The 124,234-nt window shown below is 47.2% G+C and overlaps 6 protein-coding genes and 1 pseudogene across 10 annotated transcripts in view; 5 read left to right on the top strand and 2 right to left on the bottom strand.

Moving 5' to 3' along the window:
* The first annotated feature begins 22,571 nt into the window (after window positions 1-22,571).
* LOC140103999 (WAP four-disulfide core domain protein 18-like) lies at window positions 22,572-43,326 on the top strand. Its single transcript, XM_072127322.1, has 4 exons — window positions 22,572-22,690; window positions 38,457-38,603; window positions 38,680-38,822; window positions 43,159-43,326. Exons 1-4 carry the CDS (start codon window positions 22,606-22,608, stop codon window positions 43,162-43,164), a joined length of 381 nt encoding a protein of 126 aa, XP_071983423.1. The 5' UTR covers window positions 22,572-22,605; the 3' UTR covers window positions 43,165-43,326.
* Window positions 43,327-43,344: 18 nt separating this feature from the next.
* On the bottom strand, window positions 43,345-48,418 carry JOSD2 (Josephin domain containing 2). Of its 2 annotated transcripts, XR_011850221.1 has the most exons (5): window positions 48,184-48,418; window positions 45,516-45,641; window positions 44,342-44,536; window positions 43,552-43,776; window positions 43,345-43,472 (listed from the first exon to the last, which is right to left on the bottom strand). XR_011850221.1 is itself a non-coding variant. In XM_072127321.1 (4 exons), the coding sequence occupies exons 1-4, from the start codon at window positions 48,303-48,305 to the stop codon at window positions 43,665-43,667; spliced, it is 555 nt and encodes a 184-aa protein (XP_071983422.1). In that variant the 5' UTR covers window positions 48,306-48,417; the 3' UTR covers window positions 43,480-43,664. The 2 variants fall into 2 exon arrangements, 1 of the variants encoding a protein (XP_071983422.1); XM_072127321.1 differs by lacking the exon at window positions 43,345-43,472 and having other exon boundaries at window positions 43,480-43,776; window positions 48,184-48,417.
* A 32-nt stretch (window positions 48,419-48,450) lies between these two features.
* LOC140103997 (uncharacterized) lies at window positions 48,451-89,341 on the top strand. Of its 2 annotated transcripts, none has more exons than XM_072127320.1 (3): window positions 48,451-48,549; window positions 84,665-85,328; window positions 88,095-89,341. In XM_072127320.1, the coding sequence occupies exons 2-3, from the start codon at window positions 84,876-84,878 to the stop codon at window positions 88,416-88,418; spliced, it is 777 nt and encodes a 258-aa protein (XP_071983421.1). In that variant the 5' UTR covers window positions 48,451-48,549; window positions 84,665-84,875; the 3' UTR covers window positions 88,419-89,341. The 2 variants fall into 2 exon arrangements, with proteins under 2 accessions (XP_071983421.1, XP_071983420.1); XM_072127319.1 differs by lacking the exon at window positions 48,451-48,549 and adding an exon at window positions 58,865-59,354.
* Window positions 58,892-80,253, top strand: LOC140104635 (uncharacterized; annotated as a pseudogene).
* A 1,111-nt stretch (window positions 89,342-90,452) lies between the features above and the next one.
* On the bottom strand, window positions 90,453-91,406 carry LOC140104634 (olfactory receptor 5V1-like). Its single transcript, XM_072128251.1, has one exon. The coding sequence runs from the start codon at window positions 91,404-91,406 to the stop codon at window positions 90,453-90,455; it is 954 nt and encodes a 317-aa protein (XP_071984352.1).
* Window positions 91,407-113,253: 21,847 nt separating this feature from the next.
* Window positions 113,254-114,429, top strand: LOC140104633 (olfactory receptor 2T11-like). Its single transcript, XM_072128250.1, has 2 exons — window positions 113,254-113,309; window positions 113,472-114,429. The coding sequence occupies exons 1-2, from the start codon at window positions 113,254-113,256 to the stop codon at window positions 114,427-114,429; spliced, it is 1,014 nt and encodes a 337-aa protein (XP_071984351.1).
* Window positions 114,430-120,290: 5,861 nt separating this feature from the next.
* Window positions 120,291-124,234, top strand: part of LOC140104419 (uncharacterized) — a 4,188-nt gene continuing 244 nt past the window's right edge. The window contains exons 1-2 of one of the 3 annotated variants that reach the window (XM_072127954.1): window positions 120,291-120,372; window positions 121,872-124,234. The exon at window positions 121,872-124,234 is cut by the window's right edge and continues 244 nt beyond it. In XM_072127954.1, the coding sequence (XP_071984055.1) occupies window positions 121,881-122,576 (696 nt within the window). In that variant the 5' untranslated portion in view covers window positions 120,291-120,372; window positions 121,872-121,880 and the 3' untranslated portion in view covers window positions 122,577-124,234. Of the gene's footprint in view, window positions 120,998-121,871 lie in introns of all 3 variants that reach the window. The other 2 variants (XM_072127955.1, XM_072127953.1) reach the window with 2 other exon arrangements.

The following is a 124,234-nucleotide window of genomic DNA, read 5'->3' as shown; positions in this document are numbered from 1 at the left end:
ACTAGGAGGAGATCACTACATACACATTATACACCACCACTAGGAGGAGATCACTACATACACATTATACACCACCACTAGGAGGAGATCACTACATACACATTATACACCACCACTAGGGGGAGATCACTACATACACATTATACACCACCACTAGGAGGAGATCACTACATACACATTATACACCACCACTAGGAGGAGATGACTACATACACATTATACACCACCACTAGGGGGAGATCACTACATACACATTATACACCACCACTAGGGGGAGATCACTACATACACATTATACACCACCACTAGGGGGAGATCACTACATACAGATTATACACCACCACTAGGAGGAGATGACTACATACACATTATACACCACCACTAGGGGGAGATCACTACATACACATTATACACCACCACTAGGGGGGGATCACTACATACACATTATACACCACCACTAGGGGGAGATCACTACATACACATTATACACCACCACTAGGGGGAGCTCACTACATACAGATTATACACCACCACTAGGGGGAGTTCACTACATACAGATTATACACCACCACTAGGGGGAGATCACTACATACAGATTATACACCACCACTAGGAGGAGATCACTACATACACATTATACACCACCACTAGGGGGAGATCACTACATACAGATTATACACCACCACTAGGGGGAGATCACTACATGCACATTATACACCACCACTAGGAGGGGATCACTACATACACATTATACACCACCACTAGGAGGAGATCACTACATACAGATTATACACCACCACTAGGGGGAGATCACTACATACAGATTATACACCACCACTAGGGGGAGTTCACTACATACAGATTATACACCACCACTAGGGGGAGATCACTACATACAGATTATACACCACCACTAGGAGGAGATCACTACATACACATTATACACCACCACTAGGGGGAGATCACTACATACAGATTATACACCACCACTAGGGGAAGATCACTACATACACATTATACACCACCACTAGGGGGAGATCACTACATACACATTATACACCACCACTAGGAGGAGATCACTACATACACATTATACACCACCACTAGGGGGAGATCACTACATGCACATTATACACCACCACTAGGAGGGGATCACTACATACACATTATACACCACCACTAGGAGGAGATCACTACATACAGATTATACACCACCACTAGGGGGAGATCACTACATACACATTATACACCACCACTAGGGGGAGATCACTACATACAGATTATACACCACCACTAGGGGGAGATCACTACATACACATTATACACCACCACTAGGAGAAGATCACTACATACAGATTATACACCACCACTAGGAGAAGATCACTACATACAGATTATACACCACCACTAGGAGGAGATCACTGCATACAGATTATACACCACCACTAGGAGGAGATCACTACATACACATTATACACCACCACTAGGAGGAGATCACTACATACAGATTATACACCACCACTAGGGGGAGATCCCTACATACAGATTATACATAATCCAGGCATGCCTCTCCCAGTGTTGTTGTGTTGTGTGGTTCTTGTTTACATGGAGAAGGGGTTAACAAATGACCTCTTCTTCTGATCTTGTGGCTGATATAAGGGGTGGCCTCCGTTTCTTCTGGGAACATGCAGCCAGTGATGCGTGTTGCACATTCCTGGCGCGGGTGACATGTAATTGAGTTTGTATCCCGGGGCTCGGCTGGTTCTCGGGTGACGTAGGGTCCTGGCACCTGCTGTAATTGCTGCTTGTTTTGTGGCTCCGGGTACATTCATCACCATAGATCCCGCGGCAACACAAACCCTAAGAAGTTCTCAGGAGCCGCTGCCCGTTGTCTACGGGAAGTGACTCCAAGGTCGTCCGCTGGTTCCCGTCACACTTGATCCATCGCTGGCGGCGCCTACAAATCCTTTTGTTATCAGATATTCCTCTGCCCTGCGCCAAGTCATTAACAATCAATCAGGAAATGCGCCCGCAACCGGTTCTATCACAATCCAAAATCATTAAGGTGCTCACATTCCCATGAGCATCGCCCGAAAAACACGGAGCGGGCGCATCCCCAGACACATGGCGCGTCCTGTGCGTCCCGACAGATTGTATGCTATTCCCCGGGTTACGTACAAGATAGGTTCCATAGGTTTGTTCTTAAGTTGAATTTGTATGTAAGTCGAAACTGTATATTTTATAATTATAGATCCGGACAAAAAATTTTTTTTGCCCCAGTGACAATCGGAGTTTCAACATTTTTTTCTGTACCAAGGATTATAAATAAAGCTTCATTACAGACACCTTACAGCTGAGGTCTCTCTCAGACAACTCTCCCTGAGGTCACAGCTCTGACTCCCGAGATTCTTAGTGGAACCTCATGGCTACACATTGCTTATACACATGACCTGTACATGACCTGAAATGGCCGATGTGATCTCCTCCTCTGTGGTGATCAGTGATCACATCCTCAGATCTGGTCACATCTTCTGTAGACTCTCTCTGAGGTCACAGCTCTGATTCCCGGGATTCTTGGTGGAACCTCATGGCTACACTTTGCTTATACACATGACCTGTACATGACCTGAAATGGCCGATGTGATCTCCTCCTCTGTGGTGATCAGTGATCACATCCTCAGATCTGGTCACATCTTCTGTAGACTCTCTCTGAGGTCACAGCTCTGACTCCCGAGATTCTTAGTGGAACCTCATGGCTACACTTTGCTTATACACATGACCTGTACATGACCTGAAATGGCCGATGTGATCTCCTCCTCTGTGGTGATCAGTGATCACATCCTCAGATCTGGTCACATCTTCTGTAGACTCTCTCTGAGGTCACAGCTCTGATTCCCGGGATTCTTGGTGGAACCTCATGGCTACACTTTGCTTATACACATGACCTGTACATGACCTGAAATGGCCGATGTGATCTCCTCCTCTGCGGTGATCAGTGATCACATCCTCAGATCTGGTCACATCTTCCGTAGACTCTCCCTGAGGTCACAGCTCTGATTCCCGGGATTCTTGGTGGAACCTCATGGCTACACATTGCTTATACACATGACCTGTACCTGACCTGAAATGGCTGATGTGATCTCCTCCTCTGTGGTGATCAGTGATCACATCCTCAGATCTGGTCACATCTTCCGTAGACTCTCTCTGAGGTCACAGCTCTGATTCCCGGGATTCTTGGTGGAACCTCATGGCTACACATTGCTTATACACATGACCTGTACATGACCTGAAATGGCCGATGTGATCTCCTCCTCTGCGGTGATCAGTGATCACATCCTCAGATCTGGTCACATCTTCTGTAGACTCTCCCTGAGGTCACAGCTCTGATTCCCGGGATTCTTGGTGGATGTGTCAGATACATTTGGTCTCTCTCATTCTGAGGTGGTTCTGCTCTCTGCAGGGTTGTCACTTCTCAGTCCTGGGTGTGAGGCTCCTTGGAGGTAATTAGTGCGAGTCGCCCAGATATTTCTGATACTAATCATCCCAGATCATGGAGGATTTAAGCTTCTCTTTTGGGTTTAGAGTTTCTGAAACGGTGACGTTTTTGGTGAGTTCATGCGATGCATCATAAGATGTGGAATGGAAGAACAATGGGCGCAGAAGATGCTAATGACTTTCCTACAATCCACATTGATTGGTTGTGTCGTCTTGCTGTGGTCTTATGGTTTTCATGGTTTGTCTCCATCTTTTGGGCTACTTACCTTGTTCTCTCGAGTCTAGTCATACAAGCTTCTTCTAGAAGGTGTTTCATGGTTCATGATCCACTGGGAAGTGGAGCATCAATAGCATGGGCAGTGTCATGGTGGGCTGGACAATGCTCTCCAGGTATCATTGACCCCTGATGCTGATGATGACTTCCGGTTCCTTGGGATTGAGTCTTTGGGGGATATTTATCATACACTGGCGCTCGTGCGCTCGTGCGCCAGCGTATGATAGCCCCGCCGCTGTAAATTCGCAGCCCGATACATGAAGAGGCTTCTGCCTCTTGACGTATCGGGCTGCCAGCAGCGCACGTATGAAAAGTCGCCAGCAGCAGCGAGTGCGCAGGCGCGGGGACATTAACGCCCCGCGCCGGCCCACTCCAGTCCGGCCGCGCCCCCCCTTCACGCCCCACTGGCGTGAAGGTGGCGGATTGAGAAAAATAATCGCAAAAGCTAGCAATAAGCTACCATTTGCGATTATTTCAGGGCCTCTGCGCCACTGGCGGTGCGCAGAGGTCCTGATAAATATCCCCCTTTGTCTTCATACCGATAGATTGTGTCAGTCCCTTCGCAGCGTTCCTGATAACGTTGTCCTTTAGGGTATGACACTCATAGTACGACATGTACAGGGTATGAGTGTAACCCGCCACGTGGGTTGGACGACAGGAGAAACAGGTCCCGGCAGATGTCATCATAAGTTGAGAAAGATGAAGTTATTTAGAGGAAATGTGGACATTGTAAAAAGTGGACAGGTATCTCTATATTGTGGTGGTTTTGGGTCCTCCCCAACCACTAAGATGAATGCCCCCCCGCTATAAACCCATTATGGTTGATCTCCGTCATTGAGGTCTGTCAGATGTGTCTTTGCAGGGGTCCGTCCATCACTATTTGTGTCCGTAGGTGGGAAACTAGCTAAAAAACTACTGGTACCATCACCCATATCCCTCCACACTCCTCTGTGACAGAACCGGTTTATTGTGCAATCACGAGAGCTGCGTACCTCAGACGACCGCAGTAATATTCTCCATAAAATGCAGCATTTCCGGCACATCCAGGATTTCCCACCCGCAGTCACGAGACACCGCGCAGACGCGATGGAGACTTTTCCTCTTACGACATCTTGGCCAATTGACCTGGAGGACCTTTGTTATCTGAGGAGGGGGCACAGATCTCCTCCTGTGGAATATGTCAACATCGCTAAGTAAATGGAAGGAGGATTCTGTGGAGAGGAATTTCCTCTTTCCAAATGGATGTTGACTTAACGCTCTGCGATGAGTAATGTTATAACATGGATTACTGGAAGGAAAGATGATGGAAGAGCGGATGATGGAAAGCAAATCCGTGCCTGGACCACCATGTCCCATGCATGAAGCTTCTCACCATAACCCACAAACCCACAGATACAAGTATCCTAGAGTATCCTAAAGTGTTGTCCTCAAAAGTTTTTACCATTAACCCCCATGCAGGGACCTGAATTTGGTTGCAGGGTGGCCAGCAGGTAGCTACCTTTAAAGTGGCCCAGATGTCGGTAACAATCGCCTGAGAGAGATTGGTGCAAACCATTAAAATAGTCATCAATGAGCCAAGGTCAGGGCAAGGGGAGTCGGTGACGAGGTCGTAGGTTGGGTCGGGGACAGAAAGCCCATTCTGGGAGATTGCGGTCACTAGTGGTCAGAAGTGGAAGGACGCGCAACAAGAAGGAAACCAAGAAACGGGAAACAGTCCATATGCAGGAACCTCAATGGCTCAGGCACCTTCCTACCGGGGAAAGTGCCTTATATAATCAGTGGCCCGAGGGAATGGCCATGGTGTGACCCCGACCACCAGGATGGGCCAGACCCCACAGTCACAGCCGGCTCTCTGTGCTCGCCCTCGTACAGGCTGTACAGGATCGCCGGAGCCTCCCGTGGACTGTAAGAAAGTGAGGAAACCTGAGTCCATAACAGATTGTCCTCTCGCTCCCAGAAAGCCCTGGCAGGTGGAGTGGACACAAGTGTCTCCTATTACCAGGAGACGCAAACACGGCAGGATCAGATGTACAAACAAGCACCAGCGGGTGGGGACTGTACACTTACTGGGCCGGGTAGGTGCCAGCTCAGATCTTCGGTTTCTGAAGTATCGTCACAACAACCGCATTCACAAAGACGAGGCGTTGCCGGGGACATTGTGCTGGGAAATACAGACGGACCTGGCACAAACAACCGAGGGAGGACCCCGACCCCAAGACAAGATGACAACATCGCTCCCGGATCTCATGTCTAACAACCCCAGACAATCCACTTAATGATACTCTACATTACTCCGTCCTCCTCCTTCTACATTACTCTGCCCTCCTCCTCCTTCTACATTACTCTGTCCTCCTCCTTCTACATTACTCTGCCCTCCTCCTCCTTCTACATTACTCTGTCCTCCTCCTCCTTCTACATTACTCTGCCCTCCTCCTTCTTCTACATTACTCTGTCCTCCTCCTTCTACATTACTCTGCCCTCCTCCTCCTTCTACATTACTCCGTCCTCCTCCTTCTACATTACTCTGCCCTCCTCCTCCTTCTACATTACTCCGTCCTCCTCCTTCTACATTACTCTGTCCTCCTCCTTCTTCTACATTACTCTGTCCTCCTCCTCCTTCTACATTACTCCGTCCTCCTCCTTCTACATTACTCTGTCCTCCTCCTTCTACATTACTCTGTCCTCCTCCTTCTACATTACTCTTTCCTCCTCCTTCTACATTACTCTGTCCTCCTCCTCCTTCTACATTACTCCGTCCTCCTCCTTCTACATTACTCCGTCCTCCTCCTTCTACATTACTCTGTCCTCCTCCTTCTTCTACATTACTCTGTCCTCCTCCTCCTTCTACATTACTCTGTCCTCCTCCTCCTTCTACATTACTCTTTCCTCCTCCTTCTACATTACTCTGTCCTCCTCCTCCTTCTACATTACTCCGTCCTCCTCCTTCTTCTACATTACTCTTTCCTCCTCCTTCTACATTACTCTGTCCTCCTCCTTCTTCTACATTACTCTGTCCTCCTCCTTCTTCTACATTACTCTGTCCTCCTCCTCCTTCTACATTACTCGCTCTTCCTCCTCTTTCTACATTACTCTGTCCTCCTCCTTCTACATTATTCTGTCCTCCTCATTCTACATTACTCTGTCCTCCTCCTTCTACATTACTTTGTCCTCCTTCTACATTTCTCCGTCCTCCTCCTTCTACATTACTCTGTCCTCCTCCTCCTTCTACATTACTCTGTCCTCCTCCTCCTTCTACATTACTCTGTCCTCCTCCTTCTTCTACATTACTCTGTCCTCCTCCTCCTTCTACATGACGCGCTCTTCCTCCTCTTTCTACATTACTCTGTCCTCCTCATTCTACATTACTCTGTCCTCCTCCTTCTACATTACTTTGTCCTCCTTCTACATTTCTCCGTCCTCCTCCTTCTACATTACTCTGTCCTCCTCCTCCTTCTACATTACTCTGTCCTCCTCCTCCTTCTACATTACTCTGTCCTCCTCCTTCTTCTACATTACTCTGTCCTCCTCCTCCTTCTACATTACTCGCTCTTCCTCCTCTTTCTACATTACTCTGTCCTTCTTCTACATTACTCTGTCCTCCTCCTTCTTCTACATTACTCTGTCCTCCTCCTCCTTCTACATTACTCGCTCTTCCTCCTCTTTCCACATTACTCTGTCCTCCTCCTTCTACATTACTCTGTCCTCCTCCTTCTACATTACTCTGTCCTCCTCCTTATACATTACTCTGTCCTCCTCCTCCTACATTACTCTGTCCTCCTCCTCCTTCTACATTACTCTGTCCTCCTCCTCCTACATTACTCTGTCCTCCTCCTCCTTCTACATTACTCTGTCCTCCTCCTTTTACATTACTCTGTCCTCCTCCTTCTACATTACTCTGTCCTCCTCCCCTTTCCACATTACTTTGTCCTCCTTTTACATTACTCTGTCCTTCTCCTTCTACATTACTCTGTCCTCCTCCCCTTTCCACATTACTTTGTCCTCCTTCTACATTACTCTGTCCTCCTCCTTTTACATTACTCTGTCCTCCTCCTTCTACATTACTCTGTCCTCCTCCCCTTTCCACATTACTTTGTCCTCCTTTTACATTACTCTGTCCTTCTCCTTCTACATTACTCTGTCCTCCTCCCCTTTCCACATTACTTTGTCCTTCTTCTACATTACTCTGTCCTCCTCCTCCTTCTACATTACTCTGTCCTCCTCCTTCTACATTATTCTGTCCTCCTCATTCTACATTACTCTGTCCTCCTCCTTCTACATTACTTTGTCCTCCTTCTACATTTCTCCGTCCTCCTCCTTCTACATTACTCTGTCCTCCTCCTCCTTCTACATTACTCTGTCCTCCTCCTTCTTCTACATTACTCTGTCCTCCTCCTCCTTCTACATTACTCGCTCTTCCTCCTCTTTCTACATTACTCTGTCCTCCTCATTCTACATTACTCTGTCCTTCTACATTACTTTGTCCTCCTTCTACATTTCTCCGTCCTCCTCCTTCTACATTACTCTGTCCTCCTCCTCCTTCTACATTACTCTGTCCTCCTCCTCCTTCTACATTACTCTGTCCTCCTCCTCCTTCTACATTACTCTGTCCTCCTCCTTCTTCTACATTACTCTGTCCTCCTCCTCCTTCTACATTACTCGCTCTTCCTCCTCTTTCTACATTACTCTGTCCTTCTTCTACATTACTCTGTCCTCCTCCTTCTTCTACATTACTCTGTCCTCCTCCTCCTTCTACATTACTCGCTCTTCCTCCTCTTTCCACATTACTCTGTCCTCCTCCTTCTACATTACTCTGTCCTCCTCCTTCTACATTACTCTGTCCTCCTCCTTATACATTACTCTGTCCTCCTCCTCCTACATTACTCTGTCCTCCTCCTCCTTCTACATTACTCTGTCCTCCTCCTCCTACATTACTCTGTCCTCCTCCTCCTTCTACATTACTCTGTCCTCCTCCTTTTACATTACTCTGTCCTCCTCCTTCTACATTACTCTGTCCTCCTCCCCTTTCCACATTACTTTGTCCTCCTTTTACATTACTCTGTCCTTCTCCTTCTACATTACTCTGTCCTCCTCCCCTTTCCACATTACTTTGTCCTCCTTCTACATTACTCTGCCCTCCTCCTTCTTCTACATTACTCTGTCCTCCTCCTCCTTCTACATTACTTTGTCCTCCTCCTTCTACATTACTCTGTTCTCCTCCTTCTACATTACTCTGTCCTCCTCCTCCTTTTACATTACTCTGTCCTCCTCCTTCTACATTACTCTGTCCTTCTCCTTCTACATTACTCTGTCCTCCTCCTTCTACATTACTCTGTCCCCCTCCTTCTACATTACTCTGGCCTCCTCCTTCTACATTACTCTTTCCTCCTCCTTCTACATTACTCTGTCCTTCTCCTTCTACATTACTCTGTCCTCCTCCTTCTACATTACTCTTTCCTCCTCCTTCTACATTACTCTGTCCTTCTCCTTCTACATTACTCTGTCCTTCTCCTTCTACATTACTCTGTCCTCCTCCTTCTACATTACTCTTTCCTCCTCCTTCTACATTACTCTGTCCTTCTCCTTCTACATTACTCTGTCCTCCTCCTTCTACATTACTCTGTCCTCCTCCTTCTACATTACTCTGTCCTCCTCCTCCTTCTACATTACTCTGTCCTCCTCCTTCTTCTACATTACTCTGTCCTCCTCCTTCTTCTACATTACTCTGTCCTCCTCCTCCTTCTACATTACTCGCTCTTCCTCCTCTTTCCACATTACTCTGTCCTCCTCCTTCTACATTACTCTGTCCTCCTCCTTCTACATTACTCTGTCCTCCTCCTTATACATTACTCTGTCCTCCTCCTCCTACATTACTCTGTCCTCCTCCTCCTTCTACATTACTCTGTCCTCCTCCTCCTACATTACTCTGTCCTCCTCCTTCTACATTACTCTGTCCTCCTCCTTTTACATTACTCTGTCCTCCTCCTTCTACATTACTCTGTCCTCCTCCCCTTTCCACATTACTCTGTCCTCCTTTTACATTACTCTGTCCTTCTCCTTCTACATTACTCTGTCCTCCTCCCCTTTCCACATTACTTTGTCCTCCTTCTACATTACTCTGCCCTCCTCCTCCTTCTACATTACTCCGTCCTCCTCCTTCTACATTACTCTGTCCTCCTCCTTCTTCTACATTACTCTGTCCTCCTCCTCCTTCTACATTACTCCGTCCTCCTCCTTCTACATTACTCTGTCCTCCTCCTTCTACATTACTCTGTCCTCCTCCTCCTTCTACATTACTCCGTCCTCCTCCTTCTACATTACTCCGTCCTCCTCCTTCTACATTACTCTGTCCTCCTCCTTCTTCTACATTACTCTGTCCTCCTCCTCCTTCTACATTACTCCGTCCTCCTCCTTCTACATTACTCTGTCCTCCTCCTTCTTCTACATTACTCTGTCCTCCTCCTTCTTCTACATTACTCTGTCCTCCTCCTCCTTCTACATTACTCGCTCTTCCTCCTCTTTCTACATTACTCTGTCCTCCTCCTTCTACATTATTCTGTCCTCCTCATTCTACATTACTCTGTCCTCCTCCTTCTACATTACTTTGTCCTCCTTCTACATTTCTCCGTCCTCCTCCTTCTACATTACTCTGTTCTCCTCCTCCTTCTACATTACTCTGTCCTCCTCCTCCTTCTACATTACTCTGTCCTCCTCCTTCTTCTACATTACTCTGTCCTCCTCCTCCTTCTACATTACTCGCTCTTCCTCCTCTTTCTACATTACTCTGTCCTCCTCATTCTACATTACTCTGTCCTCCTCCTTCTACATTACTTTGTCCTCCTTCTACATTTCTCCGTCCTCCTCCTTCTACATTACTCTGTCCTCCTCCTCCTTCTACATTACTCTGTCCTCCTCCTCCTTCTACATTACTCTGTCCTCCTCCTTCTTCTACATTACTCTGTCCTCCTCCTCCTTCTACATTACTCTGTCCTCCTCCTTCTTCTACATTACTCTGTCCTCCTCCTCCTTCTACATTACTCGCTCTTCCTCCTCTTTCTACATTACTCTGTCCTTCTTCTACATTACTCTGTCCTCCTCCTTCTTCTACATTACTCTGTCCTCCTCCTCCTTCTACGTTACTCGCTCTTCCTCCTCTTTCCACATTACTCTGTCCTCCTCCTTCTACATTACTCTGTCCTCCTCCTTCTACATTACTCTGTCCTCCTCCTTATACATTACTCTGTCCTCCTCCTCCTACATTACTCTGTCCTCCTCCTCCTTCTACATTACTCTGTCCTCCTCCTCCTACATTACTCTGTCCTCCTCCTCCTTCTACATTACTCTGTCCTCCTCCTTTTACATTACTCTGTCCTCCTCCTTCTACATTACTCTGTCCTCCTCCCCTTTCCACATTACTTTGTCCTCCTTTTACATTACTCTGTCCTTCTCCTTCTACATTACTCTGTCCTCCTCCTCCTTCTTCTACATTACTCTGTCCTCCTCCTCCTTCTACATTACTCGCTCTTCCTCCTCTTTCTACATTACTCTGTCCTCCTCCTTCTACATTATTCTGTCCTCCTCATTCTACATTACTCTGTCCTCCTCCTTCTACATTACTTTGTCCTCCTTCTACATTTCTCCGTCCTCCTCCTTCTACATTACTCTGTCCTCCTCCTCCTTCTACATTACTCTGTCCTCCTCCTCCTTCTACATTACTCTGTCCTCCTCCTTCTTCTACATTACTCTGTCCTCCTCCTCCTTCTACATTACTCGCTCTTCCTCCTCTTTCTACATTACTCTGTCCTCCTCATTCTACATTACTCTGTCCTCCTCCTTCTACATTACTTTGTCCTCCTTCTACATTTCTCCGTCCTCCTCCTTCTACATTACTCTGTCCTCCTCCTCCTTCTACATTACTCTGTCCTCCTCCTCCTTCTACATTACTCTGTCCTCCTCCTTCTTCTACATTACTCTGTCCTCCTCCTCCTTCTACATTACTCGCTCTTCCTCCTCTTTCTACATTACTCTGTCCTTCTTCTACATTACTCTGTCCTCCTCCTTCTTCTACATTACTCTGTCCTCCTCCTCCTTCTACATTACTCGCTCTTCCTCCTCTTTCCACATTACTCTGTCCTCCTCCTTCTACATTACTCTGTCCTCCTCCTTCTACATTACTCTGTCCTCCTCCTTATACATTACTCTGTCCTCCTCCTCCTACATTACTCTGTCCTCCTCCTCCTTCTACATTACTCTGTCCTCCTCCTCCTACATTACTCTGTCCTCCTCCTCCTTCTACATTACTCTGTCCTCCTCCTTTTACATTACTCTGTCCTCCTCCTTCTACATTACTCTGTCCTCCTCCCCTTTCCACATTACTTTGTCCTCCTTTTACATTACTCTGTCCTTCTCCTTCTACATTACTCTGTCCTCCTCCCCTTTCCACATTACTTTGTCCTCCTTCTACATTACTCTGCCCTCCTCCTTCTTCTACATTACTCTGTCCTCCTCCTTCTACATTATTCTGTCCTCCTCATTCTACATTACTCTGTCCTCCTCCTTCTACATTACTTTGTCCTCCTTCTACATTTCTCCGTCCTCCTCCTTCTACATTACTCTGTCCTCCTCCTCCTTCTACATTACTCTGTCCTCCTCCTCCTTCTACATTACTCTGTCCTCCTCCTTCTTCTACATTACTCTGTCCTTCTCCTCCTTCTACATTACTCGCTCTTCCTCCTCTTTCTACATTACTCTGTCCTCCTCATTCTACATTACTCTGTCCTCCTCCTTCTACATTACTTTGTCCTCCTTCTACATTTCTCCGTCCTCCTCCTTCTACATTACTCTGTTCTCCTCCTTCTACATTACTCTGTCCTCCTCCTCCTTTTACATTACTCTGTCCTCCTCCTTCTACATTACTCTGTCCTTCTCCTTCTACATTACTCTGTCCTCCTCCTTCTACATTACTCTGTCCCCCTCCTTCTACATTACTCTGTCCTCCTCCTTCTACATTACTCTTTCCTCCTCCTTCTACATTACTCTGTCCTTCTCCTTCTACATTACTCTGTCCTCCTCCTTCTACATTACTCTGTCCTTCTCCTTCTACATTACTCTGTCCTCCTCCTTCTTCTACATTACTCTGTCCTTCTCCTTCTACATTACTCTGTCCTCCTCCTTCTACATTACTCTTTCCTCCTCCTTCTACATTACTCTGTCCTTCTCCTTCTACATTACTCTGTCCTCCTCCTTCTACATTACTCTGTCCTCCTCCTTCTACATTACTCTGTCCTCCTCCTCCTTCTACATTACTCTGTCCTCCTCCTTCTTCTACATTACTCTGTCCTCCTCCTTCTTCTACATTACTCTGTCCTCCTCCTCCTTCTACATTACTCGCTCTTCCTCCTCTTTCCACATTACTCTGTCCTCCTCCTTCTACATTACTCTGTCCTCCTCCTTCTACATTACTCTGTCCTCCTCCTTATACATTACTCTGTCCTCCTCCTCCTACATTACTCTGTCCTCCTCCTCCTTCTACATTACTCTGTCCTCCTCCTCCTACATTACTCTGTCCTCCTCCTCCTTCTACATTACTCTGTCCTCCTCCTTTTACATTACTCTGTCCTCCTCCTTCTACATTACTCTGTCCTCCTCCCCTTTCCACATTACTTTGTCCTCCTTTTACATTACTCTGTCCTTCTCCTTCTACATTACTCTGTCCTCCTCCCCTTTCCACATTACTTTGTCCTCCTTCTACATTACTCTGCCCTCCTCCTCCTTCTACATTACTCCGTCCTCCTCCTTCTACATTACTCTGTCCTCCTCCTTCTTCTACATTACTCTGTCCTCCTCCTCCTTCTACATTACTCCGTCCTCCTCCTTCTACATTACTCTGTCCTCCTCCTTCTACATTACTCTGTCCTCCTTCTCCTTCTACATTACTCCGTCCTCCTCCTTCTACATTACTCCGTCCTCCTCCTTCTACATTACTCTGTCCTTCTCCTTCTTCTACATTACTCTGTCCTCCTCCTCCTTCTACATTACTCCGTCCTCCTCCTTCTACATTACTCTGTCCTCCTCCTTCTTCTACATTACTCTGTCCTCCTCCTTCTTCTACATTACTCTGTCCTCCTCCTCCGTCTACATTACTCGCTCTTCCTCCTCTTTCTACATTACTCTGTCCTCCTCCTTCTACATTACTCTGTCCTCCTCCTTCTACATTATTCTGTCCTCCTCATTCTACATTACTCTGTCCTCCTCCTTCTACATTACTTTGTCCTCCTTCTACATTTCTCCGTCCTCCTCTTTCTACATTACTCTGTCCTCCTCCTCCTTCTACATTACTCTGTCCTCCTCCTCCTTCTACATTACTCTGTCCTCCTCCTTCTTCTACATTACTCTGTCCTCCTCCTCCTTCTACATTACTCGCTCTTCCTCCTCTTTCTACATTACTCTGTCCTCCTCATTCTACATTACTCTGTCCTCCTCCTTCTACATTACTTTGTCCTCCTTCTACATTTCTCCGTCCTCCTCCTTCTACATTACTCTGTCCTCCTCCTCCTTCTACATTACTCTGTCCTCCTCCTCCTTCTACATTACTCTGTCCTCCTCCTCCTTCTACATTACTCTGTCCTCCTCCTCCTTCTACATTACTCTGTCCTCCTCCTTCTTCTACATTACTCTGTCCTCCTCCTCCTTCTACATTACTCGCTCTTCCTCCTATTTCTACATTACTCTGTCCTTCTTCTACATTACTCTGTCCTCCTCCTTCTTCTACATTACTCTGTCCTCCTCCTCCTTCTACATTACTCGCTCTTCCTCCTCTTTCCACATTACTCTGTCCTCCTCCTTCTACATTACTCTGTCCTCCTCCTTCTATATTACTCTGTCCTCCTCCTTATACATTACTCTGTCCTCCTCCTCCTACATTACTCTGTCCTCCTCCTCCTTCTACATTACTCTGTCCTCCTCCTCCTACATTACTCTGTCCTCCTCCTCCTTCTACATTACTCTGTCCTCCTCCTTTTACATTACTCTGTCCTCCTCCTTCTACATTACTCTGTCCTCCTCCCCTTTCCACATTACTGTGTCCTCCTTTTACATTACTCTGTCCTTCTCCTTCTACATTACTCTGTCCTCCTCCCCTTTCCACATTACTGTGTCCTCCTTTTACATTACTCTGTCCTCCTCCTCCTACATTACTCTGTCCTCCTCCTTCTTCTACATTACTCTGTCCTCCTCCTCCTTCTACATTACTCTGTCCTCCTCCTTTTACATTGCTCTGTTCTCCTCCTTCTACATTACTCTGTCCTCCTCCTCCTTTTACATTACTCTGTCCTCCTCCTTCTACATTACTCTGTCCCCCTCCTTCTACATTACTCTGTCCTCCTCCTTCTACATTACTCTTTCCTCCTCCTTCTACATTACTCTTTCCTCCTCCTTCTACATTACTCTGTCCTCCTCTTTCCACATTACTCTGTCCTCCTCCTTCTACATTACTCTGTCCTCCTCCTTCTATATTACTCTGTCCTCCTCCTTATACATTACTCTGTCCTCCTCCTTCTACATTACTCTGTCCTCCTCCTTCTACATTACTCTTTCCTCCTCCTTCTACATTACTCTGTCCTTCTCCTTCTACATTACTCTGTCCTCCTCCTTCTACATTACTCTGTCCTCCTCCTTCTACATTACTCTGTCCTCCTCCTCCTTCTACATTACTCTGTCCTCCTCCTTCTTCTACATTACTCTGTCCTCCTCCTTCTTCTACATTACTCTGTCCTCCTCCTCCTTCTACATTACTCGCTCTTCCTCCTCTTTCCACATTACTCTGTCCTCCTCCTTCTACATTACTCTGTCCTCCTCCTTATACATTACTCTGTCCTCCTCCTCCTACATTACTCTGTCCTCCTCCTCCTTCTACATTACTCTGTCCTCCTCCTCCTACATTACTCTGTCCTCCTCCTCCTTCTACATTACTCTGTCCTCCTCCTCCTACATTACTCTGTCCTCCTCCTCCTTCTACATTACTCTGTCCTCCTCCTTATACATTACTCTGTCCTCCTCCTCCTACATTACTCTGTCCTCCTCCTCCTTCTACATTACTCTGTCCTCCTCCTTCTACATTACTCTGTCCTCCTCCCCTTTCCACATTACTTTGTCCTCCTTCTACATTACTCTGCCCTCCTCCTTCTTCTACATTACTCTGTCCTCCTCCTCCTTCTACATTACTCTGTCCTCCTCCTTTTACATTGCTCTGTTCTCCTCCTTCTACATTACTCTGTCCTCCTCCTCCTTCTACATTACTCGCTCTTCCTCCTCTTTCTACATTACTCTGTCCTTCTTCTACATTACTCTGTCCTCCTCCTTCTTCTACATTACTCTGTCCTCCTCCTCCTTCTACATTACTCGCTCTTCCTCCTCTTTCCACATTACTCTGTCCTCCTCCTTCTACATTACTCTGTCCTCCTCCTTCTATATTACTCTGTCCTCCTCCTTATACATTACTCTGTCCTCCTCCTCCTACATTACTCTGTCCTCCTCCTCCTTCTACATTACTCTGTCCTCCTCCTCCTACATTACTCTGTCCTCCTCCTCCTTCTACATTACTCTGTCCTCCTCCTTTTACATTACTCTGTCCTCCTCCTTCTACATTACTCTGTCCTCCTCCCCTTTCCACATTACTGTGTCCTTCTTTTACATTACTCTGTCCTTCTCCTTCTACATTACTCTGTCCTCCTCCCCTTTCCACATTACTGTGTCCTCCTTTTACATTACTCTGTCCTCCTCCTCCTACATTACTCTGTCCTCCTCCTTCTTCTACATTACTCTGTCCTCCTCCTCCTTCTACATTACTCTGTCCTCCTCCTTTTACATTGCTCTGTTCTCCTCCTTCTACATTACTCTGTCCTCCTCCTCCTTTTACATTACTCTGTCCTCCTCCTTCTACATTACTCTGTCCTTCTCCTTCTACATTACTCTGTCCTCCTCCTTCTACATTACTCTGTCCCCCTCCTTCTACATTACTCTGTCCTCCTCCTTCTACATTACTCTTTCCTCCTCCTTCTACATTACTCTGTCCTTCTCCTTCTACATTACTCTGTCCTCCTCCTTCTACATTACTCTTTCCTCCTCCTTCTACATTACTCTGTCCTTCTCCTTCTACATTACTCTGTCCTCCTCCTTCTACATTACTCTGTCCTCCTCCTTCTACATTACTCTGTCCTCCTCCTCCTTCTACATTACTCTGTCCTCCTCCTTCTTCTACATTACTCTGTCCTCCTCCTTCTTCTACATTACTCTGTCCTCCTCCTCCTTCTACATTACTCGCTCTTCCTCCTCTTTCCACATTACTCTGTCCTCCTCCTTCTACATTACTCTGTCCTCCTCCTTATACATTACTCTGTCCTCCTCCTCCTACATTACTCTGTCCTCCTCCTCCTTCTACATTACTCTGTCCTCCTCCTCCTACATTACTCTGTCCTCCTCCTCCTTCTACATTACTCTGTCCTCCTCCTCCTACATTACTCTGTCCTCCTCCTCCTTCTACATTACTCTGTCCTCCTCCTTATACATTACTCTGTCCTCCTCCTCCTACATTACTCTGTCCTCCTCCTCCTTCTACATTACTCTGTCCTCCTCCTTCTACATTACTCTGTCCTCCTCCCCTTTCCACATTACTTTGTCCTCCTTCTACATTACTCTGCCCTCCTCCTTCTTCTACATTACTCTGTCCTCCTCCTCCTTCTACATTACTCTGTCCTCCTCCTTTTACATTGCTCTGTTCTCCTCCTTCTACATTACTCTGTCCTCCTCCTTCTACATTACTCTGTCCTTCTCCTTCTACATTACTCTGTCCCCCTCCTTCTACATTACTCTGTCCCCCTCCTTCTACATTACTCTGTCCTCCTCCTTCTACATTACTCTTTCCTCCTCCTTCTACAATACTCTGTCCTTCTCCTTCTACATTACTCTGTCCTCCTCCTTCTACATTACTCTTTCCTCCTCCTTCTACATTACTCTGTCCTTCTCCTTCTACATTACTCTGTCCTCCTCCTTCTACATTACTCTTTCCTCCTCCTTCTACATTACTCTGTCCTTCTCCTTCTACATTACTCTGTCCTCCTCCTTCTACATTACTCTGTCCTCCTCCTCCTTCTACATTACTCTGTCCTCCTCCTTCTACATTACTCTGTCCTCCTCCTTCTACATTACTCTGTCCTCCTCCTCCTTCTACATTACTCTGTCCTCCTCCTTCTTCTACATTACTCTGTCCTCCTCCTTCTTCTACATTACTCTGTCCTCCTCCTCCTTCTACATTACTCGCTCTTCCTCCTCTTTCTACATTACTCTGTCCTCCTCCTTCTACATTACTCTGTCCTCCTCCTCATTCTACATTACTCTGTCCTCCTCCTTCTACATTACTTTGTCCTCCTTCTACATTTCTCCGTCCTCTTCCTTCTACATTACTCTGTCCTCCTCCTTCTACATTACTCTGTCCTCCTCCTCCTTCTACATTACTCTGTCCTCCTCCTTCTTCTACATTACTCTGTCCTCCTCCTCCTTCTACATTACTCGCTCTTCCTCCTCTTTCTACATTACTCTGTCCTCCTCCTTCTTCTACATTACTCGCTCTTCCTCCTCTTTCTACATTACTCTGTCCTCCTCCTCCTTCTACATTACTCGCTCTTCCTCCTCTTTCTACATTACTCTGTCCTCCTCCTTCTTCTACATTACTCGCTCTTCCTCCTCTTTCTACATTACTCTGTCCTCCTCCTTCTTCTACATTACTCGCTCTTCCTCCTCTTTCTACATTACTCTGCCCTCCTCCTCCTTCTACATTACTCTGTCCTTCTTCTACATTATTCTGTCCTCCTCATTCTACATTACTCTGTCCTCCTCCTTTTACATTGCTCTGTTCTCCTCCTTCTACATTACTCTGTCCTCCTCCTCCTTCTACATTACTCGCTCTTCCTTCTCTTTCCACATTACTCTGTCCTCCTCCTTCTACATTACTCTGTCCTCCTCCTTCTACATTACTCTGTCCTCCTCCTTATACATTACTCTGTCCTCCTCCTCCTACATTACTCTGTCCTCCTCCTTCTACATTACTCTGTCCTCCTCCCCTTTCCACATTACTTTGTCCTCCTTTTACATTACTCTGTCCTCCTCCTTCTACTTTACTCTGTCCTCCTCCTTCTTCTACATTACTCTGTCCTCCTCCTCCTTCTACTTTACTCTGCCCTCCTCCTTCTTCTACATTACTCTGTCCTCCTCCTCCTTCTACATTACTCTGTCCTCCTCCTTCTACATTGCTCTGTCCTCCTCCTCCTTCTACATTACTCTGTCCTCCTCCTCCTTCTACATTACTCTGTCCTCCTCCTTCTACATTTCTCCGTCCCTCTCCTCCTTCTACATTACTCTGTCCTTCTCCTTCTACATTACTCTGTCCTCCTCCTTCTACATTACTCTTTCCTCCTCCTTCTACATTACTCTGTCCTTCTCCTTCTACATTACTCTGTCCTCCTCCCCTTTCCACATTACTTTGTCCTCCTCCTTCTACATTACTCTGTCCTCCTCCTTCTTCTACATTACTCTGTCCTCCTCCTTCTACATTACTCTGTCCTCCTCCTCCTACATTACTCTGTCCTCCTCCCCTTTCCACATTACTTTGTCCTCCTCCTTCTACATTACTCTGTCCTCCTCCTTCTACATTACTCTGTCCTCCTCCTTCTACATTACTCTGTCCTCCTCCTCCTTCTACATTACTCTGTCCTCCTTCTCCTTCTACATTACTCTGTCCTCCTCCTCCTTCTACATTACTCTGTCCTCCTCCTTCTACATTACTCTGTCCTCTTCCTTTTACATTACTCTGTCCTCCTACATTACTCTGTCCTCCTCCTCCTTCTACATTACTCTGTCCCCCTCCTTCTCCATTACTCTGTCCTCCTCCTTCTACATTACTCTGTCCTCCTCCTCCTTCTACATTACTCTGTCCCCCTCCTTCTCCATTACTCTGTCCTCCTCCTTCTACATTACTCTGTCCTCCTCCTTTTACATTACTCTGTCCTCCTTTTACATTACTCTGTCCTCCTCCTCCTTCTACATTACTCTGCCCTTCTCCTCCCTCTACATTACTCTGTCCTCCTCCTCATTCTACATTACTCTGTCCTCCTCCTTCTACATTACTCTGTCCTCCTCCTCCTTCTACATTATTCTGTCCTCCTCCTCCTACATTACTCTGTCCTCCTCCTCCTCCTACATTACTCTGTCCTCCTCCTCCTTCTACATTACTCTGTCCTCCTCCTTTTACATTGCTCTGTCCTCCTCCTTTTACATTACTGTCCTCCTCCTTCTACATTACTCTGTCCTCCTCCTCCTTCTACATTACTCTGTCCTCCTCCTTTTACATTACTCTGTCCTCCTCCTCCTTCTACATTACTCTGTCCTCCTCCTTCTACATTACTCTGTCCTCCTCCTTTTACATTACTCTGTCCTCCTCCTCCTTCTACATTACTCTGTCCTCTTCCTTTTACCTTACTCTGTCCTCCTCCTCCTTCTACATTACTCTGTCCTCCTCCTTCTACATTACTCTGTCCTCCTCCTTTTACATTACTCTGTCCTCCTCCTCCTTCTACATTACTCTGTCCTCCTCCTTCTACATTACTCTGTCCTTCTCCTTCTACATTACTCTGTCCTCCTCCTCCTTCTACATTACTCTGTCCTCCTCCTTCTACATTACTCTGTCCTCCTCCTTCTACATTACTCTGTCCTCCTCCTTCTACATTTCTCAGTGGAGGTTTATTCTCAAAATCGAAGCAATTTTCCAATATTTTCTGTTACATCACATAACCAGGGATATAATTAGCTGTGCACCTGTGTGACATCACCTGACCAGGGATATTAGGAGCCCTGCACCTGTGTGACATCACATGATCAATGATATAACAAGCTGTGCACCTGTGTGACACCACATGATCAGGTCTATAACGAGCCGTGCACCTGTGTGACATCACATGACCAGGGATATAAGGAGCCGTGCACCTGTGTGACATCACATGACTAGGGATATAACGAGCCGTGCACCTGTGTGACATCACATGACCCGGGATATAACGAGCCGTGCACCTGTGTGACATCACATGACCAGGGATATAACGAGCCGTGCACCTGTGTGACATCACATGACCAGGGATATAACGAGCCCTGCACCTGTGTGACATTACATGACCAGGGATATAACGAGCCCTGCACCTGTGTGACAGCCAATGACTGGGAATATGATGAGCCGTGCACCTTTGTGACATCACATGACCAAGGATATAATGAGCCGTGCACCTGTGTGACATCACATGACCAATGATATAACAATCTGTGCACCTGTGCGACATCACATGACCAGGGATATACCGATCTGTCCACCTGTGTGACATCAGATGATCAGTTTTATAATGAGCCGTGCACCTGTGTGACATCACATGACCAGGGAGATAACGAGCCATGCACCTGTGTGACATCGCATGACCAGGGATATAACAAGCAGTGCACCTGTGTGACATCACATAACCCGGGATATAACGAGCCGTGCACCTGTGTGACATCACATGACCAGGGATATAACGAGCCGTGCACCTGTGTGACATCACATGACCAGGGATATAACGAGCCGTGCACCTGTGTGACATCACATGACCAGGTATATAACGAGCCGTGCACCTGTGTGACATCACATGACCAGGGATATAACGAGCCGTGCACCTGTGTGACATCACTTGACCAGGGATATAACGAGCCGTGCACTTGTGTGACATCAAATGATCAGGAATATTATGAGCCGTGCACCTGTGTGACATCACATGACCAGGAATGTAGCGAGCCCTGCACCTGTGTGACATCACATGATCAGGGATATAACGAGCCCTGCACCTGTGTGGAATCACATGATCAGTTATATAATGAGCACTGCACCTGTGTGACATCACCTGACCAGCTCTATAATGAGTCATGCACCTGTGTGACATCACATGACCACGGATACAATGAGCCGTGCACCTGTGTGACATCACATGACCAGGGATATAACGAGCCGTGCACCTGTGTGACATCACATGACCAGAGATATAACGAGCCCTGTACCTGTGTGACATCACATGACCAGGGATATAACGAGCCGTGCACCTGTGTGACATCACATGACCCGGGATATAACGAGCCGTGCACCTGTGTGACATGACATGACCAGGGGTATAACGAGCCGTGCACCTGTGTGACATCACATGACCCGGGATATAACGAGCCGTGCACCTGTGTGACATGATATGACCAGGGGTATAACGAGCCGTGCACCTGTGTGACATCACATGACCAGGGATATAACGAGCCGTGCACCTGTGTGACATCACATGACCCGGGATATAACGAGCCGTGCACCTGTGTGACATCACATGACCAGGGGTATAACGAGCCGTGCACCTGTGTGACATCACATGACCAGGGGTAAAACGAGCCGTGCACCTGTGTGACATCTTATGACCAGGGATCCTATTGTCACTTTGTGTTTGCTCCTCCCCCACCGGTGCACATGATGGGGGCAGTTGTTTCCGAGCTGCTGCAGATGTGGAGGAGCTGGAGATGTTCTGTCCTCGCTGTCCGCGTCTCATCCTGTGTGACAGCAGCGAATTCTCTGCCTCAGGTGAGAAAGTTTCCTTGCGGCTACAGGTAACAGGTGAGAGGGGCGGGACCTGCAGGTGGGACCCCTCCCCCCGGTGCACCGCCCCGGCTCCTTACATTTAAAGGCTATTTGGTGGATTTGCAGGGATCGTCCTGTACCTGGAGCCTGGAGCAGCACAATGAAGCTCCTGCCGCTGCTGCTGCTGCTGGGACTGACGTGTGTCCACGGGGACAACGTGACACAGACACCCATGACCACCACAGGTAAGTCCCCAGGGTGGGCAGCCCAGACCTCACCTCGTGTAGGGAAGTGGCAGCTTGTGAGTTTCCTCATTGTTTTACTGGGAACAAAGCTCAGAATGGACCGGTCCAGGAAACTTAAAGGGAACCTTCGGACGGATCATTGGGGCTCATCACGTCTCATTGAGAAGGGAGGGGTGAATGTGGCGGCTCTACCCATCCTCTTCTTAGTGAATTGGATTATGGAGCCCTAGTGTTACACAACTAGCAATTCCCTAATACTCGGGTGTAATCGCTCTACCTGGAACGTTCCAATATTAAAGCGGGGGGAGGAGAAGACAATTATGTGCTGAATGTAGCCTGCGCTGAGCTGAGGATTCGCTGCTTTGACAGGTTCATGAACAGGATAATCAGCACCTTCAGACACATTGGGGCCCATTTACTATGTGCAGGGGGTGTACTATGTGGTTCTGTATTCTCCCCCTAGTGGTGGTGTATAATCTGTATGTAGTGATCTCCCCCTAGTGGTGGTGTATAATCTGTATGTAGTGATCTCCTCCTAGTGGTGGTGTATAATGTGTATGTAGTGATCTCCCCCTAGCGGTGGTGTATAATGTGTATGTAGTGATCTCCCCCTAGTGGTGGTGTATAATGTGTATGTAGTGATCTCCTCCTAGTGGTGGTGTATAATGTGTATGTAGTGATCTCCCCCTAGCGGTGGTGTATAATGTGTATGTAGTGATCTCCCCCTAGTGGTGGTGTATAATGTGTATGTAGTGATCTCCCCCTAGTGGTGGTGTATAATGTGTATGTAGTGATCTCCTCCTAGTGGTGGTGTATAATGTGTATGTAGTGATCTCCCCCTAGTGGTGATGTATAATGTGTATGTAGTGATCTCCCCCTAGTGGTGGTGTATAATCTGTATGTAGTGATCTCCCCCTAGTGGTGCTGTATAATGTGTATGTAGTGATCTCCCCCTAGTGGTGGTGTATAATGTGTATGTAGTGATCTCCCCCTAGTGGTGGTGTATAATGTGTATGTAGTGATCTCCCCCTAGTGGTGGTGTATAATGTGCATGTAGTGATCTCCCCCTAGTGGTGGTGTATAATCTGTATGTAGTGATCTCCCCCTAGTGGTGGTGTATAATCTGTATGTAGTGATCTCCCCCTAGTGGTGCTGTATAATCTGTATGTAGTGATCTCCTCCTAGTGGTGGTGTATAATCTGTATGTAGTGATCTCCCCCTAGTGGTGGTGTATAATCTGTATGTAGTGATCTCCCCCTAGTGGTGCTGTATAATGTGTATGTAGTGATCTCCCCCTAGTGGTGGTGTATAATGTGTATGTAGTGATCTCCCCCTAGTGGTGGTGTATAATGTGTATGTAGTGATCTCCCCCTAGTGGTGGTGTATAATGTGCATGTAGTGATCTCCCCCTAGTGGTGGTGTATAATCTGTATGTAGTGATCTCCTCCTAGTGGTGGTGTATAATCTGTATGTAGTGATCTCCCCCTAGTGGTGGTGTATAATATGTATGTAGTGATCTCCCCCTAGTGGTGGTGTATAATCTGTATGTAGTGATCTCCCCCTAGTGGTGGTGTATAATGTGTATGTAGTGATCTCCTCCTAGTGGTGGTGTATAATCTGTATGTAGTGATCTCCTCCTAGTGGTGGTGTATAATGTGTATGTAGTGATCTCCTCCTAGTGGTGGTGTATAATGTGTATGTAGTGATCTCCTCCTAGTGGTGGTGTATAATGTGTATGTAGTGATCTCCCCCTAGTGGTGGTGTATAATATGTATGTAGTGATCTCCTCCTAGTGGTGGTGTATAATGTGTATGTAGTGATCTCCTCCTAGTGGTGGTGTATAATGTGTATGTAGTGATCTCCCCCTAGTGGTGGTGTATAATGTGTATGTAGTGATCTCCTCCTAGTGGTGGTGTATAATCTGTATGTAGTGATCTCCCCCTAGTGGTGGTGTATATTCTGTATGTAGTGATCTCCTCCTAGTGGTGGTGTATAATGTGTATGTAGTGATCTCCCCCTAGTGGTGGTGTATAATGTGTATGTAGTGATCTCCTCCTAGTGGTGGTGTATAATGTGTATGTAGTGATCTCCCCCTAGTGGTGGTGTATAATGTGTATGTAGTGATCTCCCCCTAGTGGTGGTGTATAATCTGTATGTAGTGATCTCCTCCTAGTGGTGGTGTATAATGTGTATGTAGTGATCTCCCCCTAGTGGTGGTGTATAATGTGTATGTAGTGATCTCCTCCTAGTGGTGGTGTATAATGTGTATGTAGTGATCTCCCCCTAGTGGTGGTGTATAATGTGTATGTAGTGATCTCCCCCTAGTGGTGGTGTATAATGTGTATGTAGTGAGCTCCTCCTAGTGGTGGTGTATAATGTGTATGTAGTGATCTCCCCCTAGTGGTGGTGTAAAATCTGTATGTAGTGATCTCCTCCTAGTGGTGGTGTATAATCTGTATGTAGTGATCTCCCCCTAGTGGTGATGTATAATCTGTATGTAGTGATCTCCCCCTAGTGGTGGTGTATAATCTGTATGTAGTGATCTCCCCCTAGTGGTGGTGTATAATGTGTATGTAGTGATCTCCTCCTAGTGGTGGTGTATAATCTGTATGTAGTGATCTCCCCCTAGTGGTGGTGTATAATCTGTATGTAGTGATCTCCTCCTAGTGGTGGTGTATAATGTGTATGTAGTGATCTCCTCCTAGTGGTGGTGTATAATGTGTATGTAGTGATCTCCCCCTAGTGGTGATGTATAATCTGTATGTAGTGATCTCCCCCTAGTGGTGGTGTATAATGTGTATGTAGTGATCCCCCCCTAGTGGTGGTGTATAATCTGTATGTAGTGATCTCCTCCTAGTGGTGGTGTATAATGTGTATGTAGTGATCCCCCCCTAGTGGTGGTGTATAATCTGTATGTAGTGATCTCCTCCTAGTGGTGGTGTATAATGTGTATGTAGTGATCTCCCCCTAGTGGTGGTGTATAATGTGTATGTAGTGATCTCCCCCTAGTGGTGGTGTATAATGTGTATGTAGTGATCTCCCCCTAGTGGTGGTGTATAATGTGTATGTAGTGATCTCCCCCTAGTGGTGGTGTATAATGTGTATGTAGTGATCTCCTCCTAGTGGTGGTGTATAATGTGTATGTAGTGATCTCCTCCTAGTGGTGGTGTATAATCTGTATGTAGTGATCTCTCCCTAGTGGTGGTGTATAATGTGTATGTAGTGATCTCCCCCTAGTGGTGGTGTATAATGTGTATGTAGTGATCTCTCCCTAGTGGTGGTGTATAATGTGTATGTAGTGATCTCCCCCTAGTGGTGGTGTATAATGTGTATGTAGTGATCTCCTCCTAGTGGTGGTGTATAATCTGTATGTAGTGATCTCCCCCTAGTGGTGATGTATAATCTGTATGTAGTGATCTCCCCCTAGTGGTGGTGTATAATGTGTATGTAGTGATCTCCCCCTAGTGGTGGTGTATAATGTGTATGTAGTGATCTCCCCCTAGTGGTGGTGTATAATGTGTATGTAGTGATCTCCTCCTAGTGGTGGTGTATAATCTGTATGTAGTGATCTCCCCCTAGTGGTGATGTATAATCTGTATGTAGTGATCTCCCCCTAGTGGTGGTGTATAATGTGTATGTAGTGATCTCCCCCTAGTGGTGGTGTATAATGTGTATGTAGTGATCTCCCCCTAGTGGTGGTGTATAATGTGTATGTAGTGATCTCCCCCTAGTGGTGGTGTATAATGTGTATGTAGTGATCTCCCCCTAGTGGTGGTGTATAATGTGTATGTAGTGATCTCCTCCTAGTGGTGGTGTATAATCTGTATGTAGTGATCTCCCCCTAGTGGTGATGTATAATCTGTATGTAGTGATCTCCCCCTAGTGGTGGTGTATAATGTGTATGTAGTGATCTCCCCCTAGTGGTGGTGTATAATGTGTATGTAGTGATCTCCCCCTAGTGGTGGTGTATAATGTGTATGTAGTGATCTCCCCCTAGTGGTGGTGTATAATGTGTATGTAGTGATCTCCTAGTGGTGGTGTATAATCTGTATGTAGTGAGCTCCCCCTAGTGGTGGTGAATAATGTGTATGTAGTGATCCCCCCTAGTGGTGGTGTATAATGTGTATGTAGTGATCTCCTCCTAGTGGTGGTGTATAATCTGTATGTAGTGATCTCCCCCTAGTGGTGGTGTATAATGTGTATGTAGTGATCTCCCCCTAGTGGTGGTGTATAATGTGTATGTAGTGATCTCCCCCTAGTGGTGGTGTATAATGTGTATGTAGTGATCTCCCCCTAGTGGTGGTGTATAATGTGTATGTAGTGATCTCCCCCTAGTGGTGGTGTATAATGTGTATGTAGTGATCTCCCCCTAGTGGTGGTGTATAATGTGTATGTAGTGATCCCCCCCTAGTGGTGGTGTATAATGTGTATGTAGTGATCTCCCCCTAGTGGTGGTGTATAATGTGTATGTAGTGATCTCCCCCTAGTGGTGGTGTATAATGTGTATGTAGTGATCTCCCCCTAGTGGTGGTGTATAATGTGTATGTAGTGATCTCCCCCTAGTGGTGGTGTATAATGTGTATGTAGTGATCTCCCCCTAGTGGTGGTGTATAATGTGTATGTAGTGATCCCCCCCTAGTGGTGGTGTATAATGTGTATGTAGTGATCTCCCCCTAGTGGTGGTGTATAATGTGTATGTAGTGAGCTCCTCCTAGTGGTGGTGTATAATGTGTATGTAGTGATCTCCTCCTAGTGGTGGTGTATAATCTGTATGTAGTGATCTCCTCCTAGTGGTGGTGTATAATCTGTATGTAGTGATCTCCCCCTAGTGGTGATGTATAATGTGTATGTAGTGATCTCCTCCTAGTGGTGGTGTATAATCTGTATGTAGTGATCTCCCCCTAGTGGTGGTGTATAATGTGTATGTAGTGATCTCCCCCTAGTGGTGGTGTATAATCTGTATGTAGTGATCTCCCCCTAGTGGTGATGTATAATGTGTATGTAGTGATCTCCTCCTAGTGGTGGTGTATAATGTGTATGTAGTGATCCCCTCCTAGTGGTGGTGTATAATGTGTATGTAGTGATCTCCTCCTAGTGGTGGTGTATAATCTGTATGTAGTGATCTCCCCCTAGTGGTGGTGTATAATCTGTATGTAGTGATCTCCTCCTAGTGGTGGTGTATAATCTGTATGTAGTGATCTCCCCCTAGTGGTGATGTATAATGTGTATGTAGTGATCTCCTCCTAGTGGTGGTGTATAATGTGTATGTAGTGATCTCCCCCTAGTGGTGGTGTATAATGTGTATGTAGTGATCTCCTCCTAGTGGTGGTGTATAATGTGTATGTAGTGATCTCCTCCTAGTGGTGGTGTATAATCTGTATGTAGTGATCTCCCCCTAGTGGTGGTGTATAATCTGTATGTAGTGATCTCCCCCTAGTGGTGATGTATAATGTGTATGTAGTGATCTCCCCCTAGTGGTGATGTATAATGTGTATGTAGTGATCTCCTCCTAGTGGTGGTGTATAATGTGTATGTAGTGATCTCCCCCTAGTGGTGGTGTATAATGTGTATGTAGTGATCTCCTCCTAGTGGTGGTGTATAATGTGTATGTAGTGATCTCCTCCTAGTGGTGGTGTATAATGTGTATGTAGTGATCTCCTCCTAGTGGTGGTGTATAATCTGTATGTAGTGATCTCCCCCTAGTGGTGGTGTATAATGTGTATGTAGTGATCTCCTCCTAGTGGTGGTGTATAATCTGTATGTAGTGAGCTCCCCCTAGTGGTGGTGTATAATCTGTATGTAGTGATCTCCCCCTAGTGGTGATGTATAATGTGTATGTAGTGATCTCCTCCTAGTGGTGGTGTATAATGTGTATGTAGTGATCTCCCCCTAGTGGTGGTGTATAATGTGTATGTAGTGATCTCCTCCTAGTGGTGGTGTATAATGTGTATGTAGTGATCTCCTCCTAGTGGTGGTGTATAATCTGTATGTAGTGATCTCCCCCTAGTGGTGGTGTATAATGTGTATGTAGTGATCTCCCCCTAGTGGTGGTGTATAATGTGTATGTAGTGATCTCCCCCTAGTGGTGGTGTATAATGTGTATGTAGTGATCTCCTCCTAGTGGTGGTGTATAATCTGTATGTAGTGATCTCCCCCTAGTGGTGGTGTATAATGTGTATGTAGTGATCTCCTCCTAGTGGTGGTGTATAATCTGTATGTAGTGAGCTCCCCCTAGTGGTGGTGTATAATCTGTATGTAGTGATCTCCCCCTAGTGGTGGTGTATAATGTGTATGTAGTGATCTCCTCCTAGTGGTGATATATAATGTGTATGTAGTGATCTCCCCCTAGTGGTGGTGTATAATGTGTATGTAGTGATCTCCCCCTAGTGGTGGTGTATAATGTGTATGTAGTGATCTCCTCCTAGTGGTGGTGTATAATGTGTATGTAGTGATCTCCCCCTAGTGGTGGTGTATAATGTGTATGTAGTGATCTCCCCCTAGTGGTGGTGTATAATGTGTATGTAGTGATCTCCCCCTAGTGGTGGTGTATAATGTGTATGTAGTGATCTCCCCCTAGTGGTGGTGTATAATGTGTATGTAGTGATCTCCCCCTAGTGGTGGTGTATAATGTGTATGTAGTGATCTCCCCCTAGTGGTGGTGTATAATGTGTATGTAGTGATCTCCCCCTAGTGGTGCTGTATAATGTGTATGTAGTGATCTCCCCCTAGTGGTGGTGTATAATGTGTATGTAGTGATCTCCCCCTAGTGGTGGTGTATAATGTGTATGTAGTGATCTCCCCCTAGTGGTGGTGTATAATGTGCATGTAGTGATCTCCCCCTAGTGGTGGTGTATAATCTGTATGTAGTGATCTCCTCCTAGTGGTGGTGTATAATCTGTATGTAGTGATCTCCCCCTAGTGGTGGTGTATAATGTGTATGTAGTGATCTCCTCCTAGTGGTGGTGTATAATGTGTATGTAGTGATCTCCTCCTAGTGGTGGTGTATAATCTGTATGTAGTGATCTCCTCCTAGTGGTGGTGTATAATGTGTATGTAGTGATCTCCTCCTAGTGGTGGTGTATAATGTGTATGTAGTGATCTCCTCCTAGTGGTGGTGTATAATGTGTATGTAGTGATCTCCCCCTAGTGGTGGTGTATAATGTGTATGTAGTGATCTCCTCCTAGTGGTGGTGTATAATCTGTATGTAGTGATCTCCCCCTAGTGGTGGTGTATATTCTGTATGTAGTGATCTCCTCCTAGTGGTGGTGTATAATGTGTATGTAGTGATCTCCCCCTAGTGGTGGTGTATAATGTGTATGTAGTGATCTCCCCCTAGTGGTGGTGTATAATGTGTATGTAGTGATCTCCCCCTAGTGGTGGTGTATAATGTGTATGTAGTGATCTCCTCCTAGTGGTGGTGTATAATCTGTATGTAGTGATCTCCCCCTAGTGGTGGTGTATATTCTGTATGTAGTGATCTCCTCCTAGTGGTGGTGTATAATGTGTATGTAGTGATCTCCCCCTAGTGGTGGTGTATAATGTGTATGTAGTGATCTCCTCCTAGTGGTGGTGTATAATGTGTATGTAGTGATCTCCCCCTAGTGGTGGTGTATAATGTGTATGTAGTGATCTCCCCCTAGTGGTGGTGTATAATCTGTATGTAGTGATCTCCTCCTAGTGGTGGTGTATAATGTGTATGTAGTGATCTCCCCCTAGTGGTGGTGTATAATGTGTATGTAGTGATCTCCTCCTAGTGGTGGTGTATAATGTGTATGTAGTGATCTCCCCCTAGTGGTGGTGTATAATGTGTATGTAGTGATCTCCCCCTAGTGGTGGTGTATAATGTGTATGTAGTGAGCTCCTCCTAGTGGTGGTGTATAATGTGTATGTAGTGATCTCCCCCTAGTGGTGGTGTAAAATCTGTATGTAGTGATCTCCTCCTAGTGGTGGTGTATAATCTGTATGTAGTGATCTCCCCCTAGTGGTGATGTATAATCTGTATGTAGTGATCTCCCCCTAGTGGTGGTGTATAATCTGTATGTAGTGATCTCCCCCTAGTGGTGGTGTATAATGTGTATGTAGTGATCTCCTCCTAGTGGTGGTGTATAATCTGTATGTAGTGATCTCCCCCTAGTGGTGGTGTATAATCTGTATGTAGTGATCTCCTCCTAGTGGTGGTGTATAATGTGTATGTAGTGATCTCCTCCTAGTGGTGGTGTATAATGTGTATGTAGTGATCTCCCCCTAGTGGTGATGTATAATCTGTATGTAGTGATCTCCCCCTAGTGGTGGTGTATAATGTGTATGTAGTGATCCCCCCCTAGTGGTGGTGTATAATCTGTATGTAGTGATCTCCTCCTAGTGGTGGTGTATAATGTGTATGTAGTGATCCCCCCCTAGTGGTGGTGTATAATCTGTATGTAGTGATCTCCTCCTAGTGGTGGTGTATAATGTGTATGTAGTGATCTCCCCCTAGTGGTGGTGTATAATGTGTATGTAGTGATCTCCCCCTAGTGGTGGTGTATAATGTGTATGTAGTGATCTCCCCCTAGTGGTGGTGTATAATGTGTATGTAGTGATCTCCCCCTAGTGGTGGTGTATAATGTGTATGTAGTGATCTCCTCCTAGTGGTGGTGTATAATGTGTATGTAGTGATCTCCTCCTAGTGGTGGTGTATAATCTGTATGTAGTGATCTCTCCCTAGTGGTGGTGTATAATGTGTATGTAGTGATCTCCCCCTAGTGGTGGTGTATAATGTGTATGTAGTGATCTCTCCCTAGTGGTGGTGTATAATGTGTATGTAGTGATCTCCCCCTAGTGGTGGTGTATAATGTGTATGTAGTGATCTCCTCCTAGTGGTGGTGTATAATCTGTATGTAGTGATCTCCCCCTAGTGGTGATGTATAATCTGTATGTAGTGATCTCCCCCTAGTGGTGGTGTATAATGTGTATGTAGTGATCTCCCCCTAGTGGTGGTGTATAATGTGTATGTAGTGATCTCCCCCTAGTGGTGGTGTATAATGTGTATGTAGTGATCTCCTCCTAGTGGTGGTGTATAATCTGTATGTAGTGATCTCCCCCTAGTGGTGATGTATAATCTGTATGTAGTGATCTCCCCCTAGTGGTGGTGTATAATGTGTATGTAGTGATCTCCCCCTAGTGGTGGTGTATAATGTGTATGTAGTGATCTCCCCCTAGTGGTGGTGTATAATGTGTATGTAGTGATCTCCCCCTAGTGGTGGTGTATAATGTGTATGTAGTGATCTCCCCCTAGTGGTGGTGTATAATGTGTATGTAGTGATCTCCTCCTAGTGGTGGTGTATAATCTGTATGTAGTGATCTCCCCCTAGTGGTGATGTATAATCTGTATGTAGTGATCTCCCCCTAGTGGTGGTGTATAATGTGTATGTAGTGATCTCCCCCTAGTGGTGGTGTATAATGTGTATGTAGTGATCTCCCCCTAGTGGTGGTGTATAATGTGTATGTAGTGATCTCCCCCTAGTGGTGGTGTATAATGTGTATGTAGTGATCTCCTAGTGGTGGTGTATAATCTGTATGTAGTGAGCTCCCCCTAGTGGTGGTGAATAATGTGTATGTAGTGATCCCCCCTAGTGGTGGTGTATAATGTGTATGTAGTGATCTCCTCCTAGTGGTGGTGTATAATCTGTATGTAGTGATCTCCCCCTAGTGGTGGTGTATAATGTGTATGTAGTGATCTCCCCCTAGTGGTGGTGTATAATGTGTATGTAGTGATCTCCCCCTAGTGGTGGTGTATAATGTGTATGTAGTGATCTCCCCCTAGTGGTGGTGTATAATGTGTATGTAGTGATCTCCCCCTAGTGGTGGTGTATAATGTGTATGTAGTGATCTCCCCCTAGTGGTGGTGTATAATGTGTATGTAGTGATCCCCCCTAGTGGTGGTGTATAATGTGTATGTAGTGATCTCCCCCTAGTGGTGGTGTATAATGTGTATGTAGTGATCTCCCCCTAGTGGTGGTGTATTATGTGTATGTAGTGATCTCCCCCTAGTGGTGGTGTATAATGTGTATGTAGTGATCTCCCCCTAGTGGTGGTGTATAATGTGTATGTAGTGATCTCCCCCTAGTGGTGGTGTATAATGTGTATGTAGTGATCCCCCCCTAGTGGTGGTGTATAATGTGTATGTAGTGATCTCCCCCTAGTGGTGGTGTATAATGTGTATGTAGTGAGCTCCTCCTAGTGGTGGTGTATAATGTGTATGTAGTGATCTCCTCCTAGTGGTGGTGTATAATCTGTATGTAGTGATCTCCTCCTAGTGGTGGTGTATAATCTGTATGTAGTGATCTCCCCCTAGTGGTGATGTATAATGTGTATGTAGTGATCTCCTCCTAGTGGTGGTGTATAATCTGTATGTAGTGATCTCCCCCTAGTGGTGGTGTATAATGTGTATGTAGTGATCTCCCCCTAGTGGTGGTGTATAATCTGTATGTAGTGATCTCCCCCTAGTGGTGATGTATAATGTGTATGTAGTGATCTCCTCCTAGTGGTGGTGTATAATGTGTATGTAGTGATCCCCTCCTAGTGGTGGTGTATAATGTGTATGTAGTGATCTCCTCCTAGTGGTGGTGTATAATCTGTATGTAGTGATCTCCCCCTAGTGGTGGTGTATAATCTGTATGTAGTGATCTCCTCCTAGTGGTGGTGTATAATCTGTATGTAGTGATCTCCCCCTAGTGGTGATGTATAATGTGTATGTAGTGATCTCCTCCTAGTGGTGGTGTATAATGTGTATGTAGTGATCTCCCCCTAGTGGTGGTGTATAATGTGTATGTAGTGATCTCCTCCTAGTGGTGGTGTATAATGTGTATGTAGTGATCTCCCCCTAGTGGTGGTGTATAATGTGTATGTAGTGATCTCCCCCTAGTGGTGGTGTATAATGTGTATGTAGTGATCTCCCCCTAGTGGTGGTGTATAATGTGTATGTAGTGATCCCCCCCTAGTGGTGGTGTATAATGTGTATGTAGTGATCTCCCCCTAGTGGTGGTGTATAATGTGTATGTAGTGAGCTCCTCCTAGTGGTGGTGTATAATGTGTATGTAGTGATCTCCTCCTAGTGGTGGTGTATAATCTGTATGTAGTGATCTCCTCCTAGTGGTGGTGTATAATCTGTATGTAGTGATCTCCCCCTAGTGGTGATGTATAATGTGTATGTAGTGATCTCCTCCTAGTGGTGGTGTATAATCTGTATGTAGTGATCTCCCCCTAGTGGTGGTGTATAATGTGTATGTAGTGATCTCCCCCTAGTGGTGGTGTATAATCTGTATGTAGTGATCTCCCCCTAGTGGTGATGTATAATGTGTATGTAGTGATCTCCTCCTAGTGGTGGTGTATAATGTGTATGTAGTGATCCCCTCCTAGTGGTGGTGTATAATGTGTATGTAGTGATCTCCTCCTAGTGGTGGTGTATAATCTGTATGTAGTGATCTCCCCCTAGTGGTGGTGTATAATCTGTATGTAGTGATCTCCTCCTAGTGGTGGTGTATAATCTGTATGTAGTGATCTCCCCCTAGTGGTGATGTATAATGTGTATGTAGTGATCTCCTCCTAGTGGTGGTGTATAATGTGTATGTAGTGATCTCCCCCTAGTGGTGGTGTATAATGTGTATGTAGTGATCTCCTCCTAGTGGTGGTGTATAATGTGTATGTAGTGATCTCCTCCTAGTGGTGGTGTATAATCTGTATGTAGTGATCTCCCCCTAGTGGTGGTGTATAATGTGTATGTAGTGATCTCCCCCTAGTGGTGATGTATAATGTGTATGTAGTGATCTCCCCCTAGTGGTGATGTATAATGTGTATGTAGTGATCTCCTCCTAGTGGTGGTGTATAATGTGTATGTAGTGATCTCCCCCTAGTGGTGGTGTATAATGTGTATGTAGTGATCTCCTCCTAGTGGTGGTGTATAATGTGTATGTAGTGATCTCCTCCTAGTGGTGGTGTATAATGTGTATGTAGTGATCTCCTCCTAGTGGTGGTGTATAATCTGTATGTAGTGATCTCCCCCTAGTGGTGGTGTATAATGTGTATGTAGTGATCTCCTCCTAGTGGTGGTGTATAATCTGTATGTAGTGAGCTCCCCCTAGTGGTGGTGTATAATCTGTATGTAGTGATCTCCCCCTAGTGGTGATGTATAATGTGTATGTAGTGATCTCCTCCTAGTGGTGGTGTATAATGTGTATGTAGTGATCTCCCCCTAGTGGTGGTGTATAATGTGTATGTAGTGATCTCCTCCTAGTGGTGGTGTATAATGTGTATGTAGTGATCTCCTCCTAGTGGTGGTGTATAATCTGTATGTAGTGATCTCCCCCTAGTGGTGGTGTATAATGTGTATGTAGTGATCTCCCCCTAGTGGTGGTGTATAATGTGTATGTAGTGATCTCCCCCTAGTGGTGGTGTATAATGTGTATGTAGTGATCTCCTCCTAGTGGTGGTGTATAATCTGTATGTAGTGATCTCCCCCTAGTGGTGGTGTATAATGTGTATGTAGTGATCTCCTCCTAGTGGTGGTGTATAATCTGTATGTAGTGAGCTCCCCCTAGTGGTGGTGTATAATCTGTATGTAGTGATCTCGCCCTAGTGGTGGTGTATAATGTGTATGTAGTGATCTCCCCCTAGTGGTGGTGTATAATGTGTATGTAGTGAGCTCCCCCTAGTGGTGGTGTATAATGTGTATGTAGTGATCTCCCCCTAGTGGTGGTGTATAATGTGTATGTAGTGATCTCCCCCTAGTGGTGGTGTATAATGTGTATGTAGTGATCTCCCCCTAGAGGTGGTGTATAATGTGTATGTAGTGATCTCCTCCTAGTGGTGGTGTATAATGTGTATGTAGTGATCTCCTCCTAGTGGTGGTGTATAATGTGTATGTAGTGATCTCCCCCTAGTGGTGGTGTATAATGTGTATGTAGTGATCTCCCCCTAGAGGTGGTGTATAATGTGTATGTAGTGATCTCCTCCTAGTGGTGGTGTATAATGTGTATGTAGTGATCTCCTCCTAGTGGTGGTGTATAATGTGTATGTAGTGATCTCCCCCTAGTGGTGGTGTATAATGTGTATGTAGTGATCTCCTCCTAGTGGTGGTGTATAATGTGTATGTAGTGATCTCCCCCTAGAGGTGGTGTATAATGTGTATGTAGTGATCTCCTCCTAGTGGTGGTGTATAATGTGTATGTAGTGATCTCCCCCTAGTGGTGGTGTATAATGTGTATGTAGTGATCTCCTCCTAGTGGTGGTGTATAATGTGTATGTAGTGATCTCCCCCTAGTGGTGGTGTATAATGTGTATGTAGTGATCTCCTCCTAGTGGTGGTGTATAATGTGTATGTATTGATCTCCCCCTACTGGTGGTGTATAATGTGTATGTAGTGATCTCCTCCTAGTGGTGATGTATAATCTGTATGTAGTGAGCTCCCCCTAGTGGTGGTGTATAATCTGTATGTAGTGATCTCCCCCTAGTGGTGGTGTATAATGTGTATGTAGTGAGCTCCCCCTAGTGGTGGTGTATAATGTGTATGTAGTGATCTCCCCCTAGTGGTGGTGTATAATGTGTATGTAGTGATCTCCCCCTAGTGGTGGTGTATAATGTGTATGTAGTGATCTCCCCCTAGTGGTGGTGTATAATGTGTATGTAGTGATCTCCCCCTAGTGGTGGTGTATAATGTGTATGTAGTGATCTCCTGCTAGTGGTGGTGTATAATCTGTATGTAGTGATCTCCCCCTAGTGGTGGTGTATAATGTGTATGTAGTGATCTCCTCCTAGTGGTGGTGTATAATCTGTATGTAGTGATCTCCTCCTAGTGGTGGTGTATAATGTGTATGTAGTGATCTCCCCCTAGTGGTGGTGTATAATGTGTATGTAGTGATCTCCTCCTAGTGGTGGTGTATAATCTGTATGTAGTGATCTCCTCCTAGTGGTGGTGTATAATGTGTATGTAGTGATCTCCCCCTAGTGGTGGTGTATAATGTGTATGTAGTGATCTCCCCCTAGTGGTGGTGTATAATGTGTATGTAGTGATCTCCTCCTAGTGGTGGTGTATAATGTGTATGTAGTGATCTCCTCCTAGTGGTGATGTATAATGTGTATGTAGTGATCTCCTCCTAGTGGTGGTGTATAATGTGTATGTAGTGATCTCCCCCTAGTGGTGGTGTATAATGTGTATGTAGTGATCTCCCCCTAGTGGTGGTGTATAATGTGTATGTAGTGATCTCCCCCTAGTGGTGGTGTATAATGTGTATGTAGTGATCTCCCCCTAGTGGTGGTGTATAATGTGTATGTAGTGATCTCCTCCTAGTGGTGGTGTATAATCTGTATGTAGTGATCTCCTGCTAGTGGTGGTGTATAATGTGTATGTAGTGATCTCCCCCTAGTGGTGGTGTATAATCTGTATGTAGTGAGCTCCCCCTAGTGGTGGTGTATAATGTGTATGTAGTGATCTCCCCTAGTGGTGGTGTATAATCTGTATGTAGTGATCTCCCCCTAGTGGTGATGTATAATGTGTATGTAGTGATCTCCTCCTAGTGGTGATGTATAATGTGTATGTAGTGATCTCCCCCTAGTGGTGATGTATAATGTGTATGTAGTGATCTCCTCCTAGTGGTGATGTATAATGTGTATGTAGTGATCTCCTCCTAGTGGTGGTGTATAATGTGTATGTAGTGATCTCCTCCTAGTGGTGGTGTATAATGTGTATGTAGTGATCTCCCCCTAGTGGTGGTGTATAATGTGTATGTAGTGATCTCCTCCTAGTGGTGGTGTATAATGTGTATGTAGTGATCTCCTCCTAGTGGTGGTGTATAATGTGTATGTAGTGATCTCCTCCTAGTGGTGGTGTATAATCTGTATGTAGTGATCTCCCCCTAGTGGTGATGTATAATCTGTATGTAGTGAGCTCCCCCTAGTGGTGGTGTATAATCTGTATGTAGTGATCTCCCCCTAGTGGTGATGTATAATGTGTATGTAGTGATCTCCCCCTAGTGGTGATGTATAATCTGTATGTAGTGATCTCCCCCTAGTGGTGATGTATAATCTGTATGTAGTGAGCTCCCCCTAGTGGTGGTGTATAATGTGTATGTAGTGATCTCCCCCTAGTGGTGGGGTATAATGTGTATGTAGTGATCTCCCCCTAGTGGTGGTGTATAATCTGTATGTAGTGATCTCCCCCTAGTGGTGGTGTATAATGTGTATGTAGTGATCTCCTCCTAGTGGTGGTGTATAATGTGTATGTAGTGAGCTCCCCCTAGTGGTGGTGTATAATGTGTATGTAGTGATCTCCCCCTAGTGGTGGTGTATAATGTGTATGTAGTGATCTCCCCCTAGTGGTGGTGTATAATGTGTATGTAGTGATCTCCCCCTAGTGGTGGTGTATAATGTGTATGTAGTGATCTCCTCCTAGTGGTGGTGTATAATGTGTATGTAGTGATCTCCCCCTAGTGGTGGTGTATAATGTGTATGTAGTGATCTCCTCCTAGTGGTGGTGTATAATGTGTATGTAGTGATCTCCCCCTAGTGGTGGTGTATAATGTGTATGTAGTGATCTCCCCCTAGTGGTGGTGTATAATGTGTATGTAGTGATCTCCCCCTAGTGGTGGTGTATAATCTGTATGTAGTGATCTCCTCCTAGTGGTGGTGTATAATGTGTATGTAGTGAGCTCCTCCTATTGGTCATTCCAGGAATGTATCAGTAGTGCAGGATAGAATTATTATTGCTGCTGGACTTGTGGTTCTTTGCTTCAGTTCTAGTAAAGCCTGGGAAGTGTCCGGAGCCGGAGGAGATGAGCCTCGGCGCTTGCTTCAACGTCTGCAATAATGATTCGACTTGTCGTGGGATCCGGAAATGTTGTAAGACGTCTTGTCTCGGACTTCAGTGTAAGATTCCGGAAGGTGGGTAAATATCTGATCTTACAATCCAGAGACAGAAGCTCCGAACCCAACGTCACCTATTTTTATTTACTTTCAGAAAAACCTGGATCCTGCCCCCCACCGGAGAGTGTGAATGGGACAATAAGTGACCCGATCGTTGTCTGCACCTCCGATTCCAAATGTGAAGAGACACTGAAGTGCTGCCCCACAGCATCCGGGGAACTCACCTGCCAGAAACCGGTGCGAGGAGAAGGAAGGATCCACACGATACAGTCACCACTACGGGGAGCTCACTACATACACATTATACACCACCACTAGGGGGAGATCACTACATACACATTATACACCACCACTAGGGGGATATCACTACATACAGATTATACACCACCACTAGGGGGAGATCACTACATACACATTATACACCACCACTAGGGGGAGATCACTACATACAGATTATACACCACCACTAGGGGGAGATCACTACATACAGATTATACACCACCACTAGGAGGAGCTCACTACATACACATTATACACCACCACTAGGGGGAGCTCACTACATACACATTATACACCACCACTAGGGGGAGCTCACTACATACACATTATACACCACCACTAGGGGGAGATCACTACATACACATTATACACCACCACTAGGGGGAGATCACTACATACACATTATACACCACCACTAGGGGGAGATCACTACATACAGATTATACACCACCACTAGGAGGAGATTACTACATACACATTATACACCACCACTAGGGGGAGATTACTACATACACATTATACACCACCACTAGGGGGAGATTACTACATACACATTATACACCACCACTAGGGGGAGCTCACTACATACACATTATACACCACCACTAGGGGGAGCTCACTACATACACATTATACACCACCACTAGGGGGAGCTCACTACATACACATTATACACCACCACTAGGGGGAGCTCACTACATACACATTATACACCACCACTAGGGGGAGATCACTACATACACATTATACACCACCACTAGGGGGAGATCACTACATACAGATTATACACCACCACTAGGAGGAGATTACTACATACACATTATACACCACCACTAGGGGGAGATTACTACATACACATTATACACCACCACTAGGGGGAGATTACTACATACACATTATACACCACCACTAGGGGGAGATCACTACATACACATTATACACCACCACTAGGGGGAGATCACTACATACAGATTATACACCACCACTAGGGGGAGATCACTACATACAGATTATACACCACCACTAGGAGGAGCTCACTACATACACATTATACACCACCACTAGGGGGAGCTCACTACATACACATTATACACCACCACTAGGGGGAGCTCACTACATACACATTATACACCACCACTAGGGGGAGATCACTACATACACATTATACACCACCACTAGGGGGAGATCACTACATACACATTATACACCACCACTAGGGGGAGATCACTACATACAGATTATACACCACCACTAGGAGGAGATTACTACATACACATTATACACCACCACTAGGGGGAGATTACTACATACACATTATACACCACCACTAGGGGGAGATTACTACATACACATTATACACCACCACTAGGGGGAGCTCACTACATACACATTATACACCACCACTAGGGGGAGCTCACTACATACACATTATACACCACCACTAGGGGGAGCTCACTACATACACATTATACACCACCACTAGGGGGAGCTCACTACATACACATTATACACCACCACTAGGGGGAGATCACTACATACAGATTATACACCACCACTAGGAGGAGATTACTACATACACATTATACACCACCACTAGGGGGAGATTACTACATACACATTATACACCACCACTAGGGGGAGATTACTACATACACATTATACACCACCACTAGGGGGAGATTACTACATACACATTATACACCACCACTAGGGGGAGATCACTACATACACATTATACACCACCACTAGGGGGAGATCACTACATACAGATTATACACCACCACTAGGGGGAGATCACTACATACAGATTATACACCACCACTAGGAGGAGATCACTACATACACATTATACACCACCACTAGGGGGAGATCACTACATACACATTATACACCACCACTAGGAGGAGATCACTACATACACATTATACACCACCACTAGGAGGAGATCACTACATACAGATTATACACCACCACTAGGAGGAGATCACTACATACAGATTATTCACCACCACTAGGGGGAGATCACTACATACAGATTATACACCACCACTAGGGGGAGATCACTACATACACATTATACACCACCACTAGGAGGAGATCACTACATACAGATTATACACCACCACTAGGAGGAGATCACTACATACAGATTATTCACCACCACTAGGGGGAGATCACTACATACAGATTATACACCACCACTAGGGGGAGATCACTACATACACATTATACACCACCACTAGGAGGAGATCACTACATACACATTATACACCACCACTAGGAGGAGATCACTACATACACATTATACACCACCACTAGGAGGAGATCACTACATACAGATTATACACCACCACTAGGAGGAGATCACTACATACAGATTATACACCACCACTAGGGGGAGATCACTACATACAGATTATACACCACCACTAGGAGGAGATCACTACATACAGATTATACACCACCACTAGGAGGAGGTCACTACATACACATTATACACCACCACTAGGGAGGAGATCACTACATACACATTATACACCACCACTAGGAGGAACTCACTACATACAGATTATACACCACCACTAGGGGGAGCTCACTACATACACATTATACACCACCACTAGGGGGAGATCACTACATACACATTATACACCACCACTAGGGGGAGATCACTACATACACATTATACACCACCACTAGGGGGAGATCACTACATACAGATTATACACCACCACTAGGGGGAGATCACTACATACACATTATACACCACCACTAGGAGGAGATCACTACATACACATTATACACCACCACTAGGGGAGCTCACTACATACAGATTATACACCACCACTAGGGGGAGCTCACTACATACAGATTATACACCACCACTAGGGGGAGATCACTACATACAGATTATACACACCACTAGGAGGAGATCACTACATACAGATTATACTCCACCACTAGGGGGAGATCACTACATACACATTATACACCACCACTAGGGGGAGATCACTACATACAGATTATACACCACCACTAGGAGGAGATCACTACATACAGATTATACACCACCACTAGAGGGAGATCACTACATACACATTATACACCACCACTAGGGGGAGATCACTACATACAGATTATACACAACCACTAGAGGGAGATCACTACATACTCATTATACACCACCACTAGGGGGAGATCACTACATACAGATTATACACCACCACTAGGAGGAGATCACTACATACACATTATACACCACCACTAGGAGGAGATCACTACATACACATTATACACCACCACTAGGGGGAGATCACTACATACAGATTATACACCACCACTAGGAGGAGATCACTACATACACATTATACACCACCACTAGGAGGAGATCACTACATACACATTATACACCACCACTAGGAGGAGATCACTACATACACATTATACACCACCACTAGGAGGAGATCACTACATACACATTATACACCACCACTAGGAGGAGATCACTACATACACATTATACACCACCACTAGGAGGAGATCACTACATACACATTATACACCCACCACTAGGAGGAGATCACTACATACACATATACACCCACCACTAGGAGAGATCACTACATACACATTATACACCACCACTAGGAGGAGCTCACTACATACACATTATACACCACCACTAGGGGGAGATCACTACATACACATTATACACCACCACTAGGGGGAGATCACTACATACAGATTATACCCCACCACTAGGGGGAGATCACTACATACAGATTATACCCCACCACTAGGGGGAGATCACTACATACAGATTATACACCACCACTAGGAGGAGATCACTACATACAGATTATACACCACCACTAGGGGGAGCTCACTACATACACATTATACACCACCACTAGGGGGAGATCACTACATACACATTATACACCACCACTAGGGGGAGATCACTACATACACATTATACACCACCACTAGGAGGAGATCACTACATCCACATTATACACCACCACTAGGGGGCAGTCACATGCTGTGAGGAGATGTAAGAGGTCGGACTCATCTCCTCTGATCTTACGTCTCTGTACACACAGTAGTAGATGCATCAGACATCACACCACTCCAGGGTCGGGGGTCCCTGTGGGGATGGGGGCCCCAGGCAGTTGCCCAGCAGGGGAGCGACTGTATTTTACCCTCCTGTGTATAATGAAGATTTTTGCTTTGTTGGGAATAACCCTTTAATGACTGGACCAGGTTCTGACCTTTGCCCTTCATATTCCTCCAGTTATGAAGCCCAGAATGGAAGGAAGCTGAAGGATCCTGGATAAACTGCAGAACATCTTTCATCCGTAGAAACTCGCAGCTCAACATTTCCGACCTCCCCCCCCCACGATTGTATTTTACGTTTTACTTTAATCTCCTGTAAATTATAATTATAAAGTTATGACGAGGACGAGGTGTCTGACCCCTGGACGTCGCTTCCTGCTGTTCTCTCCATCAGCCTCTAGATGGCGCCATCACTCCCGGCTTCATCAATGACACAGCGACACCAAGAGGCCGCCGCAGGACAATCACATTGTGTAGTAAAGGGGGCGGAGTCTGCAGATCATATAAAAAAACCTTTAATGGAATTAGCATAAAAGTGGGAGGTCCTGTGTAATATATTAATATTTTGCACCTGGTAAAAAACAAATGACATGAAGCTTTAAGGCATCGGCGTAGTGCAGGAAGACGGGGTGCGGGACCCCAATAAATAGAGGCTTGGTGTAGGGGTGGCAGTCTGTGGGCGGGTCACGTGAGTCGCTCCGCCTCATTGATCCACAGCCGCGCCTCCTCCACGTCCTTGGTCACCACCAGCAGGATCTCACAGCTTCCCCGAGCGATGCAGCCCTGCAGGAAGGAGCTGGGGGGCAGGGAAGGGGGAAAGGTCAAAGGAAAGGTCAGGATAACAGAGGCGCCACCTGCTGCCAATTAGCCAATCACAGCACAGCCTGACACCCCCCCCCCCCCCCCCCCACACACACACACATCATCAGGGGCAAGTCATGTGACCGGCATGTCTAGGAGATGAGTGGGGCCCCCCGCAGGCCCGGTGTCTAGGAGATGAGTGGGGCCCCCCCCGCAGGCCCGGTGTCTAGGAGATGAGTGGGGCCCCCCCCGCAGGCCCGGTGTCTAGGAGATGAGTGGGGGCTCCCCGCAGGCCCGGTGTCTAGGAGATGAGTGGGCCCCCCCCCCCCCGCAGGCCCGGTGTCTAGGAGATGAGTGGGGCCCCCCCCCGCAGGCCTGGTGTCTAGGAGATGAGTGGGGCCCCCCCCCGCAGGCCCGGTGTCTAGGAGATGAGTGGGGGCTCCCCGCAGGCCCGGTGTCTAGGAGATGAGTGGGGCCCCCCCCCCCCGCAGGCCCGGTGTCTAGGAGATGAGTGGGGGCCCCCCTGGTGTCTAGGAGATGAGTGGGCCCCCATTACTCACCGGAGCTCCTGGGGGCCCCCGAGCCGCAGTGGGGCCTTCAGCTTGGAGTCCAGGTTGTAGTAGATCCCGTTAATCTGCCGCACGGCGATCCAGTGCTTCCGGGTGATGGGAAGAGACAGGAAACCCAGAGAGATGGGGGAGGGGATGTTCAGGATGAAACCAAAGATCTCACCCAGCACCAAACTCTCCAGAGACCTGCAACGAGAAGGGGAGGAGCTTAACGAGTGACACAGCCGGCAGAGGAGGAGCTTCCACAGACACACAGCCGGCAGGGGAGGAGCGTCACCAGACACACAGCCGGCAGGGGAGGAGCGTCACCAGACACACACAGCCGGCAGGGGAGGAGCGTCACCAGACACACACAGCCGGCAGGGGAGGAGCGTCACCAGACACACACAGCCGGCAGGGGAGGAGCGTCACCAGACACACACACACAGCCGGCAGGGGAGGAGCGTCACCAGACACACACACACAGCCGGCAGGGGAGGAGCTTCCCCAGACACACACAGCCGGCAGGGGAGGAGCGCCACCAGACACACACAGCCGGCAGGAGAGGAGCTTCCCCAGACACACACAGCCGGCAGGGGAGGAGCGTCACCAGACACACACAGCCGGCAGGGGAGGAGCGTCACCAGACACACACAGCCGGCAGGGGAGGAGCGTCACCAGACACACACAGCCGGCAGGGGAGGAGCGTCACCAGACACACACAGCCGGCAGGGGAGGAGCGTCACCAGACACACACAGCCGGCAGGGGAGGAGCGTCACCAGACACACACAGCCGGCAGGGGAGGAGCGTCACCAGACACACACAGCCGGCAGGGGAGGAGCGTCACCAGACACACACACACAGCCGGCAGGGGAGGAGCGTCACCAGACACACACACACAGCCGGCAGGGGAGGAGCGTCACCAGACACACACACACAGCCGGCAGGGGAGGAGCGTCACCAGACACACACACACAGCCGGCAGGGGAGGAGCGTCACCAGACACACACACACAGCCGGCAGGGGAGGAGCGTCACCAGACACACACACACAGCCGGCAGGGGAGGAGCGTCCCCAGACACACACAGCCGGCAGGGGAGGAGCGTCCCCAGACACACACAGCCGGCAGGGGAGGAGCTTCCATACAGGAATACACGTCATGGGCGGAGCAGGGCGCGGTCTCACCTCCTCTTGTCCCACCACACGGCTGCATAGTCCAGGGTCTGCAGCGCCGCCATGATGACATTGACGTCATAGTTACCGGTGCCCAGGAAACTGCGGTGAGGATTTATCACCGAATGAGGAGACAACCTGGAAAATCCGGAACAGGATGAGGAGGAGCAAATAATCCCTGACTGCCTAATCCGTAATCCTCCAACCCCCCCAGACTCGGGGTCACAGTCTCTCTCCCCCACCCCTCAGTGTCCCTCCCCCCCCTCAGTCTCTCTGTCCCTCCCCCCCCTCAGTCTCTCTGTCCCTCCCCCCCCTCAGTCTCTCTGTCCCCTCTCCTGTCCCCTCCCCCCCCTCAGTCCTCTCTGTCCCTCCCCCCCCTCAGTCTCTCTGTCCCCCCCCCCCCCCCCCCCCCCCTTCCCCCCTCAGTCTCTCTGTCCCTCTCCCCTCAGTCTCTCTGTCCTCCCAGTCGAGAGATCACTCACTTGGTGATTTTCTCTCTGTCCCTCCCCCCCCTCAGTCCTCTCTGTCCCTCCCCCCTCAGTCTCTCTGTCCCTCCCCCCTCAGTCTCTCTGTCCCTCCCCCCTCAGTCTCTCTGTCCCTCCCCCCCTCAGTCTCTCTGTCCCTCCCCCCCCTCAGTCTCTCTGTCCCTCCCCCCCTCAGTCTCTCTGTCCCTCCCCCCTCAGTCTCTCTGTCCCTCCCCCCTCAGTCTCTCTGTCCCTCCCCCCCCTCAGTCTCTCTGTCCCCTCCCCCTCCAGTCTCTCTGTCCCTCTCCCCCCCTCAGTCTCTCTGTCCCTCTCCCCCCTCAGTCTCTCTGTCCCTCCCCCCCCTCAGTCTCTCTGTCCCTCTCCCCCTCAGTCTCTCTGTCCCTCTCCCCCCTCAGTCTCTCTGTCCCTCTCCCCCCTCAGTCTCTCTGTCCCTCTCCCCCCTCAGTCTCTCTGTCCCTCTCCCCCCTCAGTCTCTCTGTCCCTCTCCCCCTCAGTCTCTCTGTCCCTCTCCCCCCTCAGTCTCTCTGTCCCTCTCCCCCCTCAGTCTCTCTGTCCCTCTCCCCCCTCAGTCTCTCTGTCCCTCTCCCCCCTCAGTCTCTCTGTCCCTCTCCCCCCTCAGTCTCTCTGTCCCTCTCCCCCCTCAGTCTCTCTGTCCCTCTCCCCCCTCAGTCTCTCTGTCCTCTCCCCCCCTCAGTCTCTCTGTCCCTCTCCCCCCTCAGTCTCTCTGTCCCTCTCCCCCCCTCAGTCTCTCTGTCCCTCTCCCCCCTCAGTCTCTCTGTCCCTCTCCCCCCTCAGTCTCTCTGTCCCTCTCCCCCCTCAGTCTCTCTGTCCCTCTCCCCCTCAGTCTCTCTGTCCCTCTCCCCCCTCAGTCTCTCTGTCCCTCTCCCCCCTCAGTCTCTCTGTCCCTCTCCCCCCTCAGTCTCTCTGTCCCTCTCCCCCCTCAGTCTCTCTGTCCCTCTCCCCCCTCAGTCTCTCTGTCCCTCTCCCCCCTCAGTCTCTCTGTCCCTCTCCCCCTCAGTCTCTCTGTCCCTCTCCCCCCTCAGTCTCTCTGTCCCTCTCCCCCCTCAGTCTCTCTGTCCTCTCCCCCCTCAGTCTCTCTGTCCCTCTCCCCCCTCAGTCTCTCTGTCCCTCTCCCCCCTCAGTCTCTCTGTCCCTCTCCCCCCTCAGTCTCTCTGTCCCTCTCCCCCTCAGTCTCTCTGTCCCTCTCCCCCCTCAGTCTCTGTGTCCCTCTCCCCCCTCAGTCTCTGTGTCCCTCTCCCCCCTCAGTCTCTGTGTCCCTCTCCCCCCTCAGTCTCTGTGTCCCTCTCCCCCCTCAGTCTCTGTGTCCCTCTCCCCCCTCAGTCTCTGTGTCCCTCTCCCCCCTCAGTCTCTGTGTCCCTCTCCCCCCTCAGTCTCTGTGTCCCTCTCCCCCCTCAGTCTCTGTGTCCCTCTCCCCCTCAGTCTCTGTGTCCCTCTCCCCCCTCAGTCTCTGTGTCCCTCTCCCCCCCCTCAGTCTCTGTGTCCCTCTCCCCCCTCAGTCTCTGTGTCCCTCTCCCCCCTCAGTCTCTGTGTCCCTCTCCCCCCTCAGTCTCTGTGTCCCTCTCCCCCCTCAGTCTCTGTGTCCCTCTCCCCCCTCAGTCTCTGTGTCCCTCTCCCCCCTCAGTCTCTCTGTCCCTCTCCCCCCTCAGTCTCTCTGTCCCTCTCCCCCCTCAGTCTCTCTGTCCCTCTCCCCCCTCAGTCTCTCTGTCCCTCTCCCCCTCAGTCTCTCTGTCCCTCTCCCCCCTCAGTCTCTCTGTCCCTCTCCCCCCTCAGTCTCTCTGTCCCTCTCCCCTCAGTCTCTCTGTCCCTCTCCCCCCTCCAGTCTCTCTGTCCCTCTCCCCCCTCAGTCTCTCTGTCCCTCTCCCCCTCAGTCTCTGTGTCCCTCTCCCCCCTCAGTCTCTCTGTCCCTCTCCCCCTCAGTCTCTCTGTCCCTCCTCCCTCAGTCTCTCTGTCCCTCTCCCCCCTCAGTCTCTCTGTCCCTCTCCCCCCTCAGTCTCTGTGTCTCTTCTCCCCTCAGTCTCTGTGTCCCTCTCCCCCCTCAGTCTCTGTGTCCCTCTCCCCCCTCAGTCTCTCTGTCCCTCTCCCCCCTCAGTCTCTCTGTCCCCCTCTCCCCTCAGTCTCTGTGTCTCTTCTCCCCCTCAGTCTCTCTGTCTCTCCCCTCAGTCTCGGTGCCTCACCCCCAGCAGATCTCCTCCGCCCTCCTCTGTGTGATCTCGCTGCTCTGCAGGAGGTTGTTCAGGGCGTGTATGGCGCACAGCTCCAGCCGCTGCCGCTCGTGATACACCGGAGCCTCCCCCATCCCCGCACCGGAAACCTCGGAGCCCGGAGCCGCGGCTCATAATGTAACCAGAGTCATGTGACCGCGAGCTGCGCGCTAAGTGGCCGCCACCTGCCATCACGTGGTGCAGGAGGGGGCGGTGCCTGGTACAGCTGTCACCTCGGCCACTCATCTCCTGTGTAAACAGCAGCACGTGACCCCGAGAGACTGCAACAATGTAACGTCATCACCTGCAGCACGTGACCCGGGCATTCACATTACTGCGGTACCGCTCGTCAACCCCATTCATGAAATGTTACTGAGCCGAGTCATCAGAAGGGGGCGGAGTATCTACTCGTGTGCGATACTGCTGAGCTGTGTATCTAATCCTGTGTGATACTGTCTGCTGAGCTGTGTATCTAATCCTATCATGTGTGATACTGTCTGCTGAGCTGTGTATCTAATCCTATCCTGTGTGATACTGTCTGCTGAGCTGTGTATCTAATCCCATCCTGTGTGATACTGTCTGATGAGCTGTGTATCTAATCCTCTCCTGTGTGATACTGCCTGCTGCGCTGTGTATCTAATCCTATCCTGTGTGATACCCCCTGCTGAGCGGTGTATCTAATCCTATCCTGTGTGATACCCCCTGCTGAGCTGTGTATCTAATCCTATCCTGTGTGATACTGTCTGCTGAGCTGTGTATCTAATCCTATCCTGTGTGATACTGTCTGCTGATCTGTGTATCTAATCCTATCCTGTGTGATACTGTCTGCTGAGCTGTGTATCTAATCCTATCCTGTGTGATACTGACTGCTGTGCTGTGTATCTAATCCCATCCTGTGTGATACTGACTGCTGAGCTGTGTATCTAATCCTCTCCTGTGTAATACAGTCTGCTGTGCTGTGTATCTAATCCCATCCTGTGTGATACTGTCTGCAGAGCTGTGTATCTAATCCTATTCTGTGTGATACTGTCTGCTGAGCTGTGTATCTAATCCTATCCTGTGTGATACTGACTGCTGAGCTGTGTATCTAATCCTCTCCTGTGTGATACTGTCTGCTGAGCTGTGTATCTAATCCTCTCCTGTGTGATACTGTCTGCTGAGCTGTGTATCTCATCCCATCATGTGTGATACTGTCTGCAGAGCTGTGTATCTAATCCTATCCTGTGGGATACTGTCTGCTGAGCTGTGTATCTAATCCCTTCCTGTGTGATACAGTGAGCTGAGCTGTGTATCTAATCCTATCCTGTGTGATACAGTGAGCTGAGCTGTGTATCTCATCCCTTCCCGTGTGATACAGTGTCATTCCCAGGAATGTGAGAGATGTAGATGATGTCAGGATATAATTGGTTATGACTCATTTGTTTTTCTTACCTGTGACCTGTGACCCCTGACATTCAGTGACATACGTGAGGTCATGGTCGTGACACAGATCAGTCATCAGTTTTATTTGGCACGTGGAAAACGCAGTAAAAATTCTTCCAAAATGAACAAAAAACCTGAAAACTACAAAATCCAGAGAAAGTCATCCCAGTACCAGCGCCAGTGACCCAGACATCCCAGTAATAGCGCCAGTGACCCAGACATCCCAGTACCAGGGCCAGTGACCCAGACATCCCAGTAATAGCGCCAGTGACCCAGACATCCCAGTACCAGCGCCAGTGACCCAGACATCCCAGTACCAGGGCCAGTGACCCAGACATCCCAGTAATAGCGCCAGTGACCCAGACATCCCAGTACTAGCGCCAGTGACCCAGACATCCCAGTACCAGCGCCAGTGACCCAGACATCCCAGTACTAGCGCCAGTGACCCAGACATCCCAGTACTAGCGCCAGTGACCCAGACATCCCAGTACCAGCGCCAGTGACCCAGACATCCCAGTACCAGCGCCAGTGACCCAGACATTCCAGTACCAGCGCCAGTGACCCAGACATCCCAGTACCAGCGCCAGTGACCCAGACATCCCAGTACCAGCGCCAGTGACCCAGACATCCCAGTACTAGCGCCAGTGACCCAGACATCCCAGTACTAGCGCCAGTGACCCAGACATCCCAGTACCAGCGCCAGTGACCCAAACATCCCAGTGCAAGAGCCAGTGACCCAAACATCCCAGTGCAAGAGCCAGTGACCCAAACATCCCAGTACTAGCGCCAGTGACCCAGACATCCCAGTACCAGCGCCAGTGACCCATTCATTCCAGTACTAGCGCCAGTGACCCGGTCATTCCAGTACTAGCGCCAGTGACCCAGACATCCCAGTACCAGCACCAGTGACCCAAACATCCCAGTGCTAGCGCCAGTGACCCGGACATCCCAGCACCACTTCCAGTGACCCAGACATCCCAGTACCAGCACCAGTGACCCAAACATCCCAGTACTAGCACCAGTGACCCAAACATTATATTACCAGCCCCAGTGACCCAGACGTCCCAGAACCAGCACCAGTGACCCAAACATCCCAGTACTAGCGCCAGTGACCCAAACATCCCAGTACTAGCGCCAGTGACCCAAACATCCCAGTACTAGCGCCAGTGACCCAGTCATTCCTGTACTAGCACGTGACCCAAACATCCCAGAACTAGCGCCAGTGACCCAAACATCCCAGTACCAGCGCCAGTGACCCAAACATCCCAGTACCAGCGCCAGTGTCCCAGACATCCCAGTACCAGCACCAGTGACCCAGACATCCCAGTACCAGCGCCAGAGACCCAGACATCCCAGTACTAGTGCCAGTGACCCAGTCATCCCAGTACTAGCACCAGTGACCCAAACATCCCAGTACTAGCGCCAGTGAACTAGACATTGTAGTGCCAGCGCCAGTGACCCAGACGTCCCAGTACTGGAGCCAGTGACCCAGACATCCCAGTACTGGAGCCAGTGACCCAGACATCCCAGTACTGGAGCCAGTGACCCAGACATCCCAGTACTGGAGCCAGTGACCCGGACATCCCAGTACTAGCATCAGTGACCCAAGCATCCCAGTACTAGCGCCAGTGACCCAAACATCCCAGTACCAGCGCCAGTGACCCAGTCATCCCAGTACTAGCGCCAGTGACCCAGACATCCCAGTGACCCAAACATCCCAGTACTGGCCCAGTGACCCAAACATCCCAGTACTAGCGCCAGTGACCCAAACATCCTAGTACTAGCGCCAGTGACCCAGTCATTCCAGTACTGGAGCCAGTGACCCAGACATTCCAGTACTGGAGCCAGTGACCCAGACATCCCAGTACTAGCGCCAGTGACCCAAACAACCAAGTACTAGCGCCAGTGACCCAAACATCCCAGTACCAGCGCCAGTGACCCAGTCATTCCAGTATTAGCGCCAGTGACCCGGTCATTCCAGTACTGGAGTCAGTGACCCAGACATCCCAGTACTGGAGCCAGTGACCCAGACATCCCAGTACTAGCGCCAGTGACCCAAACATCCCAGTACTAGCGCCAGTGACCCAAACATCCCAGTACTAGCGCCAGTGACCCAAACATCCCAGTACCAGCGCCAGTGACCCAGTCATTCCAGTATTAGCGCCAGTGACACGGTCATCCCAGAACTAGCGCCAGTGACCCAAACATCCCAGTACTAGCGCCAGTGACCCAAACATCCCAGTACTAGCGCCAGTGACCCAAACATCCCAGTACTAGCGCCAGTGACCCAAACATCCCAGTACTAGCGCCAGTGACCCAGTCATTCCAGTACTAGCGCCAGTGACCCAAACATCCCAGTACTAGCGCCAATGACCCAAACATCCCAGTACCAGCGCCATTGACCCAAACATCCCAGTACCAGCGCCATCACTGGGATGTCTGGGTCACTTGCGCTAGTACTAGGATGACTGGGTCACTGGCACTAGTACTGGGATGTTTGGGTCACCGGCGTTAGTACTGGGATGCTTGGGTCACTGGCGCTTGTACTGGGATGTCTGGGTCACTGGCGCTATTACTGGGATGTCTGGGTCACTGGCGCTAGTATTGGGATGTCTGGGTCACTGGCGCTTGTACTAAGATGTCTGGGTCACTGCCGCTAGTACGGAGATGACCGGGTCACTGGCGCTGGTACTGGGATGTCTGGGTCACTGGCGCTAGTACTGGGATGTTTGGGTCACTGGCGCTTGTACTGGGATGCTTGGGTCACTGGCGCTTGTACTGGGATGTCTGGGTCACTGGCGCTAGTATTGGGATGTCTGGGTCACTGGCGCTTGTACTAAGATGTCTGGGTCACTGCCGCTAGTACGGAGATGACCGGGTCACTGGCGCTGGTACTGGGATGTCTGGGTCACTGGCGCTAGTACTGGGATGTTTGGGTCACTGGCGCTAGTACTGGAATGTCCGGGTCACTGGCTCCAGTACTGCGATGTCTGGGTCACTGGCGCTAGTACTGGGATGTCTGGGTCACTGGCGCTAGTACTGTGATAATTGGGTCACTGGTGCTAGTACTGGGATGTCTGGGTCACTGGCGCTGGTACTGGGATGTCTGGGTCACTGGCGCTAGCACTCGAATTACTGGGTCACTGGCACTAGTACTGGGATGTTTGGGTCACCGGCGTTAGTACTGGGATGCTTGGGTCACTGGCGCTTGTACTGGGATGTCTGGGTCACTGGCGCTTGTACTGGGATGTCTGGGTCACTGGCGCTATTACTGGGATGCTTGGGTCACTGGCGCTTGTACTGGGATGTCTGGGTCACTGGCGCTAGTATTGGGATGTCTAGGTCATTGGCGCTAATACATGAATGACTGGGTCACTGGCGCTAGTAGTGGGATGTCTGGGTCACTGGCGCTTGTACTAAGATGTCTGGGTCACTGCCGCTAGTACGGAGATGACCGGGTCACTGGCGCTGGTACTGGGATGTCTGGGTCACTGGCGCTAGTACTGGGATGTTTGGGTCACTGGCGCTAGTACTGGAATGTCCGGGTCACTGGCGCTAGTACTGTGATAATTGGGTCACTGGTGCTAGTACTGGGATGTCTGGGTCACTGGCGCTGGTACTGGGATGTCTGGGTCACTGGCGCTAGCACTCGAATTACTGGGTCACTGGCGCTAGTACTGGGATGTTTGGGTCACTGGCGCTATTACTGGGATGACTGGGTCACTGGCGCTGGTACTGGGATGTTTGGGTCACTGGCGCTAGTACTGGGTTGACTGGGTCACTGGCGCTATTACTGGGATCACTGGGTCACTGGCGCTAGTACTGGGATCACTGGGTCACTGGCGCTAGTACTGGGATAATTGAGTCACTGGTGCTAGTTCTGGGATTCCAGTACTAGCGCCAGTGACCCAAACATCCCAGTACTAGCGCCAATGACCCAAACATCCCAGTACCAGCGGCATTGACCCAAACATCCCAGTACCAGCGCCATCACTGGGATGTCTGGGTCACTGGCAGTAGTGCTGGGATGTCTGGGTCACTGGTGCTAGTACTGGGATGTCTGGGTCACTTGCGCTAGTACTAGGATGTTTGGGTCACCGGCGCTAGTACTGGGATGTTTGGGTCACCGGCGCTTGTACTGGGATGTCTGGGTCACTGGCGCTGGTACTGGGATGTCTGGGTCACTGGCGCTGGTATTGGGATGTCTAGGTCATTGGCGCTAATACATGAATGACTGGGTCACTGGTGCTAGTACTGGGATGTCTGGGTCACTGGCGCTTGTACTAAGATGTCTGGGTCACTGCCGCTATTACGGAGATGACTGGGTCATTGGCGCTGGTACTGGGATGTCTGGGTCACTGGCGCTAGTACTGGAATTACTGGGTCACTGGTGCTAGTACTGGGATGTTTGGGTCACTGGCGCTAGTACTGGAATGTCTGGGTCACTGGCGCTAGTACTGTGATAATTGGGTCACTGGTGCTAGTACTGGGATGTCTGGGTCACTGGCACTAGTACTGGGATGTCTGGGTCACTGGCGCTAGCACTCGAATTACTGGGTCACTGGCGCTAGTACTGGGATGTCTGGGTCACTGGCACTAGTACTGGGATGTCTGGGTCACTGGCGCTAGCACTCGAATTACTGGGTCACTGGCGCTAGTACTGGGATGTCTGGGTCACTGGCACTAGTACTGGGATGTCTGGGTCACTGGCGCTAGTTCTGGGATGTCTGGGTCACTGGCTCCAGTACTGGGATGTCTGGGTCACTGGCTCCAGTACTGGGATGTCTGGGTCACTGGTGCTAGTACTGGGATGTTTGGGTCACTGGCGCTATTACTGGGATGACTGGGTCACTGGCGCTAGCACTGGGATGTTTGGGTCACTGGCGCTATTACTGGGATGACTGGGTCACTGGCGCTGGTACTGGGATGTTTGGGTCACTGGCGCTAGTACTGGGATGACTGGGTCACTGGCGCTAGTACTGGGATGTTTGGGTCACTGGTGCTAGTACTGGAATGTCTGGGTCACTGGTGCTATCACTGCGATGTCTGGGTCACTGGTGCTGGTACTGGAATGTCTGGGTCACTGGCGCTAGTACTGGGATGTTTGGGTCACTGGCGCCAGTACTTGGATGTTTGAGTCAGTGCCAGTAACCCAGACATCCCAGTACCAGCGCCAGTGACCCAGTAATCCAGGTAATAGCACAAGTGACCCAAACATCCCAGCACTAGCTCCAGTGACCCAGTCATTCCGGTACCAGCGCCAGTGACCCAGTCATCCCAGCAATAGCGCCAGTGACCCAGACATCCCAGTACAAGCACGAATGACCCAGACATCCCAGTACCAGCGCCAGTGACCCAAACATCCCAGTACTAGCGCCAGTGACCCAAACATCCCAGTACCAGCTCCAGTGACCCAGTCTTCCCAGTACTAGCGCCAGTGACCCAAACATCCCAGTACTAGCGCCAGTGACCCAGACATCCCAGTACTAGCGCCAGTGACCCAGTCATCCTAGTACTAGCGCCAGTGACCCAGACTTCCCAGAACTAGCGCCAGTGACCCAGTCTTCCCAGTACTAGCGCCAGTGACCCGAACATCCCAGTACTAGCGCCAGTGACCCAGACATCCCAGTACTAGCGCCAGTGACCCGGGCATCTCCATACTAGCGCCAGTGACCCAGACATCCTGTTACCAGCGCCAGTGACCCAGACTTTCCAGTACAGACGCCAGTGACCCAGTCATTCATGTATTAGCGCCAGTAACCCAGACATCCCAGTACAAGCGCCAGTGACCCAGACATCCCAGTACTAGCGCCAGTGACCCAAGCATCCCACTACTAGCGCCAGTGACCCAGTCATCCCAGTACTAGCGCCAGTGACCCAGACTTCCCAGAACTAGCGCCAGTGACCCGAACATCCCAGTACTAGCGCCAGTGACCCAGACATCTCCATACTAGCGCCAGTGACCCAGACATCCTGTTACCAGCGCCAGTGACCCAGACTTTCCAGTACAGACGCCAGTGACCCAGTCATTCATGTACTAGCGCCAGTGACCCAGACATCCCAGTACTAGCGCCAGTGACCCAGACATCCCAGTACTAGCGCCAGTGACCCAGACTTCCTGGTACTAGCGGCAGTGACCCAGACATCCCAGTACTAGCGCCAGTGACCCAGACTTCCTGCTACTAGCGGCAGTGACCCAGACATCCCGGTACAAGCACCATTGACCTGCTCATCTCAGTACTAGCGCCAGTGTCCCAAACATCCTAGTACTAGCGCCAGTGACCCAGTCATCCCAGTACTAGCGCCAGTGACCCAGTCATCCCAGTACAAGCGCCAGTGACCCAGTCATCCCAGTACTAACGCCAGTGACCCAGTCATCCCAGTACTAGCGCCAGTGACCCAGACTTCCCAGTACTAGAGCCAGTGAACCAGACATCCTGGTACTAGCGCCAGTGACCCAGTTATCTCAGTACCAGCGCCAGTGACCCAGATATCCTAGTACTAGCGCCAGTGACCCAGATTTCCCAGTACTGGCGCCAGTGACCCATACATGCCAGTACTAGCACCAGTAATCCGGTCATCTCAGTACTAGCGCCAATGACCCAGACATCCCGGTACAAGCGCCAGTGACCCAGACTTTCCAGTACAAGCGCCAGTGACCCAGTCATCTCCGTACAAGCGGCAGTGACCCAGTCATCCCAGTACTAGCGCCAGTGACCCAAACATCCCAGTACTAGCGGCAGTGACCCAAACATCCCAGTACTAGCGCAATTGACCCAAACATCCCAGTACTAGCTCCAGTGACCCAGACATCCCAGTATTAGCACCAGTGACCCAAACATCCCAGTACTAGCACCAGTGACCCAAACATCCCAGTACTAGCGACAGTGACCCAAACATCCCAGTACTAGCGCCAGTGACCCAGACATCCCAGTACCAGCGCCAGTGACCCAAACATCCCAGCACTAGCGCCAGTGACCCAGTCATCCCAGTGCTAGCGCCAGTGACCCAGTCATCCCAGTGCTAGCGCCAGTGACCCAGTCATCCCAGTACTAGCGCCAGTGACCCAGTCTCCCCAGTACTAGTGCCAGTGACCCAGACAGTACAGTACAAGTGACCCAGTCATCCCAGTACTTGTGCCAGTGACCCAGACTTCCTATTACTAGCGCCAGTGACCCAGTCATCCCAGTAATAGCGCCAGTGACCCAGTCATCCCAGTACCAGCGCCAGAGACCCAGATATCCCAGTACTAGCGCCAGTGACCCGGTCATCTCAGTACTAGCGCCAGTAACCCAGACATCCCAGTACTAGCACCAGTGACCCGTTCATCTCAGAACTAGCGGCAGTGACCCGTTCATCTCAGTACTAGTGCCAGTACCAGAGATCCCAGTACTAGCACCAGTGACCCAGACATCCCAGTACAAGCGCCAGTGACCCGGTCATCTCAGTACTAGCGCCAGTACCAGAGATCCCAGTACTAGAACCAGTGACCCGTTCATCTCAGTACTAGCGTCAGTGACCCAGTCTCCCCAGTACTAGTGCCAGTGACCCGTTCATCTCAGTACTAGCGCCAGTGACCCACATATCCCAGTACTAGCGCCAGTGACCCAGTCTCCCCAGTACTAGTGCCAGTGACCCAGACAGTACAGTACAAGTGACCCTGCCATCCCAATGCTAGTGCCAGTGACCCAGTCATCCCAGTACTAGCGCCAGTGACCCAGTCATCCCAGTACTGGCGCCAGTGACCCAGATATCCCAATACTAGCGCCAGTGACCCGGTCATCTCAGTACTAGCGCCAGTGACCCAGACATCTCGGTACTAGCACCAGTAACCCAGTCTTCCCAGTATTAGTGCCAGTGACCCAGACATCCTGGTACTAGCGCTAGTGACCCAGACATCCTGGTACTAGCGCCAGTGACCCAGACATCCCAGTACTAGCACCAGTGACCCGTTCATCTCAGTACTAGCGACAGTGACCCAGACAGTACAGTACTAGTGACCCTGCCATCCCAATGCTAGTGCCAGTGACCCAGACATCCCAGTACCAGCTCCAGTGACCCAGTCATCCCAGTACTAGCGCCAGTGACCCAAACATTCCAGCACTAGCACCAGTGACCCAGACATCCCAGTACCAGCTCCAGTGACCCAGACATCCCAGTACTAGCGCCAGTGACCCAGACATCCCAGTACTAGCGCCAGTGACCCAGACATCCCAGTACTAGCGCCAGTGACCCAGACATACCAGTACTAGCGCCAGTGACCCAGACATCCCAGTACTAGCGCCAGTGACCCAGACATCCCAGTACTAGCGCCTGTGACCCTGCCATCCCAGTGCAAGCGCCAGTGACCCAGACTTCCCAGTACCAGCGCCAGTGACCCAGTCATTCCAGTACTAGTGCCAGTGACCCAGTCATCCCAGTACTAGCGCCAGTGACCCAAACATCCCAGTACTAGGTCCAGTGACCCAGTCATCCCAATACAAGCACGAGTGACCCAGTCATCCCAGTACCAGCTCCAGTGACCCAGTCATCCCAGTACTAGCGCCAGTGACCCAGTCATCCCAGTACTAGCGCCACTGACCCAGTCATTTCAGAACTAGCGCCACTGACCCAGTCATTCCAGAACTAGCGCCACTGACCCAGTCATCCCAGTACTGGAGCAAGTGACCCTGCCATCCCAGTACTAGCGCCACTGACCCAGTCATTCCAGTACTAGCGCTAGTGACCCAGTCATTCCAGTACTAGCGCCAGTGACCCAGTCAACCCATTTCCAGCACCAGTGACCCAGTCATCCCATTACTAGCACCAGTGACCCAGAAATTGCAGTACTGGTGACCCTGCCATCCCAGTACTAGCCCCAGGGACCCAGTCTTCCGACTACTAGCCCCAGTGACCCAGTCATCCCAGTACTAGCGCCACTGACCCAGACAATACAGTACTAGTGCCAGTGACCCTGACATCCCAGTACCAGCATCAGTGACCCAGACATCCCAGTACCAGCACCAGTGACCCAGGCATCCCAGTACTAGCGCCATAGACACAATCTAGCACCCTATGCGAGTGCTAATATTACAGGTATTGTTGAGAGTCCACCTTTTCTAGTAGAAGCTTGATTTTCAAACAGTAGTTACACTTCATGAATAATGTGACTCACATCTAGACACTCGGCCAAATGCCCCTGTGCCCCTCTGCTCCCCCCCCCCCCCATGAATAGAGAATGTCACTGCTTCTCACTGCCCGTCATGATATGTCCCTAAAAATGGCTGCTCAGGATTATGTCCAGACTATACTTCAAAGCGAGAATGGTCATGATTCACAGATTCCTCCTCCTTGTCCATGGATCTGTGATCAGGGTCCTTCCATAGCTTTGGGGGGTGTCGAGGAATCCAATGAAATGGATATTAGACAATTGGCCCCACATTCCAGAATGGTGTTTGGTATTGTTGGATTTGTAAGTTGATGCTGGGGAATGTGCTGGGAATATCTTCTCCTTCGGAGACCCCTGGAAGGAGATATCGGCATCACTAGGAAATATGTCCCCAACATCACACCTCAGCACAGGTGCGGCCACGCCCCTCTCACATTACAAGGGGGCGGGATTAGGCAGAGATTCCAAAAGAGCCTGCCAGCATCGGTGTCAATCATTTGGGAAATCATTCATCACATGGATAAGCTGCCAGGAGAAGCCACCCTGCGGCGCGGATAGCGGGTGCTACTCATCCGTAAGGCTTTACCTTCTCATTCCCTTTTTATTATATCAGTTTGTGGATGAATCCTACGTATAATTGTTTTGTAAGTCTCTGCTTGTGGCCTTGAAGAACCTAAGATTTCTGCAGAGGTAGCGTTCCCAGGATCCATTTTTAGTAATCTTATAGATAATTGCGTAATTTTTAATTGTAAACTGGGTTACTGAATTGCTGAGGGATTTATGTAGACGGGCGCTGATTTGCCTCATTATCATAATTTAATAATAATAGGTAGGTGGTGGCAGCGATTTGAGTGAGCGCCAGGGCTGGGAGAGTAAGGTGTAGAGTAAAGGGTAAAGTGGCCGGGGGTTTATGTGCTAAATATGAGGGTCTCTAGCGCAAGTGCACCCTGTGGCGTCACCCGAGAGCCCATCACATCAGGACCCAGCGTCCGCGGATGCATATCCCCCTCGCTCAAAAGGTTATTGTGAGCGAGATTCTTTTCAGAAAATGGAGCTAAAGGGAACCTGTCAGCTAAAAAAACCACAGTAGCATGAGGGTCCGCATATTCATGAGGGGGACGTCCAGGCACTCCCCTCTCTTCTGTCTGTCCACCCTTCCCACGATAGATGCACCAGGTTGATGCTGCAGTCCCCGCCCCCTGGACGGCCCCCTCATGAATACGCTGGACGATCAGACAGTATCACAGTGTGGCAGATCTTTCCGGTACGTTCTGCTACCTCAATGAGTTTGGTTAATGGAAGAGCATCGTGTTCCCCAGGAATTACCCCCGAGTCCTGCGGGATCCCGGGGATATGAAAATGTAGACATTGGGGCACTTTTACCCGACTTTGCACTTTCTTGTAGGGGAAAACGGCTTTTCAGAAGAATTTAAGACTGTGATTACGGCTGCGCTGCCTCCATGCGACACACATTAGGGGGCGTCCGGTGCTCAGTCGGACCGTGCGACAGATTTATCATGTAAAGTCTATAACACGCCCTATGTTAAAGGTGCACCACAAACAAGTTGGTGAACTCTGTCGGGCCTGAGCGGTAAATCAAAACAATTCTGGCGCATGATCTTAATGAATCGCTCGCGTGCGGCGTTATACACGGGCAGAGAACTTTAGGTGAAGTTTCCGTCTTTCTTAGTAAATGCGTCTCCCTGAGGAAGAAATCTGACAAGAAGGTGCACCAGGGGTAAGATTCCAAAATCCCCCCCCCCCTGAGAGATGAGGGGCCGTTTTTAGGAATTTTTTTCATTAAGAAAACATTGTAACTTGTGGATTGTTCCTGGGATCCGCTTTGCTCAGTTCCTCGGACAATGTAAACCTCAGCCCGTGGTCCAGTCAGCGGATAAGATCCATGGTGGAGACAATTACACCACAGAATGTAGAGTCCGTTTCCTCAGGTTCCATGTGACATATTGTAATTAATAATTATGATCAGAATCCATCAGGATAATCCTAGGACATTACTCATAGATCCAGGCAACGTGACTGTGGTAATCTTCTTAAAATTGTTATCCGTGGCCTCCTTTCTTCCAAAAATCAGCTTTTAAAATTAGGTTAATAATAGGGTTACAAGAGCCCCAACTGCTGCAGCTTCATAGGCTGTTACACTGTGCAGGAGCACCTCTCCCTCCCACTGTGTGAGAATTTGAAGGAAGGGGGAAGTGCTTAAAGGGGTTGTCCGAGTTCTTTAAAAAAAGCTAAAAGTGGCCTGGACAGGGCTGCTTAAAAAAAATAAAGATGTACTTACCTCCCGGTGCCCTCCGGTATCCAGCGCTGCTGTCGTTCCGGTCCGGGCGCCATGTAAACAAACATGGCCGCCGGAGCAGCGCTGGACTCAGTTCCGGCCGGACCCGACAACCTTCCGGCCCCCATACACAATGCTGTGTATAGGGACGGATAGGCGTGCCCGGCCACGGCCGGCCGGAAGCTGAATCCAGCGCTGCTCCGGCGGCCATGTTTGTTTACATGGCGCCCGAACCGGAGCGACAGCAGCGCTGGATACCGGAGGGCACCGGGAGGTAAGTACATCTTTATTTTTTTTAAGCAGCCCTGTCCCGGCCACTTTTAGCTTTTTTTAAAGAACTCGGACAACCCCTTTAAGGAGAAAAAGGGTGGGGAGACACAGTGCAGCACAGAGGGGCTCTGGTAACAAACCCCAGGAGATGTCCTAGCTCATTAACATAATTATAAAAGCTGATTTTAGAAGGAACAAATATAAGAAGATATCGCAGTCCGGTGCCTGGATCTGAGTTATGTCCCTGGGTTATCAGGATGGATTTTGATGGGAGATTCCCTTTAAAAAGTAAAGACAAAACATCAAAATATATTGTAGTCCATAAGGCGGGAAAAGTCACAGGTCCATCAAGTCCAACCTACATGAACTAAACAAATGTTACATGTTACAAATCCCCCCTCCGCCAGCACCACCAGCAAACCCAGGAAATGTGAAGGGTTCAACATCTGCAAAGAGTTTGTATGTTCTCTCTGTGTTTGCGTGGGTTTCCTCTGGGTCCTCCAGTTTCCTCCCACACTCCAAAACATACTGGTAGGTTCATTAGATTGTGAGCCCCATGGGGACAAGAACCGATTTGGCAAACTCTGTGCAGCGCTGTGTAATCTGTGTGCGCTATATAAAGGATTATTATTACTATTATGTGCAGGCACGGGGCAGAAATGCTTATCGTCCCCCTCCGAGCCCACATGGTGTGTAGGTGGTGAAGTTGCGTAGAACCCCTGATAAATCTCTTGTGTCATTTTAAAGAAGAGAATCTCCCCTTAAAACCCTGCAAGGGTGGGGGGCTTTCTCTTCCGCAGTGGTGCCCGTCCCTGCAGACTTCCTTTTGTATAGAGAGGCTGGAGGTAATGCGCTCCTGCTATTATACTGAAACGCGAGCTTGTGCTATAGATGAGCGGGATGGATGTTATCTGGGAATTCTCACACACCTATAGTGTTACCCTGGAGTGTATTTAGATGGTATATGTTATTATGGATGAGTGCAAAGCTATATTATGGCAATTATAAGGTGAGCTGAAAAGACAAACTATTTGTGTTAAGGCGGCTTACACTTTTCTCCCTGCTCCAGAGCTGAGAATAGCCAGAGAGGAGAAAATCGCACACATCTACAGACTTTCTACACTTCAAATTTATGCTAAGAACTTACAACTCTCCCTCCATCTCACCAGACTGGTCTCCATCACTAATCTAATACCCTCTCTCTCTAACAATCGTAAAAGGCTCCTATACCCTTCACTCCTTACTAGTGGATGGCGTCAGCATACTGTCATGTAGTATAAAATGCATACAGAGTACTGTCATGTAGTATAAAATGGATACAGCGTACCGCCATGTAGTATAAAATACATACAGAGTACTGCCATGTAGTATAAAATGCATACAGCGTGCCTCCATGTAGTATAAAATGGATACAGCGTACCGCCATGTAGTATAAAATGCATGCAGAGTACTGTCATGTAGTATAAAATGCATACAGCGTGCCACCAATTAGTATAAAATGCATACAGCGTACCGCCATGTAGTATAAAATGCATGCAGAGAACTGTCATGTAGTATAAAATGCATACAGCGTGCCACCATTTAGTATAAAATGCATACAGCGTACCGGCATGTAGTATAAAATGCATACAGCGTACCACCATGTAGTATAAAATGCATACAGAATATCGCCATGTAGTATAAAATGCATACAGCGTGCCACCATTTAGTATAAAATGCATACAGCGTTCCGCCATGTAGTATAAAATGCATACAGAGTTCCGCCATGTAGTATAAAATGCATACAGCGTACAGCCATGTAGTATAAAATGCATACAGCATACCGTCATGTAGTATAAAATGCATACAGAATACCGCCATGTAGTATAAAATGCATACAGTATACCGCCATGTAGTATAAAATGCATACAGCATATCGCCATGTAGTATAAAATGCATACAGCGTACCGCCATGTAGTATAAAATGCATACAGCATACCGCCATGTAGTAGAAAATGCATACAGCATGCCGCCATGTAGCTATAAAATGCATACGGTGTGCCACCATTTAGTATTAAATGCATACAGCGTACTGCCATGTAGTATAAAATGCATAGAGTACTGCCATGTAGTATAAAATGCATACAGCATATTGCCCAGTATTAAAATGCATACAGTGTACCGCCATATAGTATAAAATGCATACAGCGTACAGCCATGTAGTATAAAATGCATACAGCATACAGCCATGTAGTATAAAATGCATACAGCGTACAGCCATGTAGTATAAAATGCATACAGCATATTGCCATGTAGTATAAAATGCATACAGCGTACCGCCATGTAGTATAAAATGCATACAGCGTACAGCCATGTAGAATAAAATGCATACAGCATATCGCCGTGTAGTATAAAATACATACAGCGTACCGCCAGTGTAGTATAAAATGCATACAGCTTGCTGCCATTTAGTATAAAATGCATACAGCGTGCAGCCATGTAGTAAAATGCATGCAGAATATGGCCATGTAGTATAAAATGCATACAGCATATCGCCATGTAGTATAAAATGCATACAGCGTGCCAGCATTTAGTATAAAATGCATACAGCGTTCCGCCATGTAGTATAAAATGCATACAGAGTACTGCCATGTAGTATAAAATGCATACAGCGTACCGCCATGTAGTATAAAATACATACAGCGTACCGCCATATAGTATAAAATGCATACAGCGTGCCGCCATGTAGTATAAAATGCATACAGCGTGCCGCCATGTAGTAAAATGCATGCAGAATATGGCCATGTAGTATAAAATGCATACAGCATATCGCCATGTAGTATAAAATGCATACAGCGTGCCACCATTTAGTATAAAATGCAAACAGCGTTCCGCCATGTAGTATAAAATGCATACAGAGTACTGCCATGTAGTATAAAATGCATACAGCGTTCCGCCATGTAGTATAAAATGCATACAGCATACCGCCATGTAGTATAAAATGCATACAGCATACCGCCATGTAGTATAAAATGCATACAGCGTACAGCCATGTAGTATAAAATGCATACAGCGTACCGCCATGTAATATAAAATGCATACAGCATACCGCCATGTAATATAAAATGCATACAGCATACCGCCATGTAGTATAAAATGCATACAGCATATCGCCATGTAGTATAAAGTGCATACAGCGTGCCAGCATTTAGTATAAAATGCATACAGCGTACTGCCATGTAGTATAAAATGCATACAGCATACCGCCATGTAGTATAAAATGCATACAGCGTGCCGCCATGTAGCTATAAAATGCATACGGTGTGCCACCATTTAGTATAAAATGCATACAGCGTACTGCCATGTAGTATAAAATGCATAGAGTACTGCCATGTAGTATAAAATGCATACAGCATATTGCCCTGTAGTATAAAATGCATACAGTGTACCGCCATGTAGTATAAAATGCATACAGCGTACAGCCATGTAGCATAAAATGCATACAGCATATTGCCATGTAGCATAAAATGCACACAGCATATTGCCCTGTAGTATAAAATGCATACAGTGTACCGCCATGTAGTATAAAATGCATACAGTGTACAGCCATGTAGCATAAAATGCATACAGCATATTGCCATGTAGTATAAAATGCATACAGCGTACAGCCATGTAGAATAAAATGCATACAGCATATCGCCGTGTAGTATAAAATACATACAGCGTACCGCCAGTGTAGTATAAAATGCATACAGCTTGCCGCCATGTAGTATAAAATGCATACAGCGTGCAGCCATGTAGTAAAATGCATGCAGAATATGGCCATGTAGTATAAAATGCATACAGCATATCACCATGTAGTATAAAATACATACAGCGTACCGCCATATAGTATAAAATACATACAGCGTGCCGCCATGTAGTATAAAATGCATACAGCGTGCCAGCATTTAGTATAAAATGCATACAGCGTTCCGCTATGTAGTATAAAATGCATACAGAGTACTGCCATGTAGTATAAAATGCATACAGCGTACCGCCATGTAGTATAAAATACATACAGCGTACCGCCATATAGTATAAAATACATACAGCGTGCCGCCATGTAGTATAAAATGCATACAGCGTGCCGCCATGTAGTAAAATGCATGCAGAATATGGCCATGTAGTATAAAATGCATACAGCATATCGCCATGTAGTATAAAGTGCATACAGCGTGCCACCATTTAGTATAAAATGCAAACAGCGTTCCGCCATGTAGTATAAAATGCATACAGAGTACTGCCATGTAGTATAAAATGCATACAGCGTTCCGCCATGTAGTATAAAATGCATACAGCATACCGCCATGTAGTATAAAATGCATACAGCATATTGCCATGTAGCTATAAAATGCATACGGTGTGCCACCATTTAGTATAAAATGCATACAGCGTACCGCCATGTAGTATAAAATGCATAGAGTACTGCCATGTAGTATAAAATGCATACAGCATATTGCCATGTAGTATAAAATGCATACAGCATATTGCCATGTTGTATAAAATGCATACAGCGTACCGCCATGTAGTATAAAATGCATACAGCGTACAGCCATGTAGTATAAAATGCATACAGCATATCGCCATGTAGTATAAAATGCATACAGCGTACAGCCATGTAGTATAAAATGCATACAGCATATCGCCATGTAGTATAAAATGCATACAGCATACCGCCATGTAGTATAAAATGCATACAGCATATTGCCATGTAGCTATAAAATGCATACGGTGTGCCACCATTCAGTATAAAATGCATAGAGTACTGCCATGTAGTATAAAATGCATACAGCATATTGCCATGTAGTATAAAATGTACCGCCATGTGTACCGCCATGTGTACCGCCATGAAGTATAAAATGCATACAGCGTACAGCCATGTAGTATAAAATGCATACAGCATATTGCCATGTAGTATAAAATGCAAACAGCGTTCCGCCATGTAGTATAAAATGCATACAGAGTACTGCCATGTAGTATAAAATGCATACAGCGTTCCGCCATGTAGTATAAAATGCATACAGCATACCGCCATGTAGTATAAAATGCATACAGCATATCGCCATGTAGCTATAAAATGCATACGGTGTGCCACCATTTAGTATAAAATGCATACAGCGTACCGCCATGTAGTATAAAATGCATAGAGTACTGCCATGTAGTATAAAATGCATACAGCATATTGCCATGTAGTATAAAATGCATACAGTGTACCGCCATGTAGTATAAAATGCATACAGCATATTGCCATGTAGTATAAAATGCATACAGCATACCGCCATGTAGTATAAAATGCATACAGCGTACAGCCATGTAGTATAAAATGCATACAGCATATCGCCATGTAGTATAAAATGCATACAGCATACCGCCATGTAGTATAAAATGCATACAGCATATTGCCATGTAGCTATAAAATGCATACGGTGTGCCACCATTTAGTATAAAATGCATAGAGTACTGCCATGTAGTATAAAATGCATACAACATATTGCCATGTAGTATAAAATGCATACAGTGTACCGCCATGTAGTATAAAATGCATACAGCGTACAGCCATGTAGTATAAAATGCATACAGCATATTGCCATGTAGTATAAAATGCATACAGCGTACCGCCATGTAGTATAAAATGCATACAGCGTACAGCCATGTAGTATAAAATGCATACAGCATATCGCCGTGTAGTATAAAATGCATACAGCGTACCGCGATGTAGTATAAAATACATACAGCGTGCCGCCATGTAGTATAAAATGCATACAGCGTGCCGCCATGTAGTAAAATGCATGCAGAATATGGCCATGTAGTATAAAATGCATACAGCATATCGCCATGTAGTATAAAATGCATACAGCATACTGCCATGTAGTATAAAATGCATTCAGCGTGCCGCCATGTAGTATAAAGTGCATTCAGCGTGCCGCCATGTAGTATAAAGTGCATACAGAGTGCCGCCATGCAGTATAAAGTGCATACAGCGTGCTGCCATGTAGTATAAAGTGCATACAGCATTCCGCCATGTAGTATAAAATGGATACAGCGAGCCGCCACGTAGTATAAAATGCATACAGCGTGCCGCTATGTAGTATAAGATAGATACAGCGTGCCACTATGTAGTATAAAGTGCATACAGCGTGCCGCCATGTAGTAAAAAATGCATACAGCATACTGCCATGTAGTATAAAATGCATACAGCATACCGCTATGTAGTATAAAATTCAAACAGAGTACCGCCATGTAGTACTGGCTAGTAGCACAGTATCTGATGGAGGACTGGAATGCGGTGCCGGCCGGCAGTCGAGAACTTGATGCCGGCAGGGGATGGGAGCACAGTGCCGGACTGAGGCGGTATCCCGGATGCACGGTGCTGGGAGCATGGTGCCGCCCCTTCGTCCAGCAGGAGGCGCGCCGCCTGAGGCGAGATGCTCTGCTCCCCTCATGGCAGGTGCTCCCCTGGATACAGCGTCCCCATCCACTAGACTATGGTATTATGGTTACAGTGGGAGGATATTATCACTAGAGCCTCCATGGAGTTACACTATGACACAGGCTCCATGCACTGTATATAGGGATACAGCGCCCCCATCCACTAGACTATGGTATTACTGGTTACACTGGGGGGATGTTATATCACTAGAGCCTCCATAGAGTTACACTGTAACACACGCTCCATGCACTGGTATATAGAGATACAGCGCCCCCATCCACTAGACTATGGTATTACTGGTTACACTGGGGGGATGTTATATCACTAGAGCCTCCATAGAGTTACACTGTGACACAGGCTCCATGCACTGGTATATAGAGGTACAGCGCCCCCATCCACTAGACTATGGTATTACTGGTTACAATGGGATGATGTTATATCACTAGAGCCTCCATAGAGTTACACTGTGACACAGGCTCCATGCACTGGTATATAGAGATACAGCGCCCCCATCCACTAGACTATGGTATTACTGGTTACACTGGGGGGATGTTATATCACTAGAGCCTCCATAGAGTTACACTGTGACACAGGCTCCATGCACTGGTATATAGAGATACATCGCCCCCATCCTATAGACTATGGTATTACTGGTTACACTGGGGGATGTTATATCACTAGAGCCTCCATAGAGTTACACTGTGACACAGGCTCCATGCACTGGTATATAGAGATACAGCACCCCCATCCTATAGACTATGGTATTACTGGTTACACTGGGGGATGTTATATCACTAGAGCCTCCATAGAGTTACACTATGACACAGGCTCCATGCACTGGTATATAGAGATACAGCGCCCCCATCCACTAGACTATGGTATTACTGGTTACACTGGGGGGTGTTATATCACTAGAGCCTCCATAGAGTTACACTGTGACACAGGCTCCATGCTCTGGTATATAGAGATACAGCGCCCCCATCCACTAGACTATGGTATTACTGGTTACACTGGGGGATGTTATATCACTAGAGCCTCCATAGAGTTACACTGTGACACAGGCTCCATGCACTGGTATATAGAGATACAGCGCCCCCATCCACTAGACTATGGTATTACTGGTTACACTGGGGGATGTTATATCACTAGAGCCTCCATAGAGTTACACTGTGACACACGCTCCATGCACTGGTATATAGAGATACAGCGCCCCCATCCACTAGACTATGGTATTACTGGTTACACTGGGGGATGTTACATCACTAGAGCCTCCATAGAGTTACACTGTGACACAGGCTCCATGCACTGGTATATAGAGATACAGCGCCCCCATCCACTAGACTATGGTATTACTGGTTACACTGGGGGATGTTATATCACTAGAGCCTCCATAGAGTTACACTGTGACACAGGCTCCATGCACTGGTATATAGAGATACAGCGTCCCCATCCTCTAGACTATGGTATTACTGGTTACACTGGGGGATGTTATATCACTAGAGCCTCCATAGAGTTACACTGTGACACAGGCTCCATGCACTGGTATATAGAGATACAGCGCCCCCATCCACTAGACTATGGTATTACTGGTTACACTGGGGGATGTTATATCACTAGAGCCTCCATAGAGTTACACTGTGACACCTGCTCCATGCACTGGTATATAGAGGTACAGCGCCCCCATCCACTAGACTATGGTATTACTGGTTACACTGGGGGGTGTTATATCACTAGAGCCTCCATAGAGTTACACTGTGACACAGGCTCCATGCACTGGTATATAGAGATACAGCGCCCCCATCCACTAGACTATGGTATTACTGGTTACACTGGGGGATGTTATATCACTAGAGCCTCCATAGAGTTACACTGTGACACCTGCTCCATGCACTGGTATATAGAGGTACAGCGCCCCCATCCACTAGACTATGGTATTACTGGTTACACTGGGGGATGTTATATCACTAGAGCCTCCATAGAGTTACACTGTGACACAGGCTCCATGCACTGGTATATAGAGATACAGCGCCCCCATCCACTAGACTATGGTATTACTGGTTACACTGGGGGGATGTTATATCACTAGAGCCTCCATAGAGTTACACTGTGACACCTGCTCCATGCACTGGTATATAGAGATACAGCGCCCCCATCCACTAGACTATGGTATTACTGGTTACACTGGGGGGGATGTTATATCACTAGAGCCTCCATAGAGTTACACTGTGACACAGGCTCCATGCACTGGTATATAGAGATACAGCGCCCCCATCCACTAGACTATGGTATCACTGGTTACACTGGGAGATGTTATATCACTAGGGCCTCCATAGAGTTACACTGTGACACAGGCTCCATGCACTGGTATATAGAGATACAGCGCCCCCATCCACTAGACTATGGTATTACTGGTTACACTGGGGGGATGTTATATCACTAGAGCCTCCATAGAGTTACACTGTGACACAGGCTCCATGCACTGGTATATAGAGGTACAGCGCCCCCATCCACTAGACTATGGTATTACTGGTTACACTGGGGGGGGGGGTTATATCACTAGAGCCTCCATAGAGTTACACTATGACACAGGCTCCATGCACTGGTATATAGAGATACAGCGCCCCCATCCACTAGACTATGGTATTACTGGTTACACTGGGGGATGTTATATCACTAGAGCCTCCATAGAGTTACACTGTGACACAGGCTCCATGCACTGGTATATAGAGATACAGCGCCCCCATCCAGTAGACTATGGTATTACTGGTTACACTGGGGGATGTTATATCACTAGAGCCTCCATAGAGTTACACTGTGACACAGGCTCCATGCACTGGTATATAGAGATACAGCGCCCCCATCCACTAGACTATGGTATTACTGGTTACACTGGGGGATGTTATATCACTAGAGCCTCCATAGAGTTACACTGTGACACAGGCTCCATGCACTGGTATATAGAGATACAGCGCCCCCATCCACTAGACTATGGTATTACTGGTTACACTGGGAGATGTTATATCACTAGAGCCTCCATAGAGTTACACTGTGACACAGGCTCCATGCACTGGTATATAGAGATACAGCGCCCCCATCCACTAGACTATGGTATTACTGGTTACACTGGGGGGATGTTATATCACTAGAGCCTCCATAGAGTTACACTGTGACACAGGCTCCATGCACTGGTATATAGAGATACAGCGCCCCCATCCACTAGACTATGGTATTACTGGTTACACTGGAGGATGTTATATCACTAGAGCCTCCATAGAGTTACACTGTGACACAGGCTCCATGCACTGGTATATAGAGGTATAGCGCCCCCATCCACTAGACTATGGTATTACTGGTTACACTGGGGGGATGTTACATCACTAGAGCCTCCATAGAGTTACACTGTGACACAGGCTCCATGCACTGGTATATAGAGATACAGCGCCCCCATCCACTAGACTATGGTATTACTGGTTACACTGGGGGGGGGGGGGGGGGGATGTTATATCACTAGAGCCTCCATAGAGTTACACTGTGACACAGGCTCCATGCACTGGTATATAGAGATACAGCGCCCCCATCCACTAGACTATGGTATTACTGGTTACACTGGGGGGTGTTATATTACTAGAGCCTCCATAGAGTTACACTGTGACACCTGCTCCATGCACTGGTATATAGAGATACAGCGCCCCCATCCACTAGACTATGGTATTACTGGTTACACTGGGGGGATGTTATATCACTAGAGCCTCCATAGAGTTACACTATGACACAGGCTCCATGCACTGGTATATAGAGATACAGCGCCCCCATCCACTAGACTATGGTATTACTGGTTACACTGGGGGATGTTATATCACTAGAGCCTCCATAGAGTTACACTGTGACACAGGCTCCATGCACTGGTATATAGAGGTACAGCGCCCCCATCCACTAGACTATGGTATTACTGGTTACACTGGGGGGATGTTATATCACTAGAGCCTCCATAGAGTTACACTGTGACACAGGCTCCATGCACTGGTATATAGAGGTACAGCGCCCCCATCCACTAGACTATGGTATTACTGGTTACACTGGGGGGGATGTTATATCACTAGAGCCTCCATAGAGTTACACTGTGACACCTGCTCCATGCACTGGTATATAGAGGTACAGCGCCCCCATTCACTAGACTATGGTATCACTGGTTACACTGGGAGATGTTATATCACTAGAGCCTCCATAGAGTTACACTGTGACACAGGCTCCATGCACTGGTATATAGAGATACAGCGCCCCCATCCACTAGACTATGGTATTACTGGTTACACTGGGGGATGTTATATCACTAGAGCCTCCATAGAGTTACACTGTGACACAGGCTCCATGCACTGGTATATAGAGATACAGCGCCCCCATCCACTAGACTATGGTATTACAGGTTACACTGGGGGGTGTTATATCACTAGAGCCTCCATAGAGTTACACTGTGACACAGGCTCCATGCACTGGTATATAGAGATACAGCACCCCCATCCACTAGACTATGGTATTACTGGTTACACTGGGGGATGTTACATCACTAGAGCCTCCATAGAGTTACACTGTGACACAGGCTCCATGCACTGGTATATAGAGATACAGCGCCCCCATCCACTAGACTATGGTATTACTGGTTACACTGGGGGGTGTTATATCACTAGAGCCTCCATAGAGTTACACTGTGACACCTGCTCCATGCACTGGTATATAGAGGTACAGCGCCCCCACCCACTAGACTATGGTATTACTGGTTACACTGGGGGGTGTTATATCACTAGAGCCTCCATAGAGTTACACTGCGATACACGCTCCATGCACTGGTATATAGAGATACAGCGCCCCCATCCACTAGACTATGGTATTACTGGTTACACTGGGGGATGTTATATCACTAGAGCCTCCATAGAGTTACACTGTGACACCTGCTCCATGCACTGGTATATAGAGATACAGCGCCCCCATCCACTAGACTATGGTATTACTGGTTACACTGGGGGTGTTATATCACTAGAGCCTCCATAGAGTTACACTGTGACACCTGCTCCATGCACTGGTATATAGAGGTACAGCGCCCCCATCCACTAGACTATGGTATTACTGGTTACACTGGGGGATGTTATATCACTAGAGCCTCCATAGAGTTACACTGTGACACCTGCTCCATGCACTGGTATATAGAGATACAGCGCCCCCATCCACTAGACTATGGTATTACTGGTTACACTGGGGGATGTTATATCACTAGAGCCTCCATAGAGTTACACTGTGACACAGGCTCCATGCACTGGTATATAGAGATACAGCGCCCCCATCCACTAGACTATGGTATTACAGGTTACACTGGGGGGTGTTATATCACTAGAGCCTCCATAGAGTTACACTGTGACACAGGCTCCATGCACTGGTATATAGAGATACAGCGCCCCCATCCACTAGACTATGGTATTACTGGTTACACTGGGGGGGGTTATATCACTAGAGCCTCCATAGAGTTACACTGTGACACAGGCTCCATGCACTGGTATATAGAGATACAGCGCCCCCATCCTCTAGACCAGGGGTAGGGAACCTACGGCTCGGGAGCCAGATACGGCTCTCTTGTTGGCTGCATCTGGCTCTCAGACAGATCTTTAATTAATAGTAATGGCTCCTGTGTGTCTCTTAGACTGATCACTGGAAACAGGCAGTGATGTTACCGCTGCCTATGTCCTTTGTTAGACCCAGGTGCCCTCGCCGCCATTGTCTAAGCCTGGGTCAAAGAGAAGAGCGTGGGAGCGATGAGGAGCTGGCACCAGGGAGCGCTAGTAAGTGAATACTTTTTTTTTTTGCTATGACTACCTATCTATCTTCTTGAGGGCATGTGCTGTGACTACCTATCTGCTGGGAGTATGTGCTGTGGCTACCTATCTACTTGGCGGCATGTGCTGCGGCTACCAATCTACTTGGAGGCATATGCTGCGGCTACCTATCTACTTGGAGGCATATGCTGCGGCTACCTATCTACTTGGAGGCATATGCTGCGGCTACCTATCTACTTGGAGGCATATGCTGCGGCTACCTATCTACTTGGCGGCATGTGCTGCGGCTACCTATCTACTTGGAGGCATGTGCTGCGGCTACCTATCTACTTGGAGGCATATGCTGCGGCTACCTATCTACTTGGAGGCATATGCTGCGGCTACCTATCTACTTGGAGGCATATGCTGCGGCTACCTATCTACTTGGAGGCATATGCTGCGGCTACCTATCTACTTGGAGGCATATGCTGCGGCTACCTATGTACTCAGGGACATGTTCCGTGACTTCCTATTTACTGGGAGTATGTGCTGTGACTACCCATCTACTGGGAAGCATGTGCTGTGACTACCTATCTACTGCGAGGCATGTGGTGGGTGTCAGGATTTGGAGTAGTGAACTCCTTGGACCATGGTGGACGATGATGTAAGCAGACACCTTGGACAGGAATCTAAGTGGCATCCAGTCTTCACCAGAGCCCGCTGTGAAGCAGGATGGTCTTGCTACAGTGTGGTACAAGCAGGTCATTCCACAGGCGCGACTTGTCCATAGTGCTTCCAAGGTCGAGGTACCAGGATCACTAGGCAGTCTTGTGTCCAGGAACAGGCAGACCGTCAAGGCAGGCGCCAGTAATGCATGGTCGGGGATGGAGCAAGAGATCAGGGCTGGCAAAGGAGCAGAATCAGGAACAGGTCCAGGGTCACAATGGGAGGTCAAGGGAAGGAAACACTGTGGAAAGCTTCCTCATAAGCATGAAGTACTAAGATCCGACAGGGAATGCTGGGAGCCGCCGGTCTTTATTGGAACCCAGGAAGTGGGCAGCGCCAATCGGCGGTCCACTGTCCCTTTAAATCTGCAAGTGCCGGCCAGCCGGGACAGGAGCAGGAACGTGGAGAGGTGAGTGAGCTCGGAAAAGGGCGCTGCCACGGAGAGGAGCACGGGTGTGTCTGCGGTCCGAGACCTAGATCATCGGGGCACCCATGACAATGAGACTATCTACTGGATATGCATATGGTACGGCTCTTACGGAATAACATTTTAAAATATGTGGCGTTCATGGCTCTCTCAGCCAAAAAGGTTCCTGACCCCGGCTCTAGACTATGGTATTACTGGTTACACTGGGGGGATGTTATATCACTAGAGCCTCCATAGAGTTACACTGTGACACAGGCTCCATTCACTGGTATATAGAGATACAGCGCCCCCATCCACTAGACTATGGTATTACTGGTTACACTGGGGGATGTTATATCACTAGAGCCTCCATAGAGTTACACTGTGACACAGGCTCCATGCACTGGTATATAGAGATACAGTGCCCCCATCCTCTAGACTATGGTATTACTGGTTACACTGGGGGGATGTTATATCACTAGAGCCTCCATAGAGTTACACTGTGACACAGGCTCCATGCACTGGTATATAGAGATACAGCGCCCCCATCCACTAGACTATGGTATTACAGGTTACACTGGGGGGTGTTATATCACTAGAGCCTCCATAGAGTTACACTGTGACACAGGCTCCATGCACTGGTATATAGAGGTACAGCGCCCCCATCCTCTAGACTATGGTATTACTGGTTACACTGGGGGGATGTTATATCACTAGAGCCTCCATAGAGTTACACTGTGACACAGGCTCCATGCACTGGTATATAGAGATACAGCGCCCCCATCCACTAGACTATGGTATTACAGGTTACACTGGGGGGTGTTATATCACTAGAGCCTCCATAGAGTTACACTGTGACACAGGCTCCATGCACTGGTATATAGAGGTACAGCGCCCCCACCCACTAGACTATGGTATTACTGGTTACACTGGGAGATGTTATATCACTAGAGCCTCCATAGAGTTACACTATGACACAGGCTCCATGCACTGGTATATAGAGATACAGCGCCCCCATCCACTAGACTATGGTATTACTGGTTACACTGGGGGATGTTATATCACTAGAGCCTCCATAGAGTTACACTGTGACACAGGCTCCATGCACTGGTATATAGAGATACAGCGCCCCCATCCTATAGACTATGGTATTACTGGTTACACTGGGGGATGTTATATCACTAGAGCCTCCATAGAGTTACACTATGACACAGGCTCCATGCACTGGTATATAGAGATACAGCGCCCCCATCCACTAGACTATGGTATTACTGGTTACACTGGGGGGGATGTTATATCACTAGAGCCTCCATAGAGTTACACTGTGACACAGGCTCCATGCACTGGTATATAGAGATACAGCGCCCCCATCCACTAGACTATGGTATTACTGGTTACACTGGGAGATGTTATATCACTAGAGCCTCCATAGAGTTACACTGTGACACAGGCTCCATGCACTGGTATATAGAGATACAGTGCCCCCATCCTCTAGACTATGGTATTACTGGTTACACTGGGGGGATGTTATATCACTAGAGCCTCCATAGAGTTACACTGTGACACAGGCTCCATGCACTGGTATATAGAGATACAGCGCCCCCATCCTCTAGACTATGGTATTACTGGTTACACTGGGGGGGGGGGGGGGGGGGGGTTATATCACTAGAGCCTCTATGCTTTATGTACAGCTGACACCTGATCTCAGTGATCTGGATGGAAATATATACGGCTACTATGCGCATGCGCACCTCAACCACGAGTAACAGTAACGGGAAGACTCTGATGCAAGCAGAATGGAGATGAGATGGTGCCATCATATTCTGTAAACTGAGTTTCGAACTCAGATTGTGAGTACAGCACTAAACTTTTTGAACTATGTTGAGATCAGGAGAACAGCCGTGAGAACATCCATGGTGTGTTGGTGAAACACTAAACCATTGGATCTGTTATAGGGCATCGCTCTGAAATCTCCTCTTGTACCATCTGGCACTGACTCAAGGACTAAACATTGTGGATGAATTCACTCTACAAGACAGACATTCATATTACAACTGTGGTATATTTAAATAACGAGTTTGCAAGACTGATTTGATGTAACAACTTTGCCGTATTTAATTAATGACTTTCTTTGCCTTTGTTGAAAGAAAATACAAGGAATAGAATCTCATAGAACTAAAAGAAACACCTCATTTACACTACATCAGAAGTAGGGCCCTACTCTCCGTACAGCAGGTCTTCCTGGATTAGAATATTAATTGGGTGTAACTATATTTACATTTTTAATTTGTTTTATGAAATTCACGATGAATTAAATGTAAATTAAATGTACCTTTTTATCATATTACAGGCAGTCCCCAGGTTACATTCAAGGTTCTGGAGGTTTGTTCTTAAGTTGAATTTGTATGTAAGTCGGAACTGTATATTTTATAAGTGTAGCCCCAGGTCTCTGTGACAACTGAATTTTAAAAGTGTTGGGTTGTCATAAGGATTAACAATAAATATTAATTACAGACACATGTGATAACTGTTACAGATGATCATTGTAGCCTAGGGCTAGAGTACAGCAAATTTCCAACATCCAGAGGTCCGTTTGTAACTAGGGGTCGTCTGTAAGTCCGGTGTTTTTAAGTAGGCGACCGCCTGTATAAAATATTTTTTTTTCCTATAAACCTTATTAGTGCCCACAAAACCCGGAAGCCTCTGCTCTGAGGCACTGGTACTAGTGCACTACAGCTCCCCAGAGCTTGTGATGTCACCGGCTTTTGGGACAGGGAAAGGGAGGACGGGCCATGCAGGAAGGAGCAGGAAGAGAAAAAGGAGCAGGAAGAGAAAAAGGAGCAGGAAGAGAAAAAGGAGCAGGAGGAGAAGGAGCAGGAGGAGAAGGAGCAGGAGGAGAAGGAGCAGGAGGAGGAAAAGGAGCAGGAGGAGAAGGAGCAGGAGGAGAAAAAGGAGCAGGAGGAGAAAAAGGAGCAGGAGGAGAAGGAGCAGGAGGAGAAGGAGCAGGAGGAGGAAAAGGAGCAGGAGGAGAAGGAGCAGGAGGATAAGGAGCAGGAGGAGAAAAAGGAGCAGGAGGAGAAAAAGGAGCAGGAAGAGAAGAAGAAGCAGGGAGAGGAGCAGGAGGAGAAAAAGGAGCAGAGTAGCAGGAGGAGAAAAAGGAGCAGGAAAAGAAAAAGGAGCAGGAGGAGGAAAAGGAGCAGGAGGAGAAAAAGGAGCAGGAGGAGGAAAAGGAGCAGGAGGAGGAAAAGGAGCAGGAGGAGAAAAAGGAGCAGGAAGAGAAAAAGGAGCAGGAGGAGGAAAAGGAGCAGGAGGAGAAAAAGGAGCAGGAGGAGAAAAAGGAGCAGGAGGAGAAGGAGCAGGAAGAGAAAAGGGAGCAGGAGGAGAAGGAGCAGGAGGAGAAAAAGGAGCAGGAAGAGAAAAAGGAGCAGGAAGAGAAAAAGAAGCAGGAGGAGAAAAAGGAGCAGGAAGAGAAAAAGAAGCAGGAGGAGAAAAAGGAGCAGGAAGAGAAAAAGGAGCAGGAGGAGAATGAGCAGGAGGAGAAAAAGGAGTTGGAGGAGAAGGAGCAGGAAGAGAAAAGGGAGCAGGAGGAGAAGGAGCAGGAAGAGAAAAGGGAGCAGGAGGAGAAGGAGCAGTAAGAGAAAAAGGAGCAGAAGGAGAAGGATCAGGAAGAGAAAAAGGAGCAGGAAGAGAAAAAGAAGCAGGAGAAAAAGGAGCAGGAGGAGAAGGAGCAGGAGGAGAAGGAGCAGGAGGAGAAGGAGCAGGAGGAGAAAAAGGAGCAGGAGGAGAAAAAGGAGCAGGAAGAGAAAAAGAAGCAGGAGGAGAAAAAGGAGCAGGAAGAGAAAAAGAAGCAGGAGGAGAAAAAGGAGCAGGAAGAGAAAAAGGAGCAGGAGGAGAATGAGCAGGAGGAGAAAAAGGAGTTGGAGGAGAAGGAGCAGGAAGAGAAAAGGGAGCAGGAGGAGAAGGAGCAGGAAGAGAAAAGGGAGCAGGAGGAGAAGGAGCAGTAAGAGAAAAAGGAGCAGAAGGAGAAGGATCAGGAAGAGAAAAAGGAGCAGGAAGAGAAAAAGAAGCAGGAGAAAAAGGAGCAGGAGGAGAAGGAGCAGGAGGAGAAGGAGCAGGAGGAGAAGGAGCAGGAGGAGAAAAAGGAGCAGGAGGAGAAAAAGGAGCAGGAGAAGAAGGAGCAGGAGAAGGAGCAGGAAGAGAAAAAGGAGCAGGAAGAGAAAAAGAAGCAGGAGGAGAAAAAGGAGCAGGAGGAGAAGGAGCAGGAAGAGAAAAAGAAGCAGGAGGAGAAAAAGGAGCAGGAGGAGAAGGAGCAGGAAGAGAAAAAGAAGCAGGAGGAGAAAAAGGAGCAGGAGGAGAAGGAGCAGGAGGAGAAAAAGGAGCAGGAGGAGAAAAAGGAGCAGGAGAAGAAGGAGCAGGAGAAGAAGGAGCAGGAGGAGAAAAAGGAGCAGGAGGAGAAAAGGGAGCAGGAGGAGGAGGAGAAGGAGCAGGAGGAGAAGGAGCAGGAAGAGAAAAGGGAGCAGGAGGATAAGGAGCAGGAGGAGAAAAAGGAGCAGGAAGAGAAAAAGGAGCAGGAAGAGAAAAAGGAGCAGGAGGAGAAGGAGCAGGAGGAGAAAAAGGAGCAGGAGGAGAAAAAGGAGCAGGAGGAGAAGGAGCAGGAGGAGAAGGAGCAGGAGGAGGAAAAGGAGCAGGAGGAGAAGGAGCAGGAAGAGAAAAGGGAGCAGGAGGATAAGGAGCAGGAGGAGAAAAAGGAGCAGGAAGAGAAAAAGGAGCAGGAAGAGAAAAAGGAGCAGGAAGAGAAAAAGGAGCAGGAGGAGAAGGAGCAGGAGGAGAAAAAGGAGCAGGAGGAGAAAAAGGAGCAGGAGGAGAAGGAGCAGGAGGAGAAGGAGCAGGAGCAGGAGGAGGAGAAGGAGCAGGAGCAGGAAGAGAAAAGGGAGCAGGAGGATAAGGAGCAGGAGGAGAAAAAGGAGCAGGAAGAGAAAAAGGAGCAGGAAGAGAAAAAGGAGCAGGAGGAGAAAAAGGAGCAGGAAGAGAAAAAGGAGGAGGAGAAGGAGCAGGAAAAGAAAAGGGAGCAGGAGGAGAAGGAGCAGTAAGAGAAAAAGGAGCAGAAGGAGCAGGAAGAGAAAAGGGAGCAGGAGGAGAAAAAGGAGCAGGAGGAGAAGGAGCAGGAAGAGAAAAAGAAGCAGGAGGAGAAAAAGGAGCAGGAGGAGAAGGAGCAGGAAGAGAAAAAGGAGCAGGAGGAGAAAAAAGGAGCAGGAGGAGAAGGAGCAGGAAGAGAAAAGGGAGCAGGAGGAGAAGGAGCAGTAAGAGAAAAAGGAGCAGAATGAGCAGGAAGAGAAAAGGGAGCAGGAGGAGAAGGAGCAGGAAGAGAAGAAGAAGCAGGGAGAGGAGCAGGAGGAGAAGGAGCAGGAAGAGAAAAAGGAGCAGGAGGAGAAAAAAACAGGAGGAGAAGGAAGAGAAGAAGAAGTAGGAGGAGAAGGAGCAGGAAGAGAAGGAACAAAAGATATTGAACTGCAAACAATTTGACATGTAAACAGTCTGGGCAAAATAAGCAAAGCTCAAATCCCACAATGTACCAAAACCGTGCGCTCCCCTCTCTATGATAGACATGGGTCTGTCATACTCTATATCATTGTCCGCCTTTCATCCTTTATTACTTCTTACTCTGTATTTCTGGGGTCACTGATGTCGGCTATCCGTCTTCTGTTATTTACTAGGTGTAGGAATTGATACATTATGCAGAAAAGACCAGGAGTAGAACTGAGGTGGGTGCACATTGCACCCGCACCGCTGGATATTAATTAGGAAGCCTTATAATAAATCCGGCAGGTGCCAGGGAAGCGTTAAATTACCTGCATATCCTGCACAAGTGTATGATATATCCCCCCCCGCATGTCTTCAGTTATGTTCACTTTACTTTCGTTAAATTATCTACCTTTTTCTTTCCCGCTCCTTGACATACCATTAGGGCCTGGCAATTGTTCATGCCATGACAGTATGTAAAAGGGACACATAAAGTGACAGATGTCAGATAACAAATAAAAGTGGGGGGGGGGGGGGGGGCTGAGCCTTAAGCCAAAACTGGCTCCATCCTAAAGGGATAAATATCAGACGTGCTGGTAGTGTGGACTGCGCCTGAAACGGATCTATTACCCCATCTACTGGGAGAAGGAATCCTACTCTGAGAAGTGATTGGTGAGACCGCGGTTACACGTTCCACTGTCTTTCCATTTCCATTCCGCAACACTAGTGCACAGGGGGCGGGACTCTTCATTTGCAGTGAAACGCATGCGATCGGTGACCATCATCCAGTGACTTATATTGTGACTGCCGTCTTCCAGTGACAATCCCTGGCCGTGGATATCACATGCACAGGGTCAGGAGCAATGTCCTGGGGTGAATAGAACTTATTCCTCTAGTTTATAAATAGCTTTATTCAGCATGTACAATAAAAAAAGATGACAATAAACATCTGTAAATGAATAAAGAGATTTAGCAAAAACTACGCAAGACGTGTTATAAAAACAAGGCAAGGACACTTTACATATCGGCACAAATCCATCCATCAATAAGTGCAGAACTGGGGGTCTTACAAACATTCAGAGTATCGCCCCCTCCCTCGCTCCCGTCCTCCATAACTGGTGTTCTCTAAAAGAGAGTTACTCCAAGATGCTAAAGGATGAAAGATGTGAAAGGTATGCACTGGCCGGGGGTCACACCGTGGTCTTCATACCTGGTTGCACTAACTTTCACTAGTTTCCTCCACATGGAAGGTGATGGTGGCTTCAGGGCCTTCCCAGCTCATAAGAAGGATTCTCATATGATGTTGCCAGGATTCTTCATGTAAATCCCCTTAAAGGCAAATGTCTGTGGATATGTCATCACTGTAGAAGGTTAGGACGTGACTTCTTGCCAATATGATTGAGTCACCTGGCAGATCTGCACCGTGTGCCAGCAATAAGCAGGATGGACGTGTATCTAATGCAACATCCTCCCCGTCCTATACTGTCATACAGGGGGCCAACACTGATGTACAAAGAAAAGGTGAATCAGCTTCATAGTAGCTGAGGGGGACACATTCCAGGGTGTGGGCGGGGACTGTCAAAGCAGATACTTCATGATCCATCTAGTTCTGTGAGCTGTAAATGTGCTTAGATTATCAGGGTACAGGGTTATATACACTTTCATTTGCCTTCCGAACATTGTACTAGTATCTGACACATAGAAAGAGATAAGACAGATCAGAGATGAAGAGATCCATGAGATGTCTATTACACACTGTCAGCTCTGCTACAAATGTGCTCTCACACTATGAGATATCCTGTGCCTGCCTCCCCCTTCCCCTGGATAACTTATCTGCCTGTAGCTTCTCTGTCATCACAATGTCATGTTTTCTGGCAGGAAGTGAGTGAGTGCCTGTGAGCTCCATGCTGTACTGCAGGGGATGGGGCTAAAATACAGGGGGTAGGGCTATAATGCAGGGGGCAGGGCAAAAGTGCAGCGAGCACAGCATTACACAGAAATCCACAAGTGAGAATTTACAGGGTCGTGTCTAGGGGCAACTTAAATTGTGTACACCGGGACTTATAGAGACAGGTTGGATTTATATCTGTGAAATGCTGTACTTTTGTTAATAACAGAATTAGAGAATGTGATATTTTGCTATCCTGAGTACATTTAAGAAACTTGTCTTTGTGGGAGGAAAACCCATTTAAAGGGAACCTACCACCACGAATCTACCTATAAAGGTAGATCGGGTGGTAGGTGGATGTATGGGACGTGAGGATAGCCCTTTTTAGAGCTAATCCTCACGTCCCCGCTAGCGTAGCATAAACTTTATTGCCCTAATATGTTAATTTAATTAAGCGGCTACTGGGGCGTGGAGTAGCCGGACACGAGGCTACACAGCGCGGCTACTCCACGCCCCAGTAGCTGCTTTCCCCCGCCTACCCTGTGATCTTCGGCGCGCAGCTCCTGGCAGCTGCGCGCCCTCGTCCGAGAAGCCGGAGTTCTGCGCATGCGCAGTAACTCCGGCCTCGTTCCCGAGATCGCGCATCTTGGCCGGAGTTACTGCGCATGCGCAGAACTCCGGCTTCTCGGACGAGGGCGAAGATCACAGGGTAGGCGGGGGAAAGCGGGGGAAAGCAGCTACTGGGGCGTGGTGTAGCCGCGCCGTGTAGCCTCGTGTCCGGCTACTCCACGCCCCGGTAGCCGCTTAATTAAATTAACATATTAGGGCAATAAAGTTTATGCTACGCTAGCGGGGACGTGAGGATTAGCTCTAAAAAGGGCTATCCTCACGTCCCATACATCCACCTACCACCCGATCTACCTTTATAGGTAGATTCGTGGTGGTAGGTGCCCTTTAAGTGTCGGAGCTTGTTGTCGGAGAATATCATGGCTGTGAGATCTGAGGACCCCTATGAGAGAGTAAGTGGAAAGCGCCAGGGAGACATTAGGAGACAGCTTGGGTCTGACGGATTTGTGACAAGCTCAAGAATTGTGTTTGTGAAATATCAAGGGTCGTTTTGTAACCCATTAAATTTGTGTATCAGGAGGAATTAACCAGGAAATGTCTGGTCCATAAAGTCTCCAAACCTAAGTAGTAGCTGGATGGTATTCAGAATTCAGAATCGGGTCAGGAAGTAATCATATTCTCAGGTACCTGCTAGGTAACACAGATGTAGGTCAGGGAGGGCCGCTCATGGCATTACCTTTGGGCGCTGTAGAGGTGACGTGTAGTTTGGCCCTGGAAAAACCGCATATAAAAGATCATTGTATTTTCCATCTGATGAAAAAAACATTGGGGCTGTGACTCTGGAGAGAGTGGTGGTATTTGGGCAAAACAACCATCTAAGATTAATATAAGGGTGCATTTACACGCTGTCAGGGGGGATGACTATGCGGCCGCATATATACGTCCCCACAGACGGCAATGGTGGCCTGGCAGCGGTCCATGTGTGGCACCGATCCACGGCGTACACCGGGAAAAGAGAGAGCATGTTCTATCTTTTCCTGAGTGTACGGCCGTGCGCCGCTGTTTCTTATGTAGGGGTCACCTCCTCCTGTCCAGCGCCCGGCGGGCAGCCCACCATGTGAATGCACCCTAAGCTGCAGTCGACTTAGGTAGGTTACACCTAGGGAGCGGGGACCCGCGCACGGCCTAGCCAGGGCCAAAGCAGGGGGTGGGGTACAGGGCAGCGCCACGGGTGGGCACCTGTGACAAATGTATGATATGATATACATCATATCCAAGTCACTTCCACAGGCCAAAGCGTAAGAAGACGTACCCCCTACAGCAACACTGACATCTTCCCTGTGTATAGTAATACTAATTCACATAACCACACATTATACATGACACATACTATAACACGGGGCCCGGTCCTGGTGAAGGTAAAGTCCCATATCTCCTCCTCCCTGCAGCAGGTACAGGTGAGCTCCATGTTACTTTCAGTTTTGTTATATTCTTATTTAATATTCCACCCAGATAGTCAGCAGCCGGGTGCCGAGTCCTAGAGATACAGGTCACAATACAAGGTGTAAACTCTGCATTACACCACGTATCACTGCTACCTGCCACATTAGTCATCTACCAATCATCCTACCAGTCCTCCCCCCCTTGCAGTGGCCGGTAATGGTAGAGGTCTTTTAGGTTGAGCTCACCCTGACATGGGAGCAGCTTCTGTTCTCCTGTATGGATAGATCATCCCATCCTCTGCTTGTTCAGTGTCAGCACAGAATGTAGCATTTTAGAAGCTGTTACATGTATCTATTCATGAATTTGCGGTGTCACCAGTAACAAGCGGCTGGATCTGAGTCAGTTCCTTCAGATACACAAGTAACAAGAGTCTTACCTTCTTATTAGATACTTTTTGAAACATTTCGGAGATCATTTGCACTTACAGTCTTATCTTCTGTCTTTGTGTTTCTATAGTTTCTTCCACCCCATAAATAAGAATTCAGATGCTTAAAAGTCAAAGTGGATTTCAGATCTTCACATCCAGAAGACTGTCAGTCTCAGCAGTGAGAGAAGTCAGAAGGCGAGCGCTTCCAGGCGATAACTAACACCTTGCTAGTGTTGTGTGTGACGGGCACAGCAGGGTCGGGGTCATAGACTCTCATCTCTATGTTATAAAGAGCCCAATATGGATAATTTTGATGACTATGTCAAAGCCATCTATGACTTTGCTGCATCTCCCGTCATCGCTTTGATCCTCATCTCATTAGAGAGTCTCCTGGAGAATGAGTTTGTTTGCCCCACCAACCAAGTCTTTGGGATTATGTACAGCCTGGTGTTTATTATCGGCACCACACTCATCATCATGGTGCTGTTTAATCCATGCAAGTGTTCCCTTCTTGGCGATGATGCCACGGAGCCGGAAACTGTAGAGGACATTGAAGACTCTCAGTGCTGTGACCTGAGCTGCTGCGGTATCTTCCGGGCAATGGGAAACTTTGTGAGAAAATACAAGGCGCCGATATTTTGGTCCCTTATTTTAATCACGGATGGAAGATACCTGGTATGTCTTGTGGAATCTGCACGGGGAAAATACGAGGAGACGACTGAGATAAACACCTTTCTCCCTCAAATCGTTCAGGTAACAGCACAGGGGTCAGAGGTTAGGGGTCATATACTGCACATATCATGATGCCACCCGAGGGGTTGGGAGTATCTGTACCATTCACAACGAGTGGCGCATGTTGTAGCTTCTTGTGGGGTTTTCCTCTGTTCCCAGGGATCTTATATACCTTTATATTATAGTAATAATCACAGTAGAAGGTCTTCCTAGTGCATAGTAGTAGTAGTTTATAGACCTGGCAGCTGACCCTCAATGCAATGTTATTAAAGGGGTTGTCCAGGTTGTAAATGTAACACCTGTGAAATTCACCTGCCATGACTGAGATTGTAACCACCAAGCCTTTCTCCTTACAGGAAATCTACCAATCAAGCTGGGATAAACCAGAGGCACTTAAAGGGGTTTTCCCACAAAGATAGGTTAGGCCCTATCCACGGAATACGGTCTAACTTGCTGATCAGTGTGGGTCTCAGTGCTGGGACCCCCGCACCGCTCCTGAGACTAATGGCGCAGATAGCCGCACATGACCGTTCTGCTCCATTAATCTCTATAGAGCTGACGGAGATCGGTGAGCGCTGCGCTCGGCTTTTTCCGTCAGCTCCATAGCGGTCATGCACGGCCGTCTGCTCCATTAGTCTGAGGAGTGGCGAGGGGTCCGTTTTTGCAATATTCGTGGGAAAACCCCTTTAATGTGACTGCGGTATCTTCTTATATGTGTCATCCATGGCCTCCTTCCTTTATAAATCAACTTTTAAATCTTGTGCTCATGAGACTGAAGGGCTCCTGGGGGTGTTACCAGTGTTGCAGCTTCACAGGTTGTTACACTGTCTTCCCCTCCTCCCTCAGCACTTCTTACAAGGAGGGAGGGCAGGTGCTCCTGCACAGTGTAACAGCAGCTCGGGCCTCATAAATGTTTATTTTAGAAGGAAGGAGGCCATGGATAATAAATATAAGAAGAGTTTAAGTTTAGTGGTTGTCTGGTTGCAGGGGTAGTATCACAGTATTACAGGGGTAGTATCACAGTATTACAGGGGTAGTATCACAGTGTTACAGGGGTAGTATCACAGTATTACAGGGGTAGTATCACAGTATTACAGGGGTAGTATCACAGTATTACAGGGGTAGTATCACAGTGTTACAGGGGTAGTATCACAGTATTACAGGGGTAGTATCACAGTGTTACAGGGGTAGTATCACAGTGTTACAGGGGTAGTATCACAGTATTACAGGGGCAGTATCACAGTATTGCAGGGGTAGTATCACAGTATTACAGGGGTAGTATCACAGTGTTACAGGGGTAGTATCACAGTATTACAGGGGTAGTATCACAGTATTACAGGGGTAGTATCACAGTATTGCAGGGGTAGTATCACAGTATTGCAGGGGTAGTATTACAGGGGTAGTACCACAGTATTACAGGGGTAGTATCACAGTATTACAGGGGTAGTAACACAGTGTTACAGGGGTAGCATCACAGTGTTACAGGGGTAGCATCACAGTGTTACAGGGGTAGCATCACAGTGTTACAGGGGTAGCATCACAGTGTTACAGGGGTAGCATCACAGTGTTACAGGGGTAGCATCACAGTGTTACAGGGGTAGTATCACAGTGTTACAGGGGTAGTATCACAGTGTTACAGGGGTAGTATCACAGTGTTACAGGGGTAGTATCACAGTGTTACAGGGGTAGTATCACAGTGTTACAGGGGTAGTATCACAGTGTTACAGGGGTAGTATCACAGTGTTACAGGGGTAGTATCACAGTGTTACAGGGGTAGTATCACAGTGTTACAGGGGTAGTATCACAGTGCTACAGGGGTAGTATCACAGTGTTACAGGGGTAGTATCACAGTGTTACAGGGGTAGTATCACAGTATTACAGGGGTAGTACCACAGTATTACAGGGGTAGTATCACAGTGTTACAGGGGTAGTATCAAAGTGTTACAGGGGTAGCATCACAGTGTTACAGGGGTAGCATCACAGTATTACAGGGGTAGTATCACAGTATTACAGGGGTAGTATCACAGTGTTACAGGGGTAGTATCACAGTGTTACAGGGGTAGTATCACAGTGTTACAGGGGTAGTATCACAGTGTTACAGGGGTAGTATCACAGTATTACAGGGGTAGTATCACAGTGTTACAGGGGTAGTATCAAAGTGTTACAGGGGTAGCATCACAGTGTTACAGGGGTAGTATCACAGTATTACAGGGGTAGTATCACAGTATTACAGGGGTAGTATCACAGAAGCCCATATCTTCGGTTCTGTTCTAAATATGCTGCTGGTGTCTTGTGATAAGGATCTCATCTTTCAGATGCCATCAGACTTTTGGTTCTGTGATCTACAGACCCTGAGAAACTCACAACAAATGACATAGTAGTAAATAGAATGGCGCAGGTAAAGTCCAGGTCCGGTCTATCTTTTATCTGCATCTATGTCCAGTTCTGTATCACAGGGATAGGAAAGATGAGATTCTTATCTTTAATATGACACAAAAAGCTTTGTCATATTTGCCTGGATTTAGGGGACTTTTTTTTATAGGTAAAGGTGTGAGATTTCCCATAAAAGAGGAAATTCTAGAAAGGACATTTCATACCCTATTAAAGGGTAAAACCTGATGACAGGTTCCCTTTAAGATAGTAAAGTCTGTGACCTTTCACTGTTGACTTTCCATATTTCTCCGGTAGATCCTGACAGTTTATACCTGACGTCTCTCAGGAGTCAGGAAAAGCTGGGTGATTCTTGGCTGGTGTCCGCTCTGAAGCTTCTGCTCTTATCACTTGCAGATGGCCGGCCTGGGACTGATCCTTATATTCGTTCTCATTATGCAAATAAAGTGCGAGTCCAAAGCGAAGCGCTACGAGAACAAGCACAAGGAAGCCATCCTCAAGTACACCCAGAAAGCTCTGCAAGAACGCAGGGAGGAGAAGCTCAAGGACTACGTCAAGCAGCATATGGAGCCCGACAGCTGGGACCCGAAATATCTGAACGCTCAGGAGGATTGGGAGAAAATCTCAGAGAAGATGCAGAGAAAAGTGCTGAAAAGTCTCCAGTGCGGGAAAAACAAAAACGATAATAATCCTTCAGCCGATTTCCCTTGTATGATTTAGAATAGCAGGGAACGTCTCGGCTCCAGCATTCTCTAGAAGCGTAGCTCGTACTTTCCCCCCTTGGATGCAGCCACCATCTTTTTTGGGGTGGAGAAGGGTTTCGGGTCGGGTGCTGTGCGCACAAGCTTGTTGTATTTTGTATATTAAGAAGGAATCAGAACGAGCGAATGTCACAAGTGGAGCCGGATGCAATGGGGAGGCCGGGAGTTGTCAGCTCCCCGCTCCTCCCTTCCGCAGCTGCTGCAGTTTTCAGTAAACTCTTTGGCTTTGGCTCTTTAACCCCTTTGTGACCGATTGGTGCCCGAATGTCAGTTTTTGACGTTCTGCTATGCGCTTCTTTGAGTGACGATATCTGTGGAAAAGCTTTACAAATCATAACAATTTTTACCTTGATAGGACGGTTTTATAATTTGCATAGTGTTTTCTTCATGAAATTTGCCCACAAATGTGAAAAAAATAAATTTTTGTCATTTTTCCGATTAAGTTTTTTAATAAGTACCGAAACATGTTATAAACTTGTACATCATCAGCTTCAGCGACAGACGCAGAGGGTGCATGTACTTCTGCAAAGTGAAAGTCTTTCCTGCAGCTTCTTCTACATTCTGTATGAGGTGGGGGGTCAGACTACAGACACCAATAACTACTGAACCCTGGCACCTAGAAACACAATTCTGGTGTCATTAAATGGGAGATTCGGGAGAACCAGAAATATACTCTCAAAGTTATTATGAATAGAAAGCTGTAAAAATAATATAAGTCTATTTTTTTAGTACAACTTTAAGGGTGTATCTCTCTGTTTCTGTTAAGCATCCATACACAATGTTATAGATCTTCCTGTTGAATATGACACCAGAATTGTGTTTCTAGGTGCCAGGGTTCCGGAGATATGGCCATTTGAAGTTTGTCCCCATCACGACGTTAATAAACGCCCTTTCTGCAAGGGGTATGTGCAAATAGGACGTATGTAGCGGTTTGCCAGTCGTGAAGAGGTTAATAAAATGTTCTTATGCTCCACTTGCTGTCTGGGATTTTTTTAATCAAAAAAACAACAACAAAAAAAGGATCTCTGAACTGGACTGAATTATCTATGCGACTTTAAAAAAAAAAAAAACGTCACCAAAATCAACTTTCGAAATTATGCTAATGAGCATGAAAGCTCTGGGGGGGGGGTCAGAGCCCCTCTGTCCTGTATTTTCACAGTCTCCCCTTTCTCCTCAGCACTTGTGTAGTGAGCTTGCTTCATTAGGGAGGGTGAGACAGTGTAAAACCAGACCACAGAGGAGCTATAGTAGCCCTCAGGCTCATTAGCATAATTTTAGAAGCTGATTTTAGGAGGAAGGAGGCCATGCATAACAAATATAAGAAGAGTCACAGTGCCTGGATCTAGGAGTAAGTGGTTTATTATCATGGATTTTGACGGTAATTTCCTTATAAGAGGACTTTACAGTACGGTATGTGGTTTAGGGTCCCAAATCGACCTGTATATTAAATTTGTAGTATAATAAACCTGTCAAAAAAAAAAAAGAAAAGCATTTGCACCTACCTCAATGTGAGTCCGGTGAGACACATAGGATTCACGTTGGCAGATTCTGTGCCGGCGCCTCCTCTCACGGCGCTTGTGCAGTGAAGCCGGGGTGTGTGAAGCTGGGGTGTGTGAAGCTGGGGTGTGTGAAGCTGGGGTGTGTGAAGGTGGGAGGAGCTCTGGTCGCAGGAAAGTATAAATAATACGACCTTGTAGGGGGGGATTTAGGACCCCAAACCACTTACCAATACGGACCTGTGGGTGGTTTAGTGTCCCAAATCGCCCGGAGAGGTCGTCTTCAAGCTATGGAATAGATTTGTGCGGTGATGTTAGTCCTGCACATAATCCTAGAGCGCCACCTAGTGACAGAAGGATCTTCTTGCCTGTATTATAGCTCTTGTTACGTTCTGGTTCAGAACTGTCAGCGATCACATGACTCGTGTGACCAATCTGAGAAACATCTATAATAGGGGGAAGGTTTCCTAGTCCAGAGCCCCCCCTAAAGTTATCGACTATTTTTTTTGCCACCTTGGAAATCTGAAATATTTTTCATTGACATTTTTCATCGCCATCAAAACATCATTGTTCCTTAGAGAATAAACCAGGGGGTTGAGTAGAGGGACGACGGCCGTGTAGAGCAGGGACAGCGTCTTGTCCTTCTCCTGGGAGTGCTCGCTCTCCGGGATCATGTAGGAGCTGAGCGGCGTCCCGTAGAATAAGACCACGACCGTCAGATGGGACGAGCAGCTGGAGAAGACCTTCACTCTACCGCTTGAGCTGCGGATTTTAATAATTGTCGTGATAATGAACACGTAAGACGTCAGGATCAACAGAAAGGGGAACAGCCCCAGGAGCACGCACACCACGTATAACAAGGTCTGGATGTGCGAGGTGTCGCTGCTGGCCAGTCTTATCACCGTCTTCAGGTCACAATAAAAATGATTGACGTCCCGAGAACTGCTGAAACAAGCAAAGGAAACCATGAGGGAATGGACCAGCGCCGTCAGGAACCCGATGATCCAGGAGGCCAGAGCCAGCAGGAGGCACTGCACTCTACTCATGATGCTGGAGTAGTGCAGAGGGATGCAAATCGCCACATATCGATCGTACGCCATCGACGTCAGAAGTAAGAACTCCGTCCCGACACAAAACGTAAAGAAGAACATCTGTGCCATGCACCCGGAGAACCCGATGCTGGACTCTCTGCATATAGTAATAGCCAGGAGTTTAGGCAGAATGGCAGATACATAGACGACGTCCTGGACCGAAAGGTTACTAAGAAAGTAATACATGGGGGTGTGAAGCTGAGGCGCCAGAGAGACCAGGACAACGACAACCACATTCCCCAGGAGAATCAATGAATACATCAAAGATACAGCAACAAAAAACACAACCTGGAAATCTGCCGCCAGGGAAAACGAGACGAGGCGGAAATCTCCGGTGCAATTATCAACGTATGAAGTCATTTCCCCAATAATAACAGGTCAGAGAGATGAGATATAAAGCTGCAAAAACCCACCGGAATAATTCACAGAGGTCGGAGGTGTCTCCAGTATAATACACAATAAAGAGAATCAATCATTTCACATAAACAGTAGAAAATGTAAAAATAATGACAAAGTTAAAAATCACTAAAATGTTCCCATGGCGGAGCCCGACCCCTCCGCTCCTGCAGTGAAGGAGAGAAAAGATCTCATCAGTAGGTCCCTAGTGAGACATTTACTGCACATCCAATATACAAATCACAAAGAACAATAAATATAAAAATACATAAATGAACATAAATGGAAATAACTTTTGTTTTTCCCTGTATAACTCAGTATAATACATGACATAGACCTCCTACATACTCATTGGGGCAGATTTACTTACCCGGTCCATTCGCGATCCAGCGGTGCGTTCTCCGCGGTGGATTCGGGTCAGGCCGGGATTCACTAAGGCAGTTCCTCCGACGTCCACCAGGTGGCGCTGCTGCGCTGAAGACCATCGGAACGCACTGGAGTACACCGAGCCGAGCTAAGTGAAGGTAAGCGTGTGCCGAGCGACCCTTTTTTTTTTTTAAATGCGGCGGTTTTTTCGAATCCATCGGGTTTTCGTTCGGCCACGCCCCTCCCGATTTCCGTCGCGTGCATGCCAGCGCCGTTGCGCCACAAACCAATCGCGTGCGCCAAAATCCCGGGGCAATACAGGGAAAATCGGCGCAAATCGGAAATATTCGGGTAACACGTCGGGAAAACGTGAATCGAGCCCTTAGTAAATGACCCCCATTGTGTCGCGGGTGTATGGGGTCTCTCTAGAGACTTTTAGAACTTTTTGAAAGACACGACTATTACACCTAACACTTCAGTTGGATTGTAGTGATTTTTAATATAAATACTTTTACAGTGAGATTTTCTAATATAATGGTGACTGTACACCACAATAGATAGATAGACTACAGTTCCTGTATGTAGTCCTTACTGCACAATCTTTTCACGTTTGAGGTCAATTGCAATTTTTAAAAGGTATTTTTATTACTTTCTGAAAAGTCAGAAGTTTAAATACACTAAGATTACTCTGCCCCTCTGACAGAACTTCTGATTCTGGTGAATTGGCAACATTTAAGTTTATTAGAGACACAGATGTGGATGTATTTGAAGGCACACAGGAAACACGCTGCTTCTTTGTGTGACGTCATGGAAAAGCCTGAAGAAATCAGCAAAGATATCAGGAAGAGAAATGTGTTTTGCACACGTCGGATTCATCCTTGGGTGCATCATTCATCTGTACACACAATTACACACAAGTACAAAGGAGATGGGAATGTCCAGCCATCATACCGCTTCCCACTGAACAGGATGAAGACCTGTTCTGTGTCCCAAAGATGAATATTCTTTGGTCTAAAAAGTGCAAAGACTTTGTGAGTTGCAGAAGCTGGTAAGAGGGCGCCCTTATCCACAGTGACATGGGTCCCGTAACCACATGGACTGAAGGACCACTCTGCCTAGAAGAAGCCATTACGCTGAAGAAAAATGAAAAAACCAGACGTATCAATGGCATCTGTGTCTTTAATACACAGGTGTGATAGATGTGCGGTGCTGTACATATACTTCTATGTGTGCCGCGCTGTACACTCTGGTGGAAATAGTCAGCATGACATCACCACACACAGCCCCTGACTGGTGGAAGAGCCAGGAGACGCGGAGGATGGCCGTGATATGGAAGCTCAGGGAGGCATCTGTTTTATTATTTTACCACTGACCACATTCATTATAAAAATCACAGCAAAGCCACTGTATATACCAAGACTGGGGAACGGGGAGGCTGTATATACCAAGACTGGGGAACGGGGAGGCTGTATATACCAAGACTGGGAAACGGGAGGCTGTATATACCGAGACTGGGGAACGGGGAGGCTGTATATACCAAGACTGGGGAACGGGAGGCTGTATATACCAAGACTGGGGAACGGGAGGCTGTATATACCAAGACTGGGGAACGGGAGGCTGTATATACCAAGACTGGGGAACGGGAGGCTGTATATACCAAGACTGGGGAACGGGAGGCTGTATATACCAAGACTGGGGAACGGGGAGGCTGTATATACCAAGACTGGGGAACGGGAGGCTGTATATACCAAGACTGGGGAACGGGAGGCTGTATATACCAAGACTGGGGAACGGGAGGCTGTATATACCAAGACTGGGGAACGGGAGGCTGTATATACCAAGACTGGGGAACGGGAGGCTGTATATACCAAGACTGGGAAACGGGGAGGCTGTATATACCAAGACTGGGGAACGGGGAGGCTGTATATACCAAGACTGGGGAACGGGGAGGCTGTATATACCAAGACTGGGGAACGGGGAGGCTGTATATACCAAGACTGGGGAACGGGAGGCTGTATGTACCAAGACTGGGGAACGGGAGGCTGTATATACCAAGACTGGGGAACGGGAGGCTGTATATACCAAGACTGGGGAACGGGAGGCTGTATATACCAAGACTGGGGAACGGGAGGCTGTATATACCAAGACTGGGGAACGGGGAGGCTGTATATACCAAGACTGGGAAACGGGGAGGCTGTATATACCAAGACTGGGGAACGGGAGGCTGTATATACCAAGACTGGGGAACGGGAGGCTGTATATACCAAGACTGGGGAACGGGAGGCTGTATATACTGAGACTGGGGAGGAGAAAGCTTTATATAATAAGACTGGGAAGGGGGAAGTTGTATAAACTAAGCCTGGCTGACTTACAGACGACCCTTAGTTACAGACGGACCTCTGGATGTTGGTAATTTCCTGGACTTTAGCCTTAGGCCACAATGATCAGCTGTAACAGGTATCAAAGGTGTCAGCAATTAATATATATTGTTAACCCTGGTTCTGATGAGAATCCAATACTTTTAAAATCCAATTGTCACAGAGACCAAAAAAAATTTATAGTTATAAAGTATACAGTTCCAACTTACATACAAATTCAACTTAAGAACAAACCTACAGAACCTATTCTGTAAGTAACCCTGGGACTGCCTGTATATACTTAGACTGGGAAGGTGAAAGCTGTTTATACTAAGACTGGGGAGGGGGTGCAGTATATAACATAACTGTATAGGGAAGGTGGAAGCTGTATATAATATAACTGTATAGGGAGGGGGTGCAGTATATAATATGACACTATAGGGAGGGGGTGCAGTATATAATATGACTGTGCAGAGACAGGAGCTATCATATATTAGGTCCACACAGTGGATATTTTATATGTGGGGGTAGTGTGGTCACTTGTGTTGTGAGGGGTATATAATATTTAGGAGCACAGTGTTATCCAGGTGACATTATACTGTGACGTCATCCCCCTGATGGAGAAGCTGAGCCGCTGTAAGGTACTAGATGCCACCAATGCCGGTGACTAGTGTCTCATGTCAGTGTCGGGTGCCACTGCAGCACTGGGCGGGCGGGCGGGCGGGGATGATATCACTTGTTAGTAAACACTTTTTAAATATTTGTCTGTAAATTTAGTGACTTTTGAGAAGGTTAATAAAAATACATTAAAATGACTTCTCTCAGTATTTTGGTTCCTAATTCACCTAAAGCGGGAAAGGTTTCTTCTGATATCATGTCAGGTATGATAAAACATCACATGTCTCCCTTATATAGTGAGATAGAGGAGAGATATGAGATCTATAGATTACACATATTTAATAGATAACTTCCCCCAAAAAAGGCAGCGCACAACAAAAAGTTCAAGCTGAAAACTGTGGTTATTTATCCGTTTGTGGCCACGTTTCGGCTCTTACCCAAAATGAGCCTCTCTCCAGTGAAGTTACATGAGCCAATGAACGTTACTTGGGAAAGGTTGAATTTGGGTAAAAGAGAAAACGTCGCCACCTATTGATTTAAAACCAGCGTTTTCAGCTTGAACTTTTTGTGTGCTGCTATTTTTGGGAACTGATTAAGAAGATCCCATTTTTACGGCTTTCCACCTTATGGACTCTTCTGCTATGTGTTAGATTTCATGAGATAGAATAGATAGAGTACACTACCTGTATATAGATAGATAGATAGATAGATAGATAGGAGATAGATAGATAGGAGATAGATAGAGAGATAGATAGATAGATATGAGATAGATAGATAGATAGGAGATAGATAGATAGATAGATAGATAGATAGATAGATAGGAGATAGATAGATAGATAGGAGATAGATAGATAGATAGATAGATAGATAGATAGATAGATAGATAGGAGATAGATAGATAGATAGATAGATAGATAGATAGGAGATAGATAGGAGATAGATAGATAGATAGATAGATAGATAGATAGATAGATAGATAGAAGATAGATAGATAGATAGATAGATAGATAGATAGATAGATAGATAGGGGATAGATAGGAGATAGATAGATAGATAGATAGGAGATAGATAGATAGATAGATAGATAGATAGATAGATAGATAGATAGATAGATAGATAGATAGATAGATAGATAGATAGATAGATAGGAGATAGATAGGAGATAGATAGATAGATAGATAGGAGATAGATAGATAGATAGGTAGATAGATATGAGATGATAGATAGATAGATAGATAGATAGATAGGAGATAGATAGATAGGAGATAGATAGGAGATAGATAGATAGATAGATAGATAGATAGATAGATAGGAGATAGATAGATAGATAGATAGATAGATAGATAGATAGATAGATAGATAGGAGATAGATAGATAGGAGATAGATAGGAGATAGATAGATAGATAGATAGATAGATAGGAGATAGATAGATAGGAGATAGATAGATATATAGGAGATAGATAGATAGGAGATAGATAGATATATAGGAGATAGATATATAGGAGATAGATAGATAGAATAGATAGAGTACAGTACCTGTATATAGATAGATAGGAGATAGATAGATAGATAGATAGATAGATAGATAGATAGATAGGAGATAGATAGAATAGATAGAGTACACTACCTGTATATAGATAGATAGGAGATAGATAGGCGATAGATAGATAGGAGATAGATAGATAGATAGATAGATAGGAGATAGATAGAATAGATAGAGTACACTACCTGTATATAGATAGATAGGAGATCGATAGATATGAGAGAGATAGATAGATAGATAGGAGATAGATAGATAGATATGAGATAGATAGATAGATAGATAGATAGGAGATAGATAGATGATAGATAGGAGATAGATAGATAGATAGATAGGAGATAGATAGATAGATAGATAGATAGATAGATAGATAGATAGATAGATAGATAGATAGATAGATAGATAGGAGATAGATAGGAGATAGATAGATAGGAGATAGATAGATAGATAGATAGATAGATAGATAAATAGATAGATAGGAGATAGATAGAGTACAGTACCTGTGTGGAGGGCTCGGTGTAGGAAGACATCATTACATTATACAAGTCTCTTATAGCTTTTTTGCTCAGTCTCTGTGGTTGTAGTTTTGCTCCTTTGAGCTTCAAGTTCTCTTTTTTGAGTTGATGTGAAGTTTCAGACTCTACTTTGTGATCCTCTCCGGGGAGTTTTCCATGTGAATTGTAATGACATTGCCAAAGAAAGAAAAAGTAAAGTTCAATAGAATGAAAACTTTTGATCAGAGTCAAAACAGTAGAAGCAGAAGTGTTGTGTGCATCGGAGGTAGTGTTACCATCACTATACACAGGGCGGGTACATGGAAAGTGCTAATTCAAAATAAGGAGGTGTACATGGCTGTGGGGTTACAAAAAGAAACTAAACATCTCTCCCCTCTCTCTGCGCCGCAGGTCGCTGCCGGGTCTATGTGTTCAGATTCCGGCGCTCCTACCCCAACCGCTGCCGACCTGCTACACACAGCAAGTTATGCTGCACCAGCCGAGCCTATAACATTAGATCACTGTTATCTGTGTATAAGAGCAGCAAAGAAAACATATCATTTGTTCCCGGCTAACTGGTGTCCCTGTTGAAAAACTGTAATTGACAACCAAAAAAAAAAAAGTACCGTAATTAAAAAAGTTTAAAAAATGTAAGATCCCCTTCCTCCCCCCCAGAAGATCAAATGAAGAAATAATAAATTAAACAAAAACTCAGTTGCCACAGCCAACGTCTGCTCTAGGGGAGTGTTGTGTCAGCCACAGTCTAGACCCCTGGGAGGCGTTGTCAGCCATAGACTGGTCTTGGAAGGTTGGAGGCATCAGCCATAGTCTGGTCTTGGAAGGTTGGAGGCATCAGCCATAGTCTGGTCTTGGAAGGTTGGAGGCATCAGCCATAGTCTGGTCTTGGAAGGTTGGAGGCATCAGCCATAGTCTGGTCTTGGAAGGTTGGAGGCATCAGCCATAGTCTGGTCTTGAAAGGTTGGAGGCATCAGCCATAGTCTGGTCTTGGAAGGTTGGAGGCATCAGCCATAGTCTGGTCTTGGAAGGTTGGAGGCATCAGCCATGGTCTGGTCTTGGAAGGTTGGAGGCATCAGCCATGGTCTGGTCTTGGAAGGTTGGAGGCATCAGCCATGGTCTGGTCTTGGAAGGTTGGAGGCATCAGCCATGGTCTGGTCTTGGAAGGTTGGAGGCATCAGCTATGGTCTGGTCTTGGAAGGTTGGAGGCATCAGCCATAGTCTGGTCTTGGAAGGTTGGAGGCATCAGCCATAGTCTGGTCTTGGAAGGTTGGAGGAATCAGCCATAGTCTGGTCTTGGAAGGTTGGAGGCATCAGCCATAGTCTGGTCTTGGAAGGTTGGAGGCATCAGCCATAGTCTGGTCTTGGAAGGTTGGAGGCATCAGCCATAGTCTGGTCTTGGAAGGTTGGAGGCATCAGCCATAGTCTGGTCTTGGAAGGTTGGAGGCATCAGCCATAGTCTGGTCTTGGAAGGTTGGAGGCATCAGCCATAGTCTGGTCTTGGAAGGTTGGAGGCATCAGCCATAGTCTGGTCTTGGAAGGTTGGAGGCATCAGCCATAGTCTGGTCTTGGAAGGTTGGAGGCATCAGCCATAGTCTGGTCTTGGAAGGTTGGAGGCATCAGCCATAGTCTGGTCTTGGAAGGTTGGAGGCATCAGCCATAGTCTGGTCTTGGAAGGTTGGAGGCATCAGCCATAGTCTGGTCTTGGAAGGTTGGAGGCATCAGCCATAGTCTGGTCTTGGAAGGTTGGAGGCATCAGCCATAGTCTGGTCTTGGAAGGTTGGAGGCATCAGCCATAGACTGGTCTTGGAAGGTTGGAGGCATCAGCCATAGTCTGGTCTTGGAAGGTTGGAGGCATCAGCCATAGTCTGGTCTTGGAAGGTTGGAGGCATCAGCCATAGTCTGGTCTTGGAAGGTTAGAGGCATCAGCCATAGACTGGTCTTGGAAGGTTGGAGGCATCAGCCATAGTATGGTGGGGGCGGGGCGTCAGCCATAGTTTATAGGAATCATATCAGACGCTGTGTTGTCACTGCGCTCAGTGTCCGATATATCGGAAGCAGAGCGTGAATCGGTTAATAATATTGTTGATTTAGAAAAAAACCTTAAAATAAAACCTATATTCATTTACTATTTCTGTGATGGTACCTACCAAAATAATGAGGGGGTGTAATTTTTAGCGCACAGTGAAATCTGTACAGACAGGACCCACAAGAAAATGGCCCAAATGCAGTTTTTTCATCGATGTCAGGGCATTTGGAATTTTTTTTTCAGTTTCCCAGTACACGACATGGGATGTTAAATATTGACACTATGAGGCCTAAAACATCCCCCAGCTCTATACATGGATAAAAGTTGTGGATGTTTAAAGGAGAGGAGCAAAAAAGCAAGCATAAAATTTAAAAAAGTGCATCATCTGGAAGGGGAAATCATGTGGTGTAAGAAGGGTATAGTACAGACTGTGTACGGAATTATATTCGGGGGAGATTTATCAGAAGTGCGTGACAGCAGAACTATACTAGTTATCGGATTGTGGCGCATCGGCGCCGGCATGCACGCGACGGAAATCGGGGGGGGGGGGGGCATGGCCATCAGAAAACCCACTGGATTTGGAAAAACCACGGTATTTTTAAAAAAACCAGTGTCGCTTGACATGCGCTTACCTGCACCCAGCAACGGAACGTGAACTCCAACGGACAGCGCAGCAGCGACACCTCATGGACATCGGGCGCACCACCTTAGTGAATCGCCGGAAGACCCGAATCCTCCACAGAGAACGCGCCGCTGACTATTTTTGGAAACTTGTATGTAATGGAGCGTCTGGGAATGGACGGAGGCACAGAGACAATGCGCCCAAGAACTAAACCCCCATCCCAGCTGTCACTTCCTATTGCCCGGCCCATCCTCGGTGGTGGGGAGACAACAAGGAGACGTTCCCTCCCTGCATCAAAGTGCAAAACACAAAGAGACAAAGACAAGACAATACAAACAATAAAGTCAGCAGAGCCGGGTTGTCCAAGAGGACAAATGCAGTACAAAATCACTAGAGCAAAGAATATTCAGAACACTAAGTCAGGAGACCGGGATACAGAGGTCAGAATGAATAACATGGAGCTCACTAAGACTTCAACAGCCAGAACCCTAACAGGGGTCAGCAGGACTCTATGTGGTATCAGAGCCCTGGCCCCAGCAGAGATTGGGTCAGAACTCCAGATCCGGACAAAACTGAGAGCTAGAGAGTAATGTGAGAAGAGGGAGAAGCTTTTTATCGAACCAGAGCCAAACTTAATAAAAGTATAAAATGTAGATAAATTGTGAACATTTATTCTTACGGTCTCTCTCTATCATATATTTCTATATTTCATAGAGATCCAAATATGGAAAAATTATAGAAACTTCACCAAGTTCTTACAGCTCAGAAGCAAATGAAGAATAATTGTTTTGGGACGGCCATAATGAAGATGTTCCCAGGAGCTGCAGATCACTGATAATCCCCTGGTGACTCCCTGGGGTCTCTTATACCTTGTATATATACACTCAGCGGCCACTTTATTAGGTACACCATGCTAGTAACGGGTTGGACCCCCTTTTGCCTTCAGAACTGCCTCAATTCTTCGTGGCATAGATACAACAAGGTGCTGGAAGCTCCTCAGAGATTTTGGTCCATATTGACATGATGGCATCACACAGTTGCCGCAGATTTGTCGGCTGCACATCCATGATGCGAATCTCCCGTTCCACCACATCCCAAAGATGCTCTATTGGATTGAGATCTGGTGACTGTGGAGCCATTTGTGTCCAGTGACCTCATTGTCATGTTCAAGAAACCAGTCTGAGATGATTCCAGCTTTATGACATGGCGCATTATCCTGCTGAAAGTAGCCATCAGATGTTACAGGGTACATTGTGCTCATAAAGGGATGGACATGGGCAGCAACAATACTCAGGTAGGCTGTGGCGTTGTACCAAGGGGCCCAAAGACACCATGACAGCACCAGCAAGACCCGCTGATACAAGGCAGGATGGATCCATGACACCACCACCACCAGCCTGAGCCGCTGATACAAGGCAGGATGGATCCATGACACCACCACCACCAGCCTGAGCCGCTGATACAAGGCAGGATGGATCCATGACACCACCACCACCAGCCTGAGCCGCTGATACAAGGCAGGATGGATCCATGACACCACCACCACCAGCCTGACCCGCTGATACAAGGCAGGATGGATCCATGACACCACCACCACCAGCCTGACCCGCTGATACAAGGCAGGATGGATCCATGACACCAGCACCACCAGCCTGAGCCGCTGATACAAGGCAGGATGGATCCATGACACCACCACCAGCCTGAGCCGCTGATACAAGGCAGGATGGATCCATGACACCACCACCACCAGCCTGAGCCGCTGATACAAGGCAGGATGGATCCATGACACCACCACCACCAGCCTGAGCCGCTGATACAAGGCAGGATGGATCCATGACACCACCACCACCAGCCTGACCCGCTGATACAAGGCAGGATGGATCCATGACACCACCACCACCAGCCTGACCCGCTGATACAAGGCAGGATGGATCCATGACACCACCACCACCAGCCTGAGCCGCTGATACAAGGCAGGATGGATCCATGACACCACCACCACCAGCCTGACCCGCTGATACAAGGCAGGATGGATCCATGACACCACCACCACCAGCCTGAGCCGCTGATACAAGGCAGGATGGATCCATGACACCACCACCACCAGCCTGAGCCGCTGATACAAGGCAGGATGGATCCATGACACCACCACCACCAGCCTGACCCGCTGATACAAGGCAGGATGGATCCATGACACCACCACCACCAGCCTGAGCCGCTGATACAAGGCAGGATGGATCCATGACACCACCACCACTAGCCTGAGCCGCTGATACAAGGCAGGATGGATCCATGACAGCACCACCACCAGCCTGACCCGCTGATACAAGGCAGGATGGATCCATGACACCACCACCACCAGCCTGAGCCGCTGATACAAGGCAGGATGGATCCATGCTTTCATGTTGTTGATGCCAAATTCTGACCCTACCATCCGAATGTTGCAGCAGAAATCAAGACTCATCAAAGCAGGCAACGTTTTTCCAATCTTCTACTGTCCAATTTCGAAATTGTAGCCTCAGTTTCCTGTTCTTAGCTGAAAGGAGTGGCACCCGGTGTGGTCTTCTGCTGCTGTAGCCCATCTGCCTCAGAGTTCGGCGTACTGTGCGTTCAGAGATGCTCTTCTGCCTACCTTGGTTGTAACGGGTGGCGATTTGAGTCACTGTTGCCTTTCTATCAGCTCGAACCAGTCTGCCCATTCTCCTCAGACCTCTGGCATCAACAAGGCATTTCCGCCCACAGAACTGCCGCTCACTGGATGTTTTTTCTTTTTCGGACCATTCTCTGTAAACCCTAGAGATTGTTGTGCGTGAAAATCCCAGTAGATCAGCAGTTTCTGAAATACTCAGACCAGCCCTTCTGGCACCAACAACCATGCCACGTTCACAGGCCACAAATCACCTTTCTTCCCCATACTGATGCTCCGGAGAACTGCAGGAGATTGTCTTGACCATGTCTACATGCCTAAATGCACTGCCGCCATGTGATTGGCTGATTAGAAATTAATTGGTAACGAGCAGTTGGACAGGTGTACCTAATAAAGTGGCCGGTGAGTGTATATGAGCTGCTGAGCCAAACCTGCAGTGTTACCATCCAAATCCTTCAATGCTAATCCTAGAATCTTACATTTCAGACACTGGACCATTTCGATGAATTATTTTGCTGTATAAGTCCTGATACTAAGGTGTAGAGTTTCTTTAAGGATGTAGAATAAACTTCACGGCATCACAAAGTAAAAATCTGTTCATGTCCTAATCTGGAGGAACCTTGCAGTGAACGGACCATTCAGATATCAACTATCCGCCGGATATAGAATAACTTGGGGGGGGGGGGGGGGTTGTTATTGTAGTTATATCCCTTCTCCGGCTCACAAATGTATCACAATTGTCTCAACTGACGATTTGCATAAAAATAATCTATTTTTTGTCACATTTGCCAACTTATTCCACTTTTAACCAAATTTACCGATTGAATCCAGAAGTGTTAGACGGATTTATGAAGTGAATTCCGGTACAAATCCACTGTAGTCCCCTCCTGGTTTAGGGAATAATTAGGAATCAGTCGCACAAAAATTTGTGAATTTTTTTTCACCAAAAAGTCTCAAATCCAATGCAAACACTAACACCTTATATGCCACATTTATCAACCAGTCTGAGCCGCTATACAAACTCTGACATGCGAGAGCTCCTAGGACTGGAGCAAGAAGCTTTCCCAATGATAAATCCCCCAAAGCCTTTGTGATCGACTTCTAGGGAGTTTCAAGATTGAATCCGAGCGTCGCCGTCATCCCAGGCTCCTTCACACTTAGATGTGAGGATTTTTAGGTAAAGTTAATAAATGTTAAGTTTTAATTGCATATTGTCCCACAATTTAGTTTTTCTTTGAATCTAAATGAACAAAATCCAACAGTATTCAGGATGTGAGAGAACAGATGTCCAGTTCTGGTCTTTGGGGACATGGCTGGACCAATTACAGGCAGTCCCCGGGTTACATACATGATAGGTTTGTTCTTAAGTCGAATTGGTATGTAAGTCGAAACTGTATATTTTATCATTGTAGACACAGACAAAAAAGTGACAGTGGGAGTTTCAATTTTTTTTTGCTGTAATTGGACCAAGGATAAAGCTTCATTACAGACTCCTTACAGCTGATCATGGCAGCCTGGGACTATAGTAACATCCAGAGAGGTCACCAGAGGTCACAGTAGACAGAGGGGATGTCTGTAAGTCGAGTGTCCTTAAGTAGAGGACTGCCTATGTGCATTTATAAAAATATTCAAAGAGCATTTCACTGCAGCAATGGAGTAGACAAAGAGGTGGATGCTTCCTGTAGGTCACTTTTCAGCTCTGCTGTATAGATTGGGGCATTGCCTGCAGAGTCATCTCAATATGACTGTGGAAACCAGGATAGATCGGGATAATAACCCTCTAATCTAGCGGCCATTTGTGTTTCATTGTCCGTTGTAAATTTCCTCTGCAGAATGAAAGTATATTTGACAAACTGCACAACTGAAAGTGAGTTTTACCTTTTTGGTGTTGTCCGTTCCCGTCAGTTTTCAGCCCGTGCTCTTTACTGTCGTACAGATGATGTTCTGGGGAACCTGACCATTACTGTCCTGGTGTAGTTGACCTCTCAGCTGCACACCCCTATGTACTATTTCCTATAACCTTGCTGTCCAGGACATTATATATGTCTGTGCTACTCTTCCAAAACTCCTGTCTATTACCATGAGCTCTGACCGCAGAATAATGTTCCCAGGATGCCTTGTGCAGATGTTATTGTTCACATTTTGTGTGGGGACAGAGTTCCTCCTCCTAATCTCTATGGCGTATGACCGCTATGTGGCCATCTGTGTCCCTCTACGCTGAGCATCATGAACAGGGTCACGTGTGCCGGGTTATTCTCCGTCTCCTGGTCTGTGGGACTTCTTAATGCTCTGCTCCACACCGTGTTGGTCTCGGGTTTATCCTTCTGCCTTTCCCATAATATTCACCATTTCTTCTGTGACCTGACGACTTTCCAGTGATGACGTCCGCAGTATCCAGATGTTGGTGTCTGTTGAATGCGTATTTTTGGGAGTAATTCCTATTATTATGATATTAATCTCTTATACCTGTATCATTGCTACTATTATAATTATTCGTAGCTCAGCCAGGAGGCTCAAGGCGTTCTCCAGCTGCTCGTCCCATCTTACTATAGTTATATTATTTTGTGGGGTGTCGATCAGTTCCTATATGATCCCTCAGTCATTACATTCCCAGGAACAGGACAAGGTGCTGTCCCTTATTTACACTGCTTTGGTCCCCATGTTTAACCCCCTAGTGTACAGTTTTAGGAACAAACAGGTTCTGGGAGCTATAGACACCAAAGTGAAGAGGTATCTACAACAGGATTGAATCTCCTGGACCAGAGCAAAGAAACTCAACTCATTTTAACAAAGTTTTCCTTACATTGGTCTGAGTTCAAAAGACACCGCTTAATTATTTCATCCTCCAAATCACATCTCAAAATAGATCAGATCTTACCCCAAAACAACTAAGATGAAAAACACCAAATCATGCCTTGGCCATTATAACAGACCCTTAAAAGCATATACAGGATCTAGTTTACTTTAGTTTTAAAATTATGCTAATTAGAGAGCCTGGAGCACCAGAGGCCAAGCAAAGCTTTTAAGCGCCACTACTTCCTCATATTATTTACTCCTCCTTCTTTCGCTTATCAGCTGCCGCCGTCCCCAAAAGGGGATTCACTTTGCCGATTTGCCGAAAGCTGACTGACCTCAGGGGAGTAAGAAGGAGGTGATGAGGAGGAAGGAGGCGTGGATAATTATAGGAAGTTGGAGCACCTGACAGCTCCTGGCTGCATCCACATATTCCCTGTATTCACGCTGCTGGGAGTCACCAGACTGTGTGAATGGTTAATACAGTCACAATAGATCATGGTCTTAATTGGTTATGATCTTTTCTTCAGGACTTCAATTCTAAAATTAACTTTTATCTTTATCAGATGAAGCCCAAGTGCTTCAGGGGGCATCACCAGAGCCCCTCCGTCTAATGCACACCTCCTGCTCTGTGTTGAAAATCGCAGCAGGGAATAATCGGCTTGGTGCTGCTCCAAGAGTTCAGCGCAGAGCGGGAGGGAGGAAGTGCAGAGACCGCAGGGAGGTGGTTACAAGTGTTTTGGGGGTACGTATTGGCTGAAGCAGGGGGGCTCTGGTGATGTCCCCTGAAACACTAGTGCTTATATTGAATAAAGAAATGAAGTGATTTTAATAATAAAGTACTGAAGAATGTCTGCATTCACAGTGCTGGTGTCAGGGATGCCCCTGTGGCCCATGACTCCGGTCACAGGCGCACCCGTGCTCCTCTGTGTGCCCCTCCACAGCAGCAGTCACCTCCCCGCGATCAAGCAAGGTTTAAAGGGCCAGCGCACCGCAAATTGGTGCTGGCTACCTGGTAATCCATTAATTAGACAGCCTCTTCCCTCATGCCCTGCCGAATCTTTCCCGGCTTCGCTACGCTGCTTCCAGCCCTGACCTTTTGCCTCTCTTCTGACCTTGATCCTGTGCTGCCTGTCTCGGCCTCATGCCTGTCCTTGACCACGATTCTGCCACATGACTCTGTACCTGGCCTTGGCCACCACCGCAGACAAAGTAGTGTCTGTGGAGCGACCTGGTGGTACCATACCACAGCAAGCCCAACCCGCTTTGCGGCAGGCTCTGATGAAAACCAGGTACCACTTAGACTCCGCTCCCAGGTGTCGGCTTACGCTATTGTCTGCAGTGGTACAGTGGGTCCACTACCCCTGAATCCTGACAACTGGGAGCTACTCGACAGCAAAATGGTTAAGACACAATGGGGCTTTTTTACTAAGGGTCCGTGGACACACTTTTGTCAGACTTTCCGACTTTTTCGGGGCAGGTATTTTACAGGGAATTGTGTCGCACGCGATCAAATTGGGGGGGGGGGGAGGGGCTGCCGTCGGACGATCCGACTGATTTGGACTGAGCACGGGATGTAACTTTCCAATTGTGTCACAAGACGATGCACTTACATGCACCAGGAAGAAGAAGGTGAACTCCAGGGACCTGAGCGGGGAAGCGACACATGCAGGATATCGGGCGCAGGATCTTAGTGACTCCTCGCACAGCGCATTATACACGGACAATGCACTTACATGCACCAGGAAGAAGAAGGTGAACTCCGGGGACCTGAGCGGGGAAGCGACACATGCAGGATATCGGGTGCAGGATCTTAGTGACTCCCCTCACAGCGCATTATACACCGACAATGCACTTACATGCACCAGGAAGAAGAAGGTGAACTCCGGGGACCTGAGCGGGGAAGCGGCACATGCAGGATATCGGGTGCAGGATCTTAGGGACACCCCGCACAGTGCATTATACACGGACAATGCATTTACATGCACCAGGAAGAAGAAGGTGAAATCCGGGGACCTGAGCGTGGAAGCGACACATGCAGGATATCGGGTGCAGGATCTTAGTGACTTCCCTGCACAGCACATTATACACGGACAATGCACTTACATGCACCAGGAAGAAGAAGGTGAACTCCAGGGACCTGAGCGGGGAAGCGACACATGCAGGATATCGGGCGCAGGATTTTAGTGACTCCCCGCACAGCGCATTATACATGGACAATGCACGTACATGCACCAGGAAGAAGAAGGTGAACTCCAGGGACCTGAGCGGGGAAGCGACACATGCAGGATATCGGGCGCACGATCTTAGTGACTCCCCGCACAGCGCATTATACACGGACAATGCACTTACATGCACCAGGAAGAAGAAGGAGAACTCCGGGGACCTGAGCGGGGAAGCGACACATGCAGGATATCGGGCACAGGATCTTAGTGACTCCCCGCACAGCGCATTATACACGGACAATGCACTTACATGTACTAGGAAGAAGAAGGTGAACTCCGGGGACCTGAGCGTGGAAGCGACACATGCAGGATATCGGGCGCAGGATCTTAGTGACTCCCCGCACAGCGCATTATACACGGACAATGCACTTACATGTACTAGGAAGAAGAAGGTGAACTCCGGGGACCTGAGCGGGGAAGCGACACATGCAGGATATCGGGCGCAGGATCTTAGTGACTCCTCGCACAGCGCATTATACACGGACAATGCACTTACATGTACTAGGAAGAAGAAGGTGAACTCCGGGAACCTGAGCGGGGAAGCGACACCTGCAGGATATCGGGCGCAGGATCTTAGTGACTCCCCGCACAGCACATTATACACGGACAATGCACTTACATGCACCAGGAAGAAGGTGAACTCCGGGGACCTGAGCGGGGAAGCGACACCTGCAGGATATCGGGCGCACGATCTTATTGACTCCTCGCACAGCGCATTATACACGGACAATGCACTTACATGCACCAGGAAGAAGAAGGTGAACTTCGGAGACCTGAGCGGGGAAGCGACACATGCAGGATATCAGGCGCAGGATCTTAGTGACTCCCTGCACAGCACATTATACACGGACAATGCACTTACATGCACCAGGAAGAAGAAGGTGAACTTCGGAGACCTGAGCGGGGAAGCGACACATGCAGGATATCAGGCGCAGGATCTTAGTGACTCCCTGCACAGCACATTATACACGGACAATGCACTTACATGCACCAGGAAGAAGAAGGTGAACTTCGGAGACCTGAGCGGGGAAGCGACACATGCAGGATATCAGGCGCACGATCTTAGTGACTCCCCGCACAGCGCATTATACACGGACAATGCACTTACATGCACCAGGAAGAAGGTGAACTCCAGGGACCTGAGCGGGGAAGCGACACATGCAGGATATTGGGCGCAGGATCTTAGTGACTCCCCGCACAGCGCATTATATACGGACAATGCCCTTACATGCACCAGGAAGAAGGTGAACTCCGGGGACCTGAGCGGGGAAGCAACACATGCAGGATATTGGGCGCAGGATCTTAGTGACTCCCCGCACAGCGCATTATACACGGACAATGCCCTTACATGCACCAGGAAGAAGAAGGTGAACTCCGGGGACCTGAGCGGGGAAGCGACACATGCAGGATAGGAGTTTTTACTTCAATTTTTTGGTAATTCTTTTTAACAATATTCTGGAGAGTTTGGAGATAAGAGTCCATTTATTTTATTTCTTAGTAATAAAGTTATACAAATTTCCTTTTTTTAAAAAAAAAAAATGTGCGCCTTGGTCATTGTTAATATATTTATACTTTTTTTCTTTATTTTGTACATTGCCCCTTCCCCTAAAGTTATTTATTAAAAAAACGATGCAAATCAAATTAATTGTTCAGCAAATTATAAATAACACAATAAATGAGGCGTAATTGCTCTGGGACTGTGGTGATGAAGCTCCTAGGAGTCTCTGTGAATCTCGGGTTAGTCTCTAATAATCCCCTCCGGGGCAGAGCCGGGTCCTTACATATAGGAGCAGCTGTAATATCATCATCAAGATTATAACACAAAGCAGACATTTTTTTGCTCCAAATCTGACATTTAAGAAACTGGACTCTCATTAAAAGAATTTCTTCTTCCAGAAGGTATAAACCTTAATATGATGTCCTGGGTGAGACCCGATCATTTATATCTGACGATGGAATTATTGATCGTTTTTAAACTCAGATTAAACATAAAAATACGATAATCAGCGTTTATCACCCTATTCCCCAGCAGTACTGATGCTGCCTGGTCTGGTAATATTACACTTGAAATCCAACTTAAAGCTATTATATGTCCCGATTTTTAACCCCTTCGCACCACAGCCCTTTTTCGATTTTGCGTTTCAATTTTTCACTCCCCACCTTTAAAAATCTATAACTTTTTAAAATGTTCCCATGTACAGAGCTGTGTGCGGCTTGTTTTCTGTGTAATACAGGCAGTCCCCGGGTTACATACAAGATAGGGTCTGTAGGTTTGTTCTTAAGTCGAATTTGTATGTAAGTCGGAACTGTATATTTTATCATTGTAATCCCAGCCAGAACTTTTTTGGTCTCTGTGACAATTGGATTTAAAAAATGTTGAATTGTCATAAGAATCAAGATTAACACTAAAGCTTCATTACAGACGTCTGTGATAACTGTTACAGATGATCATTGTAGCCTAAGGCTAAAGTACAATGAATTACCAATATCCAGAGGTCCGTTTGTAACTAGGGGTCGTATGTAAGACATGGAGGGAGAAATATGGCACACCGCAGCTTGTTCCGGCAGCCTCCATGGAGTGAACCTCGTATTCTACTAAACCTTATTGTTTTATACGTTCTCTGTTTGGTTCATGTTGCAGAACCTCTCATGGATTTGTCAAGTGTTCCTCATGATTGGACACAGTGGGATCTCTATAGCAATGAGGCAGCCGGCCGCTGTCTTGTGGTTGCGTTGGACTTTGACTTTTTCACCGCATATTTGATCTCTTGCTCGCTCTTGCCACCTGCATCTCCGAGAGATCTCCAGAATCCGAACATTTCTTACAATTGAAGCCTCTAAAATGCTAATTGTCGCTCTGATTCCTGTAACTCCCTACTAGTCATTTTCCACTCACTAAACTCTCTCCTCTTCTATTTATTCTTAATGCAGCAGCCAGGGTCGTCTTTCAGACCAAACGCTACACAGATGCCTCCAGTTTGTGCCAATCACTGCACTGGTTGCCCGTCTCATTCCGAATACACTTTAAAATAACCACCCTCATCCACAAAGCTCTGCATAATGCGGCACCACCCTACTCAGTCTATAGCCCAACCCGTGATCTTTGATCTGCCTGTGATTTTAGATTAATCTCTCCTGAGCTGCATAAATTCTCTGGAATTACCTTCCCCATACTATCAGACGAATAACCAACCACCAAAGTTTCAAACTTGCTCTTCAAACCCATCTCTATGGGCAAGCCTATGACACTCGCTGATCGCATGAAATGTCAACTCCCTTTATTAATCCATGCAATGTCCTCCTCCAGTTGATTATCCAGTTAACACCAGATATATACCAAGCTCCAGGCTTCTCTGCAGTCAACCTTGAACTATGTATATAAGACGCGGCTGATGACTGGATCAAGCAGCAGAATTTTTATTTATTAAATTATTTTCTACCGTTCCATTATAAAGAATGGCTGGGCCGTTATACAAGCTTTTATACCTCTCATGTCACCTCAGACTGTAAGCTCCTGTGTCCTCCCCTCACCCTCATAGACTGTAAGCTCTTGTGTCATCCCCTCATCCTCATAGACTGTAAGCTCTTGTGTCACCCCCTCATCCTCATAGACTGTAAGCTCCTGTGTCCTCCCCTCACCCTCATAGACTGTAAGCTCTTGTGTCATCCCCTCATCCTCATAGACTGTAAGCTCTTGTGTCACCCCCTCATCCTCATAGACTGTAAGCTCCTGTGTCCTCCCCTCACCCTCATAGACTGTAAGCCCTTGTGTCCCCCCCTCTTCCTCATAGACTGTAAGCTCTTGTGTCCCCCTCATCCTCATAGACTGTAAGCTCTTGTGTCCCCCCCTCATCCTCATAGACTGTAAGCTATTGTGTCCCCCTCATCCTCATAGACTGTAAGCTCTTGTGTCCCCCTCATCCTCAGACTGTAAGCTCTTGTCTCGCCCCCTCATCCTCATAGACTGTAAGCTCTTGTGTCCCCCTCATCCTCATAGACTGTAAGCTCTTGTGTCCTCCCCTCATCCTCAGACTGTAAGCTCTTGTGTCCCCCCTCATCCTCATAGACTGTAAGCTCTTGTGTCCCCCCTCATCCCCATAGACTGTAAGCTCTTGTGTCCTCCCCTCACCCTCAGACTGTAAGCTCTTGCGAGCAGGGTCCTCTACCTATTGTTCCATATGAGTGTATATGTCCCCTATGATTTGTAGTGCAGCAGAATTTGATGCCGCTATAAAAAGATTATCATTCTAGTGTTAATGAAGGGGAGAGTCCGGGTCGCCCCGCAGACTAATACATAAGAGGAGAGGATAACGTGGAGAATCTCCATAGGGAATTGTTTCATCCCTGCAGCTGGAATTGCCGCCAGTGCAGCACTGAACAGGCTAATGATCTGCAATGATTTGAACTGAAAGCCGATTCTGCAGTGACCACACCCCTCATTAGCCGAAAGAATCAAAAGACGTCTCTCACCTTTACGGAAAAGTGTGCCGCAGTTCACTTTAGTGAGGAAATCCAGTCTAATTACTTGGATCTGATGGGAAACATGTTTGTCAACAAACTGGGGAAAGAGTGAAGCCAAAGTGTGTAAAGAAGCCAGTGAGAGGTGGTGAAGGAAGTGTCATGGTTTGGAGAATGTTTTCTGAAGCAGGAGCTGGACCACTCATGTAGCTACATGATGAGTGAATACAAGTATCAGAACCTTCTTCCCTACACGTGGTTACTTTGTTGGTGTTCCGTGGTTACTTTGTTGGTGTTCATTACTCAATCAGGAGCAATTTTTATTCAGGACACAGCAAAATGGGTAAAGCAGATCATTGAAACAGAAAACATTGAAACAGGGAAATGGCCGCAGCCCAGAGTCCTGATCTCAACCCAATAGAAAACTTCTAGAAAATCCTTGATGATAGAGTTATGGCCAAGAAATCCACAACAATCCCAGAACTGTAGAAGAATGGAGCGGATCGCAGCAGAGCCGTGTGAGGGCCTAGTGATGTCCTGTGGCCGCAGATGTGCTGAAGTTATTCATAGCAAATGCCTTTCTCTGTACTACAACCATAATGCTTCCATCGAAAACCTAAGGCAGTGATGTTGAACCTTTTAGAGCCCGAGTGCCCAAACTTCAACCAAAAGCCACTTATTTATTGCAAAGTGCCAGCGCAGCAATTTTTAGCAGTAATGTATTTCTCTGTGTTCATTGACAACTTTCAATCTTTCAGCCTCCCAAGGACACCAATACAGTTGAAAGGAGGAGGGCAAATTCATCTATCATTATAGGAAGATTCTGCAGGAAGATTCTTTGAGTTCTGTCTGGTGAACTTCTTTCTGGGGTGATGTCCTGGGTGCCCACAGAGAGGGCTCCGAGTGCCGCCTCTGGCACCAGTGCCATAGGTTCACCACCACTGACCTAAGGTATATACAGGCAGTCCCCGGGTTACATACAAGATCGGGACTGTAGGTTTGTTCTTAAGTTGAATTTGTATGTAAGTCGGAACTGTATATTTTATCATTGTAATCCCAGACAGAACTTTTTTGGTCTCTGTGACAATTGGATTTTAAAAATGTTGGGTTGTCATAAGAACCAGGAGTAACACTAAAGCTTCATTACAGACGCCTGTGATAACTGTTACAGCTGATTATTGTAGCCTAGGACTAAAGTACAGGAAATTACCAACATCCAGAGGTCCGTTTGTAACTAGGGGTCGTATGTCAGTCGAGTGTTCTTAAGTAGGGGACCGCCTGTACTTACAGATCATTATACAAAGCAATGCCAAACAATTAGAGTTCTTTAACAAGAAAAAGTATCTCATGTTCAAGTTTCTCAAGTTTAATTTTATTTTTCTCTTTTTCAAGGCCTCAAGTTTGATTTGATTTTTTTGATTTTTTTTATTCCTAAGAGTGAACTTGGATACATATTCGTACACTTCTATTTTAATGTACTGTAATGTATTAGGCCCATCAGCCCAGTATTACTGTAAGGTCTGTTCTGTGAAGCAGCTCGTTTCACTTTGAGGATCTCTTTGAATGATTATAGCAGGCAATGGGGCGTCCTTGCTGTCCATCAAGGTTCATAGGTCACGTCTTACACATCGTACAGGGGCGTTGTAATGCCCTCAGAGATTAGATCGGTCTTATATTATAATTGTATTCAGTCTTTGCTCAGGTCAGTGGCGCAGCTGCAGGACTTACACCTCATCATCATTACAGGACAGGTTTCTGTGATGACAGTGATATTAGGACTGTGGAGACCCAGTGAAATTTGTTCAACCCTATAATCACTTTCTTTCGGCTAGGATTCTCATGATGCTTCTCCTTTTTCCTCCAGGATGAAAGTATATCTGATAAACTGCACTAGTCGGAGTGAATTTTACCTTTCAGTGTTGTCTCTTCCGGACAGTCTCCAGCCCGTGCTTTTTAGCTGGGTGCTATCGCTGTTCTTACTGACTGTCCTGGGGAACGTGACCATTACTGCCCTGGTGTACACGACCCCTGGGCTGCACACCCCTATGTACTATTTCCTGTGTAACCTTGCAGTTGAGGATGTTCTTTACGTCTGTACTACGCTACCAAAATTTCTGGCTATGACGATAAGCTTGGACACCAGAATAATGCTGCCTGGATGCCTTGCGCAGATGTTTGTGTTTCTGTCTTGTGCGGTGGCGGAGTTCCTCCTCCTGGGCTCTATGGCGTATGACCGCTATGTGGCCATCTGTGTCCCGTTGCGATATACCAGCATCATGAACAGGAACATGTGTATTGGGTTGTCCTGTGTCCCCTGGATAGTGGGACTGGTCAATGCACTGATGAACGTTGTGTTGGTCTTAACCTTATCCTTCTGCCATTCCCACAATATTAATCAATTCTTCTGTGACCTGAAGACCATCATTTCCCTCTCCACTGATGACACCACCAGAGTCCAGATGCTGGTTCTCCTACAGAGCGTATTTCTGGGCCTGGTACCTTTTGTCACCATATTAATCTCTTATACCTGTATAATTAGTAGTATTATAAGGATCCACAGCTCGGCCAGGAGGCTCAAGGCGTTCTCCAGCTGCTCGTCTCATCTCACTATAGTCATATTATTTTGTGGGGTGTCGATCAGTTCCTATATGATCCCTCAGTCATTACATTCCCAGGAGCAGGACAAGGTGCTGTCCCTTATTTACACTGCTTTGGTCCCCATGTTTAACCCCCTAGTGTACAGTTTTAGGAACAAACAGGTTCTGGGAGCTATAGACACCGTAGTGAAGAGGTATTCAAAGGGAAGGTGTCGACAAAAATGACCTATTTTTTAACCAAATTTTTATGCAAAACCTATTTTATGTGTCATAATTCACATTTATCCACAAGTGTTCACGGTCCCTGAACTTCACATTACCAGCAGGACACCCAATGCAGAAGTCCCACGGTAGAGAACAGTACAGCGCTGGATCCAGCACTCCATGGATCTGGTAGTCCTACTTGTATGGAGGAGGTCAGAGAGATTTGTGGACATCCATTCCATGAAGCACAGCGAGTCTTGGATGTCAGTGTCTCAAGTATTTAGACCTACAGATATTCCGGGAACTTTGGAGTGCTGTTCATATGACTTTAAAGAAAAACTACCAGTTAGTTTACCAAAAAACAGACCCCACACACACTGTGCTCCTCTTCATTCCCATTCTGGAGGCAGTGGTCTTCTTTAAAGGGCATCTACCACCTGGACAAGGAGTCTATGCAAATGAACCTGAGGGGCTCCAGGCTCCATTACCACCCATCAGGCTCATTTGCATACAGTCTTTCATCCTCGCGGTAGATGTCCTTTAACCCCTTCCCGACATTTGACGTACTATTACTGCATGGCGGGAGGTGCGTTCCCGCAATATGCGGTAATAGTACGTCAAACTTATGGAGCCGGGGCCAGAAGCTGCGGGTGTCGGCTATATATTATAGCCGACACCCTCCGCTAACACCCGCGATCGGAGATTTCTCCGATCGCGGGTGTTAACCCCTAACACGCCGTGGTCGCGCTGACCGCGGTGTGCTAGGGGCATTTAACAGGATTCGGACCCCCCCGCGGCGCTTACCGGGGGGGTCCCGCTGCTCTGATCGCAGCCCCGGGACTGCCGGTGCCCGGGGCTGCGCGATCTTCTTCCGGGTGCCGGGTCCGTGCCTCCTGGCAGGACCCGGCTGTGACACACTGAGCATGCGCAGCATGCTCAGTGTTTCACATAATACAGTGTAATACATCTGTATTACACTGTATTAGGTGAAGAATAGCTTGAACAAGTGATCAGTGGATCACTTGTTCAAGCTAACCTGTAAAAGTAAAGAAAAAAAAGTTAAAAACACTGAATAAACACAATTTTTAATAAAAATAATTAATTAAATAGAGTTAAAGTCCCCTAAACACAAACATTCCCTATACACATCTAATAAAGTAAAAATACCTGAAAATCACCAAAACCCCCCACATATTTGGTATCACCGCGTCCGTAACAATCTGTACAATAAGTCAGAAACATTATTGGACCCGTACGGTGAACGCCGTAAAAACAAAACCCGAAAAACTCGCCAAAAATATAAATTTTCATAAAATCCCTTTACAAAAATGTTCTAAAAAGTGATCAAAAAAAGTTATGTGCCCCAAAATGGTACCAATTGAAAGAACAACTCAACACGTAAAAAATAAGCCCTAAACTAGCTCTGTCAACCAAAAAATATTAAGGTTAAGTTCCCGAAAAGATGGCGATGCAGAAACAAATAAGATTTCCTCTGTATTAGTTTTTCTCCAGTAAAATTGTAAAAATAAATGAAAAACTATATAAATGAGGTATCACCGTAATCGTAGTGATCTATAGAATGAAAATATTATAGTATTTTTAGTGTATGGTGTACGACCCCCAAAATATACAAAAAAAAGAAACCCCAAATTGACAATTTTCTTTTCCTCCATACATTAAAGAGTTAATAAAATTTCATCAAAAAGCTATAGACCCACTTAAATGAAGTATTTGTAAAGTGCATCTCATGTCGCAAAAAATAAGCCCTTAAATGTCCAAATTGCCAAAAAAATAAAGATTGTATAGCCAATAAAAAGTGACAATGCATAATCTGCTCTGAATGGCGCAGCTCCCCCCTCAATGCCCTGGCGTGTGCCCGTACAACAGCAGGTTACCACCACATATGGGGTATTGTTATACGCGGGAGAGATGGGGCATCAAATTTTGAGGAGCGTTTTGGAATTTTATCCACTGAGAATTTGTACATTTTATGAAAAACACATTAATTTAGCCAAATAAAATGTAATTTCGAAATTGCATCCGATTTTGTTTTAACCCCTGTAAACCAATTAAAGGGTTAACAAACTTCATAAAAGTTGTTTTACGTACGTTGAGGGGTGTAGTTTCTATAATGGAGTAATTTATGGGGTTTTACTTTATTTAGGCCTCTCAAAGTGACTTGAAACCTGAGCAGGTCCCTCAATAGCAGGATTTAGCTTTTTTTATGAAAATGTGAAAAATTGCACGTGACGTTCAAAGCCCCATAACATCTTACAAAAATAAGAGTATGCATAAAAAACCACGGAGGTATAAAGTAGACATTCGGTGAATGTTAGTTATTACGTTTTTTGGTGTTATGACTCATGTGTGGAAAAAGTAGAAAATTTTGAATTTCGAAAATTGCTAATTTTTCCAAATTTTCACCAAATATCTGATTTTCTCATAAATAAATGCAAAACATACCACCAAAATTTTTTAACTAACATGAAGTACAAAGTGTCACGAGAAAACAATTTCAAAATCACTTGGATATGTTAAAGCGTTCCAAAGTTATAACCATTTATAGTGTCAGAGGGCAGATTTGAAAAAATGGGCCGTGTCAGGAAGGTGAAAAGTGGCTTCGGCGTTAAGGGGTTAATGTTGACACACTGGGATCGCCCATTTAAAAAGTTTTAAGCATGCAAGGCGCTTGCATTGTTATAAATGTGCCCGAGCGCCATGTGCCCTGTGTCAGAGCTCCCGGGGCGCCAAATGGGGTTATATGCCTATTGATAAATCGATTTTTCATCAAAACTGCAGATAAGTTATCCGGGGGAAAGGGGAGGCAGGTACATATCTGTGAGAACAGAGACGTAGCAGAGCTCACAGTGTCTGTCAGCCTCTGTGTAATAGGCATCTAATGGATCTCATCATCTCATCTGTCTCTATGTGTCAGTGTGTTAATTACCAAAATTAGGAACAGATTGGAGGGGAATCATGCTATCTTATACTGGCACCCCTATAGAAGTTTTCGTACCTAGTCTATTGCCTCTAGGAGCTAAAATCGTGAGGAAGGAGGAACAGAAGAAGGCTCATTTAGAGCGGGGACGCGGTCATCCTGGACATTGGAGCCCATCATTTTCACCACTTGGGTAAGAGCTGGAACATGATGTTTTGTTTGCCTACTTAACACGGGCCGTGCTATGATTTACATGTCTAACATTCAGCTACTAGCAGATAGGCTCTCATAATATATTGTTAATCCAGATCTTGTTCGACCTTTACTACGATTATTCTCCATATATGTCCAGGATGACTGTTCTTTCCTCTGTGTATCACCACTACCTGTATCTTTTTTTTGTCAATACTGTTAATTTATGCAAATGTTAACATTGTACCAATAAGGATTCATTTTTCATTATGATCTTTTCATGTGTCAGTGTGTTAGTACAATGTCAGAAGCCAGATGAAAGTGTATATACACCTTGTACCCTGATAATCTAACCACATTGTCACCCCACAGAACTGCTTAGTGAGGCCCCGCCCACACCTTGGGATTTTGCACTGAGCAGTCTGAGCAACAAAAAAACAAAAATACATAATTCTGCTCCAGGTGTCCCTGGGAATCATTCCTCAAAGTATTTTGCCTCTCGGTCTGCAGTTTCTGTCAGTGTGGATTATTTCTTTATACATTATACAGGTGTAGGGAAAGATGAGGAGAGAGAAGTGTAGGTGTTTGGTCACTACATTAGTGAGGGCTTCTCCATGCACATGACTGAATGCTGGAGCAGTGACACATGAGTGCTGCAGCACTGAGGCATGAGGTAATCAGCTGTGAGCAGGGAGACATGAGGTAATCAGCTGTGTGCAGGGAGAAATGAGGTAATCAGCTGTGAGCAGGGAGACATGAGGTAATCAGCTGTGTGCAGGGAGACATGAGGTAATCAGCTGTGAGCAGGGAGACATGAGGTAATCAGCTGTGAGCAGGGAGACATGAGGTAATCAGCTGTGTGCAGGGAGACATGAGGTAATCAGCTGTGTGCAGGGAGACATGAGGTAATCAGCTGTGAGCAGGGAGACATGAGGTAATCAGCTGTGAGCAGGGAGACATGAGGTAATCAGCTGTGAGCAGGGAGACATGAGGTAATCAGCTGTGAGCAGGGAGACATGAGGTAATCAGCTGTGAGCAGGGAGACATGAGGTAATCAGCTGTGAGCAGGGAGGGGGGGCGTGTCTCTCCCTCCGTAGTCTCAGCTTCTTTATGAAGACGGAATGTCCCTAGTAACAGCCATATGAGAGATCACTGCCATCTAGGGGAAGTCTGCAGAATACAAGAGAAAGGAGCAAGATTCGGGTAACTAATCCAATTTCAAAAGGGCTTAAAATTACCTGCCCTACAACATATCAAAAGTTTTTTGAAATGACGGTTACAATTTAAACTGTAGGGGGATTGAGATTTGACAATTTCTGTGGTTGGGGTCTCTCTCACCGTGTCATTTTCAGCAGATGTGGGGGGCAGATCTCCAGGTCTCCGTTATACAGAAGCCTTTATGTCCATCCCTTGAAAGGAGGGGGGTCCAACAAGCTGCAAATCAGAATATAACACAGAAGTATTGCGGTGTATTATACATGCAAACCAATGACTAAGTGCAAAATAACATTTTAAGAAATTATTTAAAAATGCATGGGACAAAAACCAGATTTTTTGGAAAAATATTAAATAAAAGTAAGACACAAAAGAATGCACAATGGAAGACACCACCTCTGTCATATTATCTATTCCAGAATGTCATAAATATTAGAAAGACAACAGAAAAAAATCATGATCCCCGGGACAGGACCTGGGATCAGCGGCCCAGACAGGTCACCAGGAGGGGAATGGACTAGTGATGGGAATTCCGGCTCTTCTAAGTGATCTGGATCATTAGGCTCCGCTCACTAAGAAGAGCCGGCTCTTCCGGATCCTGAACGGCTCCCTATTACATATTACACAGTCAATCACCCCACACACCACTTTTAACCCGATTGTTAGTGGCGGGGTTAAGTAAGCCGCCGTCTCACTGAGAAGAAACCGGCTCCCATCATTTACAAACAAGAGTCGGCTCTTCTGGCTCCTGAACAGCTCCCTATTACATATATAATAGGGAGCCGCAGGCCAGTCAATCACCCCACACACCACTTTTAACCCAGTTGTATTGGGTTAAAGGGGGCGTGGTGAGCCAGTTAGGGGCAGGATTAAGTGAGTCACCGGCTCACTGAGGTGAGCCGCCTTCCGTCGTTCACGAACAACACACCAGTAGAATGGACAGGGATATCCTCTCCATTTCATACATCTCCATAGGCTGAAATGGGCAGGTCTGAGGCACAAAATGTACAAAAATGTCCAGTGTGAACGTGTCCATAGACTATACCTCCCCCTTCTTATAGATGAGTAATGCATGAGTGTATTCAGTACATTATCTCGGTGAAGCCTGTGGTTTTCTATAATCTGCGGATTATTTTCCACGTTGTGACTGAGATGTTTGTGGCTCTTCATCCTTACTGTAATCACATAACACACAGAGACGTATAAACCAGCTACAATGACGGGAAGTGACACCACAGTCCAGTGAGTCTTTCTAAATTCTTCAATTTTTACCACAAATTCGCCCCATTTGCGCCCTTAATGTTGCAGTGTGACGGTACACATCCTCCCGCCATTATTTACCTCACGTCTCCTGTCTCTTCCCTCACAGACAGCACATATAAGCCAGGAGCGCGGGAATAATCCCCATTGGTTACCCCGTGTCATGTGATCTTTGCTCAGCCCAATGAGATAGCTGTAGTTCTTTCCTCCAGCTACTCCCATGGCCTGTGATGTTTCCCGGACTACAGTTCCCATGAGCGCTAGCGCGACTCTCCTCCTCTGACGTCACGTCCTGATGCACTCTGGGAAGCCGCCGGCTGTTGCGGGATCCGTGTGACATCCGTGCCGCTCCGTGCAGGGTGAAGCCTCCTGCCCGCTGGTGTCATGTTAGGCTGTCTAATTGTGTCCTGGCCAGACTCATTATTGATCTCATGCCCTTTGATCGTTTTTAAGGGTTAAATATATGATGTTTTTGACTTCAATTTATTTTGATAGATTTTCCAAGCAGTGACGTCACTAGATGGTGGCAAACGATTGGCTGCCTCAGTCATGTGACCTATTCTTAGACCTGAAGTCATTGGGCTGATGGCCGGTGTGGAGCCTGTCATCACTACTTTTAAAGGGATTGACCTTGCACTTTTATTTAGATTTCTAAAGGGATTTTCCATCCCTGCACAGATCCCCCCCCTCCTACCGTTCTGTCACCCCGAGTCCTCGCTGGGTTTTACCTTGTCCCATTTGCTGCACAGGAAATGCTTCTCGTCCAATCTGTAACGGCAGCGTTTGCCATCGTCAGCAGGTGATTGGCTGAGCAGCCGTTCCTGTGAGCTCCTGCAGAGGATCAGCTGGAGGTCGTTTCAGGTCCTAATATAATTTATAGTGTTGCTGGGTGGGGTCACGTTCCTCTGTCATAAGAAGACATGATGCTGCAATACCAAGCACAGCCACTATACAGTGTGTGGCGCTCATACACATTCTCTTCAGGTGATCAGTGGGGGTGGTAATGTCAGGGCCATTATACTAAGGACAGATTATCTATGATAAAAACAAATCCCCCTTGTTATACCCCTTGTATCATTTTTACATTTTTGAGTAACACTTCAGATTCTAGTTCTGAAATCTTACCACATTTTTCTCAAATCCAGCTAGTGACGGGTTCCCATAGAGCCCTAGTAACTAACTGACACCTTCTTTTAGCTAAAAATTGTTCCCCGCAGATCCCCGTATAATCAATCATTTTACCTGGTGTCCAGGGATGTCTATAGCAAGTCGAGCTGGGCTTGGCCTCCTCAGGCCGAATCCTGCAGTTCCTCCCCTTGCTTTCTTTGCATGCAGCTGTAATGTCATGTGACCAGGGTGACATCATCAAAGGCCCTCCTCACATTAGAAAACTGTACCCCATGCATATGTGTCATAAACTCACAGCAGCCTCCATGGACTTCTATTCCTTTCTATACAGACTGCTGTGATATATGCATGGGGTACAGTTTGCTAATGTTAGGAGGCTAAAAGACCTGTGATGATGTCAGCCTCAGGAGGCCACGCCCCCCCCCCCCCCTCAATTTGCTATTAATGTCATTGGATACCAGGTAAAATTATAAAGTTTATTATATGGTGACAGGTTCCCTTTAATGACATCTCCCTTCCTGAAGAAGGGGCTGTCCCCTAGCTCTCCTAGACTCCTAAATCGGCTCAATGAAGTATTGATAGAGCCCACACCTTCTTACAGGACTGAGGTGATTTCAGCCTCGTAGAAAGCTGGGTGATGGTCCCTCCGGGGCTGAAACGGTGGCCATGTAGGATTTCGCCCAATGACAGTATCCAGGTAACAGAAGCTTTGTCTCTTCTTTTCCTGCAGGCCGGAGCCATGTCAAAGTGTATAGTAAAACTCTGCAAAAACACAACCCGTAAGGACCTGGCGTCCAAAGGCCTCCAGATGCACGAGTTTCCCTCTGACCTCCAGAGACTCAAGCAATGGCTCCTGCTAATTGGACAAAATTTTGGAAGCCTTGATACCTTTGCTCATAGGATTATCCGGGCCAAGGACCCCTCTCCACCTTCCAAGAAGCCGCGCCTTGATCCATTAAGACAAGGCTTCCAGACGCTCCTGGAGGCTTATAACCGTGAGCGAGCAAAATCTAAACAGAAGGACGCCAGCACGACCACCGGCATCACCTACAAGGACGTCAGCACCCGCACCGATCTCTACTTTCACACCCGGGAAATCGGGGTAAGGACGATCCCCTACTACAGAATGCGGTCTAAAAAAGTAAGCACTGATCCCAAGTGGGGTAAAAAAAAAATATGTCTACCTCCACCAGTCACACGTGGACTCACCCGCCATCAGAGCGTTGTGTCAAAATGGTGGACGCATCTACGTGTACCAACCCGGAATTTGGAAATCCTTCTGTGGCAGAGCCTTGGAAAATCCGACATGATCACATGTATCCCACCAAAGACTTCCGCTCCAGAGAGGACTCCACACATGACTCCAGTGACAACCAGACAAGTGAAGAGACTTACATCCCGCCCAAAGATGAGCTGTGTGCGGACCGTCTGGTAAACTAGAGCAAGTTCTTGGTTTTTGACTCTTGTCTAGACAAGCTCTTACAACATTTAAGATGCTCGTACGGAGATGGATGCAGCGCAGCCATTTCTGGGATCGAGAAGCAGCATATTAGTGGAACCATGTTGACTGTGGTCGGTCACTGTACTGATGGCCACCTTAGCTGCCTGTGGCATAGCCAACCTATCAGGTGTAGGACATGCATTGGGGACCTGATCTGCTCCGCTGCTGTGCTCTTCAGTGGTGGAAACTTTCACAAAATTCATGAGATGTTCAAGTTCATTGGATTCCCCTTCATCTCGCCTAGCAGATATTCTGTTTTACAGCGGAAATATCTCTTCCCTTTCACAGACTTTTACTGGGATAAAGAACAGCAGAGACACAAGAATTCTTTTTCTGGTTATCCGATAAGTCTGGTTGCTGATGGGCAGTTTGGTCCTTGCAGATATTGCCTGTGTACAGTCCTAGAGTCCACCACCAAAAGAATTATTGACTTCCATATTGGACAGTCCACCCACAAGTCATCCATGGCTTCATTGGAGAAGTTTGCGTATAAGGGGTGTGTGGATAGTCTTCTGGAGGAAGGGTTCACCATTGAGACAATATTTGCAGATAAAAGCATTGCTCGAAAGAACCTCATGGAGGAATCCTTTGGAGACATCTCCTATAACTATGACTTATGGAAATATTGTAAAGGATTCCGGAAAAAATTAACGACGGCTAGTCACAAATGTGGCTGCGACAAAATATCTAGATGGATTCCTGATCTGACACACCATCTACAATACTCGATCTAAATAGGCCGAGGCCAGGAGCGGTTGATTCGTGAGAAGTGGCTATCCATCCATATAACCGGGAAGCATCGCTGGGACGACCTTGGACAGGTGAGTGCTTGTGCTCACCCTCCACTCACAAGAGAGGAAAATGATCGGGTTCCCTGGTTATGTCCCAAAGATCCATCGTACCAATGTGTACAGGAAATAATGACCGACGCGACGCTTCTCCAGGACCTAAACCACATAACCGTGAGTTGTCACAAATGGCAGCTGGACCTTTTCCGCAATCTGTTCTTAAAATATGTTCCCGAGAAGTCCTGCTCCCGATGGATGTCTTGGAGGCACGGACCAAATTGGCGGTGCTAGCGCATAATTGTAACACTCCGAGAGTGCAATAGGCGTCTTGTTGTCACCTCCAGAGGAAACATAGCGTTGTCTTCAAGTGTCCTAAACAGATGTCCCTACAATACAGAGACCATTGGGTTACTAGGTATGTGTATGGCGCCAGGGCGTCGGCGCACATATTTCCGATGATTTCAGATGTGATCAGATATGCTAATAAGCAGATTTTCCGGCGGAGCGCACAACAGATGTCCTCGTGCATGGAGTAGCAGTAAAGGACCTTTGTGGGATGTCGGAGGCCACCTACATCACTCCCATGTGCAGGGCCTGGGTTACTGCTGCTTCCGTTTCATTGATGTCAGTGGGTAACGGACGTTAAAGAAAAGACTTTCCGTTCACCTACCTTTCTTAGTTTCCAATATGCTCTTTTACAATAGTTTTAGGTTTAGGCCTTGATTTCCCCCCAAACTCCATTCTGCAAGATGCTTCACACAAGAAACTAGCGTCTGATCTGTGGTATCTGCTCCACGCCCGGAG

Source organism: Engystomops pustulosus, chromosome 10 (genome assembly GCF_040894005.1).
Source record: "Engystomops pustulosus chromosome 10, aEngPut4.maternal, whole genome shotgun sequence".
In the NCBI taxonomy this organism is placed as follows: Eukaryota; Metazoa; Chordata; class Amphibia; order Anura; family Leptodactylidae; genus Engystomops; species Engystomops pustulosus.
The sequence above is the reverse complement of the archived record's forward strand: the minus strand, read 5'-3'. Positions and strand labels throughout refer to the sequence as shown.

Coding starts and splice junctions, on each gene's coding strand:
- LOC140103999 (XM_072127322.1), top strand. CDS start 22,606: ATGAAGCTCCTGCCGCTGCTGCTGCTGCTGGGACTGACGTGTGTCCAC. Junction 22,691..38,456: donor GACACCCATGACCACCACAG/GTAAGTCCCCAG, acceptor TCTTTGCTTCAG/TTCTAGTAAAGCCTGGGAAG. Junction 38,604..38,679: donor TCAGTGTAAGATTCCGGAAG/GTGGGTAAATAT, acceptor ATTTACTTTCAG/AAAAACCTGGATCCTGCCCC.
- JOSD2 (XM_072127321.1), bottom strand. CDS start 48,305: ATGGGGGAGGCTCCGGTGTATCACGAGCGGCAGCGGCTGGAGCTGTGC. Junction 45,642..48,183: donor GCGGAGGAGATCTGCTGGGG/GTGAGGCACCGA, acceptor CGGATTTTCCAG/GTTGTCTCCTCATTCGGTGA. Junction 44,537..45,515: donor GTGTGGTGGGACAAGAGGAG/GTGAGACCGCGC, acceptor TTCTCGTTGCAG/GTCTCTGGAGAGTTTGGTGC.
- LOC140103997 (XM_072127320.1), top strand. CDS start 84,876: ATGGATAATTTTGATGACTATGTCAAAGCCATCTATGACTTTGCTGCA. Junction 85,329..88,094: donor TTCTCCCTCAAATCGTTCAG/GTAACAGCACAG, acceptor TATCACTTGCAG/ATGGCCGGCCTGGGACTGAT.
- LOC140104634 (XM_072128251.1), bottom strand. CDS start 91,406: ATGACTTCATACGTTGATAATTGCACCGGAGATTTCCGCCTCGTCTCG.
- LOC140104633 (XM_072128250.1), top strand. CDS start 113,254: ATGCCCTCAGAGATTAGATCGGTCTTATATTATAATTGTATTCAGTCT. Junction 113,310..113,471: donor TGTATTCAGTCTTTGCTCAG/GTCAGTGGCGCA, acceptor TTTTTCCTCCAG/GATGAAAGTATATCTGATAA.